The 104,629-nt window shown below is 48.2% G+C and overlaps 7 protein-coding genes and 1 non-coding gene across 13 annotated transcripts; 3 read left to right on the top strand and 5 right to left on the bottom strand.

Annotated features, from left to right (window-relative positions):
• Positions 1-4,771: 4,771 nt before the first annotated feature.
• DHX38 (DEAH-box helicase 38) lies at positions 4,772-7,054 on the bottom strand. The gene is made up of 6 exons (XM_061365033.1): positions 6,682-7,054; positions 6,041-6,225; positions 5,779-5,883; positions 5,195-5,359; positions 4,976-5,094; positions 4,772-4,842 (listed from the first exon to the last, which is right to left on the bottom strand). Exons 2-5 carry the CDS (start codon positions 6,204-6,206, stop codon positions 5,087-5,089), a joined length of 444 nt encoding a protein of 147 aa, XP_061221017.1. The 5' UTR covers positions 6,207-6,225; positions 6,682-7,054; the 3' UTR covers positions 4,772-4,842; positions 4,976-5,086.
• A 6,309-nt stretch (positions 7,055-13,363) lies between these two features.
• Positions 13,364-15,341, bottom strand: LOC133218532 (haptoglobin-like). The gene is made up of 5 exons (XM_061365030.1): positions 15,228-15,341; positions 14,890-14,951; positions 14,638-14,739; positions 14,346-14,420; positions 13,364-14,170 (listed from the first exon to the last, which is right to left on the bottom strand). The coding sequence occupies exons 1-5, from the start codon at positions 15,236-15,238 to the stop codon at positions 13,407-13,409; spliced, it is 1,014 nt and encodes a 337-aa protein (XP_061221014.1). The 5' UTR covers positions 15,239-15,341; the 3' UTR covers positions 13,364-13,406.
• Positions 15,342-17,051: 1,710 nt separating this feature from the next.
• On the bottom strand, positions 17,052-20,865 carry DHODH (dihydroorotate dehydrogenase (quinone)). 3 transcript variants are annotated; one of them, XM_061365027.1, is made up of 9 exons: positions 20,804-20,843; positions 20,455-20,655; positions 19,993-20,192; positions 19,705-19,787; positions 18,981-19,168; positions 18,471-18,584; positions 17,982-18,135; positions 17,754-17,913; positions 17,052-17,628 (listed from the first exon to the last, which is right to left on the bottom strand). In XM_061365027.1, exons 1-9 carry the CDS (start codon positions 20,819-20,821, stop codon positions 17,574-17,576), a joined length of 1,173 nt encoding a protein of 390 aa, XP_061221011.1. In that variant the 5' UTR covers positions 20,822-20,843; the 3' UTR covers positions 17,052-17,573. The 3 variants fall into 3 exon arrangements, with proteins under 3 accessions (XP_061221011.1, XP_061221013.1, XP_061221012.1); XM_061365029.1 differs by lacking the exon at positions 20,455-20,655 and having other exon boundaries at positions 20,804-20,865; XM_061365028.1 differs by lacking the exons at positions 17,052-17,628; positions 17,754-17,913 and having other exon boundaries at positions 17,995-18,135; positions 18,471-18,894.
• Positions 20,866-21,738: 873 nt separating this feature from the next.
• On the bottom strand, positions 21,739-30,196 carry IST1 (IST1 factor associated with ESCRT-III). 2 transcript variants are annotated; one of them, XM_061365025.1, is made up of 10 exons: positions 30,162-30,196; positions 28,062-28,161; positions 27,277-27,457; positions 26,931-27,018; positions 26,601-26,684; positions 26,141-26,251; positions 25,570-25,776; positions 24,393-24,485; positions 23,189-23,234; positions 21,739-22,061 (listed from the first exon to the last, which is right to left on the bottom strand). In XM_061365025.1, exons 2-10 carry the CDS (start codon positions 28,147-28,149, stop codon positions 21,862-21,864), a joined length of 1,098 nt encoding a protein of 365 aa, XP_061221009.1. In that variant the 5' UTR covers positions 28,150-28,161; positions 30,162-30,196; the 3' UTR covers positions 21,739-21,861. The 2 variants fall into 2 exon arrangements, with proteins under 2 accessions (XP_061221009.1, XP_061221010.1); XM_061365026.1 differs by lacking the exons at positions 27,277-27,457; positions 30,162-30,196.
• Positions 30,197-30,854: 658 nt separating this feature from the next.
• Positions 30,855-43,301, top strand: ZNF821 (zinc finger protein 821). Of its 2 annotated transcripts, XM_061365024.1 has the most exons (7): positions 30,855-31,014; positions 32,373-32,464; positions 39,273-39,402; positions 39,898-40,036; positions 40,586-40,690; positions 41,542-41,708; positions 42,394-43,301. In XM_061365024.1, exons 2-7 carry the CDS (start codon positions 32,425-32,427, stop codon positions 43,046-43,048), a joined length of 1,236 nt encoding a protein of 411 aa, XP_061221008.1. In that variant the 5' UTR covers positions 30,855-31,014; positions 32,373-32,424; the 3' UTR covers positions 43,049-43,301. The 2 variants fall into 2 exon arrangements, 1 of the variants encoding a protein (XP_061221008.1); XR_009727187.1 differs by lacking the exons at positions 39,273-39,402; positions 39,898-40,036; positions 40,586-40,690; positions 41,542-41,708; positions 42,394-43,301 and adding an exon at positions 34,381-35,667.
• Positions 43,302-45,052: 1,751 nt separating this feature from the next.
• ATXN1L (ataxin 1 like) lies at positions 45,053-51,804 on the bottom strand. Its single transcript, XM_061365022.1, has one exon. The coding sequence runs from the start codon at positions 51,588-51,590 to the stop codon at positions 49,515-49,517; it is 2,076 nt and encodes a 691-aa protein (XP_061221006.1). The 5' UTR covers positions 51,591-51,804; the 3' UTR covers positions 45,053-49,514.
• Positions 51,805-52,792: 988 nt separating this feature from the next.
• AP1G1 (adaptor related protein complex 1 subunit gamma 1) lies at positions 52,793-100,738 on the top strand. Of its 2 annotated transcripts, none has more exons than XM_061365021.1 (23): positions 52,793-52,922; positions 65,657-65,860; positions 70,153-70,277; positions 72,894-73,035; positions 74,112-74,208; positions 76,340-76,416; positions 81,027-81,122; positions 81,617-81,697; positions 81,949-82,047; positions 82,459-82,514; positions 83,122-83,235; positions 88,629-88,769; positions 89,449-89,503; positions 90,344-90,466; positions 90,798-90,887; positions 91,369-91,496; positions 92,111-92,215; positions 94,340-94,481; positions 94,941-95,067; positions 95,510-95,605; positions 95,852-96,012; positions 97,048-97,146; positions 99,503-100,738. In XM_061365021.1, the coding sequence occupies exons 2-23, from the start codon at positions 65,660-65,662 to the stop codon at positions 99,602-99,604; spliced, it is 2,457 nt and encodes an 818-aa protein (XP_061221005.1). In that variant the 5' UTR covers positions 52,793-52,922; positions 65,657-65,659; the 3' UTR covers positions 99,605-100,738. The 2 variants fall into 2 exon arrangements, with proteins under 2 accessions (XP_061221005.1, XP_061221004.1); XM_061365020.1 differs by lacking the exon at positions 52,793-52,922 and adding an exon at positions 53,312-53,397.
• LOC133218535 (small nucleolar RNA SNORD71) lies at positions 86,366-86,452 on the top strand. The gene has a single exon (XR_009727188.1). It is a non-coding gene; the product is annotated as a small nucleolar RNA SNORD71 (small nucleolar RNA).
• Positions 100,739-104,629: the final 3,891 nt, after the last annotated feature.

The following is a 104,629-nucleotide window of genomic DNA, read 5'->3' as shown; positions in this document are numbered from 1 at the left end:
CAGTGATTATTATCCATTCTTTCTGCATGGTTTAACCCCAGCCAGACATCTTGTTCACCCACTCCCCCCCCTTCTTGCCCTCCCCCTATTCCCGGAGGGACGGAGAGGAGAATCAAAAAGAATGCAACTCCCACGGGCTGAGATAAGACCAGTTTAGTAACTAAGGTATAACACAAATTACTACTGCTACCACCAATAATAGTAATGATAAAGGAAATAACAAGGGAAGAGAATACAACACATCATCACCAGGCGACTGATAACTCGCCCCCCCCAGCCTGACCAAGCACAGACCGATACCTCCTCCAAACCTGCAGTCCACTTAGCCCTTCCGGGTAACTCCCAGTTACCTCCTGGGCATGACGTGCTGCGGTATGGAATACCTCTTTGGTCAGTTTGGGTCAGGTGTCCTGTCTCTGCTTCCTCCTGGCTTCCCTCCTCCCTGGCAGAGCATGAGGCCCACAAAGTCCTTGGCCAAACCAAAACATCATTGTTATCAGCTCTGTTCCCAGCTGAAAGTCAAAACACAGCCCTGCACCAGCTACCAAGAAGGAGAAAAATGACAGCTACTGCTGAACCCAGGACACCTCTCTATCCCAGTGCTCCTTGAATGCAATTATAAAAATAATATGAGAGCACCTACACACAGGTTTTATGATATTCTCAGGGTGTTCAGTAAAATATCTCTGGGTTCTGCAGATCAACTCCCCTGTTATTAGATTGTAGTTTTGGTTCCAGCAAAATTTACACTCTCCTAATATCCATGGTAGGTTCCACTGTTCAAAAGTTATTATGCACCCATATGTGAGGCAATAATTCTCTGAGTGTAAAGTCCAGGTCCCAAGAATAGGACTACTAATATTAGAGGTTACACTTCACTTCTACAGCCAATGGGGCGCAGAGAGGGAACTCTTCTTAATGCCCCCCCCCCCATTAGCCATGGTTTACTTTTGTCTACATCCAGAGTACCCAACACCCCCGCCCACCTGTCAGGAAACAACTACTTAAAGGAGTGAAAATACTTGCTAAAATGAAGTATTTTCAAAGGGGGGAAATGTTAGAAAAAGAGTGAAATTTTACGTTGAAATGATTATATAGAGTAATAGAAATGATTATATCTGAGAAATTTTTGAATCAAAAGTAGACTTTTGTATATTAGAAGAATGTTGTAACTTTGCTGTTCTGTATTTTAGTTACTCTATAACCAAAAATATCACAATGGTAGTCTTAGCAGTAGAAACTAACGTAACCACAAAAGAACATAGGATGTCTGGCCTAAAACTTTGTGGTTTAAAACAAGGAACTGTGCATCTTGATAATACAGATGCTCATAATCTTGGTATTGCTTAAAAGGAAGCTCTGTCTAGAAATAGGGACTATGTATCTTAGGCAGCAGAGAAATTTGTAATCTCTGCAATATTGGCAGCTTTGTGAAATCATTGCAACATAGAAGCAGCCAAGTGAGGAAGTTAGAATGCTGGCGTCCACGTAATGGTTGGGGCCTGTCCAAATAACGGAAAGGTGATAAGCATAAGGTGAAGAAGACTCCTTACTTCATCAGGACGACCACCAGAGGGGGCTGCGCAAGCGCAGAGGAGGCTGATGTCGTAATGAACTAATGAAGTAATCCCTGATGCATATGTATTAGTTAACGTAGCAACCCATGTTGGATACGCATTAATTGCAAAACTTTTATGCATAAATTGCGAACGCGATGTGACGGGGTCGGAACCAGATTTGGGTGCATACCCGTGGTTCCCGGCACCTCAATAAAAGCACCTCTTATAACCATTCCGGTGGTTACGTGTCAGTTCTTACGCTAACATTCCCAGTGCTGTGTCATCAGAGGAAAATTGGCTTTTGCTTTCCCCAAAAGCACCCTGAGCAGCAGCGTGATGGTCCTTACCCATGGAGCAGGATAGAAGTTCTTTGAAGTCACCAATAAAAGTGTTGGGGTGTTCGCTCTCCCCGTGTCCTGGAAGTTGATGGACATGCAAGTGTCCCAGCCTCTGTGTGTGTGCACACAGGTGTTATAGCACTGGGAGGGCCATTAACAGCTGGAGCGGTTGAAGCTCTGCCTCCAAGTGTGTGTGCCTGCACACGTATGTGCCTGCGCGTGAGAACACGCGTGCAGCACGTGGGGGGAGGGGGCCTGCTCGGGTCCCTTCGAGCGGCTGCCCCCTCTTCGGTGGCTTCGGCTCCTCTCGGTTCCCTTCGGCTCCGCTCGGACCAGTTCAGCCGGCTCCACCCTCTTCGGGTCCCTTCGGCTCCACTCGGGTCCCTTCGGCTCCGCTCAGATCCCTTCGGGCGGCTCCACTCGGGTCCCTCGGGCAGCTCCCCCCTCTTCGGCAGGCTCCCGCTCGTGTTCCGCTCGGCTCCCTTCGGCTCCGCTCGTGTTCCTTCGGCTCCCCTCGGGCCAGTTCCGTCGGCTCCGCTCTCCTCAGGTGGCATCGGCTTCACTCGGCTCCCTTCGGCTCCGCTCGTGTTCCTTCGGCTCCCCTCGGGCCAGTTCCGTCGGCTCCGCTCTCCTGAGGTGGCATCGGCTTCACTCGGCTCCCTTCGGCTCCGCTCGGGTTCCTTCGGTCGGCTCTGTCCCCTTTAGGAGGCTTCGGCTCCAATCAGCTCCCTTCGGGCAAAAGCGGGTATTCCCTCACTTTTGCCTTATAAATGTGATAAACACATGAAAGTACTGGCTTTCGCAAATCATAGGTGTTGCTATGTGGATATAACTGTAGGAGTCTGCAAAGCTTGCTAAAGACACAAGATTAGACAACTAGTAAAAATGGCCAGAACTCGTGAGCAAAACGGAGTCGCATAGCAAAAGGATTTGTAAAGATAAAACAAAAGGCAGGGGGTGGGGCAGGGGCAGCTTGATAAAGAAATGCTAGTGCCTGGAAAACACAGGGTTAGAGTACTTTTAGCCTAACTTAGGTCAAAGATAACAATGTTCAAGCCTGTGGCCCCACTAAACGTGATTAAATTGTTTCACGCCATCCTTCTAAAGTACCTTTAGCTTAACTTAGATCTGATAAGCAGAGAGACTCCACAACTCGTTCCAGTTGTAAAGTAGGTATGCTTTATTCAGCTGAGGTGCACGGGGGATAGCTCCTCCAAAGGCAGGCCCGCCACAACCTCATCTCTCCCCTCATTTATTCTCTAAAATTATACATATTCATCAGGTTACACAACACGCCTATACATATTCCAGTGTCTGCTCCCGGCCATCCTGCAGCACAGTGAGCAGAGCATGAAATGTTTTGCCTCTGATAACACAGCTGAAGAGGCAGGACAGAAAACTGTGGCTGGGCCTCTTCTGCAGACTGTGAGGTCTGCAACGATGCCACCAGCACTGCTCTTGCTCCTTGCTTTTCCACCTTAAATTCCCAGGCACAGAGTCTCAGCCCCAGCATCTCAGCCCCAGTCTTATCTCAGAGTATAAGCCCTGCAGTCTTAGCCACAGAGCCTGCGCCACAGAGTCTCAGCTACAGTCTCAGCCCCAAAGTCTGAATCTCAGAGTCTCAGCCATAGAGTCGCAGCAACAGTCTCAGCCCCAGACTCTCAGCACCAGCATCTTAGCCTGTGCAGTCCTGGGAAGGAGGATGTGCAGGCCCTGAGCCTGGGGGGAAGCAGCCAGGGGGGCACAGGAGCCACGAATGCCTCAGAACCACAGTGTCTCATCCCTGAGACAGGGGGAGGCAGTGCCAGCCACGCTGTCTCAAGCAGCCGGATTAGGCACTGCCAGCTTGGACTCCCCGCAGCGCACAGGGGAGCAGCCGTGCCTGGGGAAGGACCCAGAGCAGGATGAGGGCTGCGAGGTGGCAGCTGTGCTGCGAGCACTGCGGGAGGAAGCAGCCAGCAGCAGAGCAGAGCAGGCTCAGAGCAGGTGAGCCACACACAGCCGGAGCCCAGCAGGGCTCTCCCTGTGCCTGCTCCATCACGAGCAGGCACCCAGGCGCTGCAGCAGCTCAGGCTGTGCCCATGCCTGTGCCCACAAGGAGCTGGCAGAGCAGCTCAAGGCAGAGGTGAGCCAGTGGTAGTGGAAGCATCAGGTGGCCCTCGAGCAGGCACTGCAACACATGCACGCTGCGGCCCATGCTGCAGAGGAGCTGCAGAGGAGCCAGAAACAGCTCCAAACCCTGAGGGAGCAGGTAGGTAGCAGGCAGGACCTGCTGTGGGATCCCTCCCTCAGCCTGGCCCCAGTCTCCTCTGCCCCTGTGGGTAACCTAGGGCCCGCCCCGTGCCAGCAGCAGGCTGCCACACCATGAGAGCTGCAAGGGGAGCTGCGCTGTCAGTAGGATGGGAAAGAAAAGCTGTAGCAAGAGCTGCTGCAGGCAAAGGGCCAAGACACACATTGTGCTTCCTCACCTGACAGCAGAGGCTCAGCTTTCCACCCAGCAACCAGATCTATGGAGGGACAGCAAACCCCACACATTCACAACAGCCCTTACCTCGTTGATCTGCCACCGCTGTGCTGAAATGCGTGTCTGCCTCTGCTACTGCAAGTGCTGCTCCCGCTTTTCACGTACTCCTCGGAGGAGCAGGCCAAGGGGTTGTGAAACGCGTCGTAGCCCTCATCCATCATGTACCAGTCCCGGTCAGCTTGCTGGGAGGGGAGAGGTGCTGCCCTGAGCTCCGCCGGCCCCGGAAGCCACCAGGGCCGGGCCGGGCGCTGCCGCTGCTCCCGATGTGGCCGCCGGGGGGAGCCCGCCCGCCGCTCCCGCCGCCCGCACTGCTGCCTGCCCGCCCCCCCCACCCGCGGCTCTCACCCGGCGTCGTCCTCCCACTGCTGCCGCTCCTCCTCTGTCTCGAAGGCGATGCCCTCCTCCCCGTCTGTGCGCCGTCCTGGAGGGGTGAGCGGGTTAGTGCGGCGCCAGTCCGGGCGCGCAGGGGAAAACCCTACAGCACCCAACCTGGAGTTTCGCAGGAGAAGGGAATTTCCCCAGTGTTCCCAGGTAGCTTAGCCCAGGCCCCTCACCTCTCCCTCTGGACAGCCGTGGTGTGGAACCGAGGTGTCTCCGGTCATCAGCCCACTCGTTGTACTTGTACGACGGGGTGGGCAATGGTGTCTTATCTGAGTACCTGCTCCTCACAGACCTGGAAAACAGCACAAGGGAAGAAATGGTGTCCACAGCCAGGCACAACCCTCACATACACCGTCCCCTGCAACTAACAGCTCAGCCCCAGGCACTCATACCTGTCCCGGTCTCTCCGTCCGTGTCCCGCTGTGATGATGGCCGCTGGCTGCGCCCTGAGTCTCGAGAGGAAGGCATGGGTGAGGGAGATTCCCACTGTGAGCGGTGAGCACTGCTGGAGCCAGTGTCATCCTCCTCCCAGCCGGAGTGAGACGGTGTGGCTGCGTCTAGCAGAGAAGACGGGGTTTGGGACCTGATGTTCAGTGACTCCCTAAAGACCAGGAGCCACTGTATACCTTCTAGCAAGGAGCACGGAGAGAGGGTATGCATGTGTCCCTATTTAAAGGAAGGGGCTGGGGCAGCATTCCAAGGCAAATTTCCAAGTGACCACACTTCTATCACACAGACCGAGAACAGACCCTGCTGCACAGAGATCAGCCAGATGTTCACACACATGGTTGGCAGATTTCCCCTGGGCCCAGGATCAGGCTAGGAGTTTTAGGTTTCCCTAACCACAAACGTTAAAAGATACAGGCTTTTCGACCCACACTTGTCCTGACAAAAGCAGCAGAAAACATTAACAACAAAAAGAACAAACCCCTTCCTGTTTGTCTCACATAAGAACTCTGCTGGGTCCCACTCCTACCTTTGGGCCGATGCCTGGGACTCTCTGGTTCACTCCTCTTGCTGCTGCCCTCCGATGAGCTGTCCCTCTCTGACCTGCTCCTGTGACGACTTCTGTCCTGTTCCTCTGCAAAAGGAAAGTGAGATCATGGGCCAAGTGCACAAGCAGGCTTCCCAGACCTGCTGCAGAAACCACTACAAACATTAGCTAAGGACTGCAAACAGGCTGAGGGATGAGCCCAAGCCCTAAGCAGTAAGAGGCACAAAGGTCTCTAAGCAATTACCACGGTGCTGTTTGCGATCATGGGCCCGGTCCCTACTGCGTTCCTCCTGCTGCTTCTCCTCCTTGGAGGAGGCAAAGACATCATGTGCCTGACGGTCCCTTTCACGCTGCCGGTTGTGTTCCCAAAACTCCTCACTGACACCCCCCGTGTAGGAAGGTGATTCCATATGGGTAGAACGGTAATGCCTGGAAAGGCAGAGCAGAGAGAAGAAAAGCTCAAGAGTGCTGAGGAATAGATGGTCTTGACTCATACAACTCTACTTCTAACCTCTACTATAGCAGAAGCTTATAGCTGAAAGTGCTCTCTCCATCCTTTGCTAACAGCACACCATGTCTCTGATGCTCTCACGTGCACTTCTGAACAGGCCGCTGCCTTCAGGCATCAGGAAGCAGGGAGTCTCACAACTGCGATGGCTGGTGATTGCAGGCCTGACAGTACCTACCCGTAACACCCCAGGCAGGGCAGCAGCGAAGAGCTTTGCCCAGAGCTCCTCAGACCTACAGAGGTGCCCCCGATCCTACCCGAGGAAATTCCCCGCTCCGCGCACACGCTGACGGTGCTCACGCTCATTCCCCCAAGGGGATCCGGCAGCCGCGGAAAACCCGGTGCCACCGAGCACCCGCCCCGCCCCGCAGACCCACCTGTGAACGCCGTGGCTGCTCCGGGTGCTCTCGTCGCCGTCGTCCTCGGCGCTGCCCGGCTCGCCTCAGCTCTCTTCCCGGTCCCTCTGCGAGGCGACCCGGGACCGCTCCCTGCCCACCTCCTCCTCCCCGCGCTCCCGCCGCTTCTGGGCCGCCAGCACATCCAGGCCCAGCAAGGAAGCCCGTGGTGCCGGCGCCTTGACGACGTGCTGCTCGGCGGCAGCGCTGCGCTGCCTTAGCACCAGCCCGCCGGCCTCGCCGTCCGGGCTTGTCCCCGCCAGGCGGTGCAGAGACCCCGCGGCCATCGCCGCCGATGAGCGGGCGGGAGGGGTAAGTACCGGAGCTCTGCCCCTGCCTCTGCCTTTGCCTCTGTCCCTGCTCCTGCCCCTGCCCCTGCCCCCGCCCCTGACTCTGCCCCTGCCCCTGCCCCCGCCCCTGTCCCGCTTGCGGTTGCCTCAGCGACGGTAAACCAGCTCCCCGAGCGCCGAAATGACCGCCCCGCAGTGCTCCGCGAGAAGTGCCGTCCCAACGGCTAGGAGAACCAAGACACGACAACTCAATATGAGTGATAAGCAAGCTTCTGCTTTATTCGTGTTGCATGTCGCTTATATCCTCACAGTGTTAATTCTGCCTACTAGTCGCTACAGCATTGGTTAGTTCTAAACGGTTACATTTCATTCTTTTCCCAGATACGCTCCTGTTTTCAAGGATCTTTAACCACAACCCGGCCCCTAGGGACTTTCCCTGGAGCTCAAGGGCAGTATGTCCTTCAGCTTGAGTCACGTACATGTGAGGCCTACACTTTGCTTTGATGGCACAAGGCCTCCAAGGATCAGTCAGCTGATTGGAGCTAGCCTAGCTAGAGCCGCAGCCGGCACGCTACAGCGACCGCGATCTTCTCCCGAGATCAGGAAAATCAGAGGGGATAGAGCGGAGCCTCCGCGATTCCCCTCATTAGCCAACACTTCCGGATTCCCGAAGTTCCAGCAGCCCTTGCGAAAGAGCGGCTGACGTGGCGGGGGGCGTTCCCACGGCGAACGGCGACCACTCCCCTGCCCCTTGACTTGAAAAAGCCTTTGAGAGGGCAGCGACGTGTCACTGCCCACTTGGTGCAGGGAAGAACAGGTAGGTCTTTGTGCTGACCAGTATGGTCGCCTCCAGAAAGAGAGCTAGCAGTAAGAGGGCTGTAGCAACTCAGAGACCCCGGCCCTAACCGTGGCTGTTCAGGTCTCTGGATGCAGGGAGTGCCAGAGCCTGCTGCTGCCGGGGGAAGGAGGACAGCATTCCACCTGTGTGAGGTGTGAGCAGGTGGAAGATTTGTTTAGCTTGGTGGCTGAACTTAAGGAGGAGGTTGAGATGCTGAGGAGCATCAGGGAGTGTGAAAGGGAGATCGACTGCTGGAGTAACTCCCTGGCTGGCCAGTTGGTACGGCTCCAGGGAGATACCCCCCAAAAGAGGATGGACCCCCTGCCCTCTCAGACAGAGGGGGATGGCCTGAGACAGCCCCTGTCATGTAGCTGTCGCCCGGAGGTAGGGGACCAAAAAGATGAGGAGGGTTGGAAGCGAGTTCCGGTTCGGCGTCGTGGGCAGCCCTCCTCCCTTCCTGCCCCGCTTCCCCAGGTGTCCCTCTGTAATAGGTTTGAGGCTCTGGATCTGGAAGGAGAGGTAGGTGAGGATGTGGTGCAAGGCCCGCCTACAAGGCCACATAGGAAAAAGCGGTCGACTTCGCACCTCAAGACTGCCTCTGGTAAGAAAGAAAGAAGGGTCATTGTAGTGGGTGATTCCATTCTGAAAGGAACAGAGGGCCCGATATGCAGAGTTGACCCTCATCATAGGGAAGTGTGTAGTCTGCCTGGAGCCCGGATCAGGGATATCACCAGGGTGCTCCCCAACCTGGTGCGCCTACTACCCGCTGCTGGTCTTCCAGACGGGTGAAGGGGAAGTTGCTTCCCGCAGTCTGAGGGAGATAAAGAAAGACTACAGGGCCTTGGGGCGGATGGTGAAAGACTCTGGGGCTCAGGTGATCTTCTCTTCGCTCCTTCCATCTTCTGTTGATGATGTGGGACTGAATGGGAAAATGCAGTCCATAAACGATTGGCTTCGAGGCTGGTGCTCCAGGCAGGGCTTTGGATTCTTTGATAACGGCTGGTTTTATAGGGCACCGGCCTGGACATTGGCATGTGGGAAAGGTTTATCGCACAGAGGTAAAAGGATGCTGGGGCACGAATTAGCAGGGCTCATTTGGAGAGCTTTAAACTAGATTTGAAGGGGGATGGGGTTGTAGCTGGGCTTGCCTCAGTGGGACAGCGCTCCGGAATTGATGAAGACTGGGAGGCCTCCTGTAATCCTAGGGTGAAATCGGTGTGCTCGGCTCGCTCCCTGAAATGTCTGTACGCCAATGCGCGCAGCATGGGAAATAAGCAGGAGGAGCTAGAAACCTGTGTTAAGTCAGGAGATTATGATCTGGTGGCAATTACAGAGACGTGGTGGGACAGCTCACATGACTGGAATATAGTCATGGAGGGCTATGTCCTTTTCAGGAAAGACAGGCCAGCCAGGCGGGGTGGTGGGGTTGCTCTTTATGTGCGAGAGCAGCTACAATGCGTTGAGTTCTGTCCGGGGACAGATGATGAGCGAGTTGAGAGTCTGTGGGTGAGAATTAAGGGGCAGGCTGGCAGGGGCGATACTGTTGTGGGGGTCTGTTACAGGCCACCGGATCAGGGTGAGGAAGTTGACGAGGCCTTCTATAGGCAGCTGAGAGCGGCCTCACAGTCACAGGCCGTGGTCGTCGTGGGGGATTTTAACTTCCCTGATGTTTGCTGGAAGGACTACTCGGCAACCCAGCCGCAGTCCAGGAGGTTCCTCCAGTGTATGGATGATAACTTCCTCATGCAAATGGTGGATGAGCCAACCAGGAGAGGTGTGCTGCTGGATCTCATCCTCACTAACAAGGAGGGTCTGGTTGAAGGAGTGAAGGTTGAGGGCTGCCTTGGTTGCAGCGACCACGAGATGGTAGAATTCAGGATCTTGTGTGGTAGGGTCAGTAGAATAGCAAGTAGAATCGCAACCCTGGACTTTAGCAGGGCAAACTTTGGCCTCTTCAAGCAATTGCTAGGGGAAATCCCATGGGCTAGGCTGCTTGAAGGGAAAGGGGCCCAAGATAGTTGGTTGACGTTCAAGGACTGCTTTTTCCGAGCTCAAGATCGGAGCATCCCGACACGTAGGAAGTCAGGGAAGAGGGTCAGGAGACCTGCGTGGCTAAATAGGGAATTGCTCGGTATGCTCAAGTGGAAGAGGAGAGTTTACAGGTCATGGAAGGAAGGGCTGGCCACTTGGGAAGAATATAAGGCTGCTGCTAGAGGATGTAGGAAAGCTGCTAGGATGGCTAAGGCCTCCTTGGAATTAAAGCTGGCGAGAGGGGTCAAGGACAGCAGAAAGAGCTTTTTCAAATACATGGCAGGTAAAACTAACACCAGAGGCAATGTAGGCCCGCTGATGAACGGGACGGGTGCCCTGGTGACAGAAGATACAGAGATGGCAGAGTTACTGAATGACTTCTTTGTCTCTGTCTACTCTGCCGGAGGCAGTCCTGAAGAGCCCTGTACCGCTGAGACCTCGGATGAAGATAGGTCAACGGAGCGGTCTGCCTTAGTCGATGAGGAATGGGTTAAAGACCAGTTGAGCAATCTGGATATCCATAAATCCATGGGTCCAGATGGGATGCACCCGCGGGTGCTGAGGGAACTGGCTGAGGTCATTGCTAGACCGCTCTCCATCATCTTTACCAAGTCTTGGGAAACGGGAGAGGTGCCTGAGGACTGGAGGAAAGCAAATGTCACTCCTGTCTTCAAAAAGGGCAAGAAGGAGGACCCGGGTAACTATAGACCGGTTAGCCTCACCTCCATTCCTGGGAAAGTGATGGAACACCTTATCCTTGGTGCCATCTTAAGGCATATCAAGGATAAGAGGGTTATGAGGGGCAGTCAACATGGCTTCACCAAGGGGAAGTCGTGCTTGACCAATCTCGTAGCCTTTTATGAGGAAATAACACGGTGGATGGATGATGGTAGAGCGGTGGATGTGGTCTACCTCGACTTCAGCAAAGCGTTTGACACGGTCTCCCACAGCATCCTTGCGGCTAAATTGAGGAAGTGTGGTCTGGATGATCGGGTAGTGAGGTGGACTGTGAACTGGCTGAAGGAGAGAAGCCAGAGAGTTGTAGTCTATGGGGCGGAGTCTAGTTGGAGGCCTGTATCTAGTGGAGTGCCTCAAGGGTCGGTACTGGGACCAGTATTATTTAATATATTCATCAACGATTTAGATGAGGGAATTGAGTGTACTATCAGCAAGTTTGCTGATGACACTAAGCTGGGAGGGGTGGCCGACACGCCAGAAGGCTGTGCTGCCATCCAGAGGGACCTGGACAGGCTGGAGAGCTGGGCGGGGAATAACTTGATGAAATATAACAAGGGAAAGTGTAGAGTCCTGCATCTGGGCAGGAACAACCCCAGGTTCCAGTATAGGCTGGGGAACGACCTGTTAGAGAGCAGTGTAGGGGAGAGGGACCTGGGGGTCCTGGTGGACGACAGGGTGACCATGAGCCGACACTGTGCCCTTGTGGCCAAGAAGGCCAATGGCATCCTGGGGTGTATTAGAAGGGGGGTGGTTAGTAGGTCGAGAGAGGTCCTCCTTCCCCTCTACTCTGCCCTGGTGAGACCTCATCTGGAATATTGTGTCCAGTTCTGGGCCCCTCAGTTTAAAAAGGACAGGGACCTGCTGGAGAGAGTCCAGCGCAGGGCAACTAAGATGATTAAGGGAGTGGAGCATCTCCCTTATGAGGAAAGACTGAGGGAGCTGGGTCTCTATAGTTTGGAGAAGAGGAGATTAAGGGGTGACCTTATTAGTGTATATAAATATATAAAGGGGGAGTGTCACGAGGATGGAGCCAGGCTCTTCTCAGTGGCAAACAATGAAAGGACAAGGGGTAATGGGTACAAATTGGAGCACAAGAGGTTCCACTTAAACCTGAGAAGAAACTTCTTCTCAGTGAGGGTGACGGAACACTGGAACAGGCTGCCCAGGGAGGTTGTGGAATCTCCTTCTTTGGAGACATTCAAAACCCGCCTGGACACGTTCCTGTGTAACCTTATCTAGGTGTTCCTGCTCCGGCAGGGGGATTGGACTAGATGATCTTTTGAGGTCCCTTCCAATCTCTAACATACTGTGATACTGTGATCCATGGCCCTGCTCTTGGAGCCATTCTGCAACAGTGCCGCTCTAGCCATGTGCACCACAGACACGGAGGCTGGAGCCTATAGCAGCGGTAACCACCATAGAGTGCAGCGCCGCTACACAAGACGTGCTACCTGTCCATGGCAGACTTCCGGCGTGAGGAAATGCTCTGGGGTCATGTGGCTGCCGGGGAACTTACGGGTGCGGCGGGCGCTGCCGGAAGTGAGAGGCGCGGGGGTTCCGGAGCCGGGTGTGAGGCCGCCCGGCACTTGCCTTCTCCGGCGCTGTGCGCGGCTTGTGCCCGTGGTGCCGGTGGTGGCCAGGCCCAGAGCTGAACACGGGGTTGGAGGTGCGGCCTGAGTAATGTTAAGTTCTAAGTAATGTTAAGTTTGATGGCTTTGTAATGGAAAATAACTGCGGTGCTTGAAGGTAGCTGACACAGCTTTAGGTCTTTAGGACCTTAGTACAAAAAACGTAAGAAAAACAGAATAGAAAAACAGGACCTGGGGATGGGGAATATTTTGGGACTAGCAGATGTCCAGGATGGGCACAGATAAAGAGAAGGACAGGATAATTGCTATGTTTGTGGTGTTAATGAACCCATTAAGCTGCTGTAAACATCTGCTGGGGAGTATCTGGGCCTAGCAGATGTCCAGGATTGGAGCAGTTAAACTAACTGCTAAATAGAAGGAGAAGATAATTGGTATGTCTGTGGTGTTAATTAAGCGGGTGTTTCAAAGACTGCCAGAAGTGATGAAGATTGTTTGGAGAAGTAAACGACCCTCAAAGACCACCACCACATTTTTGTATGCATGCGGGAAACTTTCCGGAAAATAATATAATTCATGCATAGCCTCACGAATATGCATGTATGCCTGGTGACTATATAATGACGGCTTGTGTAGAAATACGGTGATACACGTTAGGATGAGCTATCTCCCGTGTCTCCCGGCGCCGCAATAAAGAATACCTGCTTGTCAGCTTGAAACTCTGTTGGTGAGTTTGTTCCTGGAGTTTTCTCCGAATCAGGTCTCACCAGTGTCCAGTGCAGGGGCACAGTCCCTGCCCTGGCCCTGCTGCCACACTGGTGCTGATACAGGCCAGGATGCTGGTGGCTTCCTTGGCACAAGCTGCTCAAGCTCAGCTCCATCAATCAGCACCCCAAGCTCCTTTCCCATGAGCAGTTTCCAGCCACTCTTCCTCAACCACCCACAGACCCCCACCAGTCTCTAGGCTACTCACAGACACCCACACAGCACAGGGCAGGGAGGAACGCCACAGACACCCCACACCCAGGGGGAAGGGGAGAACCCCACAGAGCCCAAGGCAGCCCCTACAGACAAGGCCCCCCAGGCACCCCCACAGGGGAGCCCTGCACAGCTCCCACAGGCACTGCCCCACCGAGGGCATGCACATGCTGTTCACAGACAGACACGCACACAGAGCTTGCTTGTGGTGGGTGCGGGGCAGCTTTATTCATGCACAGCCCTCCCTCAGCCGGCCGCCACCGTGTCCTTGATCCAGGCCAGGACACGCTGCACATCCACGTATACGCCATACTTGGAGGCGCTGCAGGTCTTGTCATAGCTGAGGATGCCAGCTGCATACCATGTGTCGTCATCAGGGTCGTGCACGGCGAAGGCACCACCAGCATCCCCATAGCACGTGTCTTCCTGCAGCTCACTCATGCCCACACAGAAGGTGTCACTGGTGAGGAGGGGCTGCACCCAGGAGGACACGTTCCGTGCCCCGTAGTACTGCCGGCACTTCTCCCCCTCTGCCACTGGCAGCATAACATACTTCAGCATGCTGGGAAAGGCAAAGGTGGCACCACGGCCCCAGCCTGAGACATAACCCACACGCCCTGGCTGCACATAGTCTTTCTGGGGCAGGCAGATGGGCATTGTCTCCTCTCCAAGAAGCACCTTTTCCTTGAGCTTCAGCAGGGCCAGATCCACAGCCTTTGGGTAGCCGGGGTGCAACACCACGTGCTCAATGGCCAGGGCAGGCTGCTCCCGGCCACCCAGGAAGAGCTGCAGTGTAGGGGCAATGTCCTCCGGCTTGGCGCTGTCGCTGTGGTTCAGGTACACGTTCCTGCCCGTGGTCAGCAGCCACTGGTTACTGATGAGCGTGGCCCCCACGGTGAGGTTGTGGCGTGTCACCAGCCGGCCCTGCCAGGGAAAGCTGCCCTTCCCAGCCAGCAGGCCCCCAGTGATGCGCTGCATCTGCCTTGGGGGGTTCTTTGGGTTCCCGCACACTGCATGGGGCAGAGCATGGCCCTGCTGAGCCCCTGAGGCTGGCAGGTGCCAGCAGCAGACCCAGGGAGCAGCACTGAACATGTGAGCAGTTCCTGCAGGCCCCTGGCTGCACAGGCAGACACTGTCAGCCTCCCACCACCCTGCTTGCTGCAGTCCCTGCAGCTCTGCTCTCACCTGGCTCGCAGACAGGTGCCTCCTTGCCAGCTCCGAGGCTAACCCATGTGTGATTCTCATCACACTTGTATGTCCCTTTGGAGGGAAATCAGAGTCAGCACCTCTGCTCTGCACAGGGGAAAGCCCCACAGCCAGGGAGGCACAAAGGTACTTGTACCTCCCTGGGCTTGAGTGAGTAGGGGAGATAATTGTAGCCCCAAGGAAGCCAAGTAGGGATAGGACAGGATTGCATTATCCAGCACTGGGGCAGGGGCAGCTCTGTGCAGCACCTGGATCAGGGGACAAGCCTCACCATCACCAGCGCCACGCAGTTGGTAGTACGGGTCACAGTGGTACTTGACAAGGTGGTCCACATACCCATGCTCAATCTCCGCAGGCTTTACACAGCTCCACTCTGCAGGAAGTGGAGGCTCAGCTGGCTGGGAGGAACAGCCCAGGACAGAGCCCCCACCTCCTGCGGGTCCCCCCCCAGTCCCATCTCCCTGCCTCACCCCCCCTGCCTCTGTCCGTGCCCCTGAGCTCCCACCCCTGCCCTGTAAGGTACCGGAGGCAGCTGCAGTCTCCAGCGCAGTCCAGGCCAGGCTGGCAACCAGCAGCACTGCAGGTCTGCAAGGGAAGAAGGGACACACTCAGCAGAGGACTCCTACCCCTGCTCCCAGTGTGGGCTCCACCACGACCAGTGCTGTGGCCAGGCTCATGCTCTGTTCCAGGGGCTCTGGGCACCAGACAGGCTGGAGAAGTTGCCTGGGTCAGACCTGGACGCTGCTGCTGTGGAGGAGGAGGCTGCAGTGCTGGGACCTGCAACCCCACTCTGGTCCTGCCACAGCCCCCAGCAGGGCCGGGTCCTCAGGACAAGCCGGGCAGACACAGCACATTGCTCACCCCATGCTCATGGCTCCCTCTCCTCACAGCAGCCTCCTCCTGCAAGCTGGTCCTGCCCCGGGCTCTCTCTTCACGCCTTTTATTGCAACCTCCCCCGCCTTGGGGCAGCCCCTGCTCCAGACCTCTTGACCCCCGCTGCCTGCAGCCAGCACCTTTCCCAGCAGGAAGAGCACAAACAACCCCCGCTGGCTCGCGGCCAGCCTGGAGCTGGTCCTGGCTCTGCCAAGAAGTTCTGGGATCCTGCAGCTACAAACATGCAGGAAGGGATCTGACTGCAGCCCTGGGTGCCCTGGCACCATGACACCGACTGAGGCCTGCAGGAAGCAGGGCCAGCCCTACAGAACTGCCCCATGTCATTGTCTTGAACAGGCCTTGCAGAGCACATGCCAGCCCCTCAGAGCACCAGCACCCACCCACGGCTGGCCGGTGATGGGCACAGGGCCCGAGCCCCATCCATCCTGCGCCTGGCTCTGCCCAAACACCCACCACCCTCCCTGCCAGCCCTCACATCGGGGTACACCCTGCACACAGCACCTCTCACATCGGGGTACACCCTGCCCCCTGCCGCCCCACAGTGTCCTGTGCAGGCCCGGCCGGCCGAGGGTGCAGCGTGTCCGTTCCGCCGCAGGGTCCACGGCACCGCGCCAGGGCTAACCTCTTCCCGCAAGCACCCGCCCCTTCCCGCGCACCCGCGGCCAAAGCCCCTCGGGGCACTGGTTTGTCCGTAGGGCCGGGGCACGGACCAGCCTGACGGGAACTGGTGCAGCGGCCGCTGGACAGAGCCCAGCTGGAAGCGGCCGCAGCGGCGCAGAGCAGCACAAGGCAGGCGGCGCTGGGAAGCGGGGTCTGCTTCCAGCAGCACAGCCAAGGGCAGCGTGCGGGGCCCACGCACCTGCTGTTACCATTGAAGTTGGGCCTGCCGGGATCCCACCAGCACCCTCCTGTACTCCCGCCCTCCGGGCCCCAGAGGGATCTGTCTGGTCACACACTTCAGCAAAGGCCTTCCCACCCTGTGCAAGCTTGCCCCCTCTCATGGGGTGCCTGTGCCACAAACCACGCAGGGCTGGACAGCTCTGGCCCAGCACCAGTCACACTCATGCAGCCGCAGCTGAAACACAGAAAGCTGGAGTCCGACACATGATGCATCAGGGCTCTGATCCATGAACTGCACCAGCACTCAGGAAGGTGCTGTTGCATTTGGTAACAGGCTTAGAGCAGCCACAAGCAGAACGCCTCGGAGATGAAGAAGCAGAGGGCTGCAGAAGCAGGGAGCAGGAGGGAGGCAGCCCTGATGTGAGCTTGAGACCACAGAGAACTGGCTCAGCACTCCTGCTCCTCCTGTAAACAAGGCTGGTGAAGAGCTGAGTTGCAATCTTGCTCTGCACGGTGGGCTGTGGGGCTGAAGAGGGAACAGTGTGTCCAGGTACAGCTGTGTTGCTCAAGAAAAGCTGGAGATGACCACAGGGAGCCCAGGGTGAAGCTGCAGTCAACTGGAGGCTCCAAAGGCAAAGCAGACTCCAGAGGCATGAACAAAGAGGGCCTTTTCATAACAACCAACAGGGCATAACCACAGCTCTCTCCAAACACCTATGTACCGTCAGCAAAGGGAATAAACAGTGCCTCACACCTCCCAGGGCCCAGCCTCAGGCAGAGCTCTCTGCAAAGGAAGCCCTGGTGAGTTTTGTGCAGATCCCTCCCAGAGCTGGGCTACCGCAGGGTTTCTGCCACGGGAAAAACTTGCTCTGACAAGGTACAGCACAGAGAGCTAAGCCCTCTGGACTGCATCCCTCTGACCCCAGGGGGTCCCCAAAGCACACACAGGACTAGGGCAGACAAACATTTATTGATGCTCGGGCAGGACCAAGGTTTACATCAGTACCACGTGGATAGCGGGGGAACGCAGATCCTGCTGTGGTGCAGGACCAAGCACCAACAAGGGCAGGGGCTGTGGGTCCCAGGCAGGAGGACACCCCATACACTGTCTGGCCCATGGCTCTGGCGGTAACACAAGGGAAGGCAAACCCTCCATGGAAGTGCTGCAGCAGGAGCTAGGACAGAGGACAGCCCACAGTGCACAGGGCTGACCCTTGGGCCTTCTTCGCCAGCCAGCAGAGCCTTACCCAATGCTGCTTTCTGCTGGGGAGCCCAAACACAGGAGAGACAAAATACAGCCCTGGACAACAGCACCAACAGGAGGCCCCTTCCGCTACTCCCCATCAGCACTGACCCTTCCCAAAGGCTGGGACCAGGGCCTCAGCTTAGTCCCAGCCTGCCCAGTGCTGGAAACATCAGACATATCCCTGCTTGTCCAGAGCTCCTCCAGTGCAACCTTGGTTCTGCAGCATGTCAGGACTGGTGATCAGCTCCAACTGCCTCCATGACGTTCCTGAAGCCCTGCTCCCTACAAGGGACAGTGTGTGGCCATGGGCCGGCCTGGCACCCTGCCTTGGCCCAGCAGTACTGTGCCTGAGCACTGGCATATGGCTGCCTGGAGCTGCCCTGGGGACGTGTCTGGCCTTTACTCACCTCAGCAGCTCCTCCAGCTCCTGCTTCACTGCCTGCACCACCGGTGGCCCGTGGTACACAAGCGCTGTGTACATCTGCACAAGCGAGGCTCCAGCACGGATCTTCTCCAGGGCATCCTGCCCACTGCTCACACCACCCACCCCGATGATGGGTACTTGGCCTGTGGCAGATACAGGGTCAGGACAGCGCGGGCAACACTGGCCCACACCCCCAGGCCCCTGCCCCTACCTCGGGTGAGGGAGTACATGTCCCTGATGGTCTGTGTGGAGAGCTCCCGCAGGGGCTTCCCGCTGAGGCCGCCAGGCTCTGAGCGCTGCCTGCTCCGGAGGCTGCTGGGGCGGCTCACCGTGGTGTTGCTGACAATCAGCCCATCCACACCGAGCTGGGGTGGGGGGGGGGGAGCAGCATGAGGTCCATGAGCAACCCCTGCTCTCACCCACCAGGTGCCGCCAGGCCAGCATCCCCGAGGGACATGCACCAAGCAACATGCCTGGGACAAAGCGGCCACCTCTCCCTGGCTCTGGGTGGCACAGAGAGGCCCTCATAGACTCAGAGCTACACAGGGCACTGTCCCTACAGCAGCCAGAGTGCTGCAGGTCTGCCTGTCCCTTCAGAGGTGACTTGCCAGGAGCACAGCAGTCCTGCGATCACGCTGCAGGGGGTGAGGCAGGACACAGCACCCAGCTCCTTGCCAGCCTCCTGCTCCCCCCTCCTCACCTCGCAGACAACGCTGGCAATGTCCTGTTTGTCCTGTGTGCTGAGGTCAGGGGCGATCTTCACAAGCACAGCTGGCTTGTGTCCACAAGGCAGTGCATCCCGTGCCGCCAGTACCTGCAGGGCAGTGCATGGGGCACAGAGCAACGTGTGCTGGGGACACACACGCACCCACCAGCAGCAGCAGCACGGGATGGGCCCTGCTCTCCTCAAGTGCTGCCAGGGCATGCAACCTGCACAGGCCCACAGTGAGTCCCAGTGCCATGGGACAGGGAGGCAAAGCGGAGGGCAGTGCCACACAGCTTATGTGCTTCTTGATGGAGTATAGTTCCCAGTGAGCCCTGTGCCAGCAGCTGACCAGGGGACATCTTGGTGGCTCTGCCCTCCTCTCCAGGGTGCCACCATGCTCCTCCCTGTGCTGGCAAACCTGGCTGGAGCAGAGCAGGCGCTACCAGGGCACAGGATGCACCCCTGGTGCAGCTGTGGTCTGGGCTGGCTGTGAGGGTCACCCACCTTGGTCAGCAGGTCCTGTAGTTCAGCCTTGCTCTGCAGGTGCCGCAGCCCTGGCGTGTTTGGGCTGGACACATTCACAACCAGATAGTCAGCCAAAGGGCCCAGTGTCCGGACCCCAGCCACGTAGTCAGCTGCAGCATCAGTGGAGCTTTTGTTCTTGCCCAGATTGATTCCAAGGGGCATCCCCACTGGAACACAGACATGGCTGAAGCATAGCAGCAGGACCACCCACCGCCCAGAGCACCTGACAAAGGAGCCCCAGCACCAGCTAAAATCAAGATGGGGATATGCAGACCATGTGTTTCATGGAGGTTTGCCTGGGAATGTCCTGCAAGCACAGGAGCATCACCACAGCTGCCCCACTTAGCACCTCCAGCACCGCAGCCTCCAGCCTGGCCACACAGCAGAGACTGCTCTGGGAAACTGCCCAGCTCTGGCTGCTCTCAGCAGACACATCCTGCCCAAAGCAGCAAACGTAGCCTCTGTTGCAGAGCAAATGCCTGGAGAAAGGTCTTGGTCACAGTCCCAAAGAGAAGAGCTACAGCCCCAACAGGGTTCCTGCTGTCCTAGTGCACCTTGGTCTGGCCAGGGCCCTCCCATGCTTGGACACTGGTTTTACACACTCTTCCTGGTCTACATGGAACCCATGAAGACAAAAAACTACATCGGAGACCCCAAACCCACCCTGCAAACTCCAAGAGCAAAGTCTGATAAGCTGCCTCACCAGCAGTGAGCCGGAGCTGTGTATCCTGGCGGGCCTGCAGCCTGCACTCCACTGCAGCGTGGCCGTGGCTGTTGAACCCATACCTGCACCACAACAGGCAAGGTTCAGGCCTGTGCTGGGGCCACAAGACCCGAGCAGGACACAGGAGAAACGGGAAGAGACAGCTCAACTCTGCTCAGCACATCTCACAGAGGAGCCACCACAGCAGAGCCAGTACCACCCAAACAAACACCCAGCCCCGTGTGGGCAGCCCATGGGACCCTGCAGAGCTGCACCCTCGGGTCCCACCTGTTAATGACTGCCTCATCCTCCACCAGCCGGAACACCCTAGGCCTGGGGTTCCCCTCCTGGGGCTGCGGCGTTACAGTCCCGACTTCCACAAAGCCGAAGCCCATCTTGTACAGCCCATCCACGGCCTCGCCGTGCTTGTCGAAGCCAGCCGCCAGGCCCACCGGGTTGCAGAACCGGTGCCCGAGCACTTGCACCTCCTGCGGGGCGGGGGCCGGGTCACACACGATCAGCCGGGAACCAGACCTTCGCCCCAGCCCCTGTCCTCCGTTTCTTTTGCCCAGGGGGCCTACGCTCCGGCCGGGGCCATATTCTGAGCCCGGGACCATGCAAGGAGCCCCGGTGGGCACCTCCGCGGGCTGGCAGAGCTCATAGCCCGCCGCGGACCTGCCCGCTCTCCCCCCATGCCCACTGCCCCCCGCCAATCCCCCGCCCCGGTGTCCGCCCACCGCAGAGCCGCACCAGCGCTGGGCCGTCGGAACGGGCGGGAGGCAGCAGCCCCAGGGCGGCGAAGCGCAGGGCCAGCCTGTGCGCTGCCTCGGGGGGTAGCGCGCGCAGCGCGGGCATCGCCGCCGCGTAGAGCCGCTCATCGCCCGCCGCCAGCGCCGAGCCCAACAGCAGCCCGCAGCCGCCCAGCGCCGCCGCCAGCGTCCGCAGCCGCCCCTGCGGGAAATGGTCAGCAGCGACATAGTCAGGACGGTGCCCGCCCCACAACCCTCCCGTACCGGCCCCGCGGCCCCCACGCGGCCGCCCCGCTCCGTCCCTATTGCCCTACGTCCCCCGCCCCGCCCGCGGCCCTCCGGCAGCTCACGCGCAGCGGCGCCGCCATCTGCTCAGCCCGAAACGTGGAGGGTCACTTCCGCGACCCCGCCCCGGTGATTGGCTGAGGCCGGACCGTGCAGCCAATAGCGAAACGACAGAGCTCGGGGCTAGAGCCGAGGGGGCGGAGCCCGGAGCGAGCCCGCCCTTACCCACCCCCACCCCCAAGCCCGGGGGTCCCGTCCCCTCGTCCCTGGTCCCCGCAGCACCGGACACGGCCGCTCCAGCCCCGGCTTTATTAGGAACCAACCCGCACCGTACAAATCAGCCGAGCGCCAAGGAACGGTCCCGTGAAGCGCTACGTACAGAGACACCAGACTGTGCCAGAGGGGACACAGGTACAACCAGCACCCTCCACCGTGCTCCGTAAGCAGAGCTGCTGCCACGCGTCCTGTCAGGGCTCCTCAGCCTTGATTAACCTGCGCACTCAGTGCCCAGTCGGCACCTGCAAGCTCCTCCGTCTGGCCTACATGCAGTGCCCGTGGGGTCAGGACAGGGAACAGGGCTGAGGACACGGCCAACACCATGGAGAGGCCTCAAGCATCCAGCAGGAGTGAAAGAGGACATCAGGCAAACTGCGACCAGATACAGCTGGAGCCAGGGAGGTGGCAGATGGGTACACCCTGAAGGACAATGTTACATCTCCTCACACACAACCATGTTCCCCACCTCAGCCCCAGTTATCTGGAAATCCTAACAAAGAGACTTAATCACCCTGACCACAGATGCCATGGAGCAGAGAGGGGGAGCCTGTGGGCAATGCTGCCCTTGAGACTGAAGGCCAAGCACAGCTTCCCTGTACAGCTTCCCAGACAGACAGGAGCTGTTTCCTGCTCCAGTCTCACCAGACTTCCCGCAGCTCACCTCCTGGACCAACAAAGGTCAGGACAGTGGCAGCAGCTGGTTTAAGTATGGTGAGAAAAGAGCTCAAAGAGAAGAGTGCATTCATTTGAGGTTAACAGATAAAACAAATTTCAACGGGAGTCAGTTTCAGTGAGAAGAGGCATCACAGCTCCTGCCCCTCACCTTGGGGTTACAGCCCAGTCAGTTTTATGTTTTCTTCTTCAGCTCCTCAAATCTCCTAGAAAGATCATCAAAGTCAATGTCTTCAGAGGCAGAAGAGTTGGCGCCAGCAGATGCTGTTGGCAGCGTGTCTGGTACAGATGGCAGTTCAGGCAGCACAAAGTTATCAATGGTATTAGGAGCTCCAGCTTGTGGTTTAGGAGAAGCCTCCGACTTGGGCCCGGGCCCTATTTAGAGTAAGAGAAATATCATTTTACCTCACTACCACAGACACAAGAGGGCCACACAAAAGAAAGGCTGTTCTACCAAAACTGGCAGTACCAACGGGGTTTTCAGAACAGGACCAGTGGTCAGGCAGCTCAGATTACAGAGACTCACTGGGGAAAACCACATCTCAGCTTTAGGAGGCTGGAACGAGCAGCAGCCGAGGCAGATCCAGACCTGCAGACCTGTGCCGAGGCTGCAGCAGAAGCACCTCTGCAGCCTACAGCCCGCTGCGGCCGGGCTGGAGTTGCCCCCACCTGCAATGGCAGGACTGTACCAAGATCCAAAGCCTAGAGCTCCTCACTCCAGCACCTCCTAGAGACAAACACCAGTATCACACTGTCACACAGCTGAGACTGAAGCATACAGCCAGACCCAGTGCACCCAGAGGCGTATCTTCTTCAGCACACAGAAACACTCCCCAGAGAAAATCTTGTTGCAGCTGGCAAGGGTCTACTTACTCTAAAAAGCCTCTCAGCCTTTATCAAAAGCTAGAGATAACAAGTACTTTCAAAACACACAAAGCAAAAATCACACTGCACAAGACAGGAGAATTTTGTTATGATCTAATTACGCTGCAAGAAGCACCTTGTAAGACTTTAGGCAGATGGACTGATGGATAACAGCTATCACTACTAGCCCTGCTCTGCTGTATGCAATTTCAACACTGACATTAATACAAAACCTGTCTACCCTCTTGGTACATACTCCTTTCATTCTCTTGCTGCAGAGCAGTATTATTTACAGTGTGTAAAAATACATTGCCACTTAGAGCTGTTGTTTTCTCATTTTATCATGCGGCACCTCATTTTTGCTCTGACAGGACAGCTTAAGCTGGAGACCTAGTACTGACTCCTATGTCAGACTCTAGTTCTTGAGTTTCCCGGTGGAAGTCTGGATCTGCCCTGTTTTGAGAGGATACTCTGCACTCCTGTCAGAATCCTCTCCAGGCTCAAATCATGCTCTCAAAGTGCATTAGGTTGTACAAATTGCTCCCTGTGTGGAAAGCTTCCTTCCAGGGACACCAGGATCCTGAGCTAAGTACAGCCCCTGACCATCCCAGGTTTCCCAAACTTCTGGATGTACTCACCAGGCACCGGCGCAGGAGTGTCCTTGTCAGCGTTAGGCTCGGCAATCTGAAAAAGACTGTTACTTACTACAGCTCTTTGATACATGTCAGAGGATTTCACTGATGTGTAGGCACTGCTCACGGGCAGCAGCAGCCGCACTAGTGGGCTGGAGGCTATGGCTCCCAACACACTCACAGGAACCTGCCTTTCTACCCTAGAAAAGGAGGGGAGTGCTTTGACTTTCCCTCCCTGTCAATTAAAGCATCTCCACTGGCCATATTCCAGAACTGGATTAACAGAACATGTCCACTAGCAGGTCTGAAATATTTATTACAGACGTGTGAGAAGACTGCCCTCTTCATCCATGGCTGTAATCACAGCCACCACTTCTTTTCTTTCACAAAGGACAGACATGTCCTTGTAACCAGTAGTAAGGTATGAAATGAACCCCATCTCAGGTCTTCATCCAGCTGGGACAAAGGCCCATGGTCAGCTGTGCTGGCTTAACTCCTCATTCCCTGCAGGCTGCAGGGACATCTGTCCCCACCTAGCTAAAAGCTCCTGTGTCTGTGCCTGCACCGCTTGCACCCAAAGGCTGCTGTACAGCTGGTACAAGGTGTCAGCACTCACGGGTGCTTGGCGATGCTCATCCCTATACCCAGGATACTAGAAAAAGAAGCAGCATGTCACTGAAAGCAAGATGGGAGGTGTGGTCCTGAACTGCAGCAACAAAAACATAGACAAGCAGAGAAAGAAAAGGGTCCATCCTCTCCTTGGTTGTCCCCAAGGACTGAGAAAAGTCTGGGAGAGGAAGTGTTTAAACATACATCATCCAAGTCAGCCAAAATTGTCACCCAGGCTAACTGTGTGTTAGTTCAAAAGCCATAATCAAGCAGACCAAAGGCAATATGCCCCGACATAAAAAAACCCAGAATTTGTGGACTCTACTTGTTAACTATTTATCACCATTTTAACAAAGCAGTAAAATAAACCTTGGCTTTCTTTTGCAGGCAAACCACACAGCTGAATGAGGTCACAAGTCATCCTCCCATCACATGCACTCGGTGATTCACCACACTCTAAGCAACAACAAGCACCACCCCCAGATCTACACAGGGCAACAGCAATGTGCTTCATCAACATTTGCCTTTTCTGTGGCTACCACAGCCCTCTTCTTGCAGTTCCCTGTGCTGCCTACAATGGTGATCCAGCTCAGGCACTTACAGACTCATATGTTGGTGGGTTTGCCGGAACTGGTGGTGGGTGAATGTTGGTGAAAGGCTGATAGGTCCCCACTGGTACACCACTGAAGTTCTCCTGTACAGAGAGATTACAGTCGTGCACCAAACAACTCACCTGGGAGAGTAACCATGACACCCATAGCTACTGTGCGAGTCAGAGAAAGTGATCTCAGGTAAATGCAGGAAAGTATCCAACCGAGTATAGTTTATACTTATAAGGAAAAGATTTACAAGTATTAAGCCAGATGTAGTCACCTAGAACAACCAAACCCAGATAACACTACTATGGGTTATTCTAAAGAGCCATCATGACTAAACACCTCACCTTTCAAGGCGTTAGAAGTACCAGGACAAAGAGGGCAATACCCTGCATTAAACACACGAGCCATTTTCCAGAGTGCAGCATGACAAAGGACAAAGGAGGTCTCTGGCTCACTCAAGGCTTTGTATTACCCTTCTAACACAACAGTGCCTCAAAAAAACATATACTTGGCACAAGTTCTCACTGTATTTATGCCTGGGACAACAGCCAGCTGATGATGCTTGGCCCAGATTCTCTACAAAAACCACTGCAGCACTGCTGGCACCAATATAAAGACTCCAACCCATCCCACTGTTCCACTACTTTGCAGTCTATACAGATACCCTGTAAATGGTTGAATTTGGAGAACAGTGCTGTTTCCAGCTCCCACCTTCCAGCCTCACAATAAGACATCTCCAAGAGTCACTGGCCTGGGTCTCCTTCCCTTGCAGGTCTGAAGGCAGAGCACTTCTGCATTCTTATGTGCTGTTCCCACCCTACAAAACTCACCTCATTTCCTTAACTGAATCTTGGCACACTACCAGCCTACCAAAGTCAAAATGCAGCCCAACCCATGGTCAAAAGTCTGGCAGTCAGAAGACTGATTCAGGAGTTAAGTCTGGACTCCCCTGTTCCCTGAAGGCAAAGAGGGCTGGCTGGAGAACAGGGCTAGGAACCTCCACAGTCAAGAAGCAATATGAAGCTTCAGCTGCACTGCCAACAGTTTCCATCCCAACGTGATAGCCTTCTGACACATCAAGCTATCAGGTATAGACACTCTCAAGGCAGCAGGCATAAGCTAAGCACCACAACTGGAGTCTTCCACAGAAACAGGGAACATCAAAGCAAAGGCACTTACCGGTCCCTTTGGAGGTGGGTAGGAGAAGGGCGGAGTTGGTGTTGGCATGGGCATAGGCATCATCACTGGCATGGGTACTAATCCATCATGACCAACCATTGGGGCTGTAAACCCACCACCTCCTCCCCCTCCTTGGCCACCCTTCTTCACATCATCTGTAAATCCCACATCAATCAGATCTGCCTCTCCGCCTGCAGGGGCTTCAGCCTGGAGAGGGTGGAAGAATTCTGCTCACCAACATATCCCTGTTCTGATCCCATCCCTCTGAAGAGCATTAGATGCAGCTTGGAGAAGATGGGACAACACAATGAGGACAGAATAGACAGCAGCTACACAGTGATATTAATGGGAATCATAAAGGTAACCAGACTATAGCATGGCTAACTATGGCCACATGCTGTAGGGCTGTGGGAAGGAGCAGAGATCGTGTACTCAAAGGCCGTCCACAAAATATCAAAGCACAATTATCACTGACCTTGCTGCAATGCCACAGCCCTGTGCTCTGAAAGCCCACACATTTCAGCCACTGGAACACCAAAAGGAGGTCCAGATTTGCAGACGCCTCACTCACCATCACCACAGAGTCAGGTTCATAGGGCACATTGTAATTCTTAGCAATCTCGATGAGGTATCTCTCCACCAGAATCTTGGGTGGTGCCTCCACACTCAGCTTGTGCATCAGCTAGAATACAACGTAGAGAGACACTCATGGGACGGGGCAGTGCAGCAAAGCTCCACCCCAGCTGCTACAGGGAGGGATGCCCTTCCTCCCAGAACAGCACTGCTGCAAGGGAGGCTGCTGGCAGCCACAGGCCAGGGCTCCATGTGTGCTGCTCCTTTTCATCTGCAGCCAGCACAGCAAGGCCCCACCACCAGGGACCTCAGCACTGTGCTTCACCACATGCAGGACCCTACCCTGCATGAGCCACAGGCATCAGCCACTGGTGACCCAAAAAGGGTGCAGAAAGCCACAGCAGTCATGTCTGTTCTGCCAGCTCCAGCTGGCTGCTGCTGTTCCACCAGTTCATTACCCTGTCATTGACTGTCCCAATCTGGTTTGTCCGGCACAGCTTCCCATACTCCTTGCTGTACTTGGCACAGAGCTGGTCAGCAACCTGCAATAGGAGAAATCACATACTACGTATCTGCTGTATTGCTCTCATTTCTGCTACTGAGTGCCCCAGCTGAGCAGTCTTAGCCACCCCTGATGCTTCAGGGACACCTATACTGGGGTCTCAATCTGCAGAGCCCATAAAAACATGTCGTCTGCCTTAATAATAGAGGCCCAAAGACATTCACCAGCCTCTTGCAGCGTCACCCCCACCCTGCACACGTAGCACCCCTCAAATAACCCTACTCACAATCTTCAACTCAGCCACTTCTGACTGGAGTCGTGGTGCAGCCCAAATCAGTGTAGATACTGCTTCTGCCAGGCCAGAGTCCAGCTCCCTATGGATAACAGAAGACAATCCTATCTCCACACCAAGCACTTAAGTCTTTGCTGCCCTCAATCTGCTTAGCCTGAAGGTCCCATCAACCTTGCTGGGCTCCAGTTTTCCCTGCCTGAGAAAAAAAGCACTCTGAAATCCCTAGAACACCCAAACACAGGTCCCCTTCTGTATCCCAGGCCTGCCCCTAGCAGCATTCCTCCTTGAGCCCAGGGGCCTGGACCCCCTCCCACAGCACCCCCTCTAGGCCAGAGCTTACTTCATGGACTGAATCAAGCCGAAGCGGGCTAGCAGCAGGTCGCAGTACAGCTCCAGGATCTCCATGGCCTCCACAAGGTAATCTTCACGGATGATGTGCTCCACACGAATCCTGGCACGCTCATCTTTTCCGGCTGCCAGATAATCTGCAATCTCCTTCCTTGCCTTCTGGGCCAGCTCAGCTACAGCACATATCCCCAAGACCCGTCACTGTGCTGGCAGAGCTGCTGCCTTCATAACCATCCACAGTCCCCACCACACAGTCACCACAAGCTTCTCTCTCTCCTTCATTGAGCTTCTGCAATGCAAGCCACTCTGCCATGGCTTGGTTGAGCCCTTGTGTCTAAGTCCTAGCACACTAACTCACAGAATAAGAGAGAGTGGGCTTTTAGGTGCCAAAAATTACTCCTACACCTTTGATTTCCCTGCGGAGTCAGTCAGAACCATGGATCTTATCCGTGTCTGAGCAGGACAGGTGGGGAGAGCCTCCCCACCATGCTGTGAATACAGAAAGCCCAGGAAAGCCCCTCCTGGGGCAAACTGGCATGTCCCTTCACACACAGCCCAATGCTACCACCCCACGTGCCCCACAGACTGCACACCAAGGAAGGTGGCCAGCCTGCTCCAATGGGTACACCAGGGCAGACTGCAAGGCCTGGGTCCAGCAAGGGAAAGCAAAAGACTTCTCCATACTTGGCCCATGAAAGTACCCCAACTCCAGAACAGTCTCAAGGCTCCTGAGCCCCAAGAGCACCCTGGGTTGCACTTGTCCCCTCAAATACTCACTCTTCTTTTTCTCCAGCAGTTTGAGGCGATTGATGACAAGGCGCAGGTTAACTCGCAAGCGCTCAGCCTTGAACCCAGCGCCCAACATGATAGATGCTTGCTGTGAAAGAAGACGGAAAGTCAGTGGAACCAAGACCTGCCAGTCAGAAGGAGCAGTCACGGCTTTACTCAAGGACAAGAAAAAAACAACAACAAACCCCAAAAAAAAACCAAACAAAAAAACCCCTACCACTGAATTATTCAAACAAACAGGCCCAGGCCTGCTATTCCTGAATATGACTGGACCTACAGCACTCATCATTCCCTTTTCCGTTTTACAGCCCTGTACCTATCCACAACAACAGGGAATAGAAACTTCCTGGATAGTCCCACTCTAATAGACTGAATTTTGACCCCAGAAACAGATTTATGCTGATCAAAACCTGGGATTACCCCATAAATATGAACAGGGTTAGAAAACACATCCTAGAACAAGAAGGCCCTGGGTCTCTTTAACCTAGGTAAATGACACCAGCCACTAATGTCAATAGCAGAGCACAGTAAAGCTTTAAGAACATTAGAGAAACATCTACCAGCAGTGGTTTAGGAAAGTGTGGCTGTGCTCAGTTCAGTACACTAAGCTTACTGAGATGTGTTTTGAGATTCAGCTCTAGAAATCTAAGAAGCCCGAGTAGAAAAAAAACCACAGATTTCACAATAAATTGCATAGCTGCTAGAAGACATGCTTTCATTCCCTGTTTTGAAAGGTGAGGGAAGTAAACCAATGCCTCAAGATGCCATCTGTGACAACTATCACAGTCAAATCCTGTTACTTCATGGACAAAACCACATTTTTAAAGGAAATGAAATCAATTGCAAGAACCAAGCCTATTAATATGTAAGCTGTAAACTAGCTGTATAATTAACCTAAGGACTGTACAAACTAGGGTTGTTACAATCCTGTCATCAGGAGGGAAAAGTTGCCATTTCATATCCCTCACACTTCCTACTTCCTGCTTCTTGAATGCATACTCTGGCATGTCTCCAGTCTCTCACGAGTTCAACTCTTCAGCCCTACAGAAAACTCAGAAGACATTTTGTTACAGCATTTTGTTATGCCAAGAACCAGTCATCAAAAATGCTTAAGAACTATCACACTGAAAGACTTTAACTTGTATCTGAAGAACAGTTTGATGAGACTTTTGGATAGCGATAACATTTTGTGTGTTAACAAGTGCTTTGCACTGTAACAAATCTTATCTACAGTATATCCAGTTTATTTAGCTGATCTATTCACACATCAATAGTTACTTCAGCGATGCACAGAACCAACCAAACTCAAAACGCTGCCACAGAAATATGTATGCATGATCCAAGCCTGATGCCATAAAAAAGGTTCTGCCCTTCTGTAACTCGAACATACTCCTACAACATTAAAAGAACTTTAGAGTGCAGCATGAAAGCCTCAGCACGAGTTGCAATGTCTCTGTAAAAGTACCTAGTAAACATCTATTCCCATAAACAACCTGCTTTAACTCAAAGGTAGCCACTAAGTAGCCAGCTCATTGCTTCTTTTCCAACCATCCTGCCCCTCAAAGAGTTCTGTTGCACTCACTGCCCCGCATGAGGCTCCAGCCACGCTGCAGCAGAAGGGCCGACCCAATCCTTTCCTCCCTGCCTTGCCTCTCCGTCCCTTCCTACAGACACACAGCTACTGTGACCAGACTTAAATCAACCTCTCCCCGCAGCGCAACGAGGCTCTCGCCAGGGCAGCTTCCAGCACAGCGCCAGCGGGCCCGACTCGCCGCGCACCTCCAAGGCGCCAGCGATAGCTCCCAGCACCGCGCCGGCAGCGCTGGGAGTTGGGCTTTATCGGAGCGGCTGCTGGGTTGGCTTTATCGGAGTTGGCTGCACCGTGAGGGGGTGAAGCCAGAGATCCCGACCCCTCCCCGATCCATCCCCAGCGAGGCGGCGCCGAGAGGTCTCACAGAGCAGGCGAGGCAGGCTCGACCTACCTTCGGCCCTGCCAGCGGGCACTCGGGTAAAGGCGCCCCCCCTTGCTACCGGCACCTCCCTGGCCCCCAATCGCATCCCGGCAGCGGCAGCCCCGTCCGCACTCACCGGCCGTCCTCCGCGCAGCTTCCAGTACCCAAAATGGCGACCGCCGCACCACCTCACAGCGCGGAAGGATCCGGGGGGCCGGCCTCCTCACACCGCAACCGGGACAGGACCGATCCGCTGCAACAGCTGCACCACAACACGGTCCGAGGTACCGCCCCACCAGAGTTGGTGTCCTGAAGGAGGAGAGACAGTGGCGCGGCGCCGGAGAGTGGCGAGGAGGCATTAAATGTTCCAGCGGAGCGATCCACCTCTACCGAGTGCGTGAGTACGTCAGCCAATAGGTGCCCGCCGGTGCCCGCCCCCGGTGTGGAGGTTCCGTCGGCAGTTCCCGTGGCCACGGGCCCCGCCTCCACGGAATGGAAGCGTCTCGGCTGAAGGCTCTGTGCAGGTCGCAGGCGGGCGGAGGACTCTCCGATTCCCTAAGGGCTAGGCGACGGTTGTGGCTCCGTGAGGGAGGGTCGAGCCAAGGCTGAGGCGGGTCCTGGTGCCTGCAGTTCTGCCGCCGCGGGTGTCGGTGCGACGCAGCCCCGAGAGTAAGCTGGCCCGGGGCGGTTTGCTGAGGAGGGAGAACTCCACTGCAGAGACGCGGCACGCCGCGGGGCGGTTCGGTTCCAGGCAGGTGCTTGAGCTCACACTTCGGCGGCTTTTGGATGAATCGTAACCCGTAGCTCTTGCTTTTGGAGGGCACGAGACTCCACAGCTCGGGTGGAGCGGGGCAGCCGCTTCCCGCCCCGGGCGAGAAGAGAGGCAGCGGCCAACTACGGGGCCGGGACTTGCGAGACCCGCAACCGGTGCGAATGACCCCTCGCGGGCTGCGGGAGACTGCGGGCTGGGACGGATCCATGAACAACAGGTGAGATGCTTCGGGGAATGAAGCACGGCCCTGGGGTGCGGCACGGCCCCTGCCCGCCGGCACGGAGCTGCCCGCACCGGGCCGAGCTCCCCGTGCCAGCGCGTGCCCGCGCCGCGCGCTCTGGCGGCGCCGCCATCTTGCCCGTCTGTCTGTCCGGCGGCCCTTTGTCTGTCTGCGGCTCCCGGCGCCTGCAGCGGGACCGGGTAAGGCGGGACGGACCGGGGCCGGGGCGGCCCCACCGTGACACCCAGGGTCGGTCCCTCTGCCTGCGGGGCCGGGACGGGCCTTCCGTCTGTCATGGCTGAGAGAGTGGTCCCCGGATCGTATGTCGGAACCCTGGGCAGGGTTCCTCCGGCCGTGCCTCTGCCAGGGCAGCGGCATCCGTGTGTCCGCCTGCGGGCTGTATCCTTCCTGCCTCCTCGTGTATGCTGTTTTGACAGCTGGTTCCTTCTGTCGGGGGACTGGTGGGATCCCTGTGTCTGTCTGTCTGAGAAGGCTTACAGAATCCCTGTGTCTTAGGAGGCTGTTGGGTGTCCTGTGTCTGGCTGGGGGCAAATGGTTTCAGATTCTCCTTTTGTCAGTCTGTCCGAGGGGACTGTTGGGATTTATCCCTTCCTCTGCTCATCTGAGGACGGGGCCATGTTTCCCCCTTTGTATGGTTTGAGGGGGTCGGTGTGTCCCCGCCTGTGAGGGACAGGAGCAGCGCATCCCCGTCCCGACACCCAGGTGACGACTTGGGGTGTGTGCCCAAGTGCCTGCACCCAGGCCTGCCTGCTCAGGGAAGGTGCAGCAGCCCCTGTTCCTGCCTCCTGCACCTGCCCGCAGAACGGTGAGGTCAGTCCGTCCGAGAGGCGGCTGTCTGAGATGGGTCTTGTCCCCGGGTTGGCTGCTGCTGCCGTGTCTGGAGCTGTGACCGCAGGGCTGCCGGCTCCCTTGTCTGCCTTCTGCAAACGGTGAGGCTTTGTGTGCTCTGTCTCTGTCTGGATGTGAAGCCAGAAGTGGGGCAGGGTCTGCAGGTTTGATAAGGCTCGTGCCCTGTCGGCTGTGGGAGTGCACTGAAGGGAGAAGGGTGTTTGGGATGAGAGTGCAGTCGCTCTTGAAGTGGGCAGTCTTAGCTTTTTGTATGCTGGGGACAGGTTTGCTTATAACTTTGCTTGAGAACTGAGTGGGACTGTCCATACACGGTGATTTGTGAAATGCTTGTGAATCGTATTGTATGCTGGCACTGAAAATGGCTGTGGTGATGTAGAACAAGTCCTGTAGGCAGAAGGGTGGGGAATGACCTGAGGAGCCAGCTGTGTTTGGCCAGAGGCTCAGAAGGTTCCAGTGGTGTGCGTGACAGGCTCTTCTCTTCTCAGGTGAGCCCTCTGCTGAGGGAAGGAACAGTCTGTGCTCCCAGGTCAGGGAAACATGTCCCGTCGGAAACAGACCACTCCTAACAAAGTTCACTGTGAGTATTATGTGAAACAGCGTTGTGGGATCCTTGCCCTAGCTATATTGCTGTGGAGTGAGATGGGGAGGAGGGGAATGATGACAAGGTACAGTTTGTGGGGGAATGATGGTTGCTCACTTTTCATCTCAGGGATTGTAAGAAACTGAGCTTTATGCATCAGGAGAGCTGGCTGTGTCCTGGCATGGCAGGGATAGACTCGAACAAATAGGTAGTGCTGTAAATTGTAGGTTGTGTATGTGCAGGGGCTGTAGCTGTGCCTTGCATTCATACTGTCACAAGTGCAAATTAGTATACTAAGAAATGCGACTTGAGGGCCCTGGCCCATCTTGGATAGCAAAGGAAGTTCTAGGCCAAAGTGTAGCAGAAAGCCAGGAATTCCTGGGTTCTGATCTTTGCCCTGCCACCAGACTCAACTGACTGACCTCAGACACATTCCTTGAGCTCACTCTACCTCAGCTTCCTACCAGATAATGTAAGTAAATGTAAGTAAAGCCATTCCTGCAGGGAATGGGCAGTGGCCAAGTAATTTACTGGACAGATAAATGCTATCTGTCAGCTTATTTTTGAGCTGAGCTGATAGGACAGATCTCTGTTTCTCCAGCACTGCCAAGCCCCTGGCAGTTGAAGAGCTGAAGATGCTGTACGTCAGCACTTCTTGTGGGCAGGCTACAGAGAGCTGTTAGTGGAGCTGGAGATGCGTATGGATGTTTGGCTCAAAGGGGAAACTGCACATATATGGCTTTTGTTTGACTGGTTGCAGCTGAGGAACGCTGGGGAACTAAAGGTATGCCCTTGTTCATATCCAGCTGTGTTGCTAGAGACACGGTTAGAATTTGGGCTGGAATGAGGAAAACAAATTCCTGCTTCTGTAGATCTGTGAAAGCATCAAGGCTGATGAGAGCACCCTAGGTATTGCTAAGCTTAGTAGCTGCAAGGGGTATGGGACAGAGAGTTGAATGCTGCAGCCCTAACACTGCCTCACTTTGCTGATGCTGCTGGCTTGCATGTCTCTGCCTGTTTGTGTTGCCTTTCCATATGGGTATGGAAACAGGAATCTATGCTTGCTATTCTCTGTACTAGGGGAAAATACACTGAGATATAGCCTAACACTTTGTACACTCAGTGAGTGTGCTGGGGAAATTTATCTTTGCTGATAGCCCCATTGGCTGCTAGAGCCAGGCGTGGGAGAGCTGACAAAGCTTTCCTTGGTGGCCATCTGAGAGTCTGGGGCGTAGCTTTTGGCATCTGCACTGACTTGTGCTCCTATTCCTGCTTCTGGTACTGGGTTCCACATGGGCAGAGTGTAGCTTTGATTTGCCTGATAGCATTTTAATGGCTTTGAAATTGTCTCCCTTTGAGAAATATGATTTGTCCCGTGCTTTGTCCTGTGATGCCAGTATCATATCTTTTGCCACACACTTTTGCTTCTGAAAGTGCCCAGAGATTACTCCTGGCGTTTAGATCAGACTTAAGTAAGGCATGCATTTACACTGTCTCCCCTGGTGTAGAGTTGTGGTCTCTCATGTGTGGAAACCAAGGGTATTAAGCTCTACTGGTGCAAGTAGAGTTTCCATGAATGTTTAGGTGGGCAGTTTTCTGCACCTCACATGAGAAAACTCATGCAATTTCCTGCGTAAGGGTGATGTTCTTCAGAAGCTTGAACTATTATATACAAAGCTATACGTATGATGGAGTTCAGTTGTACACTATTTTCATGGTGAGCAGCAGCTGTTTTTTATCTGCAGTACAAGTGGTTGTACCTCCAGTGTTGGTCTTGGGGGAAGCTATCTGACAAACATGCTACCAGTGGGCATGATGTTGAGGTTGGCGTCTGGTATGCCATAGAGGGGAGTTCTGGGACCTGTTCATCTCCTTTACATGCAGTATATTGCTACAAAGCAACTATTCAACAGGAGCCATCAGAAGCAGTAAGTAGGACCACAAGAAAATACAGGGACCGAAGGATACAAGAAACATATCAATGGTGACGTCTCCAGCTTGGGATGGGAAATCTTGCCTGTCTTATGATGAACGCCATTGGGACTTTTCTGTCTACCTAGCCGGCTGTGTATCTGGAGGGCCCAGAAATGCCATGCAGTGCACTCACGAGGAAAATCGCAAAGAGCATCAGCTCCACGAACTGGGTGAGCCAGCAGAATGAGGAGTCAGGCTGAGACATAGCAGACACGTTACTGAGACTTCTTCACAGGGACTGAAGTGGTTGGGAGGAAAGGAGTAAAAGGGACAGCAGGTATGCAGCTTTTTGTGCAGTTGTCTGCAGCTGGGGTCTGATTTGGCAGGCTATGGGGCTGGGGAAGTACTTTTGGATTTGCATAAGTACCACTGTGAGTATCTAACTGGACAAATCTGTGGGAGGACGGTGCCTACTTCCTTCTTGCATGACTACTCCATGTTAGCTTCTTTCTTGGATTCACAAGGGCAAGTGGCAGCTGCAGATCTCTCTCGGCTTGCTTGGTGCCATCTCTTTCCAGGGTTATTTTCCAGGTTTGGCATGGCCCCCATTTAACCTTGTTCTCACAACAGCATGGTTTGCTGTCCTTGCTTAACATACGATCATTCTGTTTAGCATGCAGATTGACCAGCTGGGAAGTTGTGTGGTTATGAAACAGTTTTAAATGGAAATTAAAAATGTGTGAGGAAATTCAAAATAATACAGAAACAATGATAAAAATTATCACAAAAGTCTCCTGGTGCCTGATGGCCAGTCCTTCTACAGTATTAATTGAAGTCATTACTGCTTTGGCATGGCTGCAGCACACAATTGGTTCTTAATAATTTAATTTTATTTTGCCACATGGTGCATGAAAAGCACACCTGGCAAATAGTAATACTGGAATAGATGCAGTGCATTGCTCATTCCATATTGAACTGAAAACTACAATTAACTGAATTGTTCCTGTGAAGATACCTTAATTGACTCATTTTGATCTTTATTTTCTCCCAGAGTCTGAAGTATAAAGTACAGAATCTGTCTAAGCCATTCATCTAATCTTGTGCTCAAACTCATGCAGTGCTGTGCTTTCATTCCATCAATTATGCTGCTCTTCTGCTTGCCAAAAATTTGCTGCAGGTGTTAGTGTGCACTTTTATTTCTGTCCCTGCTGTCCCATGGGCTGTTCTGTCTATTGCTTGTACCCCTTGCAATTGATGTGTATTTTAGAACTCTTGAGAACAGGTTTTGTCAGAGCTAGGAAATGGGAATTAATCTGAATATTTATCCTGGTACAAATATCCTATTAATCTTCTGTTTCCTTTCCTCTCCCTCTGACACGCACACATTCTGGGCTCTTCAGTGTTCCTTGAATTCTGCTGTCTATAATATTCCCAGTTTGAAGAGAAAGTGTCTTGCAAGAAATAGCACCCACCATTCGAACCCGAGCAGAAATGTTACTTGCATCAAAATCCTTTGTTCTTAAAGGGCTCTGTGGGCTGCTGTTGTTAACTTTTTCAATTGTGTTGTTTTTCATTTCAGTAACCACTACAGCAGTGTGGACAACCCAAAATAGAGATGTGGCAGGTGGACTAGATCCACAGTGGTGAAAACACTTTCAAATTTCAGGTCCAGGAAAGGAACACAGAAGACCTACATGAACAGGGACTTTAAACTGATGTATGAGGAGGGAATAAAGAGGCTCATCTGAGAGACCTTTCTGTTTAGGAAGGAAGACAGGGGAATGATGCAGTTTCTTTTTATTTTGTTTTATGGATTTTGGTGTGTGGGTTATTTGTTTGTGTGTTTGTTTTCCAGAATACCTGAGAGTTATCCTGCATTCATAGAGTTCAAGAAGGGAAGGGCTCAGGAAAAATATCATTTCTGGCTACAAAGTTGATACAGCACCAGATCCTAGCAGTCCTAACATCCCTGTTGCACAGTTTCACAGGGTTGCCCCCTACCTGCACAGCTGCTCACCTGGCTTCCCACTCATTTACAAGAGTATGGAGAGAACTGGAATGCAAAGCAGAGGCATTTTTATGATCTTTTATTGTCCTACATTTCTAGCTGCTTGTAAAACAAATACAGTCACTTGTTTTGGTGTTGTGGTCAGGCTGCAGCCATTTTTGTATTTAATAAAGAAACTTCGGCAGAAGAGTGTGAGTTCACTATTGAGCATAACATCCTTTACTGATAGTAGTGACTGTAAAACTGTCACCTGTCTTACTCCCTTTCCAAATGAATAGAAGCGGACTCAAAGTGGGGTGGAGGTGGGGGTGTTTCTGTGTGTGAGCATGTGTGTGCAGAAACAAGTGTAACTCCATACTACCAAATATTAGTCCATCAGTAGATGAACACGACAGTGTTCCCTAAGTTCTTTTGGAGACAATTTAACACATAAGAAATTCTGTATCAGTTAAAGATAGCATTTTTAAAAGCTTGTCTTTCCCAGTCCCATGCGCCTTTTTTAGATACAGGCTACTGGAGAATGCACAAGATGTCATCTGCTAACAGCACTGGTTTGGTTAACAATTTGCATTTCTGGCTGTGAGCTGACAGTTCTCCGCACTGTGCTGAATCAATGCTAACTTGGTTCTGGGTATGTTGTACAGAAAGGCCACTAGCAGACACCATCGCTCTCAGTTGTTGTGGTTGATGCTAGTGCTACTGACAGGAGGAGTTTCCTTCTCAGCTGCATTATGTAAAGATCACACCTTTTCAAATCCTGCAGGCTGTCTGCATAATCTGTGTATCTGAGCAGGAACCTGCTGCTGTAGTACTCCAGGCTGCTGCTCAGTGGAAATGTAAGCCATCTGGGAGGGGAAACGGGAAGAAGACAAGCACCTACCTACTTCCACTGGGACTTACAGTGGTGTTTGGGAATCCTGTTCTGTAACTCTGCCACAGGTTGCATGTCTCCCACCATTGTTTTACGTCTATCCTGTGCTGGACAGGTTTCCTCATTCACCATACTTTCCTTTGTCTTGCAATACTTTTTTAGACTCTGCTGTTTAGCTTTTGTCCTGGTAGTTGGTGCATATCTGCTTCTCGGAGAGGCACTGTAATTCTGTAATGTGTGCTGTTCATACAGTCTTCATCTCGGTCCCACCAGTGTGTGGTTTTGGTCCAAAACTAAAAGCAGCACTACAGGCAATGAAAACTGTTCAGTGTTGGAGTGGCTTCTGACGGGGGTACAGGTGTCACAGCAGTCATGACAGTACCTGCTACTTTTGGTGACAAATACACTCTGAGTACTCCTCAGCACTTCTCATTAGCCCACGTGGATTGTGTTCTCGAGTCTTCTCCACAAAAACCTCTCTCACATTTCTGAAACAGAACAATAAATGCCTTCAAATGCCTTTGGGGGCATGTTGGGTATTAAAACTCCTCTCCCACAGTCTCCGTGAAACTTCTGAAAGTCTTTGAAATCTTCCTTAAATTACTGCTTTTTAAAGCACTGTCGGAAACTGGGAGGTAAGCACCAGAAAGGCAGTGTAAGTATGAACTCAGGGCAAAGCTGGCTAAACAGGTTAGCATGTAGGAATGTATCTGTGCTTGTAACAGGGCTGGTGCTGTCTTCATGGGTTAAGAATGCAGTGCCCTGGTTATGCTGTTGTCAGTTGCGGCCCTATACTAAAAGGTACAATTTTCTTCTGAAAGCTATGTTTCGGTTTTGCTTTTAGGTGAAAAATGCACTGAATCTTCGTTAGCATTTTTGCATTTATGTTTTGAGTGATTCTTGAAAACTTAGACATCAGTTGATAGATTTAACCCAAAGCTGGCCTGCTGGGAATACAGCATCTTGCCCCAAGCACTCCCAGCTCATCCGCTGAAGGGTAAATCAGGACCAGAATTGAAACAAAGATATTTGATTAAATATGCAAATTAATTGTTGCCTTTTATAGTTATTCTTTGGAACCAGAAGTTCTCCTTAGAAGAGAACACTGTAGGAGGTTTTCTTTCAGAGAGGCACAAATAATTGCTTCTTTCAATTTGTTTGCCATCTCTTAATTGAGTTGAAGTAGTAGTGATCAGTGTCTTTCAACGGACTGTAAGCTCTCCTGACCCAGCATCTCAGCTCCCTGTGTTCATTCCCGTAGTTTCCTGTTTTGAGCATTGAAGTACCACTGAGGTTTGTTTTAGCTAGAGCCATTCCTGGGCAAGATATGGTGGTGAAGCAAGTTACCTGTCACGTAAGCAGGACAATACCAGCTCTGGGCACAAACACCTTCCTGAAGGGCCGCGTGCCCTCAATCCTGGCACAGAGGGTGGTGACAGAACATGACAAGGACAAGCCTTGGTCTTGATAGCACTGTGGAGGGCAGGTGAGGTGTCAGGAACGCAGGGAGGTACGGGTTTTGAGCAAGTTGCATGTTATAGCAGGGAATAGGACTTCATGATTTCCAAAGCCATATAGCACTGTGCCTGATCTGGTATGTTGTCATAATCCCCCAGTGCCTTCCCTTCCACCCAGAGCTGTGCTGTAGTTCTACTGGGAGATAGCTTGGTAACAGAGAAAGCCACCTGGCTGTGTACAGCAGATAGATGGGATCTCACAGGGGGTTTGTGGCTGGAGTCGTATATAAACTGTGCAGAGTGCAGCCCAATGCTGGACGTTTCTGCTAGTGAGATTGTTCTACACACAGGGGCTGGACTCACCTCAGCGGGTACAAGAGGCTGGTGTTGCAGGGTAGGCAAGCAGAGAGGTACTTAAATGCTTTCTGAGAGGTGACTTCAGAGGTGCTGCACAGTGCAGGTGAGCAGCCCCATACGTATTCTGGTTTTGGCAAGCCTTGGTGGTGGAAGCAAGACAGTGGCATCAGTCTGACTCTCTGTCCTTGTGGCTGCCAGGGGAGCAAGTCTTTGCAGGGCTGGAGGAGCAAGCCCGACAAGCCATGATGAAAACCAACTTTCCTGGAGCTCTTGGTGACCAAAGGCCAGCCATTTGTCAACTGCAAGACCCTGACTCCAGCAGCAGTGAGTTCTGCCCCTTCCAGTAATGGCAAGGTAGTGGACTGGGAACCCTGTGACAAGGGGCTAGGTGCTGCACAGCTTGTGGGGGTCCTCTGAGGGCCATCTTACCCATCTCCTCTGGGTTAGCCCTTGGCTCCTGTGCAGGATTGTCTGCATACAGACAAAGTAGGGCTGCTCCCTACAGGAATGCAAGCCCAGAGCCAAGGACCTCCGTCTCCCAGGGTGGGCAGTGACCTCACCACCAGGATGCAGTCCCAGTTCAGCAGAGCAGGATGGTAACAAGAGGAGGTACAGAGGCAGCCCAAGTGATAGTCAAGCAAGGCAGGGTAACAGGACATGTCATCTGAGCACCTCAGTCCTTAAGGTGCACCAGCCTGAGCTTAAACAGAGCCCTTGGTCTGAGGGGTGGGTAGAGGCCACAGGTAATCTTAGGACAGTTAAGGCTTATGAGTGCTCTCAGGGTCCTGACATTTGGAATTACTGTTCTGCATGTTCTAGGTAGCAGTGATGATGAGGAAACCACACAGGATGAAGTTTCTTCACATACCTCTGAGGAGGATGGCTCAGTGGTGAAAGTAAAGAAAGAGTTAGAGAATGCCGAACAACCTGTGGCTGGTGCCCCACTGATGGGAGAAAATGAGGCAAGTGTGTACTGGTGCTGCACTCACCTGGGCCTCCCAGGGGTGAGACAGGTACCATCTAAACACCTTCTCTCCCCATTGTTTCTTATCTTTTTCTCCCTCCCACTTCCTCCAAACACCTCCTGACAGGAGGGGAAAGCGTATGAAGAGTTCTTGGGCTGCCAGGAGCAGGAGATAGCCTGCACAAACCATGGTTCTCCTGGCTGGCCAAGAGGATTGTGCAGAGTATGCCCCCTTCTTTAAGTCCTTGTGCCTTTCTATGACTGACTTCCCCTCCCTTCTGCTACGGAGCAGGTCTTGCCTACCAGAACCACTGTGCTGGAAAAGCCTGGGTGTGCGCGGAGGCCTTGAGGCCTTTGCCTGTTCTGCAGACACCAGAGTTTTGCTCAGAGGCTAAAGTAATTTTCAGAATGCAACAACATGAACCAGCCCCAGTGGGACTGGGCACACAACCCTTGGTCTGGCCAAGGCCTGCCTGGTGGTACTGACCAGATACTAAGGGAAGGTGGTGTGTCTGCCTTACACCAGGGTGGCTTTTCTTCCGTGTAGGTGCCTGAGAGTTTGAATGCTGATCCTATGCTGGGACTGTCACAGTGCCCCCTCTGCCATCTGGAGTGTGGAGGCAGAGAGCAGCTCATCACTCATGTGTACCAGGTAAGGGATATCTCTGGCCTTAAGCCCCAAATTCAGCAACAACCCAAACCAGAGGGTGGCTTTGTTCTGGTCTTTGCAGTCTCAGAAATGAGCTTATAGCTAGGATGTGACTGAGGTTTACAGCAGTAGACTGTCCAGGGGGTGTCCTGGGGAAAGAATCAGCAGGGCACCAGTCTGTAGATCTGAAAACACAACTCGAGCCCAAGGCAGTCTCTGCAAGTAGCTGCAGGCTTGGACCAGGCAGTCCTTCAGATTAAACATGGAGGCAATTTTTACATTATTCAGTGAGATAAGAAACCTTCCTCGTAATCAGTCAGTTCTGTATTTTGTATCTTTATCCCAGTTCCTACCCATGAAAACAGCTGTTCTTCCTCTAAAATTATTCCAGTATTGCAGGAAAACCATGCTGGAATCTCACAGGTTTTATTGTCAGTGCTCTCTTCACAGCACATCGAAGTCTGTAAAAGGAGGAATGAAGCAGAACTGGCCACTTACCTGCACAAGGTGACTGCCTCCATCTAAGTGCTTCCTCACCAGTGTCGTTCCTATTGTTAGTTCAGCCATGCTTTATGCAGCAATGGCAGCTTCTCAGATGCATTTCTGAAAACAAGGATCTTGCAATCCAAGTGTTTTGGCCTTAATTGTTTCTCTTGTATCAGAGTGGAGCTGTAGAAAGGTTTCCTCCTTGCTGTTTGATCTGTGACACCCTCGGTGTCTCGAGCTTAGTCTAGGAGCTGTCTGACAGAGGTTTAGTGGTAAAGTGTTCCCATTCCAAGAGGCTGAGCTGACTGGTTTGCCGTATCTGCTGAGCCTGTCTCAGACTGGGCAGTTGGTAACTCGTTGTTTCACAGCACAGTGCGGCAGTGGTGAGCGCCAAGAGCTACATGTGCCCTGTATGCGGCAGAGCCCTCAGCTCACCAGGATCCCTCGGGCGACATCTCCTGATCCACTCAGAGGACCAGCTGTCCAACTGTGCTGTGTGTGGGGCACGCTTCACCAGCCACGCCACGTTCAACAGGTCAGGGTCACCCTGAGTGGGGAAGGGGCTAGAGTACCCACAGTAGGGATTAGGTGCCTTAAATGGCACAGAAGTCATGGCTCTGGACCTACTGAACACTCCCAATGAGTGAGATTCCCTTGATCCCTTCCTGATCCCTTCCTGCCTGCAGCTCTGCATCGCCTGCAAAGACCTCCCTGGGCTGTGCTGCTGAAAGGGTGTTCCTTTGCTCTGTGAAGAACTAGAACTGTGCAAAAAGCACTGGGGTCTCCAGTCACTGGAGAACAACCAACTGCTTCCTTTGCCACTTCCATCAGAGTGGGTCTGTACTGCCCGGGTGGGTTGATCATTTCCAGAGCAGGACTACAGGCAGAAACCAAAATATTCTTGTCCTGCCTGGAGGAAGATTAACCACTGACCAGTGGAATAGGACTGGTCAGTCCTATAGAATAGAAAAGAGAAATCTAGAGATGATGGGGAGGAGCAACTTGCTGCCTAATACCTACTCTTGCACTCTGACAATCCAGATAACCTGCTTCCGACCCCTAGATATGACATTGCTTCATTTTAGATGCTCCCACGTCTGTGGGCAGGAATGGTTTAGCAGAGGCCTCTGCTGCAGGCTGTAGGAAGCTGCCTGGGCAGCCTGAGGTGGGGATGCTCCTGTTAGCACCGAGTTTCTGACTCTTCTCTTTCTGCTTTCCAGTGCAAAGCTGCCGGAGATGCTCAACGCTGACCGACTGCCAGCTCCACAGAGCCAGGGCCCCTCCAGTGCTGAAGGGAAGGACGTTGCCTTTCACCCCACTGTGTACCCTGCAGCCATCCTGCTGGTGTGCAACAACTGCGCAGCATACCGCAGGCTGCTGGAGGCGCAGGCGCCCGGTGTGCGCAAGTGGGCTCTGCGGCGGCAGAACGAGCCCCTGGAGGTGCGGCTGCAGCGGCTGGAGCGTGAGCGCACGGCCAAGAAGAGCCGGCGGGACAACGAGACGCCTGAAGAGCGGGAAGTGAGACGCATGCGGGATCGGGAAGCCAAGCGCCTGCAGCGCATGCAGGAGACGGATGAGCAGCGGGCACGGCGGCTGCAGAGGGACCGGGAAGCCATGAGACTGAAACGCGCCAATGAGACCCCAGAGAAACGCCAGGCCCGGCTCATCCGGGAGCGTGAGGCCAAGAGGCTCAAGCGGCGCCTGGAGAAAATGGACATGATGCTCCGGGCACAGTTTGGCCAAGACCCCTCTGCCATGGCTGCTTTGGCAGCTGAAATGAACTTCTTCCAGCTACCAGTGAGCAGTGTGGAGCTGGAGAGCCAGCTGCTGGGCAAAATGACCTTTGAGGAGCAGAGCAACAGTGCGCTGCATTAAGCTACAGCCAAGGACCATGCCACTTCTGCTGTATGGGCACACATTGGTAGCTTCTCCTCTCAGGAGACTGCTGTGTGTCCCTGACTAACGCCCTGACAGACAGTTCTGGCTTTCTCCTGAGCACAGGAGGGGAACAGCTGAGGGGTGCCTGCCAACGTATCCCTGGTTGAAGCAGATTCTGAGGATACACTCTGCTCTGCAGACCAAGTCACTGCTTGTGAACAGAAGGAAAATAAATTAATGCTCATGTTTATTTAGCTCCCTTCTTTACCTTTTGTGCTTTGTCCTGTTCTTGCACCCTTGCCCCATTAAATGGGTTTGGGCTGCTGCAGTTCTTGCAGTTCTGCTGTAGGTGAAAGCCTACAAAGTGTGAATTACAGAGCTGAGGACTTTGGTAGTCGACAACTCCTCCACAAGTAAATTCCTTGCAGTTTGTGCCCATAAAGACAAGGCAAAGGAGGATGTTGTCTCCCTGGAAATGGCTGTGCACACCCTTTTTCTTAACACTATCATTATGTGCCTTTTTGCAGTATCATTCATGGAAAAACTAAGAGGAAACTAAGTTCCTGTTCTAAGATACCCCATATAAATGCTAACAGAAAGGTTGACTGAGGTAAGCAAACAAATTTGCTGGTTTACTCCCAAGTTCATTTTCACTTAAACAGCATTTCAGGTTTGCAAGTGAAAGAGTTGATGGAATGGTAAACAGTAAGGGTAAGTCAGTACTCTGGTACTGTATGGATTTATTTTCCCCTTTATTCAGCAGTGGTGAGGCCACACCTGAGTGCTGTGTCCAGTACCGGGCTGTACAGTGCAAGAGAGGCACAGATGTACCAGAGTCCAGCAAAGGGCCACTAAGAGGGTTAACTGGACCGTCTCCTATGAGGAAACGCTGAGAGCTGGGCCTGTTTAGCCCAGAGAAGAGTAGTCTTGATTTTGTCAATGTGCATGAATACCCAAGGGGAACATATGAAGAAAATGGAGCCAGGCTGCCTTCAGTGATGCCCAGGGACAGGACAAGAGGTGATGGGCACAAACTGAAGCACAGGAAGTTCCCTCTGAACATCAGGAAACACTTTTCACTGCCTAGGGAAGTTGTGGAATCTCCCAGCTTGGAGATGCTCCAGAGTCACTATTCTGGGCAGCTGGATGTAGGTAGCCCTGCTGGAGCAGGGGTTGAGCTGGATGAACCTCCAGAGGTCCATTCCCACCACAACTCTTCTGTGATTTCATAGTAAGCTGAGCTTGTTCAACCAGTTCAGTACAGTCAGATGTATTGATACACAGCCCATATAGGACCATGGACCACACTCAGGTTATTAATTCTCACAGTGACCAATAGTGACTTTCAGTGGTCACTGTAGGTAACACTGTGGGGTGAGTGGGGAACCACTGGCAAGAAGAAACACACGGGTCAAAAGTTGCTTTTGCTCCCACACTCAGCAGAGAAACTACTGTGAGGAATGTGGAAAAGCAGTGAGCTAGGGAGGAGCCATGGAAAGCTCAGTAACCAAGTCTGGAAAAACCTGCTGGATGGCAGGGAATGTAAGCCATTTATGTCATTCATCACATACAACTGTCATCTGTGAGCTCTGGGAAAACACCAGATCTGGAAAGGATCTGTTCAGATCCTTTGTTCTCTGAGCTGATCTTTCACTTCTGAGCTCTGTCTGTTTTCATGCTCAAACGGATAGAGGTTGCTTCTCACAGTGTTTGCTGGTGCTGTATCTGTATTGCTTGGCCAGCACACACGCAGCTTCACTGCTGCCTGCAGCTGGGACCCCCCCTGCAGTGTCACCGGCACCTGATCATTATTCCAAGGGGTTCAAGAAAAAACACATAAATCCAGAAGTATCTCAGCACAGAATTATGGCTGTAATCCATCTGTCAGGCAGCCTGTACTCTGCCCTCATCACAATCTCCAGATCACTGTGTAAGACCAGAGAAGCCACATCCTCATGATCACTAATGCTACAGATGAGCAAGAAGTCTCAGACACCAAAGGAAAAGCTATTGGTTTATATATAGATATATATATATAGATATATACTGTGTTTACAGAGTCAACAAGTTAAATGCAATATTCATAAGAGCATTAACAATAAAAATACAATCTGTGTGTAGCCAAGTACAGACTTAAAATGGTAAAACAGGAAAAAGGATCTCACCAAAAGTACAAATATACAGTACAAATTGATTTATTTAAAACAGTTACAAAAAAAGCACAACAAAATAGAGATTATCCTTATAATTAATGCTTTGTTAAAGATCAGGTAGAGGAGAGGGGCAGGAGCAAGGTTGGAGTGGAGCACCTGACTAGTTCTAAGGCTTTAGATACAATGCAGTCGGTTACATGTTAATACAGCCATAACATAACTGGGATTATAGTTGAGGGATCAGCACTTATCTACAAAGACCTCCCTGCCTCGGCAGCCCAGCCCCTTCCCCAGGGCCACATCCCTGCTCTGCTTTGCTGGGGCAGACCCTCCCTGGTGCCTTGGAACAACCAGAGCACCCACTGTGTGCTTGCAAGGGGCCCACAGGAGGGAGCCTAGAAGGATGTTAGGGGCAAGTCCTGTCCTCCATGGACAGATGTGAAGATCATGGAAGGGCCTTGACCATCAGCATTTTAATTCATACATGAAACACACCCTGGACCAAAACTGTACAGAGTGAGCATTCGGAGCCATCTTGGCAGGTTCTGCAAGGTTTCAGGCCCTATGACAGCCTGAAAGACAACGAGCAGTTGTGAGTGGCACTGGGGAAAGGCACGTGTGCTGGTGTGGGCAGGAACTAGTATGTGGGCTACTCAAGCTGCTGTCATTTCTGTTACGGTATTTTCTGATTAACAAGGGGTGTTAGTTCTCTACTGGGCAAAGTGACTTCAAGTGTGAGGTGGGAACCGGGGGACAGGGATACTTAATGTGAAAAGTGCATTATACTTGTGCTCCTGCTGGAAAGGGGAGGCAGAGGGGCCCCTGCAGCTTTCCTTCTTTCCAGGCAGAGCTTCCTCTGCATAGTCTGCTTGTGATGAGTGCTTGTTTCAAGCCTCGTGTTCCTGGAGCTGCAGTGATGCAGAGCCTAGAACAAGGCCCAGCCTCTGCTGGACAGTGGGCCCCAGGAGTGACTTGAGAGATGGGACAGATGGATACAGACACCCATTATTGCATCCTACAGACTCCTGCCATGGAATGTGAGCTGGGTAAGGCCAGGAGGCCTCTTCCTCAGCTCTCTCTCCTTCACAATAGCAGCAGGAAAACAGTATATTTCTCCGAGAAGCCTATCACATCTCCGCCAGCAGAAAGGCCCAGATAACCATCTCATTCCACAATGTTTTCCTGGCTTTACCTCCTCCATTCCCTGTAAACCTAAAAAATAAAAGCCTCCTCCATGGGCTCATTTATAGCATTTCTGCCTGCAGCAGCACCTGCCTCACAATCCCCTGTCTCAGGAGAGCCTCAACGCTCAGCACAACCACCACCACAGGCTGAGCAGCACAGGCCAGCCGAGCCAGGACAGATTCCAGAAATCATGGGCACTGCTAACCTGGGTCGGATGGCTGCCAGGGGCCCCTCCTGCCTACCACCTCTGGGGCAAGGAGTGGTGCCCAGATCCCTCATGTCACTGCCCTGCCATGAGATGTGCCCCAGACCACTGCCTCCATAGGAGAGCTGGCAGCAGTGCACAGCAGTGGGACTGACAGGGAGTCTGCGTAGAAGCACCGAGGTCAAATTCACCCTGGCCCGTTTCACATTGCTCAGACCATGCTCAACAGATGAGCAGCAATCCAAAGTCCAGGCCAATGGCCAGGTAAACACTGGAGCAAGCACCTTCACAGCCCTTCAGCTGCCTACAGTACAAAGCTATTTTAGCCACACAGCATCTTGCCTCATGCACCAGTGCCTGCCCTTTCAGACCACTGTTCAGTGCTGCTGAGATCTAGAAGTAGTTACAGTAGTTACATGAGTAACTGATCTAGGAGTAATTACATGAGACAGCGCAGGCTCTCCAACCCTCCCCCTGAAAGACAGAGACTCCTGTGTTCAGGGAGGCACGCGAGGGGCCCTGCACCCCTCAGCTGCTCAGGCATCCCCTCTATGCGTGCAACCAGCCTGGTTACATTCACACACTGTGCGTGTGCAAGATCCTTTTAGCTGCCTGCCACAGCTCTGAACTCCTCTCATGCACCATGCAAAGCACAGGCAAGAGAGCTCGGGCTCTTCTGCTTTTGGCCACAGACACCCTGGGTATCCTGAGCATTAAGTACTAACCAACATTAATCGAGGTCTTTGTGTAGGAGAGTCCAATGAATAGCAACTGTAAAACACACACAGGGATGAGGCTGGGCTCCTGGGCCCAGACAGTACATTTCACTGACACATGAAAACAGCATCTGTTCCCGCAGCTGCTGCGTCCAGGAAGGCAGTATCTTCACATGACAGCATCACCACGACAGCATACACTGCACATGCAGCTGATGAGATCGGAAGCAGTGTGGCATTTGGGGGAAGCTACATATGATACAGGCAGCATCCTCATCCTGAAGAAATCCCCATGACGCACAAACACTGAAGGCATGAGTAGCACATATCTCACCTAAGGCCTGAAAAGAAACTGTCCTGGTGCAGGCATTTCAAAGGCAACAGAAATTGCTAGCAATGTGCTAGGAAAACGACTGGTGGCCTGGATGAAAGGGACATTCTGACGACTCTCTAATTTGCCTGTACCCAGGCAGAGCATGCCCTTGTCACACAGTCAGCTGAAGCCAACCAATTACAGGACACATTCCTGGGGTGTGCAGAGCAGCCCTGAGACACCAGCACTGCAGCTGTGCCAAGGAGAAGGACTGACACAGAAGCTGCTCAGCAAAAGAAAGGAGCAGTGCCCTGGCAGCCAGGCAGGCCCCACGGAACATGTGAGGAGAGAAGGGAGACAGAAAACAGAATGCTGAACATCAGGAGCAGCACTACCACGCAGGAGGGACCTGCACATTGAAAGAAACCCTCTCAAAAGCCTGGTCCTAGCACAGAAATGGGCATCTTAATACAAGGAACACTTAATCCAAGTTAAGTCAGGGAAGACTCTTTTCATTAACATGATAGTCACTACTTCCTATTGTAGATAAGTAGTTAGAGCTGGTGTCATAACACACCATCAGAGAGGGCAAATTAGTGTAACTACAGGAGCCTTCATTTGAAAAGAGTGTTATTACCATAATGAGGTATTAATATACATTTGTATTAAATCTCACCATGAAAAAGACTACTCTTGATTTTGCCGTGTTGTTCTACAGAGGAACTCCGAAGTGGAGTACCAGAAAAACTAACACAAAACCACCCTAAAATGCCCCATGGTGCTGTGGTATTTTTAGAGTCCCTACATGAATCAGAGAACTGTACTTAGCAGAAACTTTGTACGTTGCCCGCACATGCACTAACACTCCTCTTTTGTCTAGAGCTTATCCAGGAAACTGCCTGCAGGGAAGAATTAGCCATCTGGAAAGTGTTCCTCTGATTTAATTACAAAATAGTCTTGGTCTCTTCAAAGGATGTTTCCATCCCTCTCTAGAGAATGTTTAATATGTTTTACTCCAGCTTTAAAAAAAACCCAACCAAAACACCAAAACCCACACAAACCCCCATCCATCCACAGGCTAAGCCTCTGCAAAAGCTGTAAGCCCAAGAGATTTTTTTTATGTTATTAAGATGGGAAGATTTCATTTGATGACAAATGATAAAATGTATTTTATAGCAGAAAACTGACCTCTCCCATCCTAACTCGTGTCCTATTCCAAGTGCTCAAGTTTCCTATTTACCTACACTCAAACCCATCCTTTTGGTCCTTCCCCTTGAATTTCTGTGATTCATTCACATCTGTACATTCCTTGCAAGAAGAAAGAACAGCTGGATTCAGTGGAAGAGACATAGAACAGAACCACCACAGAAGCATCTCTGTCCTGCCCTCAAGAGCTCCATCGGTGAACGGTCCTTTTAAAGTGCATGTGTGAAGAAAAGGGATACTGGGAGCAGAGCCCCCTAAACTCCAGTGGGGACACATTTCTCCCCATCATGAGAAAAGAGGAATAAAATCTTCAGTAATTTTATCTGCTACCTTAAGCCATGTCGCCCTCCTCATCTCTCCACCTACCCTGAATGCTTGGACCCTGCTCTGCAGGGAACCAGTTATTTAGGGAGGTGTGAGAAAGCCCCAGCCTCCAGAACACTCTCATCTCAAGCTCATGAGCACATCCCTGGTCTCTACCCCATTTAGCCTGCTGCTGCTCCCTGAGGCACTGGAGCCCTCTTGATTCCCCAAGAGGAACTGGTCAGCCACTCAACTGGAATAAATCCAGTCCTGCAGGGCAGAAAGCAGCCTTGCTGGTGAACCTGCCACAGTCTGTGCAATTTCTCCATCCAGCTGTGAGGCTCACCTACAGGGGATGCCCTAGCTCACAGCCTCCAAGGGATCACTTCCCTGCATTAGAACGCCCTTCAATAGACAGCTTGACCTCCTGGGGAATGAAAGAGGGACGGAGCAGAGAGGGCCGCAGCTCCTCTGCCTGCACACTGTATCTTTGGAAGGCTGGGGCTGTCCAGCTGTGCTGACTGCTGGTCTCAGGCTGAGAGAGTTCCGCATGAGAGCTCTGGGCTGCGCTGTTCCTATCTGTGTGGCTCTTTCTTTCAGCAGCTCTGTCAGACGGTTCTCTGGACCCCTGAGCCATTCTTTCAGCTGTCTCTCTAGTAGATAGCAACTGATCTGTGGGAGTGTAGTTAGCCTGAGAAGTGGAGTTGCCATTCATGCTCTGTAAACTGATTGATATACACACATCGCCCACCTGCAGCCTGTGACAGGGCAAAGCAAAGAGCTGAGCAGTTCGCCCTGGGCTACAGGAGGACCAGCCCTGGCCATACACAAAGAAGGGATGCTCTGGGGGCACATCAATGCTCACTTTACTTTGTTGCTCCCCAACCACAAAATGCAGTGCAACTAGCCCAGGCCACTGGCTTTCCTGAATATCCACCACGGTGCTGGAGTCGATCTTCAGGCCCCCGCTCACCTCTGCACTGCGAACAAAGTCTTGAGTCTGCAGGTCCTCTACCCGCTTCAGCTCTCCTGTAGCCAGCTGGATGATGGCTCCTTTCATGAAATGAGAGGGCAGGTGTGAGGAGCTGGGCTGCTGCAGCTGGGCAGGATCCTTTTCCAGCACGCTTCCTCGAGCCTGTGCATCCGAGCTCTGCCCCACCAGGGCTTCTGAAATGGAAGACCTGAGGGGCTCGGATCCAGCAGAAACCAGGACTGGCTTGCCGTTGGCTATTACCATTCCTTTGGTTAAGTGTCTTTGTCTAACCGGCTCTTCAGGGGACATTACACATGCACTCCTGGACTGGCTTTTCTCAGCAGCAGTCCTTTCCACTGTGTTCCTTAGCACATCTTTTGACTCCCCCTGCTGATCAGGGACATTATGGCAGAGGTTTAAAGGGCTTGGGTCATCTTTCCTCTGGGCTGCCAGAATATAATCCTGAGATGCCAACGCTCCCACCACCCTCTGAACCTCCAGATCAGCATCTGGGGTGCTTCTGTGAGCTGGCACAGAGTCCTCTGTTCCCACCATCTGGTAACCTGAAAGGAACTGTCCATCAACCACACATCCTGCTGCAGCCCCTGGCAGACAGTCTTCAGCTTTACTACTGGCAGAGTCCACAGCCTCACTGGTCCTCCTCGAAACATTATGCTCCAGATGTCTCTGTCCACCATTGGCAGCAGCTACCTCTGAATTCAGCTGACTGTCTTGATGAGGAGACTCTGGGCTTCTACCTGCTGCGGGTGTCTCATATGCTGAATACCCTGGTGGGAGGCGGGACATCTGATAATAAACAGGAATTCTACCTGGTGCAGTATCTAACGGCTGGGTCCCAGCATGGTGCTGCATCTGGCCAGAAGGAGAGACTGCAGAAGTGGATTTGCTGAAGGTGTGGGTAGGAGAGGTAGTCTGGGGGGAAGGAGTGGCTTCTTCCGTGAAGAGAGAGGCATATGGCACAAAGTGGGGGACATGAGAGGCGGTGAGGTTGGTGGAAGGAGACAGGAGCGGATTAGGCAGGAAGCCGGAAGGGACAGCATAGGGCACTGTGTAATGCGAGCCGATGAACTGCAGGGACGTTGGGGTGATCTGTGCGTAGTGAACGGGAGGGTAGGGCACCCCCGGGTGCTGTATGATGGGCGAGCTGACACTGAAGGCAGGGGGCAGGGGGCTCACGTTCACCACGGAGTGCAGACCTGGAGGGGAGAAGGTGGCGGGCGGCGCTGCCACTTTGTAAAGCATCCCGTACTGGTCCACCGTCAGCCCCGCCACTGCTTCTGCGGCCTCGCCAGGGCCAAACCGCAGGGCTGCCGGCACCGGCCCAGCTGTCCGGGCCCACTCGGTGCCCTCGCCCGAGGCCTGGACATCCCCCGCCCGTCCCGCCTCGGTGCCAGCGCTGGCGGTGGGAAGGTCCCGCTTCTTTGGCGGGAGGCACTCCTGGCTCCGCTCGTGGCCCGCTCTCATGGTGCCCCACGCTGTCCCGGCAGCCCCGGCCGCGACGCTCGTTCATGGGGGCACCCGCAGGGGCTGCCACACGCCGGCTCCCAGATCCCCGCCGCCGGCCGCCGCCTCACCTGTGCCAGGAACAGAGGGAGCTGTGAGTCCCGGCCCTGCCACCGAAAGCCCCGGGAACGGCGGGAGCCCCGAGCGTCGGCCCTGCCCACAAGCAGGGCGATGGCCCCCAGCCCTAGTCCGGGACGCCGGGGACGGAGGGAGCCAGAGCCCGGTCAGCGGCCTCACAGTCCCGGCAGCGCCCCGCCCCGCCGAGCTCGCAGCGTCGCAGAGGCACCGCGGCCGCTCCCCGCCCGGCCCCGGGGCTCACCCGCCATCACCCGGCTCCTCCTCCGCGGCCCGCATCAGCCCCGGCGCCGCCCGCGGCCGCCTCCGGACCGACCCCTCCCCGCGCCGCGGCGCACGGCGATGACGCACCACACCGCGCGAGGGAAGTGCCTCACCCATCGGTCGGGGGCGAAATGGCCACGGCAGCCAGGGCTGACGTCACGGGGCGGCCGCCGCGCCGGTTGTCCGGGCAACTAGGTCCCCTCCCCCCCTCTCCGGGCGGGACCGGCAGTGGAGGCCGCGCGGTGCCTGCCCCGCCTCCTGCCGGGAGCGCGAATGGGGGCTGCGGGGGCGCGCCGGGCACTCGCTGGTGTTCGAAGTGTTGAGGTCCGGAGAGCGCAGAGAGAAAAAAGGCAGGGGGCGGAAGCCCACCCCCTTTTTCCCCCCGGCTTGGGCACTGCCTCCTCGCCCGCCTCACGGCCGTTTCCCAAACCAGCCGCTCTGCTTCGCGCCTGCCGGCCGCGGGGAAGGCACCGGGCCGAGCCCCCGGTGCCAGCGGAGTGAGGCGCTGTGCCTGCATCTACCGTGCCCGCTCGGCAGAAGCGGCCCTTAGCAGACGGACCCGGAACCCTGGTTGCGAGAGGCGCGTCCCACCCGGCCTCACCACGGGCACGCGCTTCGGGGCGGGTCGCTCCTTGCGTGACGTCATCACTGACTGCCACGGTGCAGACCTATCGTTACTCTGCAATCCAAGGAACAACTGTGCTTCCGCCAAGAAAAGTAGTGCGAGCGGCCACACCCGCCCCGCCGGCGCCGGCTGCGCGCTCTGCCCGCGCTGTCCCCGCTGAGGCCGCCGTCGCGCTCCGGTCCTGCGGCGTCCAGGGTCCGGGAGGCAGGAGGGAGAGCGCCGAAGCGCAGATCCCTCCGCCTGCAGCAGCGGTGTTGCGGCCCTGCCGCCGCCATTTTGAATGCCTGGGTACGGCCGCTGCCGCTTCCTCCTCTGCTGGGACCGGCCCGGTGAGTGGGGCCGCGGCCTCGCCGCCGCAGCTCGCCCCTCGCCGGGCGCCCGCCAATTCCGTGCTCTTCTCCTTCCCCCCCCGCGCTGCCGGCCAGGCCGGGTCTCTGCTGCCACGGCCTGCGAGGTCCCGACCACCCAGGGCCCCCGTGTGCCGTAGGCTGCCTCTACCCACCGCCGGCCCCCGCGACCGCGCCGTGGGCTTCGCTACGGCGGAGGCTGCCTTGTGTCCTCCTGCCGCCTCTGCTGGCGAGGCCTGCCGTGGGCCGCCCGCCCGCGTTCGGTCCCGGCCGCGGCCTGTGTCCCTCACTCGGTGGCCAGGCCCGCTCGGACTCTGCCCTGGGCTCTGGGCCGGGCGGTGGCCTCCCAGGGCGCGGCGGAGCCTCGGCTGGTACCTGCTGGAGCGGCACTGCCGGCGGCTTCTCTCGCCTCTGGTGGGACTCGGGCGGTCTCCCGCAGCGCTTCTAGTAGCGGCAGGTGCGGATCCCGGAGCCCAGCAGTGCGGGGCGCGGCGTGCGACGTGACTTTGCTCGCGGTGCAGGGGGCCCTGGCCAGCCGTTTGGTGTTGTGCGTCCGCCCGTGCTTTGGTGAGCGAGGGCTTCTGCCGCCGCCACTCGCAGCGGGCAGCCCGTGTCTCTAACGCAGTCGTCTGCGTGTTGTTTTACGGTTGCGTGGATTTTGATGGAAGCAAAAATCCTGTGATCTCTGGCCGCAGGCATTTGCAATAAGCTGCAAATACGGATTTGTGTTAGTGGCAGGCTGCTGCTTGGGAATCCGTTAGTAAAGGCAGGTTCAAGTCCCTTCTTCAGGGTTCGTAGAGTTCTCTGTTCTCTCACCGGCTATAGAGAAATGGTAATTTTTTTGGTAGTAAGCATTGTTTTTAAAGTTTGTACCTGTATTTATGGCAAATAGAACAGTTGTGTGGTTTATTACATTGTAAGTGATGCTTAACTATGTTAGTAATATGCTTTACTTTTTGATGCTTAAAATATTAGAGGAACAGTATAGAATACCAGTGGGACATGCCTTTGGAAGGGTGGCATTTCATGTGTGTGACCAGAAAGTGGGTTTGCCCCATACTGGTTTAAACAAAGTAAAATATATGTGGTTTTCCCCCTAAATAGTATCCCTGGCATCTTAAATTTAAACTGGCAGAGATTGTTGTGTTGTTTTCTTTTTCTCCTTTTCTGCTCCTATGTGACAGTGCATAGAGGGGTTTTGTGTGCCTGTTCCCTCTGCCCCCTTCTCTAAATTACACTTGTTATTTTTTACTCTCTTTGTTTGCATGTCACATACTGTTGCCAAGTTCTTTCTTTTGCCTATTCATGTGCACTCTGGTATTTGGCACAGGATTTGAGAACTTTGCTGGGGACCTGAGAGCCCAGTGGAGCTGAGACATTTTGTGGGTTGTTTTTCCTGAAGGGTTCAGTGGGAATCCTTCAATTCTTCCACGATGGAAAAAGGAGAGGAAGACTTCTAAAGTCCTGTGAGTTGAGAAGGGGAAACTAAGTCTGTGGTAATGTCGGTGACATGGACAGTGGGATTGAGTGTGCCCTCAGCAAGTTTGCCAATGACACCAAGCTGTGTGGTTCGGCTGATACGCTGGAGGGAAGGAATGCCATCCAGAGGGACCTTGACACGCTTGTGAGGTGGGCTGATGCCAACCGCATGAAGTTTAACCATGCCAAGTGCAAGGTCCTACACCTGGGTCGGAGCAATCCCAAGCACAGCTACAGGTTGGGCAGGAGAGAGATTCAGAGCAGCCCTGCAGAGAAGGATTTGGGGGTGTTTGGTCAATGAGAAAATGAACATGAGCCAGCTTCAGTGTGTGCTTAGCCCAGAAACCAACCATATCCTGGGCTGCATCAAAAGGAGCGTGACCAGCAGGTTGAAGGAGGTGATCCTGCACCTCTGCTCTGCTCTCCTGAGACCTCACTTGGAGTATTGTGTGCAGTTCTGGTGTCCTCAACATAGGAAGGACATGGAACTGTTGGAACAAGTCCAGAGGAGGGCCACAAGGATGATCAGGGGACTGGAGCACTCCCATATGAAGATAGGCTGAGAAAGTTGGGCCTGTTCAGCCTGGAGAAGAGAAGGCTGCGTGGAGACCTCATAGCAGCCTTCCAGTATCTGAAGGGGGCCTATAGGGATGCTGGGGAGGGACTCTTCATTAGGGACTGTAGTGATAGGGCAAGGGGTAATGGGTTAAAACTTAAACAGGGGAAGTTTAGATTGGGTGTAAGGAGGAAGTTCTTTACTGTTAGGGTGGTGAGGCACTGGAATGGGTTGCCCAGGCAGGTTTTGAATGCTCTATCCCTGGCAGTGTTCAGGGCCAGATTGGACAGAGCCTTGGGTGGCATGTTTTAGTGCAAGGTGTCCCTGCCCATGGCAGGGGGGTTGGAACTGGATGATCTTAAGGTCCTTTCCAACCCCAACTATTCTGTGATTCTATGATTTGTGAAGGGATCCAGCTTTTCTGTCTCTAGTGTGTAAGGTAACTTTCAGATTTCCTTGTTTTTTGACAAAAAAGCTTTTTCTCCCTCAATGCCTTTCCTGTGACTTTTGATCTGATATTTCTCCTAAAGGTGGTATGAGAGGAACAGAGGGGTCCTGCAGTACCTTTATTGCAGTGTCCCAGTGAGAGAGAAAGGGATACAGAAAAGGTTCTGAATTCTTGGTAACTCCTTAGTATGCAGAGTTTTGCGGTGGCATCATTGTAGGCTACAATGAGATCAGTGAATTTGTCAGACAATAGTGTGAGAAGGTTATGAACAGTAGCAAAGTAACTGAAAGTGTCTGTTCTTAGGCATGCAAACAGACTGCACTGGTTAGTATAGTTCAAGTTTGGAAAGTCACCTTTCAAAGTGAAAGGGCTCTTAAAAATCTTAATGGCTTCTGAAGCTGACAGTACTCATTCAGTAAAGCTTCTTCTGCCTCTTCGGTGTGAATATTTGTTTTTATTTTTGAGTTGGCAGTGTATGTAACTTTAGAAGATGTATTGTTTGGTTTAATTTATTTTTTGATCCAGACTGGTTTGGATTGAAGGTACCTTAAAGCTTATGCAGTTCCAACTCCCTGGCATGGTCAGGGGCACCTTCCACTAGAGCAGCTTGCTCCAAGTCCCTGTGTCCAACCTGGCCTTGAGCACTGCCAGGGATGGGGCAGCGACAGCGTCTCCAGGCACCCAGTGCCAGTGCCTGACCACCTTCACAGTAAAAGCAAACTTTTATGACCAAAAGTGGTATTTTTTTTGTTTTAAATGGTACTCCTCTGTTCTCTGAGGAAGAAGGGTCTGCTCTGCCTTGGCAGCAATAGTACTTCATTGGATGAGAGTTTTGGACTTAATAAGGGAATACCTGATGAGACTGCAACACGAGAAATAGTTACAGTAATGTGAGTACAAGTGACTGCTAATATCACAAGTAGTGGCAGCAGCCCTTACTGGGTTTGGCAGAGATGTTACAGGTAAAATCTACAACTGGAATTTTCTAGGGCATAGCTGAAGTTACCTGGTGTATTGTCAAGGTTCTGTTAATGAAAGTAAAAATGTGGCATCTAGTCTGGCAACCAGCATTAATCAAGGTAAAGAAAACTGGGGGTTTTGGTCACAAAGCAATAGCCATTTTTTTAACCACAAACTAGTAGCTTGGTTTTATTTATTCATTTGTTTTTTATTTTAAGTCTGCAGGAAAGTGAACAGGAAGTAAAACACCCAGATTCCTTTACAGATCAAAATAGTTAGGAAACTGGAAGCAGGTGAGAGATACAAGGGTAATGTAGGTCAGCAGTGATTGAAGTATAGAAACAAAAGCCAGGAAATCTGTAATTCTGATCATAACTGTCACGCTGATCAGCTGTGTGCATGTGCTAACTCTTCACACATTGTTTCATTCACTAGCTTCTAAAGAAAGGGAAATAACTTTTTTTCTCTGGCAACTGTTGAGGTTAATATCTGTAGTGATTGCAAGCTCAGTGAACCACCTTTTGAAGGCACTTCAAGGGGAGTTCGGTTTGGCGTATGCATACTGCTGGGCAGGAATGGGAACCTTATCAGAAGTGCCTACCTTGTCTCACTGACTGCTTTTATGGGGCTGCAGCCCCAGGAAGCAAAGAGGAGAGGTCGGGCTGTGATCACTTTATCAGGCTTGTAGGATGTGTTTAACCCAAAGATCTTTAAGAACAGCAGCATAATATCCTCTGTCACTGTTCTGATTCTTGTCCCCCTCTCAGCCTCTGAGCAGCACAGTGGCTTGCTTCTTGAATACTCTTGTGCTGCATTTCTTGGGGTTTGAATGAAACTGGAAACTGGACCATCACTTCTTCTGAGACTGTTTTTTTAGCTCTTCTTTTGTGTCTTTTTTTTTTTTTTTTCTTGCTTGACATGTCTTTTTTTGTTTCCCGTGCTGTCTAATACAAAGTGTGACACTGGTGCCTTTTGTTACCATACTGTAGTGTGAAGCTCCCTGCTGCCTTAATTTCTTTTTGATTTTCTGGTGTTACTTGCTTTCTGCTTTCTAGCTCTCTGTTGTGTTAAATAGCTGTTTGTAAGAAAGACTTTGTGCTGCTTGAATGTTACGTGCTTCATTGCTTTTTCTCTCAACTCTTTTTTTGTTGCCTTTGCCCTTCTTTGCCCTTCTTGGTGATGGTGGTGCTCCTTGCTTAGATATTTACTGTTTTCTGTGTAAATATTGATAAGACTAGACCATACACCACTACCTCTGCTTTTGTTCACAGCTTTGTCTATCTCCAGTGTACCTTTGTGAGTTTACTGACAATACATCTTTATTTTTATTTATTTATTTTTAATATCTGATAGAAGTGTGAAGCCTGCTGATAGTCTAGAGTTGATTCCCTTGGTGTTTTGTAGTTAATCATATCAGTTATTCCTTTCATGTAGTCTAGACATCATCTGCTATTGTGTACAGGAGGCTTGATTCAGATGTGCTGAAGTGAGTAGGGGCATTCTGCTACTGATTTCAGTTGGGAGTTGTCAGGCTTTAAGTTGCGTAACTTCCCAAATGCTGTTTTGCCCTAGGAATGTGATTACCTGTGCATGCACTGGGGTGGAGCAACTGAAGCTGTATAGTTTAGATGTATTTAAATGAACACTTCCTCAGTGTTGGGTTGCTCTCTAGGGTGAACCAGATTCAGAAGTACTATTTACAGGAAGAGCTATCACTGGGTGTCTTACTGAACTGACAATTCAGACAATTCCCCAAACAGTGAAGCTCTTCTGTGAATAATTCTGTGTGCTTTGAATGGGATTTATGATTTAGGCGAAATAATAATGGAGTTTTAAAACATCTGCTGATGTGATAGCTTGTTCTAAAGGAGTTAACTTTTTCTTTTTTCTTTTTATTTCATTAATACAGTGGAAAAATGATTGTTGGAGTTTTTGTGTATTTGGTTTGTTGTTGCTTGATTGGGTTTTTCTTAGATATAAGCCAACATTCCTGAATAGTTCCCAGAGGAAAGATCTCAGCTCAGTTACATGTAAGTCACAGTGCAATTCCTGGTAGAAGAATATGTTGAGGCTCATGTGTTGAAACACATGAGCATTTTTACATGTGGGTTTTGGTAGTAGTAGGTGCTGCTTGTAGATATAGAAAGTTATTTGGTGAACACTCATATTTGAATACGATCATATTGAAAGGCTATTAGTAATGTTCTATACTTAAATGACTTTGGCATAATGTCATTTTGAATAAAGTGTTTTAACTTTGAAACAGAACAAGCTTAACAAGTAAAAGTCTGTGAAAGGGGAGAAAATAATAGTTTAGGAGCATAATTTAGATGAAAATTAAATGGTTTTAATACATTAATAATTTTTGTTCCCTTGCTTACTTTCCTTCCTTCCCCCCCCCTCCCCCCCGACTGTTTATTAGGAATGAGTTGCATAAGGAAAGAATGCCTTTTTCTGTTGGTTCAGGGGAAGAATTCAGGAATAGCAAAAGGAAGAGAATCACTGAGCTAATGCCTTTCATGCAGTCCAGAGGCTACTTAAAAAGCTGGAATTCTTTTTTTAAGGAACTCTTGACGGTAACCACTTATACTGAGTCTGGTAATTAACTCTTTCACAAGCTTTGATCTTGCTAGTATGTTGTTCTAACGAGCAAGACCTCAAAAAGAAAAGGGGAAAACAGACTTGATGAGGCAGAAGAATTCAGTCCTGATACTGTTGATATTAACTGGTGTTCAGGGGTCATCCCTGATATCTAGAGCTTGCAGTCAGCAAAGAAATGGCAGAGTGAAACTGCTGCTGGAAACAATGACGAAAGAGGTAACTACTTTGAAAAACTGCCTTGTAATTTATGTTAATTTGCAAAGAATGAAAACATTTGCCTGCACTGGGGAAAAATGTTCACTAGTCCTGAAGAACAAGACCTGCTACTTTGAAGGAAGTTCTAAGCAGCATTTAGCCAACTAAAGTTAAACTTCAGGTCTGCTATTACTGGATGATATGGTTGTCATTTCTCTGTTCATCATCTTGTGCAGTAAAATGCATATGTATAAAATAGAGAAGTATGTAAAATCTAATTCTTCATGGCAGTTTGCTGTCTGGTAGCTCTGTGGTTTTCACCTGAAGCTGACTTTTCTGAAGGTTTCAGATGGTTCAGTGTGTGAAATTCAAACTTTTGTCTCATTTCAAGACAAATTATATAGTCAAAATTAGATGATCACTTACATGTTTTAATTCTTCTGAGCTCTGAATTGTTTAACCCTATTTGTGTTTTGCTTGTGTAATTCCTTTATATTGTTTTTGTTTTCACACTCGTCAGTAATTTGTTGTTTGTCCAGATGCCTGAGCTGCACGTACAGCTGTGGTTTTTACTGAAGTGGTGGTTTCTGTCCCAGCAGTCCCTACTGCCTGGGATTCCCCCAGTCCTCTGGTTATTTACTCAGCAGCCCTCTGTCTGTACCATCTTGATGCTTGTCACCTGATGTAGTCAGGGAGGTAAGAGCTGCAATTAAAGTTTCTGTGGGCAACCGGTGGATCTTCAGGTGTATATGTTGTGCAAATACCTCTAGTGGGAGTAGTAGAAAGCCATTCTGTGGGGTGACTGTTTCACCAGGCTGCTGCTTGGGATAGCGCTGCAGTAACAGGAGCATTTAAGCTGTTATGCCTGCAGAATCCCAGGGAGGTTGGTATTACCTGTGCTGTGTAGATGGGAACTGAGACCATGAGGCACTCGTAAGAGAACTGATTTCTCGGTGGTTATGTGAAAGCCTTGTCTGACTGTCTTTCAAATGTGACAAAGTTCCTGAGACACCCTGTAAAAAGGAAGAATTACTTAATATTTGTTTGAAGTTCCTGGGGGGGATTTGTCTTGTGTTCCTAAGCAAACTTCTTGATCTGTTTTCCTGTCCTTATTCTTCTTCCCAACCGGTGTTCATAATTCATTTGTCAGTACCTTTGCATGGATGAGATGCATTTTTTTCTATTTTTCAATGTTCTGGTGACACCTAAAGACCATGTGCCTGGGTAGGACTCTGAATTGTTGCCTGGTATAGGAATACGATACATAGTAGAGACATATGCTACAAGTCTGACTGATAACCAGTGTGTGAAAAAAACAAATTTATAGGAAAAAAAATCCACATTATTTACATCAGTGCTTTATATGGAAAAACTCATGTTGAAATCTGATGAATACTTTCAAACTGAAATGTCACAAGAACAGCTCTTGGAGCAAATAGGTGTAAAATTAGTAATAAATTGCCAATAGGAAGTGAAGTTCACAATATCTCTGAAGGAACACAGAGCTGTTCAACTTCTAAATCTGGTATGTCACTATCTTAATGAGTGCTTTATTTGCAACAAGAGTAGGTGGTAGTTTGTGTGATGCAGTTTTTTAAAAGGACTCCAGGAGAGGCCCAGCAACTGCATGGTTCTTGACAAGTCCTTAGAACATGGGTGAAGGTTGTCAGGATTATAAACACTTGGGTTTTGGTTTTTGGTTTTTTTTTTTTTTTTGTTTCAGAAATCTTGACAGAGCCTCTAACCAAAGGTTTTTATAGCATGTTTTTTCACAAGAGTTCTTATTGTCAATTAATAAGTAGCTAGGGAAGAAAGCAAAGTGTCCAGCCAATGGCATAAAATGTCTGCTTTCATAATAGGAGGTGGTTATTGAGAGGTACGCTGTGAACGTGTGCCAGTCAGCGTGTTGCTAAAGCGCTCCGAAGGAGTGAGTAGTGAGGTGATAGTTTCATTCTAAAGCTGCGGAAGGATTTTGTGATACTAAGGAAATATGGAATAAGATGGTAAAATGCATTTGTTGTCAATAAATAGCAATGCCTGTACTGAAAAGACATTACTGTTAAGATAGATACATGGTGAAAGGCTCTCAGTTGTCACTCACACCCAAGGTCTTAAAGCTATCTATAAGATCTTTGTTAGAAATGTCAGTTCCCCAGCAGCCAGTCAGGCAGAGTGAGTTTAAACACTTTAAACTTTCTAAGTGCAGAGAAAAGAAAGTTCTTTGTGAACTCTTAGTGCACCCCTTACTTGAGTATTTTTTTATAAGTCTACTCTTTTTCAGTGGAATTATGAGAGGGACAAAGCAATCTGAAGGAATTGTGCAATGGCTCCATACAGGAAGAGATTAGAGTAGGATTCTACTGCCTAGGAAGGGAGGTGGCTGAGGGGTAGATACAACTGAAGGCTGTAAAATCACAGATGACCTAAAATAAATTAATAGGTGATGAGTATTTTATGTAGATCGGTGTGAAACCGTTTCTATGGGAAGAATTCAAATGTATAAAAAGCAGAATGATTAATTAAAAACTAACTAAAAAAGAACAGACTGTGGAGTTGCGGCAAAAGAATGGAAGTTCTGAATGCTGGAAAATAAATCATAGCTTTGCCTCTTGCCCTTCGTGTTGTCCTCAGAGCAGTTCTGATTTGTTGTATCAGGCAGGAAGTGTGTGTGAGATATGATTGATCTTGGGAAGTAGTTCAGATTGAACTATATATGTGGTAACTGCATGTTGGTGTGTTACACAGGCAAAACCAGGAGGTAGCCTCATTACTTACTTGGCTGTCATGATTATGAGTTTTACTCTTTAATTTTTTGGTTTCCAAAATGCTGGTTTCTGCTTGCTTTCCTGTGGTTGTGGTTACAACCTGGCTTGCTGATTATTTATGCAAGGGCATTTGTAAATATAGATTCTTGTTCAGTGGCTGGATGATGTTTGAGTGAAGTCATACTGGATTTTGGTGTTTGTTTTCATTTTACCTGCAGTCTCAGTGAGGTGGGAAGTCCTGCCTGAGAACTGTTGAAGGATGCAAAATAAATGTTCATAAAAAAGCTGCAGGGTAACTTCGTTCAATGTAGTTTTCCCATTGACTAAAACTATTTAGTCCTTTCTGTTATCCAGTGGTAAACTTAACCTCCTGAAGCCCTCTGGGGGCATACCTACAGCATGCTTTGATCCCATGGCAAGGAAAGCAGTGTGGTTGCACAAGTCCCAGGCTGGAGGTATCAGTGTTTAGCAGTTTACAAGCTCTTCAAATACAGAGCTGGGAGCAGAAGGACTTGTGATACCAAGGCAAGTTGCTGCCAAACCTCCGTTTGTTTGCAGACTATGCGTTGGCGTTTCAAAAAGGTTCCAAAGAATTCTTTCTTTAAAATAAGAAAGTCAGTTATGATTTTAACTTGTAATAACCATTGCCTATCTTCTCAGGAACATTAAAGTTCTAGGTCAGTTAAGCTGGGTGCAGAGCCATGGCATAAGTGTGGTTTACTGCTGGAGGGAACACTTCCCATCTTTCTCACTCCCCTTTGAGTCTCCCAAAGCTGTGTCCTCGCTGCTGCCTTCATGTATGCACAAGCCAAACTGGTAAGTCTCGAGACTACTCTAGGAGGAAAGCGGAAAGCTGGTGTTCAGGTGTCCAGATTGCCTTGTGTGATTCACTGTCCCAGGAGTGCCAGCGTTAGGTCAAGGGGAAGGCTGGAACCACCTCTTTCAGCATGAGCCTGCGTATGGGTGATCTAAGTGATTGTGGAAATATTGCCCATTTCTGCAGTAGTGCTTTTATTTTTTTAACTTCTTCATAGTTTTCCACTAGAGTGGCTTATTGAAATCAGTTTAGAATTGTGGGATTTGTGTGTATACTAGGTGAGTCTAGGGTAAAAGTTAGGGACTTTAAGCACACTGTTGACAACCAGGAAAGAGATTTTTGGGTTCATGGTACTGTTATATGAAGAACACAAGCTGAGCACTTTGTAGCAATTTGAACCCCAAACTGAATGCTACCAATTATAAGGAAAATAATAGTGTCCAAAATAGCAGACATTTTATAGAAATAAATCAATAGCACATCTACCTCTTAACTGCTGCATGCAGCATTTTGCTTCTTTCCCCCTTTAGAAAGGACATGGGAAAAGTGTAGAACGCGCAGGCAAGACAAAGGAAATCAGTTATGGAAGGGTTTAGATGTGGGGCTTTGTTTTTTGGACTGGGGGGGGATGAGGGAAGGATGACAAATGGAAGTGTGTAGAGTAATTGGGAGCATCAGTGGAAACAAGCAGTTGGCAGTGCAGAGCAGAAGTAGCTGCGTCTCCATATGTCATGCAGAGGAGCTGTGTGAAATTCAGGTTGTGTCCTGCAGAATATTTTTTATTCCAGCAGTTTACCTGGGCTCCAGATAAAACCAGAGGTTTTTTTTATTTCTGGCTTTGGAAGTTCTTGGGCCACAAATGGTTGAAGACTGTAAGAGAACTGTGAGGAATTGCTGCTGCATGCTTGCTCTGTTCATACTCTCTTCCCTGGGTATCTGTTGTTGTCAGGAAAGGGGTACTGGACAGGGTGGAGCTTTGATCAGACTTGGATCAATTGAGGATTGCTTCTATAGGAGATTGAGATCACTTCCAATATGACTCTTCAGAACAGAAACATGAACTTAAGCAGATGTTATATGGATTCATAGAATTTGAAAGGGAGTTGTATCCTGCCTTATTGCAGCTTGAAGACTAAAGATTCCATGTAACTAAAGGCTTCTCCATGTGTGTGTAGATATATTCTGTGTAAAGATCTTGTCAGTGTATGAACATGACAAGCTGCTTGAAAAGAACGTGACTGACACAAAGAAAGAACTTATGTATGGCATGTTCAGATTCTTTTCTAGAGCTGGATTTCATACTTCTCCGTGGCCGTTTCTGTGATGCTTGTTAGTGCAACATCTGAATGCATAGTAGGCATTCATTTATTCATATCACAGTAGTGTGAGGAAGAGCTGCAAGTTCACATGGGGAGTGAGGCAAGGCTAGGGGTTAATGTGTCCAGTAATGTTGATCCTAGATGTCAGGAATTTGGGGCAGTTTCCTTATGCAGAAAGAGCATCTCTACTCTTCTGTTTTCAAAATTGAATGCTTTGTGTTTCTGTAAATTCAGACTTTCTAGGTACGAAGATAGGGAACTGGAATATGAGCATGGAAATATGGTTTGACTGAAGAGACTTAGTGTTATGTATGAATTCTCTAGGAGGCCATATTTATAATCCAGACCTGCAGAGCTGCATTCAGCTGGTCTTATGGCGAGGCCGCCTTTACTCACTGGATGTGCATCTCTGCTTTTCTGCTGCAGACAAGTCCCCTACTACCTCTGTATGCTTCCCAGTCCGTCTGTTCTGTGGTGTCATGCAAGCCAGTTAGTGCAGCATCCAAATGTATTTTCTCTGATATGGCAGTGCTTGAAATACATGACATACTGTCACTGGGAAGATGGTGACCTAGACAAGACCTGTAGCAACTGCCATGGCAACAGTTTACAAGTTGATGTGACATTACCTGTTATCAGAATGGCTTAGTTATATTCACAATGTAGTGTAGGTGGAAGGAGACTGTAGACAGGCTTGCACAGCCTGATCTCCCAGAAAGCAGAAAGTCAGCTTCGGTGAGGTTAAACTAAAAGTTCAGCTGTTGAACATGATTCTGAAGTTTGGCTTTTGTTTGAGAAAAATTCTCCTCCTGAGATGCACTCAGATAAATTGCTCTCTGGGTCAAATGGTTCCATCAGTATTCCTTCTGGCAAAGTGAACCTACTTACAGTTCATGTAGAAGACCCTTTTCTTGCACTCTTTCATACCAGTGCCACCAGATGGTAATGCAACAGGCCTGGGTTTTTTTTTCAGAAAGGATTGTTCTATTTGGTGTGTAATATGGATGGTGTGAACTTGATTGATTGATTGATTTTCAAAAGAAGAGTCTCTGAAATACCCACACAGTTAGGACTGTTCTTCCATCTGCTTTTTCTGATGATTTCCTTTAAGAAGGAAGTATATGGCACAAATTTGCAGGTTATTTGAAGCACTTCCATGAAATATTGTGCAAGTTCTTAAATGCATTGCTTTTTGTAAAGGATTTCTGTCCTAAGTTGTCATGATTTTAGTATCTTTGAAGTCTGACTTTTCTGGAAAGAGGCAGATGATGGGAATGTGTAAGCATACCTTGCTGAGTGTTATTTCTGCCAGTTTCAGTCGTGTAATGTTCAACCTGACAGCACACAGCATAGCAGTTCCTGTTTCTAATATTCTGGAAAAGCAAATCTGAGGTACAGGGAATTCCTCTGGGTTTCAAGTTTACTTTTAACTGTGTTACTGAAGCAGTCTGCATTTTCTTAAATCTTCTATGTATATAATTTTTAGGGTAAGAAAGAAAAAAAAATGCCAAAATATGAGACCATTACGAAGCCTTAAGGTGCAGTACAAGGTTTACAGATCTCTTTCTTCTCCTAGAGGATGCCAGCCCCCATCAGACTGCGGGAGTTGATCCGGACCATCCGGACAGCAAGAACCCAGGCAGAAGAGCGTGAGATGATCCAAAAAGAATGTGCTGCTATCCGGTCATCCTTCCGAGAGGAAGATAACACATACCGATGCAGAAATGTGGCAAAGCTGCTGTACATGCACATGCTGGGATACCCTGCACATTTTGGACAGGTAGGTCAGAGTTCCATGCTTGCTGTGCTATATGCGTATGCCAGTCTGTTTTGTGTGTCTTGGCACATTGGCTTATTTAGAGCATTCCCAGCTGCAGTTTTGCTGTCTGCTCTTTGGGATGTTCTGAGGTTTATCTTCATATATATTCTGATCCTACATTGATTAATTTTGACTTTTAGTGAGGTCTGCTGTTTGGAGATTTATGTATTTTGTTATGAAACTTAGGGTTAGTCAGCTTTTGCCATAGTGTCTGCTCCTAAGCACCCATGTTTCTGTAGAGGAGTAGTTCTTGAACTGCAGTCCAGTACACATGGATATTTTTAGATGGGTTCAAAACAGCACTTTGTTTGAGGACATCTTTCTCTGATGGAAAATACCAGATGCTTCAAAGAAGGTTGTGTACCCTATAGCAGTCTATTTGAGGTAGGTTAAGAGCTGGTCTGTTCCCAGCAATAGGGAATTGATGTTCCTTAGCCCATCTCAGTGAGGTAACTAGGAGAATGCTTCTATGAGTTTTCCATCTCTTGGCTTATTTTTGGCACACTGGTTTTGACACAGATAGATTATGGAAAAGGGAGACAAGAAGGTAAGAGTTCTCGATCTGCAAGATGCTCTTCAGGTTGAGCTTTCCTTAGTCTTTGGTGTATAGTATGTTTTGCTTAGAAGTCAGTAAGTGTCCTGTTAGCAATAATGTAACCTAGGCCTTCCATAAAGCTGAAGTGAGATTGTTGTATTCCTTAAAGTAGCTTTGTGTCTTGGGAGTCTTTCCATTCAGGATTGGATTTATCAATCCTGGCATTTTACTAAACAGTAAACTCAATCCACCAGTATCAAATTCCAAATAGTCTTGGTGTTAGGGAGTGAGTCTGGGCTGTACTGTTGCATATAAAGTGCATAATATTCTACCTCATTGGGTTACTCGCTCAGGATGATTTACTGAATACCCTGTTGTTAACACCTCATGTAGCCAGGCTTCCTGGTCAAAGAGAGAAACTTCCTGTCACAAAAGAGAAGTCTAAGTATGTAATAACTGCAAGAAGAATGAACAGTATTTACAGATAAGCATTATCTAGAACTTCTACATTTAACCGATGTTAGGAACGTGTTTAAATTTTATTGGGATTATTTTGCGTGAGTATTTAATCCTGTATATGGAAGATTAGACCTTTTTCTGCTTTGATCAGTAATGGTAAATTACCTCTTCACTCTCAGTGGAAGAGAATAAAGCAGACTATTCACTATCTGTTATTGGCAGTGTGGCTGCATCTCAAACAGAAACAGTGCTAACTATTTTGGGAGCAGACTACTTCATTTGATGGCCTTGTTCTCATGTAGTTTATCAGATGCGCTTTCAGGAAGGTGTAGAGCCCAAGGCTGAGATGAGATTTTAACAAGTATTCTTAAAGTAAGTTGAGAGCACTTTCAAAGTGCTAATTTGTGTAGGTGGAGTATAGTTTGCATGAGTTGAGGATTTGCTGAAGATGCTTGCAATTCCAGCAGTGGAGTGTTGTAGATAGACAGTTCAACACTGTAGACAGGAGGTTTCTGAGAGGGACAGGATAAATACGGAGCAAATTTGTTTTGGTAAAAAACAGGTGAGGGCCACAGGCTTTGTTAGACAGCCTCTCTTAGAGGTGTAAGCAGAACTGACTTCAGCTAAGACTGTGGATAATACCACCAGTAATAAAAGAGAATTCAGAGAAGGTGTTAGCATTAGTGAATGGTTGATCTACTTCTTTCCCTGTCAGGGATCCTCAGCTTTGACCCAGGGTATGTTGTACAAAAATAGGAGCATGAGCCCTGCATTTAAACAGTGCATGCTGAAGTGCACTGGATGGCAGGCTCTCTTGAGCATGTGCAAAGGCCATTTTTGCAAGCTTAGAATTGTCAGGCAGTCTGGGCAAATCGTGAAATAACTTTATTAGTGTTGTCATTATTTCTGCTTGCAAAAAAAAATCCACTTGGAAGAGTGGCTGTATCAGTAAAATCTTGGGTAAGCAGTAGTCTGGCTATATCCAGCTTTACTAGTGTATCTGTTACAGTACTGATGTAGCAGATTTTAATTGTTCCCTTGAATGAAACGGGTATAAAGATTTCTTCCACTAATTAGACGTAGTAAGAGCTTGAGCTGATAATGTTTCTCATGTTTCATGCACAGTATCATTGTGCATGAAGCTAGTTTGCATGTATTTGTATACAAGTGAAACAAGAATTCACCAGCCTTTTATGTGGTAAATGTCAATTATATCTTTCAAATTCAAAAGTACTACAAATATATCTTACAGTATCTGTTGCAGTCATTAGTTTCCTTCTGGTTTTTCTTAGGCATTTGTCTTCTGCCTTTGGCTCTTTCATTGTAGCTTAGGTGTCATCAATTCTACACTGTATTTTTGCAGAGGATTGTGTAAGAAAGTGTCTTGTAAATGTGGGTAGAAAAGTTGGTTCAGAGGTGAGTTATTCTCTCACAAAAAGGTAACTTTAAGATAATTTTCCACTGGAAGGATAGAAGGTCAATATCTCTACCTTTTCCCTGGTTGATCTTGCCTATTGTTGAAACTCAGTCATGCATGTGGATGACTGATACTATTGTTCACAAATGTTTCTTTATTCTGTATTTCCAGCTACCTCAAACCTAGCAAACTATACTCTCTTTCAAGTCTTTTTTGTGGGTTTTTTTGTTTTGCTTTGTTTTTTAACCTGTTTGTCACCTTGCACTAGCTGACATAGTGACAACTTCTTGGATAGTTGAGTTGTATGTTCTGATGCCATGTAGCTGTGAGCTTGTCAGTGGCTAGGCCATAGCATTTATGTTCTCTGGCACTTCAGTTTCTTTACCAGTATCTTGTACAACTTTACCTTCCCGATCTGTGTGTGCTTCTTGCATCTCCCCTGTGTCTGTTGCCCTATTCAAGCTTCCCTATAGGTAGGGACCATGAAAAGCTTTTCATGACACCCTCTATTTATGCCTGTGCATGCCCCTGTACTTCCTTAACAATGATCTGCTGCAAGCTTTGTGTGACTCCTCCTTCAGCCTACTGTGTACACTGCCTTGCAGCCCCAGCTAATTTGTAAAACAGACTTGCAGGTTATGTTTGTGAGGCATAGAGCTCTTACCAGCTTCATGAAGCCATTTCTGCTACTTCCTGTCTAGAAAGTAGATATTGATTATACTCAGTTTTTTGTTAGAGAAAAACATTTTAGGGTGTAGTAATGTGGTTAATTTCTTTTTGCGGTAAGAAATTGTTAAATTGAAAAATGCGTCACCTATTAAATTTTTAATCAGCTGAGTGCAGGTGCAACTATGCATGTTATCTTAGGGATCTCCTTCATGCCGTTGAACATAGCTGACATTTCTACGTTGTTAAAGGGAAGTTTGTGGTGGCTACAGTGCATATGGTTCTAGTCAGACTTCAGGGATTCAAGCAGAGATTACAGAGCAGTAAAAACTTAGCTACCTCTGACTGTATTCTGGTTTACCTGGCTAGCAAATTAGTTACAGATTATAACAAGCAAAATCTGATTTTAGAATCATAGAATCCCATCCTGGTTTGTGTTGAAAGAGACCTTAAAGCTCATCCAGTTCCAACCTTCTGCCACAGACAGGAACACCTTCCACTAGAGCAGCTTGCTCCAAGCCCTGTCCAACCTGGCCTTGAACGCTGCCAGGGATGGGACAGCCATAGCTTCTCTCGGTACCCTGTGCCAGTGCCTCACCACCCTCACAGGGAACAACTTCCTAATATCTACTCTTAAGTCTACCCTCTTTTTACCTCTTAAAGCCATTACTCCTTGTCCTGTCACTACATGTTCGTGTTCGACAAGTTAGAGAGCACTGATCCTCTCTTTGATAGGTAGATGAACCCATTTAAGCCCTGTTCAGAGATTTCCAGTGCAGATCAAATGTGATGCATAATAGAGATTTCCAGATCTTTACTTTTTTAATGATGGATTTCTTGTTTCTATAAATATGTTAACTTTTGTGATCAGACATAAACCCACATATCTGGTACATCTGAGGTCAGTCATGGAAGGCCAATGGTGTTTGGCTACTTCAGGATGCAGGAGCTGCTAATGACTTCCATGCTGGCTTGCTGGGAGTTTCGGGTCATTTAACTTTTCTTTGTTTTCCATGTTACCAAAATGGGAATAAAATATACTTTAAAAAATGCATTCTGACACCTAAATGAGTACACATCAGAATTCAAACTGTTTCTTCTCTACCTAAGTAGTAGCTTAAGCTAATTCTGTCTTTTTGTTTTTTCTTCTTTTTTTTTCCTTTTGTTTTTTTCCAGTTGGAGTGCCTCAAGCTCATTGCCTCTCAGAAATTCACAGACAAGCGCATTGGGTACTTAGGTGCCATGTTGCTGCTGGATGAGAGACAGGATGTCCATCTTCTTATGACCAATTGCATCAAGAAGTAAGGGTACCACCTCTCTCTCCATCAACACATGCTTTGAGGTTTCAGGATCTGAAAGCACACTTCTAACAATGATATTTTGACTACTTTAGGTATTTTCCCATGTTAAAAAACTTGTATCTTCAGTTTGGTATATGCTGTTGACCATACAAGACTGTTCCAGTGTTGTATTGTATTGGATGATCCTGTCTAGCTCCCTTAGAGGGAAGAGAGTATAAAATTGCGTTGGTCCTCAAGAGATGTATGTGGCAAACAGCACTTCATGGAACAACTGTTGCAGAATGGTAGTGTGTGTTTCTGGAGGCTACATTAAGATAAATAAAATCAGGAAAAATAAATGACTGCAGTAAGCTGCTGGTCCACTGCAGGAGACCTGTAAGTGTCGCAAAGAACTCTCTTCCATTTCTGTAAATTAGTTATCTCCCAGCATGCAGTGGGAAGGAGCCAGGGGAGCGTAATGCAGCATCAATAAAGGTCCATGCACCTTCTAAATACAATTGAATCAGGATGTTCTTAAAACTTCGTGCTCTGGGCTCACCATTGTATGTCACAAAGTCATATATATTGCTGCATCCATGTTGGCCTGGTTTGTTCACTTGACTTCTGCTGATGATCTCTGAAGAGTTGTTTGACTTTAAGGATCAAGGCACTGTGTCCTGCTTTCTTTTTAAGGTTGGCCTAATGATCCTGATGGATAGTTTTCCTTGGAAGTAAGGATGGCAACTTGGAATTTGGTGTCTGCTTGGCATTGTGCTAAAATCAGGCAAGAGAGGATGGGACATAAATTATTTTTTTTACTCTTTTTTTCTCTCAGCAGAATGCTGTTTAACTGAGACTGTTTTACATTATAGTTTAGTAGATGATTAGTGCATTTCCCATAGCACTGCTTTTCAAGATGGATGGGAGGGAGAGTGAAATAACTGGGTTCTAGTTGATTTATCCAGAGGCTTGGTTGGTTAGTGTGGAGTCTATTTTTATTATTATTTACTTCTAGAACATAAGCTTCCCAGATATTAGCAAGTGAAGTACTGATCTTCAGTTGGGCTGCAGCCTTAAAGTGCTTGGAAAGCAACTTGAGAAAACTGCAGGCCTGAGGATCTGCTAACTTTGGACTTCTTGTCCAGAAGAAGAGCGATTTGGATTTTTCATTGAAATGAAAAAGATTCAAGGATTTTTCATTGAAATATCATACCTGTAAGGCTTTTCCATTACAACCAGGCTGTTAGGTTAAGACTTCTCTTGATTATTTATTTTAAAATGAATTTGTGTGGAAAGCGTTTAGATTTTGAACTGAAAATGGGTCAGACTCAAGCTGAGCAAAATGAGTGGGCAGCTTCCCACCACCTTAATGGGTTGTTTGTTGCTTTCGTCTTTGGCTTCTGCATCTACCACTTTGTCTTGCTTTTATCTAGACATTAAAGCATTTGATTTATGGCATTATCTTTCATTATTTAGAACAAGACCTAGATTTTTGGTAGAAAAAAGTAAGCATACACTTGCTATACACTCAGCTTTATATAGTTGCCAAAAATCTGTTAAAGGAAGGAAACAACCAACCCATTTAGTGGCATGTAATGTCTGTACTTTTGTCTGCATGTTGCCATAACTGCTTGGTGTTACAACCAGAATACATTCTCTGGCTTTTCTGCATGCCTTGAGCATTTGGTTATGTAGCGCTCACTTCCCCAGCTCTCCCATCATGTAGTCTGCAGCTCCCCTTGCTCCCAAACCAGGAATCATACTTCTTACTTTCTTCAGCCCTGATCCTGGATACTGTGGCAACAAAAATACCGAATAGTCAGATGGCAAAGTAGTATAGAAATCAGTTTGAAAGGCTGTTGGGATTGCCATGTGAAAGCTGTATTGTCTTGTACTTGGTCTGACATTGGTAGCCGGCCTTAAGAGTGGGACCTACTGTTAGGTTATAACTTCTCGTTGACTGCTTTGTAACGTTCTTAGGCATAGGAATGTTTAGGATTGCTAAAGGATTATTAGGATTCCTGCATGGATTATTCTCAAGGTGTGCGAGTGGTGGGATTTGTAATTATCCTCAGGACAGAGGATATTTTTACATAGATCCTTCTACACTGTTTGGTTGTAAATGCAGAAGTTAAAGCCTGTCCTAGAACATATTTAAACTGAACAACCCACAGAATCTCTGCAGGACTGTACCTCATGTTAGGTTCTTTTCTGCATGCAAATTCCAAACTACAGCGTTTTATCTTCAGAAGTTTTAACAGAATTGTGGGTTCTTTCTTGGCTTAATCCCTAGGTACCCACCTGATGGTTTTAACTAAGTATTTTATCTTTGTAACTGGGGTTTCTAAGTAGAAGTAGTAGTAAACCCTGTAGCACATGCAGTCAAAGTTCCTGTTGTTCCTACGTCATGCTCTGTGTCCCTGCCCATGGCAGGGGGTTGGAACTAGATGATCTTAAGGTCCTTTCCAACCCTAACTATTCTATGATTCTATGCTCTCAAATAGCTGAGAACCTGGAGAGTTATCCTGCACCTGTGACTGGTTAGATAACTGCAGATACAGATGCCTTTTCCTGTGTGTTCAGGTTCTCTGCACATGCTTATTGGCTTTTTCTATTTCTTTTTCTTTCCCTTTACAGTGACCTTAATCACAGCACGCAGTATGTGCAGGGGCTGGCACTCTGCACTCTTGGCTGCATGGGCTCCTCAGAAATGTGCAGAGACCTTGCAGGAGAGGTGGAAAAGCTCCTCAAAACGTCAAATTCCTATCTTAGGAAGAAGGTACTTCAAGGAACTTTTGAATACTTTGTTACGGATTAAAATTCAAGGTTGATCAGATGCCTTGCTAGTATCTGGAGCACTAGAAGGCTTGGATCACACTGGCCTAGTATTTTCCCAGTGTGCAAGACAGATAGAGGTGAAAACTCCTTGTCTGTAACCAGAAAGTGTGTAAGTCTCTAAAATACAAGCCTCCCAACAGGTGAGGCAGTTGTTTCCATTTTGACACTCTTCAGCAGTAGTACACCAGAGAGGTTATGGGTTTGAAACAGGCAAGCAACTTTAAGTTGTCTTGTTTCCATAGCAAGTGTACCAAAGCATCTGCAAAGTGTAACCACCCTTGTTCCCTTAAATTTATTTAATTGTTCATTTTTAGGGAAGGTGAGGGTCAGTAGGATTTAGGAAGAGATGTGTTGTTACTTCTTTGTCTAGAGCTGGACCTAGAGAGAGATTGGAGAAAAAGCAGTGCTAGGAGATATTGCTGTGTTCTGGGAAGAGGCCTTCAGTGCACTTGATTCTCAAGCAGCAGCAAAGAACAGTGTCTCCTGTTGCTTCTGTACCCTAAAAGAAATAGGCAATTTTTTTGCATTATTATTTGTTTTCCACAGGACACACCACCTGTGGGTGGAATTATAGTTATTTTGTGGGGAAGGAAAACAGAGCCATCATTTGACATAAATTTAATTGGTTGCTTCCAATACATTATGCTCTCCCTAGCAACAGGAAGACAGACTGAAATGGTCTTAAAAGGTAGAACTGCTTTGCAGTTATTACCACTTCTGAAGTGAATAATGTAAAAATGAGCTATTGCTAGTGGGAGTATTACTTTGTAGCTCAGTGCCTTCTTTTTTTTTCTTTTTTTCTTTTTTTCTCCCCACCTCCTCACTCATAGTAGTTTTACTGAACTCTGTGATGCTGTTTCATATCTCATGTGGTAGAAAGATGGGAAAACGTACCATAAATTTTTCAGGCCTTCGTGTATTATGAAATTCGTGATAGTTCCCACTGTGCTGCATGTTATCAAAGCATGTATCATTGTCATTACGGTATGTGCTAACAGAGATCTTTTTCCTATACAGGCAGCATTGTGTGCTGTTCATGTCATTAGAAAGGTGCCTGAACTCATGGAGATGTTCCTGCCAGCCACCAAAAACTTGCTGAATGAAAAGAACCACGGTAATACCCTGGACTCTACTTAGCCAGGCTATGCCATCCTTTACAGGATAGTGCACTACCTATATGTTTTGTTGGGAAGGAACTTCTCAGGTGTATTTGTGTGATTTGTTTCTTCCTGTTTCTGTGCAGTGAAAGCAAATGTCGTTCAGAAGGAAGGGGTGTGTATGACTGTACTAGTCAGCAGGTGTTTTACTGGCAAAGGTGACAAAAGGAACTCTTCCACTCAAATGTTTTTTTATAAACTTTAGAGTAGGCAGAATGGGAAAAATCGTGATTTTTTTTTTATTTAATCCGGTACTCTGCCTAAACGGACTCTAAAAAGCATTGTTTAGAGTTGGGGTTTTTTATGTCTGTCCTGTTACCATAGGACTGTGGGATTCTTTGACATCATTTTAGTAGGCATTCCCAGGACTCAGATACTTTTATGACTGTCGGGAAAGGGTCTTTCTTTGGTATTGTTTTCCATCAGAACTACCTGAGAAAGCAGATTCTCACTTCAATGTTACTCTGTGAGATTATTCTGTTTTAATACATTTTCTTGCGTAAGTGCTACTGGAAGATCATTTAAGAGAAATTCTAATACTAACACCTTGACTAATTTGCATCAAGCCTAGTGCTCACTTCCCAAAGTCTTACTCCAGTGGCACATCTGCAACGAGCATGTTAGGTGGGTTTACAGTGGATGTTTGCAGTGCTGAAAACCCATTACAGGGAGAAGTTCTGTCTCAAGACAAGGTAGTTGTAAATGCCAGTAGTACTAAGGGGCAATGTATGTGGAATATGGTGTGTATGGTGCAACTAGTTTACCTTAATTTAAAACGTGATGATCAGAACATTTAGAGTAGGCACTGCTTCACATAGGCAGTGGTCTGTAAGACTCTTATCAGTAAGTAATGCCTACATGATCCATCTTGGTAGCATGAGATCGTCTGTCTTAATGCAATGCTAAAAAGCTTAGAGCTGTTCTGTTCCCCTTGTTCCCTCTTTAAAGATGAGAATGCTCTTCTTCAAGCCTTGGGTAAGCAGAAAGTTGAGTCTAGGTTCACCTGCATTCAAGAACCAGATCATCCTTTCTGCTTTCCTCATCCTTAAAAATCAACATCTCCTTTCCATTTGTCTTACCCATGGGCTTTGTGTTGAGCTTTCTGTAAAACAGAACATCTATGAAACCCTTTTAGCAGCTTTTGGAAGATCTTGGTGATAAGTAAGCCACGTCAGTGTTAAGAAAGCTGGATGTAAGTTTTATAGATAGATGCATATTTCAAAACAAATTTTGGATAGAAACTGTAGTAGGTCAGAAAGCTGCATAGCTTGTGGAATATAAATGTTGTCTTCTCTGTAGAAAATGTTGCTTATTAAGGAAGCTTCTGCTCTCTTTCTGAGTCAGGAGCTCTCCAGTACAGACTTAACAGCTCCAGAAAATTAATAACTGAAAAAGGTAGCATCTGGGGGAGACTGCTGTGTTACAGCTCAATATGGATGTACGAGGATGCTCATTGTTAAGTTTCTCACACACTATACAGCACTGGTATCTAGTTAAGAGGGTTCTAAATGCTGTGCCTTTTCTAGCTGTTTTCAGAGCCCCTTAGACAGGGTTTTGCTATGGCAGGGCACACAGCAGCTGGATGCCAGTGTGTAGCTACTGGAGTCTTTCTCTAGAGTTCTGAGACCTACTGAGGTCACATCAGGTCAGTGCCCAAGTCAGAACAGAAAAACCAGGAAGTGTGAGGAACCCAACACCTACAATGCAATTAACATGTCTGTTGTCCTTGTAGAGTTCTGTGTGTATGTATAGAATATAGAAGGGTTTAGGTTGGAAGAACCTTAAAAATCATCTAGTCAAACTGTGTCTGTTACCATCTGACTGTATATTTATGTAAGTTTATGTAGACAAAGTTCCAGTCCTCTTCCCCTTTGACTTTTAATTGCAGCTCTAAGACGTGAGCACGTTGCTGTCCGCTTTCCCTTGCCCACAGCAGCGAGCACAAATATTTTGGGGTAGATATGTTGAATTCAAGAATGATATTTTTTTTTTCATGATTTTTGTTGTTTTGATCTTTGTAATATGTCTGGAGCCAATGAAATTATGTTAAATGGGGATACCTTTTTCTTTTTTTCCCTTTACCTTTAGGTGTTCTTCACACATCAGTTGTCCTCCTCACAGAGATGTGTGAGAGAAGCCCAGACATGCTTGCACACTTTAGAAAGGTAAGTGTGAACTGATAATACTGCAAAGTTAATATTAATAGATTTGTTTGTGAATGGCTGAGGATTTGGGGGGGCTGGCTTAGTTTGTTGGGGTTTTGTGTTGTGGGGGTTTTTTTGTTTGTTCTGTTTTTGTTTTTTGTGATGTGTCCTCTTAGTTTCCCTACCAAAAGCAATGTGCATGTCTTTTAATTAAATATTTGTGGTGAGAAGTCTGCCTGTTATCAAAATTAAAAGAATCATTACATTTGAGAATTTTGTAAGTATCTAGCCCTAATCTCCTTCAATAAGTTGGGTAAGTTACAGAACATCAGTCTTAAGATTGTGCAGTATGAAACTCATCCGAAAGTTAGGTATAAAATGTCCTCTTTATTCCCTTAGGGTTTTTTCCACTCTTTGTAGCTAAATGCATAGTGACATTCGCATCACAAATGTATTAAACATAAAGAGGCAAAGATGAAAAACTGAGGCTTGTGCTGACACATCAGTACCTTAACCACAGCCACGTATTTTTATAAATTTGGGTCAAAAATACCACTGGAACTTCTAGCTGTATAGTTAGCTTGCCTCTGGTGCATGTTTTGTTCAATTATCTATCATTTTAACTTAAGGGTTTGAGAGTCAGTGTCACTTCCTCTGATTAGGAATGTTTGCTTCTTCTCCTCACCCCCGAGCTTCCTCATGCTGTTTGTTACACGTTACTGTGCGATATTATTGCTGTATGAAACACTACCAATAGAAGGACATCTGAAAATTGCACTGATTAGAATTCTGACTTCTTGGAAGGAGAAATTGAGCAAAGCTGGTAGACCAGAACTGGCTGTTTGCTCCTCTGAAAAGTATTAAAGGTGCTTAGGTACTCTTCTTCCATGGCTTGTCTGTACTATTAGGAATCTCAAACACTGCATCCTTTGATGCATCTTAGCATTTTGGCATGCATCTTCCCTTGCCCTGGTTGCATACATCAAAGCAGGAATGGAAGTGGGACTAGGATCGTCTTGAAGGTAACCATCCCTGCTGCTATTTGCTCAGTTGAGATTATAGTGATGGGAAAATAGAAAAGAGCTGAGTCCACAAAATTTAGGTACGAGGTACATTCTTTTCTAGCTATCCTGTGTAGTTGTTTATGCTGTGAATGGTATAACATGGATTTCTCCCTAATGCCTGCTTCATCTGCTTTGTCCCTTTTGTCTATTTGGAATCCTGCTGTGTGTTAGAATGAAAAGGTAAGAGTTAATTCTTCTAGATGGTGCATGCTTGCGTTAAATCTGTAGATGCTTATCACTTATGAAGCAGTACCTCTTAATGCCACATCTGTGATTGGTGCCACATGCTTAGATTGATTCTACTTGTGTAATGCTTTTTTGTGCTGGTCTTCTCACTAAACCTCTATGCCCATGGCAGCCCTGAATCTCAGTTATGGCCTTCTCCGGACATGATTTTGCTTTCCTCAAGCTCACTTTCATTTGAGGAATACTTTTTGAAATCTTTTTCTGCCTAAGCTAACTGTAGCCCTGGTTTTCTTTCTTATCAAAACCAGGGTTTTGTGTTTTGCCTGAACTTTGAGTGCTTCCCAAAAGGGAGCAGGAGAGACTTGGCTACCTGTAAGCGGGCTTGCTGTGCTGCAAGTTGCTACTAAGTACAACTGCATTGCTGATGTGTTTCATAGTTGAATTTGACAACAGAAGACTGGGGGTGGAGTAACCCTCAGTCAGTATCCATAGCTCTAATGATTTGCTTTGTTCTGTCCTCAGTCCTGATAACTCTCGCATATTAGAAGGCAAAGAAAATGTTAATCAGGGTTCCACGAATGCTCCTGCAGGTCACTCCATTTGTCTTGAGAAAAGATATTGCTGCACCTTTTGGTTTCCTCTTTAAGGCAGATAATAAGAAATTCATGGTTTCTTTTTGTTTGTTTTGTGAAATGCCTGGTTTTTAGTGAAGGTAGGAATAAAAAGAGATGATTGGGGAACTCTGCTGGTTTTCGTCTTGCACTGTATCTCAAATGTACAGGAATTCAGCCCAGAAAACATTGCCTGTTTGGTATGTCCACGTGCAGCTGTTGTGCTCTTTAAGTCACACTGTGCTTTGGCACGTTCTGCTACTGTCTGTCCTGAACCTGAAGCACCTTCGTGATTTGATGTTGTCAGAAGTGACACTTTACTACAAGCAATCTCTAATCTGGTAACAGTTAGAGTAAGTGCAATTCCTGATTTGTAGGCAAACATGGATGCAGAGGCAGCCCATCTCAAGGGTGGGAAAGTTTGTGAAGTCTTAAAGATAAATCATTGAGAAGGGTTTTGTAGAGAACACTTTGCTAAACTGTAATTGTCATGCATGAGTTGTGAGAACAGTGCTGTCCTGGTGCTAGCCATGATTCAGGAAGGGAAAATACACTTAATGCAACCACCATAACACTTCAGTCTAGTTTGTCACATCATCTCCAGACAGTGTCTAGATTATTTTAATGATACCAGCAGAGAGGGATGGAAGAAACTTCCTATGAAAGGAATAAAGCTTATAAAGACCTACATCTCTACGTCATCCACCAAGAGTGGTTTTTCTCTTACAGCTTAAAGAAAATGAGTCCAGTTTCTGATTTTCAGCCTTAAGATTTTCCATTGGAAATGTTGAAAATTAGCTTCCACTTCATGCCTAGACTGTTTTGTTACTCATAGCTGCTATTATGTTTTTTGGAGATAAATAGTAAATTTGTTAGAGCTTGTCTGCTTTAATGATTGCCTTATTTGCTGTGTTCTGCCCTAAACTAATTAGTTGCTTGTGAGGTGGGCTGATGCCAACCGCATGAAGTTTAACCATGCCAAGTGCAAGGTCCTACACCTGGGTTGGGGCAATCCCAGACACAGCTACAGGCTGGGCAGAGAAGAGATTCAGAGCAGCCCTGCAGAGAAGGACTTGGGGGTGCTGGTCGATGAGAAAATGAACATGAGCCGGCTTCAGTGTGCACTTGCAGCCCAGAAAGCCAACCGTATCCTGGGCTGCATCAAAAGGAGCGTGACAGCAGGTCGAAGGAGGTGATCCTGCCCCTCTGCTCTGCTCTTGTGAGATCCCACTTGGAGTATTGTGTACAGTTCTGGTGTCCTCAACATAAAAAGGGCATGGAACTGTTGGAACAAGTCCAGAGGAGGGCCACGAGGATGGTCAGGGGACTGGAGCACCTCCTGTATGAAGATCAGCTGAGAAAGTTGGGCCTGTTCAGCCTGGAGAAGAGAAGGCTGCGCAGAGACCTCATAGCAGCCTTCCAGTATCTGAAGGGGGCCTGTAAGGATGCTGGGGAGGGACTCTTCATTAGGGACTGTAGTGGTAGGACAAGGGGTAATGGGTTAAAACTTAAACAGGCGAAGTTTAGATTGGGTATAAGGAGGAAATTCTTTCCTGTTAGGGTGGTGAGGCACTGGAATAGGTTGCCCAGGGAGGTTGTGAATGCTCCATCCCTGGCAGTGTTCAAGGCCAGGTTGGACGAGGCCTTGGGTGATATGGTTTAGAGTGAGGTGTCCCTGCCCATGGCAGGGGGGTTGGAACTTGATGATCTTAAGGTCCTTTCCAACCCTAACTGTTCTATGATTCTATGATTCTATGTGTGAGATGCTATGGAGAAATGCTAGGTGCATCTAAGGTGAAGGGAATTGAACCAGACATTCAGAAATAGGTAGCATTTTTTCAAAGTTATGTACAAGTCTTGAAAGATAACCTACTCCCATGGGTAGATGTCTACTGGGAGACCATAGACATCAACATCTGAGTAATTTGAACTGTGTTTGAAAGTATTTTTTAGCCTGCACAGTTGGAAAGAAACCTTAAAATATGAACAGTTGATATGATTTTGTGCTCCCGAATCTGGCGTAGTATCAGTGCTGCCATCAGTTTCTCTGTTGCTATGCAGAACCCTTCTAACAACAGTGAGGCAAAGAGCTTGGTCATTTTAGTTGTTGCTACTCTTGCCAAGAAGTGTGATGAAGAGAACAGACCCTAGAACTACTTGCACAGTCTGACAGTAGAGCCCTGTGGGAATGCTGGAGGGAAATCCATTCTCTGTCCTGCTTGGAAGCTCTTAGAGAGGAAGCAGATCACAGAGCTTTTATTTCTGGAAGCTAAGCTGAATGGAGTGTCAAACCTGAAGGAGTTGTTAATAATGTAATCATAGCAGTACAGTACTTGAAAAGATCAAGACACTTGGCTGTGCCTGATGCGTCCATGGAGATGCATGCGAAGAATTAGTCAGGAGCTAATGTAAAGCCCTGAGGCAAAGTCCTGGAATTATAGCATTTTTACAGTCCCTGCACATCCCCTTTTTATGCAAAGGGGAATTCAGGTTGGTATTTCCTCTCATGTCTCAACTGCCAAGCGCTGGTAGATTTAGCTCTTTAAAGATGCAACATGGTGCTCAGGACTCACCTTAACTGTTTCTCATTGTGCCCTAGCTGAGCTGTAGATATTCGTGTAACATCAGCTTTAGGTATGCAGGTTGAACTTTGTGGAGAAATCCATAGACTGACTTGATTTCAAATACGAGATTTGTTCTTGGACCGGTGCTTAAAAGCTGGGGTGAGGGAAGCAACTACACCCTAATAGGACAACTCTCTTCTTCACAGCTTGTTCCTCAATTAGTTCGTATTCTGAAGAACCTTATCATGTCTGGATATTCACCAGAGCATGATGTGTCTGGGATCAGTGACCCCTTTTTGCAGGTAAGAACTGATACAAACTGATTTAATTCTAGCACTGTGTTTTGAGTCTTTGGTGTGATGAGGTGAGTACCTCAGAGCAGGTGTGTTGATTTTAAGATTTTTGTGTCTTTGTTAGAGCTGATCGTGCAGATGCTCTTCATTTACCTTAGTGAAAGGCACCTGCTTTAGTTTGAGCAGCAGTTGTAGTGCCTTATCATATTACGCGAAGTTGTGACAAGGGGGAAGCAGCAACGTGTTGGTCATGCAAGTGTGTGCCGTAGTGGGTAGCAGAGGTACTCTTAACAGGTCTGGCTACTGGGAAGAAAATGAGCACAGCATAAGCTTGTTCTTGTTGGTAAAGGTCTTGTTAAGGATAACCATTTTGCTTAGGAATGGAAATTAGCAGCTTGTTTTGCTTCTTTCCTACACCTCAGGAAATATGCTGGGTGTTTCATGACCCCGAGGTAAAACGCTGCCATCCAGTGAGCTTTGCTTTGCTTTATTTTGTCAAACAGGTACGAATCCTGCGGTTACTAAGAATTCTGGGACGAAATGATGATGATTCTAGTGAAGCAATGAATGATATACTTGCACAGGTGAGGTCTGAAAGGTGGATGAGCAGTTTAAACTTTCTCGTTTGGTTTCTTAGTACTTTGGATTCAGCAGCACTGGTGAGGATACAGTAGCTTGCTGTGCTGTGTTGAATTTTGCTGTAAGAGACACATGTTACTAGGTGTGATACTTGTTTGCTAGCAGTTGGTTAGTTTTACTGCATGCTTTTCCGAACAGCACGCAGGGGATCTGTTTTGGATGGGTTAGAGTCACTGATTTTGTTTCTTTTCTCCAGGTTGCCACTAATACAGAAACAAGTAAAAATGTGGGAAATGCCATTCTCTATGAAACTGTGCTGACGATTATGGACATAAAATCTGAGAGTGGGCTGCGGGTAAGTTGCCTTTGCTATGCCCCTGTCCCTCCCCAGGTTGTATTAGAGTAATTTGTGTAGAGGACATGAAGGAAAATTGTTTCACCCAGACATAGCTCTGCAGTTGGCTCTAGATAAGACTATAGACACTTCAGAAAGTGGTATTTGTTTTTTTGTTGGTGGTTTTAATTTTTTTAATAGCAAAAGATAGCAAAACTTCCTGCAGACTGTGCTCCCTTGAGAGCAAGAGAGAGCCTGTGCTGTGTTTGTCTTAGGTTTTCTTCTGCTGAGGCAGCCTCTGGAGTTCTTCGTTATGCTTTTGGCTAAGAACTGCAGCAGTAACTTGGAGACATTGCCTTTAAAATCATCTTGAAAGTGGAGATGACCAGAAGCTTTTTTCAATACTGACCTTCCCTCACTCTATTTCTGTAGGTGCTAGCCATTAACATCCTGGGCCGTTTCTTATTAAACAATGACAAAAACATTCGGTAAGTTGCATGAGGTGTGCTTTGGCAACACCCAGTTTAAAATGCATGAGAAGCAATTATGTAAAGATTGTGCTGCAGTAGAGCTTTGCTGTAGACCGCTTCGGGAAGTACTGTTTTGGGGGTAGCATGACTGTCTAGCTTTCTTCTCTCTTGGTGCATTATATTACCTGTGCAAATCTTCACTGTGGACCTGCCTTTTAAGTTGATTAGCCTGTGTGTATGATAGATCATCTCTAGGTATGTTGATTGCAAATCCTGTTGCAGGTAGAAGACTCCAGCCATGGGAGTTGCAATTTACACCAGTTTGAGTGTATGATCTGCAGAGGTCTAATCTTTAATTGCCTTGATTTTTCAAAATCTTAGTGAAGACAGAACAACTGACATAAGCCCAGCAGCTGGGATGGGTGCTTGTCCAGCATCAGGGTGTTGCTGTGCTCCTCACAGTTTAGGTGGTTACTCACCTTTGAAGATAGGCCAGGCAGTCCCATGGAAGGTTTTGTTACTGAGTACAAGAACCCTGTTGCAAAACAGGACTAAGTTCTGGGGGTGTGAGTGTGCATAGAAATTCTTACTGTCAAACTGTTCATGCCTCTGTGTCCTGTCTCAGATACGTAGCTTTGACATCATTGTTGAAAACTGTGCAGACAGACCATAATGCAGTACAGCGGCATAGAAGCACAATTGTTGACTGCCTGAAGGATCTGGATGTCTCCATTAAAAGGTAATTGAAATATCAGTGACATCGACTCTCAAGTTGACAGTGTATGGAAAGCGAACAGTACATCGGGGAGAGAAAATTACAATAATCTTAGGGAACTGTGAACGAGACTGGTGTTAATGCACTGTTGTCCTGGGTTTAGCAGCAGCAGTCATTTTTTCTCCTTCTTGGTAGCTGGTGCAGTGCTGTGTTTTGACTTTCGGGCTGGGAACAAAGCTGATAAAAATGATGTTTTGGTTTGGCCAAGGACTTTGTGAGTCTCATGCTCTGCCAGGGAGGAGGGGAGGCCGGGAGGAAGCAGAGACAGGACACCTGACCCAAACTGACCAAAGAGGTATTCCATACCACAGCACGTCATGCCGAGGGGGGAACTGGGAGGGACCCGGAAGGAGAGGGGGTCGGCCGGGTCGGACTGGTGGTTCGGCGCGTGGTATTGTACTCCTTTCCTTTGCTGTTTTCTCTTATCATTGTTGTCGTTGGTGGTAGCAGTGGTGATTCGTATTGTACACTAGTTGCTAGACTGTTCTTATCTCAGCCCGTGGGAGTTGCATTCCTTCGATTCTCCTCCCCACCCCTCTGGGAGCGGGGAAAGGGGGTGGCAGCCCCTGGGGAAGGGGGGGGGGCGGACTAACGCCTGGCACCACTCACTGGGAGTAAGTGAACAAGCTGTTTGGTTGGGTTAAACCACGACAACTGTATGGCTCATACTTCAAGGAAGGTAATGATGATGTGCAGGCACGTTCTTTGGCAGGCTGCTTTTACATTTTGGGCATCCAAGATTGGACAAATAAAAAAACCTTTCTGTTTGCCTGAATTTTTCCAAAATGGAGTCTCAGTGAAGATGAGATTTGTGTGCTCAGAAGATGGAAAGTCTCCATGAAGTGTGACCCTAATCAAAGCTACTCTGACATGCTCCATATTGCTTCTCTTCCCGGGCAAACAGATAGTGCCATGTTGTCTTGAAGCAGTGCTAAGCCATCCAAATAATGTATTCTAGATGAAATTTGATTAGATAGTGGTAGAATTCAGACTTGATAGTTCAAATAATTTGCTTACAAACCACGTCCTGTTATGCATTCTTGGTGTTCATTTGTTACTTAAATACCAGTATGTTGCTGCTGCTCTGGGCAGTGGGAGAGCTTGCAGCCTGACTTCAAACTAGAGGAAAATGTTTTTTCTGCTACTCAGTTTAAACTTGTCTTTTTCTCCTTAGTCATGTTCCTTTTACTTATAATAGTAACTTTCTCCTGTTTCTGTCAGATGCTCATAGATAGTCTTGATTGTTTCGATCTCACTTCTTCCCAGCCTATATGGAATGCTGTTCATCTAAATTGAGTTTTTCAGCTGTCAATTGCTTGCTCTTTCTGTCAGAACCCTCTTCCTCATAGTTATCCTTTCTGTAAATAGATGGTCTGAAATCAGTGCAGTATATGACATGTCAGTCATGGCGGACAGTTGCATCCCTGTTGCAGTGTGTGGAATCTGTCTGCGGCAGGCCAAAATTCCATTCAGTTGTAGAATCATAGAATAGTTAGGGTTGGAAATGACCTTAAGGTCATCTAGTTCCAATCCCTCTGCCATGAGCAGGGACACCTCCCACTAAACCATGTCACCCAAGGCTTTGTCCAGCCTGGCCTTGAACACCGCCAGGGATGGAGCATTCACAACTTCCTTGGGCAGCCCATTCCAGCGCATCACCACCCTAACAGGAAAGAACTTCTTCCTTTTATCCAATCTAAACTTCCCCTGTTTAAGTTTGAGCCTGTTAGCCCTTGTCCTGTCACTGAAGTCCTGAATGAAGAGTTCCTCCCCAGCATCCTTATAAGCCCCCTTCATGTGCTGGAAGGCTGCTGTGAGATCTCCACGCAGCCTTCTCTTCTCCAGGCTGAACAGGCCCAACTTTCTCAGCTGATCTTCATACAGGAGGTGCTCCAGTCCCCTGACCATCCTTGTGGCCCTCCTCTGGACTTGTTTCAATAGTTCCATGTCCTTTTTATGTTGAGGACACCAGAACTGCACACAATACTGCAGGTGAGGTCTCGGGAGAGCAGAGTAGAGTGGCAGGATGACCTCCTTCTACCTGCTGGTCACGCTCCTTTTGATGCAGCCCAGGATACGGTTGCTTTCTGGGCTGTGAGCACACACTGAAGCCAGCTCATGTTCATTTTCTCATCGACCAGCACCCCCAAGTCCTTTTCCACAGGGCTGCTCTGAATCTCTTCTCTGCCCAGCCTGTAGCTGTGTCTGGGATTGCCCCAACCCAGGTGTAGGACCTTGCACTTGGCATGGTTAAACTTCATGCGGTTGGCATCAGCCCACCTCACAAGCGTGTCAAGGTCCCTCTGGATGGCATTCCTTCCCTCCAGCGTATCAACCGAACACACAGCTTGGTGTCATCGCAAACTTGCTGAGGGCGCACTCAATCCCACTGTCCATGTCAGCGATGAAGACGTTAAACAAGACCGGTCCCAACACCGATCCCTGAGGGACACCACTCGTTACTGGTCTCCAGCTGGACATTGAGCCATTGACCACAACTCTTTGTGTGCAGCCCTCCAGCCAATTCTTTATCCCCCAAGTGGTCCATTCATCAAATTGCTGTCTCTCCAATTTAGAGACAAGGGTGTCGTGTGGGACAGTGTTGAACGCTCTTCACAAGTCCAGGTAGATGATGTCAACTGCTCTACCCCTGTCCATCAGTTCCATAGCCCCACCATAGAAGGCTATCATCACATCATTAATATACTTTCAAAATTGCTCAACCTATTTTTTTTCCCTCTTGTGAACTGATAGGCCGTAGATACTCATTCTAATAGGTATTTTTCAAGTACATGCCTGCCTTTTATTCAGATCTAGATTGTTAACAGAACTGCTCGGTCTAGTATGTTCAGAATAGGAAAGAAAATGAATCTGTCTCACTTCTGAAAACTTGGTTTTAACTGCTGTGTAATGGGTTGCAATCAAAACACAAACACTAACTTGTATCTTGCATGCTGGGCAAGTCAGGATGCTGTTGCTGTTGAGTGCCAGAGCCAGCATAAGGCAAGGCTGTGGTAGAAGGCAACAAAAGCATTTTGTTGGTGCCTGCTAGGAAAGTATTGATGTGCTACAAATGACAGAGCTTCATGTTTTAAGTGCTGTTGAAGGATGAAGCCTTTGAGTGATCCGTCAGCAGAGCATGATGTCACCATCCTGACACTCATGCTGCTGACAGTGCAATATCTTCCTTAAAGCAACATATTGACTGGATATCAGAGTCCCCAGATACCAGATTTCAACTGCTGTGATTTGAGGAAAAGAGGTAATACCTGGTTTGGTTTATCTGAAATATCGTCTATTCCCATCATCTTTTAACCACTTCAGCGGATCTTTGGTCCATGTTGTGTAAATCAGAATAGCTTTGCCATTAGGTTCAAGTCTTCTTGTCTGTCTGCTTATTATGGTTGAACTACATTATTAGGAACTTTCTGACATGAATGAGCCATGTAATATGACTGAAGGTAAGCCACATGTATTGAGATAAATGTGTGGTATTAAGATTACAGTGTACCTCTGTGCATCTGCAGTATTGATATATCTGCTGTAATGTGACTGAAAAATCAAGCCATGTTAAAATTCTAACCCAGTAGGTCTAGGTGTAAGGAGTTGGGAATGAATTGGAGGGTTTGAAACAATTCTAATAATGGTATAGGTCTTCAAGGAGGCACAGATCCAGATGATAAAAGGTAATAATTTAGTTAAGTATTTCTACTCTAATTCTGAACACTTCTGTGTTTTCTAGGTCCCTGGAGATCAGTTAGGTAAAAAGCAAAATAACACATTGACAGATGGGGCTTTGAGCAGCCTGCTCTAGTGGAACTTGACCTTGCGTGTGGGAGGTGGGTGGTGGAACTGTGAGCTTTAAGGTCCCTTAGAACCCAAACCATTATATGATTGCAGTAATAACAAGGTTGATATTGAGAACCCAAACCATTATATGATTGCAGTAATAACAAGGTTGATATTGAGAAGCAGTACTGTCCAGTGTTTCTGAGTTCTTGAGAACAAATAGCTTGTGCCCAGTACTGTTGGATTGGGTAACGTGCCTGGTTTAAGTTGTTGATGTTTCATGATCTCTGGGAAAATACTAAGGCATCAGAAAAGATAACTGTTGATGTGTGGTAAATTGGCAAGCTTGGCACTGTAGCAAGAAGGAATCATTGGGACTGATCCTAGGGTTGCTGCCAGTAAATACATGAAAGGATGACAGCAGAACTCACACATCTCAACATTATGACTTTAGTGAGAATTGCTGGAGTCAAACACACGTTGAAGTCTGAGCTATTTGGAGAAAGTATGTATTACAAAATAGACTTTAGGCCTTTTGGCATAATTTTGGATGTAACTTGTTGAAAACAAGCAGTGCAAACAAAACAGTTCAGCAACTATCCAGGTGATTTCAAAAGATAACTGAAATGGGGAAGGAAGTTTTTGATGTGCTGTGAGGATCTTTCTAGCCTTCTGGTAAGCTGTCTGAGTGGCAGGCAGAGAACAAAGCTCCTGACAGTATGAAGAGGACACAACTTGGAGGTTTGGGTTCTGGATTATGCCAAATGCTCAATTTTTAACAGTTAGGGTTTTTTAGTGAAGCTATTTTCATGTATTTTAACATAACTCATTGCCAACATTGTACAGAAATCAAATCACATTTGAAGATAGGAGCCTTAATTCAAAAAAAGTCAGAAGAATGGAAGAGTTGTGCTAGAAGCTGCAGAAGCTTCAAGTAGAAGGGCTAAGGACTAGTCTTTGGAGTTGTGATGAGTACAAGGAGTAGCAAAGAGCCAGTACTCTGTCTAGTTGGGGTGTCAGGTTGGGGGTGGGTTCTCAGAAGAGCACCAGGGTAATTTTGAGTTCTAGAAGTCTTACGTAGTCTATCTGACAGAATATTTTAAGTCTGTACTGTATTTGAATCTCTACTATATGGAGATTGACTCTTCTGGATCCCTGAAGTTGGAGGAAGTGTGTTGTAACATGGATTACCTACTGAAGTTGTGTGTCAGAGGTGACCACTATCCGATTACAGATACTTGGGAAGTTAGACCTTAAAGTTGATGGATTCTGGTGGCTGAAAGATATTTCTAGCCCTTAGGACGTGTGGATAGGTATTTTTAGAGCACCGCACAATGCCACTTTCTCTTAGGTTTTTTGGGGGGTAGTATTTATTGTCTGCTCATGAACAGGAAGCCACAGGTATATTTAATGTGGAATGCAGTTCTCACAGGATTAATAAATATTTCTCTCCTAATGAAAAGGTAAGTGCATTTGAGTAGCTGGACCTGTGGTTTGGTGGTTTTGGTGGTGGTGGTTTTGTTTACTTCACTGGGTGAACATACGTTGTTTTCTGTCTCTTGCCCTAGGCGTGCAATGGAACTCAGTTTTGCGCTTGTTAATGGGAACAATGTCCGTGGAATGATGAAGGAGTTGCTGTATTTCCTAGATTCCTGTGAACCAGAGTTCAAGGCAGATTGTGCATCTGGAATTTTTCTTGCAGCTGAAAAGTATGAGATAAATTTGCTTGCTATTATTCTTTTGTACATTCTCAGTATTTTGAGCTTTTTGTGTTGCTCCTTCCCTTCCTTATCCCCCAGGAGAGAATATGTTGATCACATCTCCATTTGCTGATCTCTGTGTGGTGGTGTCAGTTTAACTCACTCTGAGGAACAGCACCCACTAGTATGGTGCACATGGATAGCTCGTATATCACTAAACCAGTTTAGTGTACTGACTGCTGCTACACATTGGAATACATGTTGTGCTGTCATCCAGGCCTTGCCCCTGTCCACACACACAGCTTCTCTGGTTAGTTGTACAACTCAGATGAGTTGAGCCATTACTGTTGAGCCATTGTAACCGGCAGCACCTGACTTTGCAGTACTACATGTGCAAGGTACAGCTGTGCTATATTATACAGCCTTGTATATTCATGCATCTTTCCGATGTCGGCATTAACACAAAAAAGTCAAAGGATATGAAATATGTTCTGTTTTGTGAGGGGGTTTTTGTGTGTGTGTGTGTGTGTGTGTGTGTGTGTGTGTGTGTGTGTTTTGAATGTTTCCCCCCTCAGGAAAGAGTGGGCCGGGAAATAACTGAATGGGGGAGGTTCTGAAGATGATGGGTTTCTTGCTGGTGTTGAAAGCTAGCAGTTACTGCTCTAACTTGCTTTCTTAATCTTGTCAGATATGCTCCTTCCAAACGCTGGCACATAGACACAATTATGAGAGTCTTAACAACGGTAAGTGAAGCTGCCTCTCCTGTGTGTGACTACGTACCAAATTTTATTTCTGTAGGAAGTTACTCAGCATCAAGTTGGAGATGGCTATAAAGGCTGGCAGGTGACAGATGCTGCCACACAGAGGAAGTATGCTTAGATGGTAGTGACTCAGGGCAGCGAGTCAGAAACATGTAAACTTGGTAAGTATGACTGGTTTTATAGAAGAAATGCATAATTTCAAAACCACACAAGAATACAGGGTGTAGCAGTTTTTCTACTAAAGTACCTTCTAAATCAGGATAACTCTTGTGCTGTCTGTGGTTCCAGTATACAGTGTTTTCAGGGGAAAGTGAACACAGCCTTAAGTAACTCGCAGAGAGAAAGGGGTGAAGCAATATCTCAGAATTATTCCTATCCTGTAACCAAAGAGTGAGATGCAGGCAAGATTCAAGATCCTATGCTTGTTTGGCAGAGTCTTGCTTTGAGCAAGTGGTTGAATAAGCTGCATTCTGCCCCCAGGGTGTCTTAGACTTAAAGTCTTCCATGTAACAGAGGAGTTTTCTGTGTTGCTTTTTGTTTCTTCTGTAGCACAGGATTTTTATGTCCCCACTCTGCCTCCAGCCAATTTCAGGTTATATATAGTATGGATTTCTCTGGTTATAGTTGAGTTCACTGGGAAAACGTATTGTTCTGTACATCTATCCATCTGAGCTGAGCCTACTGAAAATTAACCATAAGTGCTTGGGGATGAGTAGGTTGATTTTTATTTCCATGCATCAAGTGACTTTGTGAAGGTTATCAGGAGATGCTGGGGGTTACTGAGAAGTTGGATAGTGAACCTAACAGCAGCTGTTCTTGCAGGCAGGAAGTTATGTTCGTGATGATGCTGTTCCCAATCTGATTCAGCTAATAACTAATAGTGTGGAGATGCATGCCTACACTGTGCAGAGACTCTACAAAGCCATCCTTGGTGATTACTCCCAGGTAATACCCAAACTTGAATAGCTTCATCTTCCTTGTTGTACTGCAATAAGCATGTTTACTAAGCATCGCAAGGTAAGTCAACATCACACTGTGTAGCTCCAAAGGACACACTTCAGGGCAGGCATGTCTTTTCTCTAAGTTCATGTATATTCTTTTTGTTTGATCTAATTCTCTTACTAAATTCTCGATCAAATCATATATTCCTGATTTTTGTGCAGAGAGCATCCTTGGCTGGAAGGTGGGCTAAGCTTGCTCTGGGAAATGGGGATAGCTTAATTTGTCATACAGGTATCCATTTATCTCAGGTATCTGTTTTTTCTTCTTCAAATAGCAACCGCTGGTGCAAGTGGCCTCTTGGTGCATAGGAGAGTATGGAGATCTTCTGGTGTCTGGTCAGTGTGAAGAGGAGGAACCAATACAGGTATGGCTTGTACCTGGCTGAGGCTGGAGCTGCTTGCTGCTGGCTATTCAAGGGGAATGACTGCGGCAGTTACTTAGCACTGGTGTCCATGATGGTGATGGACCATGGGAGAAATCTCCTTCCCATGCCACAGGAGTGGGCTGCCTAAACACAGCATGGAGCGCAGCTACAACTGGCAGAGCGGTGTGATCTCAGTGCTAGCCTAGCTTGCAGGGGAGCTGTAGGGTCTTAGCTGAGTATTTTGGTGATAAACCTGCTGTTCAGTGCATGTTACAGGAACTGTATTTTAAAACTTATCTCCTAAGATCTCCACATAGATGCATGTGTCTTGTACACTCTGAACACGATGCTGCAGGCTCACCAAGTTGCAGGGGAGGTACAACATGGCCATTAAGCAAAAGACATGTTTTTACAGTATGCCCTGCAAGGCTTGCTGCAAGGCTTCTCTCTCCCTCAGCCTAACCTTTCTGTACCTTTTCAGGTAACAGAGGATGAAGTTCTTGATATTTTAGAAAGCGTTCTGATATCTAATATGTCTGCATCTGTTACACGAGGCTATGCTCTCACTGCCATCATGAAGCTTTCCACAAGGTTCAGCTGTACTGTCAAGTGAGTTCTCATTGTTGTACTGCACAGGCCTGTGTTCCAAATATGCTGGCATCCGTTGTCTTCAGTGGAAGTATTCCTTAAGCATGCTTTGCTTCCATGGTTTACAAGAATCATCTTATTATTTGTTGGGTTTTACAGGCCTCTTTGCTTGCAGGGTGGAAGACTTCCGCTGATATATCCTGTTTTCTCTGTGGATGTCCTCTGCTGTGTGGGGACTTAATAATCCCTGTTGCTGTTGCTTGAAAACCTCTTTATGGGGAAGAAAAGTCCTTACTTTCAGTGGACTGTCCTTTCCAGTTCCTTTTTTGGGTGATGGAGAGGAAAATGGCATTATTTCCTACTTATGGTTTGTTGGTGTGGGTAGTTGAGCTTTCTGATGCTATACCTTGTGATGTTATATTAATCACCTGCTAATGCTGTTGTGAAGGAGCAGTTGAAAAATGGGTGTTGCGTAGATACCCCAGGAAAACAGCAGACACTACTGTTTTAAAGTACTTAGGCAGTACACCTGTTAAGCAGAGGATGTCTTGTGAATGACACATGTTAATCCCTTGCTTATTTCTGCTAACTTGACGGTGTGATGTGTTCTTTTGTTTCCCCCTTGCCCCACACAGTCGCATTAAGAAGGTAGTTTCCATTTACGGCAGCAGCATCGATGTGGAGCTACAGCAGAGGGCAGTGGAATATAATGCACTTTTCAAGAAATATGATCACATGAGGTAAGTGCTGATGAGTTTGAAAAGGATCATAATCTACTTTGATATCCTATGTACCACACTTTGTGGTTTGAGAGCTTTGGTGATTTTAGTAGGTTTCTAGAGGAACTAAAATCCCTCTATAGATGGATTAGTGAACAGAGTTAGTGAATATTTTAAAAACTTAACATACCTTGGGAGATTATAACTTACGACTTTTGGCAGAGACCTTCTCTGCTGAAACATTGCTTTGCTTTGAGCTTGAACTTGACTAATTTTTACTTGCAAACGTTGAATCTTAAATTTGCTAGCTGAATAAGTGTCTGCAAGTAGCTTTTACCGTGCTAGCATTACCACAGTCGTTAGGTTTTAAAATGACTTAGAGATCCGTTGACCTGTCCTCCTAAACTATGCTCTGAATTTGAGGTAATTCTTCCAACTGTTAATATATTTCAGTTTTTCAGAAATCTTAAATTTACAGTATCTTCTTGTAATATCTGCTTAAAATCTCAGATTTGCATGCAGAGGCATAGTATTTCACCACACCACTCAGCATCTCTATTTTAAAATTTGTGAGCAATTTAATCTCCTTACACCTTATCATTGAGAGGTGCCCCATTCACCACTGCTTTTCTCAAGTGATTCTTTCTTTATGAGAAAGTTAAAACCATGTTTTATTTCAGTAACTAAAGCCGTAATTCTTTGCAGAATAGTCATTAATCTGCTATGTGCAGTACTTAATTGTCAGTATGTAGGAGCACCACAGATTCTTCTGTTCAGTAAGGATCATAAGATTGGAGGAGATATTCTGGGGAATTAACTACATCCACCCTAAAAAACTTTCCATAAGATTCCATTGGGTAAAGGAGCATTCATTTTAGAGTCTAGATGAAAGGACAGAGAGAAAATGGGATGCCACTTGACTAAATACTGCCTGCATTTGTCAGTGGCTCCAAGTCTTGTTTCAAAGACTCTTCACAGTCCCTTTATTCCATAGGTACTATCCTAGTCACTGTGTGTGGAACACAGAATTCTTGTAATTTCCATTTTTCTCTCCTGTGGAATCCATGCAGCAACTCAAAATTGTTCTTGGAGATGTGATGTTTATGAGCATGGGCATGTGAGCTCATACTTAGGGCTTCATATAAAGCCATATGAATGAGCTGAGAAAGATCTAGCATGAACGCTTTTGATCTGAGTTGGCTATTGCAGACAGCAGTATCTAGTGATCAGCGGGCTTTTGATCACATGCAGTGTATCCTATTCATAGTTTTGGGGTATGGTGCACCTCAGAAAACTCTGTAACTTGATTTAATTTACAAGTGAACACCTGTGTTTTCTGCCAGTATATTCTGGTGTTCATTACAGTATAAAGGTCAATGTTTAATAGTTTCTGCTTATTAAGATTTTGCCCATGGTCAAAAATATGGCCCACTGTTGGGTTTATTGGCACTGGAATTCTTTTCACCCCACAAGACTGTGGCTTACCCCTATTACATGCAGCGCTTTGCAGCTTGATCTGCAAGGGTAATGGCCTTTCTTGTATTATATAGACTAGTTCTATCAATACAGGTTGCTTTAGTTTTTTATTTGATGTCAGGATTCTGGATCCCATGCCTCCTCTTCAGTCTCTGTATCATTTCAGGAAGGTACTCTCTAGAGCTGAACTTAATCTAATCTCTTTGGGAACTTAATTTGGCTAAATGACAGCATGGTGATTTCCTTATCCAGCTTTGTCACCTGTTCTAAGGGGTTAACCCTTCGACAAAGAGAAGTCAAATAAGCTGATTCTGACTCAACTTCTTACGGAACAGAGCAGTTGTATCCCATGCCTGCAATTAGTCCACTGTTGCTCAATTATTTAATCTTCCTCTTGGGTTTGTTATCCTAACACCACAGTGGAAAGTGTGTCAAGTACAAGGGGAAGACAAGGGGCAGGATGGTTCGTTTCTTTTTCATCTGTCGTCTAATGTATTTGCACTGGCACAGAATGCCATGATTGCTTCTTACCACCTCAAGCTGTCACAGAGGCCTACAGCTCCCCTGCTAGAAAGCAGGTTGCCCTGTGGTTATAATTTCCTGAATGACTGAGTATTTGGATTGGGATCCAGGAAGATGGCACAGTGTAACTATGTCAGCTTCTTTCAGGCCAGCCCTGCTTGAGAGAATGCCAGTAATGGAGAAAATCACCACAAATGGCCCTACTGAGATTGTACAGACCAATGGAGAGACAGAGCCAGCGGTACTGGAAACCAAACCTCCACCCTCTGGATTGCAGCCTGCTAGCCAGGTAATGGAAACTCATCTTGGATAAGTTTCCACTGCCTGTCAGACCACACTATACTAGCCATTGCCAACAGTAAACTGAGACAGTCTCCCTCCCCCTCTCTGCCACTTTGCTGTGCTGGCCTGGTGATGGCTGCATCATCTCAACTCTGATGGCTCTAGTGTCAAGAACAGGTGTGTGAAGGAGGTTGCTGTGGGGAGGGCAAGAGCAGGGTGAGGTAAAGACATAGATCTCCCAAGCTGTCTTAGTGAAGGACTGAGTCTGTATACACCATCTCCATGGTCCCAAGAGCATGGGAGCTAGATCTCTTATGGGGCATGGGAGTGTAGACAGACTAGAACCTCTCTGACTGGCCAGCAGCTCTGTTGGTCTTCAATCTGAGAGCAAGTAGAATCCATTACATTTGCAAGCGAAAGCAGCAGGAAGTTGAATACGTAACAATTACATCCACTCTTTCATTAGGCAAATGATTTATTGGACTTGTTGGGGGGAAGCGATATAACACCCGTAATCCCCACTGCACCTACAAGCAAGCCAGCTTCTGCTGGTGGGGAGCTCCTTGACCTCCTGGGAGACCTCAACCTGACAGGTAAGCAGCCTGTACCTCTTAAAAATCTGTTCTCAATCCTGGGGTGGGATGAGCTGGCTTGTTCTTCACTTTCTAGCAAGTGTTAGATGTCACACTTACTTTTACCGAGGTCCATAGTAGCATACAGGTGGGAGTCAGGGAATGAAGTCACAGCATGATTAGCTGGTGAGATTTGAGCATTTTCATGCTCCTGCTTGGGAATGCTGTGAGCCTTTCCAGGAAGGATTTGGGAGATGTGAGGAGTGAATTCCATCTGAATGCCTTTTAGCTCAAGAGGAGCCAGTCCTTGTTAGTGAAAGCAGAGAAGGTGAGGATGTTAGCACAGATGATTTGTAGAGCTTCATGGAAAGGAATATGGTATGCAATAGTCAGTCCTCAGAGAAGGAGTAATTACACTGCATTTCATGACAGCTAAGTAATAATCCTTCAATGTTTCTTGTAGGTTCTCCAGTATCTGCCCCTGCACCCCAGATAGCCCAGCCTCCATTCCTACTTGATGGGCTTCCGTCACAGCCTCTCTTCAATGATATTTCTGCAGGTCAGGGACATGTCAATCCTTAGCCTAAGGTGCCACAGCAGCCAACTAGAGCAATAAACAAGGGGTGGTAAACTAAGGGGGGGGTTTGGAAGTAAAGTGCGGCAGAGACATTGGAGTGGGAGAAGGGGGTGCATTTAATCTTCAGAAGAGTTCATGTCTGGGGTAAAGTAAGTACATTCTATGATACTGGGAATTATCTCCAGATTCTGGAGATTGATGGAGTCCATGCTGTTTTGTTTTCTACAGGAATCCCCTCAATTACTGCATACAACAAGAATGGGCTGAAGATTGACTTCACCTTTGAGAGGTCAAACACCAACCCTAGTGTCACCGTAATCACGATACAGGCCTCCAACAGCACAGAACTGGATATGACAGATTTTGTTTTCCAAGCTGCAGTACCAAAGGTAGAGCCACTTAGGGTGACTACAGGGATAGGTTTAGGGCCAGCTGCAAATACTTCCTGATCAGTGCTTTCATGTGGACAGAAACTTACAAGGTAACAAGAATAGAAGCTGTTAATTAGGTTCTCTTAGGGCTCAATTTGGTCATGTCTTTCCAGTCTGAAAGTAAATGTTATATATGCAGTAAAACACAGATTCCTACCAGATTGGACTACTTTTGCTTGGACAAAATCTTGTTTTAAAATCACCACTTTCTAGGAAAGTTGATAAACCATGTTCAGAGAAATGATAAGTCAAAATAAAAGTGAAGGCACTAATCTCTTTATTCTTAGCTTCTAAGAAATATACCATGGTCTTTGAAGCTCAAGAATACTTGGAAAAAAAATCATTTGAAGCCCTTAAATGCTTATGAAAGTTTAAATGAGTCTCTGCATAGCTGATCAGTTATGGTCCTCCTTTTAAGCAGTGAATTGTCTTCCCTTGCAGTTAGCTGCAGCACAATGTATGGGACACAGATATTGACTAGTTCGTAGTAAAGCAAACAATTTAAGCAGGGTGTGATTAGAATGTTCTTCAAGTTTGGGAAAAGGCATTCACTTTTGGGGGATTCACTTCTAAGAGTTAGTAATGCTTTGATTTGGGTTGGTTTCATACCTAAATGAAACTGGGGCCAAATGAATGGGGGCCATTAAAATACAGATAGAAGGAATTAAGGAAAGAATGGGTCCCCTGGAGTTGCAGGTGTGCTGAGCAGTCTTGACTGTTCCAGTGTGTGACACTGGAAACAATGCATCATTGCTGATTTTTGTACGCTACAGTAAGCCCTCACCCCCTATTATTTTTGCCACCTGGTTCTTAGTTATGTAGAAGGCAGGTGGGCCAATGAAGGTTTTGTTGTTTACAGATAGGGAATTAGAAGAACTGATTATTCAGAGCTGGGAACTGAACTCTTAATTTTCCTTGCTTTCAGTCTGCAAACAAATCAGTTTATGTCCTTGATTAAGCATGAAATTTTTTTCTCTTTACCCTTTCTTGAAGACATTCCAGCTGCAGCTCTTGTCTCCCAGCAGCAGTGTCATCCCTGCATTTAACTCGGGGACCATCACACAGGTCATTAAAGTCCTGAATCCACAAAAGGTGAGTTATACCAAGAGCAGTAATTAAAGATACTGTCTTGGAATTGTGTATTTAGTGGCAGTCAGTCAGGGATGCATCTCTGAGAGGTGAAGAGTGGTGATAGTGAATGATGTGTTTTAGTGGCAGTCATTTTGGCTAGGATTAGGAAAATGTTAATGAAAAAGACAAGAGGTGCTGTGCACAGGTTTTGCCTTCTATTGGGTTATACTGCTAAAACAGATTCACAGCTTTCCTAGCTTCTTGAATTCATAGATGTCTTTTGCATTGGAATGATTGTTAAACAAGTTTTTAGATGGCCTTTCTAGAGGAGCTCAACCTGGTGTTTGTATGAGTTGTAAAAGTGATGTCTGAAAGGCAAGTGTCTTGCATTGAATATTCATTCTTGCATCGAGTATTCATTCTTGCATTGAATATTCATTCTTGCTGTCTGCAGTGGCATTACTTGAAACATTTATTCCACAAAAATAGCTTGATACATAATTTTAACAAAATATTCTCTCTCTCCAGTGGTGTTACTTATTTTTTATTAGTGTATTTTTAAACAGCAGATGGAAAGAATATTTAGGTGTGATTTAATCATAATTCTGTTTGGTTTACAGACTTCATAGACAAGCTTGAAGACGGGGATACAACAGACTTGAGGGCAGGGTGGGGGTTGACCACGTGTCCTCCTTAAGAGGCTTTGCAAGTATTCACATAGCAGCAGAAAGAAAAATAAAATTGGGATCACTTCTTTCTTGGTTGTGGGAGACCCTTAAGATTTTCAGTATCTTTAAGAAATTAAAACATAAGTTTTTCACAGGTTAACAGTAAGATACTACTGTAGATGCTAAGTGTTGCTGCTAGGCTGATGTGCAAATCAGAAAAATTCTCAAATCTCAGCCTAAGATTTTACTGAAATGGCTGTTTTCTAGTGCATATTTTTTGTGGTTTCCATGCATCTCCCCTTATCTCTGTGTAGGGTGCTCCCCTTTGTCTAAAGGCACAAGACTATTCTCTTTGTCTTTTGTATATCTGTTAAGAATTTGTCTGTGGTGCTGTGGAGCACCTTTCGAAGATCACTTTCAAAGTTATTTTGTGAACTTGGGAGGGTTTAAGAGTTTTCCCATAGGGTAACAGGAGCTGCAGTATATCCAGTTTGGGTGGGACCCACAAGGTAAAACACCCACAGATATCCAGATACGGGGTACTTTCTTATTGGAACACCAGACCTTTTATGAATGCTTCAGAGTACAGAGGTGCAAAATAGTATTTTTCTATCCTTTTCTCTTCCCCACTGTTTGCTCACTTTTCCACTTCGGGCACACATGATTCTCTTACTGTCCTTTTGATTGCTACTGCCTGAAAGTACAGCTTTGCAAGAGCCCTCTGCATGAGATGGTGTATTTACCTGGAATACTCTGAGGCAACTTTGGAATGTTGCCTTGCTACTTAGGAGGTAGCTGTCAGTATTGTAAAAACAAATAAGTCTGTTCACCTGGACATGGACTGTCATTATGCTGGATCAAAACTGGCCAGTTTTGACAAAATAATACTAAACATAGCAAAAAACGGCCACTGGTCATACTGATCTGGCAGTGATAAGGTATAGCTTCTTTATCGAGGCTGCTTGGAGCCGTCATTGTTGTCCTTTCCTCTCTCTGCTGTCCCTTTTTTGTATTTCCCTGTAGGTATGGGGGAAAAGGCCAGAAATGGTCAACTTTGTTGCTTAAAGCAAAACCTGGGAAACAGGTTTTTTGAGAGTGAGGAGGATGGGGAGTTTGGCTGGAGTATGCTGTGCTTTAGCTATTATTAAGGGCCACCTGAATGACAGCCAAATGATAATATAAAACAACTTCTGAGCTATTCCATCAGAGGAAATATTCCTAGAGACTGTTTCCAGTCTTTCTTAGGCTATTTCCTTCACACTGTTAGAGAGCAATACTTGAAATTCCCAGACAACTGTTTTGAATGAACAACTAGTATGGGAACTGACACCTCTCCCTGCATGCCCCAGTGCAGAGCAGCAGGGTTTGAATATGCCTCCTGATTTCTTCCATTGTTAACTGGGATTTTAAGGCATCTATTTTTGTACTTAAGGACTTCGGAGCTTGAGAGAACAGGGCCAGTGCACAGAGAGATATGGACAGGAGCTGTGCTGTAGCTTTTATGAGAGTTCGTACCTGATCTGACAGCTATAGAGACCGATCAGTGCAGTGTCATAGATTACCCCGCACATTATTCTGGCAAGCCCTTGTGGTGAGGAAGGGTCTGTGTCTTGTATTCGTGGGGTGAGGGAGGGGATCTGGGTGTGGCGGATTCACTGACCTTTAATGAAGACCTGAATTTGTTTGGGATTTTTCTTTTTCTCTTGTAGCAACAACTACGTATGCGGATCAAGTTGACGTATAATCACAAGGGCTCAGCGATGCAGGATCTAGCAGAAGTCAACAACTTCCCCCCTCAGTCTTGGCAGTGAGGCTCTGGCACCATTCTTACTCTCACCCCACCCAATAAAAGAACTCTGGGAAGAAGGTTATGATCCTTGGCAATCCCCCAAACTGCACCATGGGCATGGGGAACAGATGAGACCTGCTGATGAGGAGGAATTTTCCTGAAGTGATTGCTGACTTTGAAGCATATCTGTTAAGACTAATCTCTCCTCCGCTGATGAGGCTGGCGGCTTGTGGAGGCTACTGTGCACTCCCTCACACATGCATTCACAGCCAGAAGCAACATTCCCTTCTCTCCTTCCCCATCTCTGCCCCCTGCAAAGAAACACAGCCTTGTTGGAAAAGAAGTCTGGAATTTCTAGCAGGGAAACTTTCTTCTCTCCGCAGCAAGTGAACAGCTGCCCTTTCTTTCTGCTGTGTCTTTCCTCTGGGGTGGGCAAGGCGTATTGTCCTTCATTACTAGCTGGATTCCTTCAGGCATTTTCATCTGGGGCTCAGATTTTGGGCACTTGGGGAATGTCAGGCTGCCCTGACTCTTTCTTTTTGTATTCCCTATGTCTGAAGGGGCTGGAGACTGCTTATGGCCTATTCAGTGCATTACTGTATACACCCACCTCTTAGTTACGTGATACATACCAAGAGCAAGTTAGGCCTTGGGAGTTCATCCGCAGACCTGGAACAGTGCAGGAAAATAGGTGCTGGTGAGAGTTGATAAAGTTGCTTTGGTGCTGTACTTGGAAATGAAGACCTTACACCTGAATTTTCTTCTTTACATCAATGGCTACTGCCATGCAGATTCACAGACAAGTGTTCCCAAAAACCGTGGTGATGTCTGAGATGTAGAGATCCAAGGAGCAGCTGGTTTTCTACCACAGACGGTTTCAAAGCCTTTTTAACCCATTAGTTGTGGTTTATGGGTAGAAGAGACATACTTGGTTTTGTAGATCAGTCTTTGAGCAAGGGCTCTGTTCCTGCTCGGAGACTCATCAAAGACTATGCTGCAGAGTTGCTCTTCCCAGTTATTCCAGACCTTCTCCCCAATTTAATTTCCAGAGCCTATTGTAGACCCCTTGGATTCCATTTGAGTTACTTCTGACTGGGATATTTGTGTTGTATCTGTAATATTGGCACTGAAATAAAGACCATGCAGTTTAAAGAGACCTTTTCCCACTTTGTTACTGAATTGATCCCTGTAGTTTGCTCCTTGCTCCCCTTTCAGAGAAATGTGCTAGTTCAGGTTCAGGCTGAAAGTCACTAAACTGTTTTTTTTAATGGAAGCCAGTTTGAGTATTTGGATCAAAAGATGTGAGGTCCACTGCTTTTCTAAGCTTACAGAAAGCGGAGTTCAGTTGTGCTTCCTAGGGTGAACTGTTGTTGAGGTAGTAAAGCTCTGTGAGTTCCCATGGAGGTAATACATAGGACATAAAGCACGTTGTGACAAAACTATTCAATGATGAGCCCTCTTCAGGGAGGAAGAGGGGAGGATGTATCTTACATCTTCATCTGTGAGTGTGCTGGCAAGATGAAGGAACTCTACCTTCCCAACCCAGTGCTTTCTGAAAAGAAATGGATGGTACATCTGCTTTATTTCTCTTCCAGGGCTTTTCAGATAGGGATCATTCAGTGCTCTGATGGCATGATTAGATACAGCTTTTTGTGTCTGCAAAAGTGCTAACACTAAGCTCCAAACCTTGCCAAAACCACTGCAGTACTTGGAAAATTGAAGACCGGTTATGCCTTTGAATTGGCAGCAGGAGGCCACTAAAGGTTGCTTAGTCTGGTTTTAACTACATTAAGTAATATCAATAGGACTGATTGTCACTGACTTAAGTGCTGGTCTGTGTAGTGGAGTAAGTTTACCTTTTCTTGGAGCACGATGTTTTGCTGGCTTACTGATTAAACAGGTTTGGGCATTTGGATTAGCGAAGAGCTTTATTATTCTACTGGAACTGGCGTCAGCACGGGGTTATAAAATCTAGAAGAATGATGTATGATTTCTATAAAAGTAATTGTGGGCTGTTGTAGGGTCATGCCTTGTCTGTCAGTGGTGAGATAAATACTCTGCTTCAGCTAGAAGCATCATGGAGCGGTCAGTCTTGCAGAAAATTGCAGTAAAGTCCATTTGTAGGTGCTTAGCATTTTCTAGTGTTGCTTTCACTGCAGTAGTGTCTTTTCACCCCACCAGCTCAGACTCCATAGCATTGGAGGCTGAGCCTGTTAAATCTTTACTCCAGTGAGATCTGAGAGTATGCCAGGTACAAAGCTAATGGGAAGTCTTTACCTTAGTTCCTGAACTCCCCATAAGCTCTCCCATTCTCCTCACAGAATTGTATATGGTCCCTTTTACTGAAAGCTGGCGCACTACCATCTCCATTGGTTTTGCTGAGGAAGAGTACTTACACAGATTAGACGGGGAGAAGGAAGTAAATGGTCTCTCACCATTTTTCTGTCAACAAATGGCCTACTTGTTGCAGCATGGTTGGGAACAGCTTACCTTGTCCTCTTGTTGTTCTTGTTTTCCATGTCCTAGAGCAGCTGGCGCTTGTTGTTGGTCTCTGTCTGGCACATAGGGTAAATTCCTGCTATGTTCTTGGCTCCTTCGGCCCCCACACACAGTGTTTATGTTCAGGGAAATGAGTGCTGTCCCCCCATATTTCTGAGTAGAGCTGGAGGAGGCAGTTCATGTACCTGAAATGCATTTGCTTGAAGCCATCCCTTGGCTATGAAGTACCCCTTTGTAGCAGCTGAACATTCCTCCAAGCTCTTTCCTTTCCCAGCTCAGGACAGGTGATAACGTTACATGGGCAGGTGAGTTTCACATGTCGTGTCTGCTGTACCAGATACCATTGCTTGCTCCTTGACCCTTAAGTGCAGCTCAAACTCTGTGCTGCTGCTTTGTTTTCTCACTGGGGAGTACCTGTGTGTCCACGTCTGTGGCACTCTGGGGATAGGGTGAGTCTTTTTTCCACTAGTTCAGTGCAGCAGTTCTTACAGGTCTGGTGAGCATTTTGCTTGCTTCAGCATCAGGTGATCGTAAAGGGAAAAAGATACAGACTTCATGGCTAATCTTATTCATACCTGCTTGGAGATTTTGGAGCTGGGAGAGACTGAATGTCTGGGTAGGTTTTTTTTCAAATGAATGTATTCTGAGTAAAATGGCAGAGAGAACAGTGACCATAATGGGCTTGAAGGGGGACGAGACACGGGAAGGTCCTAAGGTTCAACTTTGTACAGGTTTTGATGGGGCAAAATATGACCTTGAACAACCTTTTGAAGCAATAGCAGTGAGGGGACTGCCACCTATACAGTACCTTGGGTTTGTAATGCAGAATATGCTGATGCAGCTGGGAAGGGTGACTTTGTGCCTTCCCCGAGGCTGGGACTAGCTTCAAGACAGAGCAGCAAAGATGGCTTCTTTTTTTTTTTTTTTTAAGATTTGGTGATGTGCTTTCTATGTTCATTTTCTTTTGGGGGCTGTTTGGGAAGGGGCTGCTGCGCTGCTTCCCTTGGAACTTTCACTCTTCTGTATATTCCCTTTTCTTTCCTGATGTTGTAATTTGTATCTTACATCAAGCCCCATCCCACCTCTTGGACACCATAGTGGAAAAAAAAAAAAAAGCAAACAAATAAACAACCCCCAGGAAACCCAACCAAATTCAAAGTGAAGCTATGCCCTTTGAGCGGGGAGCCCGGTGGCATTCCAGCTTCTGCAGACCTATTTTTGAGATGTGAAAAAACTAAATAAATGCTGAGTCTTAGGTGATTGAGGAGCATAACAGATGTAAACATTTCCATGGGATGCATTAGACTTCTGCTGTGTGTATTGTCTTTTGGTTGAACAAATTATGAAGTGACTAATAAAATGAGTCAATATTCAATGATTTAAAATTGTGCCTTGTTGCTTTCTGCAAGTGCAGTGGGACAGGAGTTACTGATTCTTAACGTTTGGCCATGACAGATGATGTGAAATAATTATAGAATCTGAACAACTTTCCAGGAGATTTTGGAGAGCAAAATGAGTAAACAACCATGGAACACTTGAGCAGCTCATGTGAACTACCCCCCAGAAGAAGAGCTGATCCATCACTAGCAGTAGTACTTGTCAGGTGCTGAAAAGGCATGGTGAGATCCAGGCATGAGGAATGGTATCCCTGGTGTTTGCAGCAGGCCCTTGGATTCCTGTGCTCATTAAAAAGACCTGTTCTGTGCTCCACATGGCCCTGAGACAGGCCTGTTGTAACCTCTGTGTCAGAAGAGCACATGTGCCTGCTGAATGGTTCCTCGTGTTTTCTAGTCACAGTCACATTGTATTAGGTAACCTTTCATCTGTTTTCTAACACATAGCTGCACTTCCCTCTGCCAGCTACCTCTGTATTGCCTACTGAATTTCCTTTCTGGAAATACTCTTAAGGCAAGATGGTTACAGAACTGCACAGCCTCAGCCAGCCATGCACTGTAGTCAGGCCTTTCCCTAGGGAAAACCCAGTGGAAACTTGATTTATGTTTAAAACTGTCTCAGCTTGTGTGTATCATCTGCAAGTGTTAAAAACTAGGTGGCCTTTCCTGTAACTGACCTGTTTTAATGGCACGCATGAACACAGATTGCCAGGGAGCACTTTTAACCTTGCTGCTAAGACAGCTTGTCTGTCAGCTCCTTGTTTCTAAACAGAAAAGCCCTCCAGATGCAGGAGAACTCAGAAATAGCATCAGGAAGTGACAGTTGGCTGGTAGTGAGGTCAGTCGTTGTCAGACATGGTTCTGGAGCGGGACAGGCTGTGAGAGCTGCTCCTTGTCCCTCCTGTGCAGTGCTGGCAAGAGCGGATCACAACGGTGTGCAGCAGAACGTTCAGACAGACCAGGGGAGAAGGGGCTGTAGACGTTTAAAGGAAACATAATAGAACTGAAAGCGTTTGGTGCAGTAATAATTGGAAAGCATGTTTGGACTCTGATGCTCAGGGGAGACCAGGAACTCGTGCAGCAAGAATGGAATGTATGACAGGGTGCAACGTGTTGTGAGTTTGGGACCACTGATGATTATGGGGAAAGCAAGA

The sequence above is a fragment of the Neopsephotus bourkii genome, unplaced genomic scaffold (assembly GCF_033783945.1).
Source record: "Neopsephotus bourkii isolate Nb327-2 ecotype Australia unplaced genomic scaffold, CSIRO-AGI_Nbou_v1 NB_1266, whole genome shotgun sequence".
NCBI classification, from domain to species: Eukaryota; Metazoa; Chordata; class Aves; order Psittaciformes; family Psittacidae; genus Neopsephotus; species Neopsephotus bourkii.
This window is presented reverse-complemented; position numbering and strand designations above follow the sequence as displayed.

What these genes read in the sequence shown, in the direction of transcription:
- DHX38 (XM_061365033.1), bottom strand. Translation starts at nt 6,206, where the DNA reads ATGGAATCACCTTCCTACACGGGGGGTGTCAGTGAGGAGTTTTGGGAA. An exon ending in TGATCGCAAACAGCACCGTG is followed by an intron (nt 5,884 to 6,040) that starts GTAATTGCTTAG and finishes TTCCTTTTGCAG; the next exon opens with AGGAACAGGACAGAAGTCGT. An exon ending in TCCCAGGCATCGGCCCAAAG is followed by an intron (nt 5,360 to 5,778) that starts GTAGGAGTGGGA and finishes CTTCTCTGCTAG; the next exon opens with ACGCAGCCACACCGTCTCAC.
- LOC133218532 (XM_061365030.1), bottom strand. An exon ending in ACTGCGTGGCGCTGGTGATG is followed by an intron (nt 14,421 to 14,637) that starts GTGAGGCTTGTC and finishes TTCCCTCCAAAG; the next exon opens with GGACATACAAGTGTGATGAG. An exon ending in GGCACCTGTCTGCGAGCCAG is followed by an intron (nt 14,171 to 14,345) that starts GTGAGAGCAGAG and finishes TGCCCCATGCAG; the next exon opens with TGTGCGGGAACCCAAAGAAC.
- DHODH (XM_061365027.1), bottom strand. An exon ending in TTGCCAGCGTTGTCTGCGAG is followed by an intron (nt 18,136 to 18,470) that starts GTGAGGAGGGGG and finishes CCCCCACCCCAG; the next exon opens with CTCGGTGTGGATGGGCTGAT. An exon ending in GAGCTGGAGGAGCTGCTGAG is followed by an intron (nt 17,629 to 17,753) that starts GTGAGTAAAGGC and finishes TGTCCCTTGTAG; the next exon opens with GGAGCAGGGCTTCAGGAACG.
- IST1 (XM_061365025.1), bottom strand. Translation starts at nt 28,149, where the DNA reads ATGTTGGGCGCTGGGTTCAAGGCTGAGCGCTTGCGAGTTAACCTGCGC. An exon ending in GGCTTGATTCAGTCCATGAA is followed by an intron (nt 27,019 to 27,276) that starts GTAAGCTCTGGC and finishes TGTTATCCATAG; the next exon opens with GGAGCTGGACTCTGGCCTGG. An exon ending in AACCTGACTCTGTGGTGATG is followed by an intron (nt 25,777 to 26,140) that starts GTGAGTGAGGCG and finishes CACCCTCTCCAG; the next exon opens with GCTGAAGCCCCTGCAGGCGG.
- ZNF821 (XM_061365024.1), top strand. Translation starts at nt 32,425, where the DNA reads ATGTCCCGTCGGAAACAGACCACTCCTAACAAAGTTCACT. An exon ending in CCTGACTCCAGCAGCAGTGA is followed by an intron (nt 39,403 to 39,897) that starts GTTCTGCCCCTT and finishes TGTTCTAGGTAG; the next exon opens with CAGTGATGATGAGGAAACCA. An exon ending in TCATCACTCATGTGTACCAG is followed by an intron (nt 40,691 to 41,541) that starts GTAAGGGATATC and finishes GTTGTTTCACAG; the next exon opens with CACAGTGCGGCAGTGGTGAG.
- ATXN1L (XM_061365022.1), bottom strand. Translation starts at nt 51,590, where the DNA reads ATGAGAGCGGGCCACGAGCGGAGCCAGGAGTGCCTCCCGCCAAAGAAG.
- AP1G1 (XM_061365021.1), top strand. Translation starts at nt 65,660, where the DNA reads ATGCCAGCCCCCATCAGACTGCGGGAGTTGATCCGGACCATCCGGACA. An exon ending in TGAATGATATACTTGCACAG is followed by an intron (nt 81,698 to 81,948) that starts GTGAGGTCTGAA and finishes TCTTTTCTCCAG; the next exon opens with GTTGCCACTAATACAGAAAC. An exon ending in TTATGAGAGTCTTAACAACG is followed by an intron (nt 89,504 to 90,343) that starts GTAAGTGAAGCT and finishes CTGTTCTTGCAG; the next exon opens with GCAGGAAGTTATGTTCGTGA.